At 26.0% G+C, this 101142-nt stretch overlaps 13 protein-coding genes across 14 annotated transcripts; 5 read left to right on the top strand and 8 right to left on the bottom strand.

The window, feature by feature from the left end:
* Positions 1–23757: 23757 nt before the first annotated feature.
* Positions 23758–26472, bottom strand: LOC114122101 (F-box only protein 17-like). The gene is made up of 4 exons (XM_027984667.2): positions 25871–26472; positions 25537–25765; positions 25345–25477; positions 23758–25255 (listed from the first exon to the last, which is right to left on the bottom strand). The coding sequence occupies exons 1-4, from the start codon at positions 26196–26198 to the stop codon at positions 25097–25099; spliced, it is 849 nt and encodes a 282-aa protein (XP_027840468.1). The 5' UTR covers positions 26199–26472; the 3' UTR covers positions 23758–25096.
* Positions 26473–29251: 2779 nt separating this feature from the next.
* On the bottom strand, positions 29252–32932 carry LOC114122119 (cyclin-dependent kinase 9). The gene is made up of 7 exons (XM_027984686.2): positions 32603–32932; positions 31900–31984; positions 31568–31658; positions 31328–31494; positions 31124–31242; positions 30441–30711; positions 29252–30384 (listed from the first exon to the last, which is right to left on the bottom strand). The coding sequence occupies exons 1-7, from the start codon at positions 32770–32772 to the stop codon at positions 30076–30078; spliced, it is 1212 nt and encodes a 403-aa protein (XP_027840487.2). The 5' UTR covers positions 32773–32932; the 3' UTR covers positions 29252–30075.
* Positions 32933–35288: 2356 nt separating this feature from the next.
* Positions 35289–39814, top strand: LOC114122133 (solute carrier family 35 member F5). Its single transcript, XM_027984703.2, has 10 exons — positions 35289–35639; positions 35851–35991; positions 36058–36144; positions 37339–37455; positions 37778–37930; positions 38482–38664; positions 38903–39059; positions 39145–39304; positions 39360–39611; positions 39677–39814. Exons 1-10 carry the CDS (start codon positions 35550–35552, stop codon positions 39744–39746), a joined length of 1410 nt encoding a protein of 469 aa, XP_027840504.2. The 5' UTR covers positions 35289–35549; the 3' UTR covers positions 39747–39814.
* Positions 39815–42719: 2905 nt separating this feature from the next.
* On the bottom strand, positions 42720–43717 carry LOC114122132 (NADH dehydrogenase [ubiquinone] 1 beta subcomplex subunit 8, mitochondrial). The gene is made up of 2 exons (XM_027984702.2): positions 43296–43717; positions 42720–43218 (listed from the first exon to the last, which is right to left on the bottom strand). Exons 1-2 carry the CDS (start codon positions 43579–43581, stop codon positions 42980–42982), a joined length of 525 nt encoding a protein of 174 aa, XP_027840503.1. The 5' UTR covers positions 43582–43717; the 3' UTR covers positions 42720–42979.
* Positions 43718–44068: 351 nt separating this feature from the next.
* On the top strand, positions 44069–47181 carry LOC114122110 (COP9 signalosome complex subunit 2). Its single transcript, XM_027984678.2, has 9 exons — positions 44069–44300; positions 44550–44744; positions 44987–45112; positions 45201–45368; positions 45998–46172; positions 46233–46371; positions 46432–46622; positions 46696–46837; positions 46896–47181. Exons 1-9 carry the CDS (start codon positions 44247–44249, stop codon positions 47038–47040), a joined length of 1335 nt encoding a protein of 444 aa, XP_027840479.1. The 5' UTR covers positions 44069–44246; the 3' UTR covers positions 47041–47181.
* On the bottom strand, positions 47033–49713 carry LOC114122111 (co-chaperone protein HscB homolog). The gene is made up of 3 exons (XM_027984679.2): positions 47670–49713; positions 47360–47613; positions 47033–47290 (listed from the first exon to the last, which is right to left on the bottom strand). The coding sequence occupies exons 1-3, from the start codon at positions 48057–48059 to the stop codon at positions 47176–47178; spliced, it is 759 nt and encodes a 252-aa protein (XP_027840480.2). The 5' UTR covers positions 48060–49713; the 3' UTR covers positions 47033–47175.
* Positions 49714–50613: 900 nt separating this feature from the next.
* Positions 50614–56238, bottom strand: LOC114122147 (cytochrome P450 4C1-like). The gene is made up of 13 exons (XM_027984718.2): positions 56100–56238; positions 55090–55298; positions 54918–55027; positions 54191–54281; positions 53766–53954; positions 53639–53708; positions 53446–53572; positions 53291–53375; positions 53112–53218; positions 52973–53041; positions 51954–52122; positions 51407–51592; positions 50614–51315 (listed from the first exon to the last, which is right to left on the bottom strand). Exons 2-13 carry the CDS (start codon positions 55295–55297, stop codon positions 51137–51139), a joined length of 1590 nt encoding a protein of 529 aa, XP_027840519.2. The 5' UTR covers position 55298; positions 56100–56238; the 3' UTR covers positions 50614–51136.
* A 3190-nt stretch (positions 56239–59428) lies between these two features.
* On the top strand, positions 59429–70691 carry LOC114122098 (CD109 antigen). 2 transcript variants are annotated; one of them, XM_027984662.2, is made up of 28 exons: positions 59429–59655; positions 60408–60608; positions 60689–60869; positions 60947–61115; positions 61192–61304; positions 61369–61509; positions 61575–61757; positions 61843–61917; positions 62060–62284; positions 62378–62564; positions 62634–62809; positions 63453–63707; positions 64213–64362; positions 64424–64563; positions 64681–64844; positions 65321–65544; positions 65611–65787; positions 65849–66031; positions 66107–66343; positions 66410–66594; positions 66653–66755; positions 66834–67040; positions 67107–67293; positions 68188–68579; positions 68642–68835; positions 68890–69064; positions 69138–69243; positions 69331–70691. In XM_027984662.2, the coding sequence occupies exons 2-28, from the start codon at positions 60418–60420 to the stop codon at positions 69516–69518; spliced, it is 4908 nt and encodes a 1635-aa protein (XP_027840463.1). In that variant the 5' UTR covers positions 59429–59655; positions 60408–60417; the 3' UTR covers positions 69519–70691. The 2 variants fall into 2 exon arrangements, with proteins under 2 accessions (XP_027840463.1, XP_027840462.1); XM_027984661.2 differs by lacking the exon at positions 59429–59655 and adding an exon at positions 60207–60259.
* Positions 70692–70720: 29 nt separating this feature from the next.
* Positions 70721–73383, top strand: LOC114122100 (uncharacterized). Its single transcript, XM_027984665.2, has 4 exons — positions 70721–71003; positions 71063–71164; positions 71242–71367; positions 73178–73383. Exons 1-4 carry the CDS (start codon positions 70859–70861, stop codon positions 73294–73296), a joined length of 492 nt encoding a protein of 163 aa, XP_027840466.2. The 5' UTR covers positions 70721–70858; the 3' UTR covers positions 73297–73383.
* Positions 73384–73845: 462 nt separating this feature from the next.
* On the bottom strand, positions 73846–76239 carry LOC114122099 (heat shock protein 70 A1-like). The gene has a single exon (XM_027984663.2). It carries the CDS (start codon positions 75940–75942, stop codon positions 74011–74013), a length of 1932 nt encoding a protein of 643 aa, XP_027840464.2. The 5' UTR covers positions 75943–76239; the 3' UTR covers positions 73846–74010.
* Positions 76240–78647: 2408 nt separating this feature from the next.
* Positions 78648–83711, bottom strand: LOC114122118 (exostosin-3). Its single transcript, XM_050204014.1, has 13 exons — positions 83397–83711; positions 83218–83337; positions 82246–82397; positions 81518–82172; positions 81165–81454; positions 80522–80776; positions 80237–80447; positions 80033–80163; positions 79834–79959; positions 79638–79765; positions 79298–79571; positions 79130–79234; positions 78648–79007 (listed from the first exon to the last, which is right to left on the bottom strand). Exons 1-13 carry the CDS (start codon positions 83503–83505, stop codon positions 78903–78905), a joined length of 2661 nt encoding a protein of 886 aa, XP_050059971.1. The 5' UTR covers positions 83506–83711; the 3' UTR covers positions 78648–78902.
* Positions 83712–84203: 492 nt separating this feature from the next.
* LOC114122146 (peroxidase-like) lies at positions 84204–93115 on the bottom strand. The gene is made up of 12 exons (XM_027984717.2): positions 92912–93115; positions 90516–90714; positions 89813–89992; positions 89489–89658; positions 89211–89424; positions 87864–88061; positions 87650–87785; positions 86789–86945; positions 86478–86654; positions 86218–86416; positions 86048–86147; positions 84204–84942 (listed from the first exon to the last, which is right to left on the bottom strand). Exons 1-12 carry the CDS (start codon positions 93026–93028, stop codon positions 84870–84872), a joined length of 1920 nt encoding a protein of 639 aa, XP_027840518.2. The 5' UTR covers positions 93029–93115; the 3' UTR covers positions 84204–84869.
* A 1642-nt stretch (positions 93116–94757) lies between these two features.
* On the top strand, positions 94758–100784 carry LOC114122116 (DNA replication licensing factor Mcm6). Its single transcript, XM_027984681.2, has 14 exons — positions 94758–95063; positions 95133–95282; positions 95348–95615; positions 96325–96473; positions 96750–97005; positions 97089–97272; positions 97336–97694; positions 98257–98424; positions 98501–98638; positions 98720–98872; positions 98947–99076; positions 99165–99305; positions 100062–100210; positions 100347–100784. Exons 1-14 carry the CDS (start codon positions 94972–94974, stop codon positions 100467–100469), a joined length of 2460 nt encoding a protein of 819 aa, XP_027840482.2. The 5' UTR covers positions 94758–94971; the 3' UTR covers positions 100470–100784.
* Positions 100785–101142: the final 358 nt, after the last annotated feature.

The following is a 101142-nucleotide window of genomic DNA, read 5'->3' as shown; positions in this document are numbered from 1 at the left end:
AATCGAAACAAGCGGTGGCGGCGAACCACAGACGGCCGCGGCGCGCAATCGGTCGGCCGACGGGCGACAGCAGTGCCACACCGCCGACGAAGACGTTTGTAAGCGTGTTGCTGGCGTGGTTCGGTCCGGTTTAGCGTGACACGAATCGACCGAAAGCGGATTGTCTGCCGCCGGTGACGTATTGTATGCGTATTTTGTTCGTTTGCGTTTGAAAACGTAAAATTACGACCTACGTACATGATGGTGTGTGGTAAACAACAATGTATTATTTTGTCGTCATAACAAACGGTGGACAAAATTGTAATTTTTAATACTTAAATAATGAACGTGTGGAACTACCATCACTGATATAATAAAAAATAAAATATTATGGAGACTACCTACTACTATATCGTCTATTACTGGGTACTTGATAGCTGCTTGCAATACTAACCAATTCAAAATCTACTGAACGCTATAGACAGAGTCGTTAGTTGATCAATTATTACAATTGATTTATTTATTAAGTTATTGTCAATATTTTTTCACCGTCGACGATGACCACCTATTGCTATTATTCCATGCCATCGTCATAACACCGTAATATTATGAATATTATATTTTGAATTTTAATAAAATATCATTAAAGTAAGCGATATTATGACGTGTAGCATAATTATGTACAATAGTATATGAATTACCATTTACTAGCTATACGTAAATATATTTTAAATTCTAAATAACGTCTCGGATACAGTATATTGGTTATAAACTAACGATATTGGTTTTTTTTGTGCGCCGAAAATACTTTCATTATATTATCGTATATTGGTGCAATTCATACACGGCGCCGGCAGTCAAGCCGTTCGACTGCTGTTTTGAACGACATCCGTTCCTTCTTCCTCGTGAACATTGAACGTAATATTATATATTCGATTCTATTATATAACTGATCCATATACCTACCTACTACTATATTAAATTTTATGTTGTGACATAATATCATCAATTTTTATTTTTGTATAATATTTTATTTTTGTTAATTGAAAATAAATTTATTAGATAGATACATTTCTACCACTATGAATGACAAAATTAAATGTGTAAAATAAAAAAAACAAATATTTTTGATTAATTTTAAAAAAATAATATTTTATTAATATTTTGATTTAATTTGTTTACACAACAATTAATATAGATGAGGTAATAATTTACTAGATGAGTAGTTCAAATTTCAGAATGTTATTAAATAGAATATAAGTATTATATATAACTGACCTCAAGTAAATTCCACTAAAAAAATATGAGAAATAACAATAATGTGACGTATGCGGGTCTTTGGTTTTTTTACCTATACATAATACAATAACATCAATTTGGAGTATTAGATTTAAGATAATATATAAATATAATATAAAATATACTATATGGAGTTTGTAAAAATAAAATAAATTAACCATGTTTCAATTGTATTATTCAATATCGTTTATTATATCAGTACATCACTGTAGTAGTATCAACGACTAAAGAGGGTATATTATTTTATATTTGTATTATATACTCAAGTACAATACGACATGTACTGGGTTGAAAATTGTACGCGGGTTGACAAAAAGATTAACCACGCCCTATTTAATTTACTAAATAATATACTTACTATAATATACAAGATATAGCTATTCAGTAATTGATTATTGTTAGTTGCTACTCAATATATTTAATTTTGTATATTTATTATTTGTAAATGATCATATTATATTCATTATTATTTATTTTTCTTTTTCCTATAGTGTGTAGGACGCGAAAGTACTTCTAACATAATCTATTCGTTTACAGTGGTAAGCTAATAATGAAAATAAAAAAAATAATTCAAATTATTCTTTGCTTTATGTTTTATAAGAAGTTTTATTTTGAGAATTTAAATGAATGAGATTTCTATACAATGAAAATGACATCAATATTGTTAAAATATATTTTACCTAATATAAACATTATATTATACTTTATTATGTAGATAAATTAAAAGTAAAATATACGATTTATTGTACTACAATACATACATAAATAACCTAAGGAACGTAGACTAAATATAGTTATATTCTCAAAAGAAATATAAATTGTATAAAAATGTAAAACTATATCAATATTTAGGAATTTTAGAATTAATATTTGTAACGATTATTCACCTTGTAAGTCAGAACTTCGGAAGAGTTAAAAACAAGAATTGTAATGAAAAACGTGTCTAGAATTTGAGTATTTATCGATGTATATAATTGCTGCGAAAAGCGTGTATTATACTAAACTTCATATTATAAATTAGTAAAAATTTATAATTCTTAAACCTTGCAAGTATGAAGTAAAGATAATAATTTCAATTAATCTATAATACTTAATTTAAAACAATTAAAGTTTTAAAAAAATAATAGTAAATTATATAAGTATAATATGTAAAAACTATCAGTTTAAATCTTTAGTGTATATAGTATATAGCAAACATTTAAGTCAAGTTCTCCGTGGTTTCTAGATATATAACTTTTAAATAATTTAATTACGGTAACGTCTAAATAAAAATTAACATTTATTATTATTATGATGTATATGAAAAGGTATTTATTGTATACATTCGTCATACATTCACACCAAGATATATTGCCGCTGTGTGCTATTATAATAAGCCAAAATTCTAAAAATATTATTAAAATTACGTACAATCGCATAACGATAATGTGTTTTATGGGTTTGTAGCTCAAATAAGCAACTAAAGTACCTAAATATGTAGATATACATATTATTCTTCGTCATTACTCATTAACCCAGTAGTTTATTATAAATTAACCCTTTGATTGTGCAAATGTAATTTAAATTAAAGCAAATATTAAAACGAACGGTACATATATATAATATATATATATATATATATATGTGTGTGTGTGTGTGTGTGTAGGTATATCAACATAAAAATAATTAATGATATAACAAATAATTGAATTTATTTTAAAGTTATAAATATTTGCACTTTGTAAAATTAATTTGTAAAAAAGGTGAAAAATGTAGGTACTATTATAGTAATATTATTTAAATACGAATATATAAATATAATATACATACTGAAATAATATTTAATAAAATACTTTTATCCATAATAACATAATTTTATTATACTTAGGTATAAACTTATAATTGCTATACTGTTTTTGTACAATTTATTCTTATAACTATTTCAATATAAAGTAATTTAATGCAAACTTGTTATATACTATTATTATCTATTTTGTACTATAGATTTAAATATCGATGATATGTATTCAGTTATTCTCTACACATATTAGGCATTAGCTAAACGTATATTAATATTTCATTTGTTTATTTAACATTGCCCGTTTATACAACATTTTTATACTTCAAGTACTTATATCTTTCTTCAAAATTAAATATCATAAAAAAACAAATAAAATGATCTTATCTATAAATATTGTAATAGATCAATCAGCTCTAATATTTAAACTAACAACACAAAATTAGTTCTGCTGAACTCAAATTTGATAAAAATTTTTACGTTTTTAAGACAGAAACAATAGGTAGGTACTAGTATTAGAAGCATTCTCTTAAAAATAATTTATAGTATATCTAATCTAATATATTCCTTAGATTCTAAATAATTTAATACAAAATAAATTAGTAATAAATACAAATCCATATTCGATAAAAATAAATAATTTTAATTTTGTTACTTGAAAGGAAAAATCACGATACGTCATCTATTATTTATAACAGATTATTATAACATTGGACCGAATACATGCAATGCATTATAAATTACAAAATAATTTTTATTTAATGTGGAAGTTTAATATCTACATTATTTTCAAATCTATGAATTGCGATAATTTAATTACTTATGAGTTATGATTTATGAGGTTATTTATTACTCGTAGTTAATATATATTATATACTAGATATTAACAACTAGCAACTTTTGCTAAATTTATATTTAAAAAATATTATTATTATGTAGGTTAATATTACAGGTAATTGGTAAATGCACGGTAAACTGTAACTAGTTTTACAAATTAAATTTAAAAAAAACGTCAGCAGAAGCACTAGCAATAGTAATATTATATTATTATATACTATAATATTACTTATGAGTTATTAGTATACGAGAACCATTATAAAATGATATTATTATAATCTTATATTATTATTATATATTATACCCTAAGTAGAATATTTTTACACAAAATTATTATAATTTTTTGTTTGATAATAACACATTTTATTCATATTAATATTGCATCATATCATTCATATCGAAAAATAAATTAAGATTAATTAAGATAAAGATTATATATTATAAGTACCTAGTCGAACGAAATGAAAAATCGCATAAAATTATGGACGCCAATTTGTTTTGTATACCTAACACAATTAATTAAATTTATTTACCTAATGTGATTTTCTATTTTTTAAAATTATACTATTTAATATTTATAGCAATTAGGTTTTATAAGTTTAAACAAATAATATTTTAGATTGTGGAAAATTGACATACTATTATTCATCAATCGTCATCATTGGCCTAGTTTATATTTTTATATAAGTACTTTCATTCTATTATTTTACGTACGATTTTCTAGCTATTTTTTTTTAATATATTATTTTATTTTAGACTATATTATGGTTTTATTTATATATATGAAGAATACACAATGTTATTACATTTAATCTTCTTTCTTTCATCTTATTATAACTACAATTTATATAGAACAATATATTATATTATTGACATAATAGTTGGTAGAATATGCCGTTGTTAAAAATTAATATTAAGAAATATTTTTTTAGATATGATTTTAAAACACCCATACACATATGGAATATACTTGAACCTAATACAGAGTACCTACTACCTAGTATACTGTTGATTATAAAATACTAGTCAATGTTAGGTAATAACTAATAAGTAATAACTGTACTTATTAAATAATTTTAAATGAACAAGAAGAAATAAAAAGAACAAAAAATACTTAACATTTATCAAACTCTTTATAAATATGTCGCACTTAAAATTTATTTGATGTTTTCTTTGATTATTGTACAGCTATTCAGTTATCATATTGTCTTGATGACTCGATATTTTAAAATATATTCAAATACACAAATAGAAAAATAAATACTAAAAAACGTAGAAGTACAATGTTTAAATTGGGATTTTTACTGTTTATAAAAATATTCTTTTTATTTAATTATTGCGTGCATTGTAAATAATTGGTTCCAGGAAAGTATACAATTATTGTGAAATTATGACAGTGAATTAGTTAAGTCATATTTTAATATTTTGTTACATTTTAATTAAATATTATATACCTATACTATGAGGATAACTCTGAAATACAAACTTTACATAAATCTTAAGACTTAAAGTAATAGTAGCATATTCAAATTTCAAAGTTTAGGTTAGGTTAAGTTACAACTCATTTGTTGTGAAATAATATTTTTTAGAAAAAGCTTAAAAAATTAAAAAAATGTAGTTGCCTCATGATCATTTAATACACATTATATAGGTACACAGTGGTAATTTACGAATTTTATATGGTACTAGGCAGGGCTATATTTACGCACGGACAAAATAGACATTTGTCCTGGGCTCACCAGTGACTATCACTATAACTATGTATTTAATGTAATGTATCATTTTGTTGAAATAAAAATTTATTTTTTATTTTGTCCTGGGCCATATATTTGGTAAATCAAGCTCTGGACTACTAGCTGTCCTCATCCACTTTATTGTTGATTATAAAAATACATCAAAAATTATAAGTTTGGTTAGAATGCGCTAATATTTATCGTAACGTGATTGGATAAACAATATTTTTGATTTTTTAATTTTACCTCGCTGCGACCGCGGCATGCTTGATTACAATTGGGCTGCCTTTACGATTCTACCGTAAGCATTCAACTTCACGTACTTGTCTCACTCTTTAGGAATCTCATCAGTTTTTGAAGTAAAAGCTCGCACTTATTATGATTTGCAAGTATTCATCTTGTGCATTAGAAAAAGAGCAAAATACTGACTCACAAATGGTATTTCAGAAATTAAATTTTATTTTTTAAATTATGCCACATGTTTTCTACAAAGTTAGTAGCACAAATTCATTCTACACTAAATGGAATACTAATCATAAGCATTAAAAAAAATTCAAAATAAAATTTAGGGGATTTCTGGTTTCTTGTAGGAAAAGAATAAAACTTGTAATTTTTTAGTTTTTTACTCATTGGCATAAAACGATTTCACATGGCTTTATGAACAGTTCTCAAATAAAATATAGACACTTTTTAAAATATGTTTGCCAAAAATATGACATTTTAGCTGTAGTGCAAACCCTTGCTCCCTCGTTCGACTATAACAATACATTTGGTTTTTCTGGAAAACTAAATGTTTTATAACGATAGACTATAATATAGATGTAAAAATGTTTACAAGGACAGTTATCATCAGATGCGCTATATTTTTTTTTAAAATAAAGAAGGGTAATTGAGATATATTTCACCTCCAGCTTTGAAAATTGGATGACTAAGGAAGATATTAAACACAAATAATGGCATTAAAATCACAAACGAATGGCAAAGTTTGGTTTTAAAATTCCATGATATTCCAATGGGTTAAGCATATCCCCAGCGTCTACTTTGAAAATTGAATAACTTGCAGCAGAGAAAGGGTTGAATACAAATAAACGGTATTATTTATTTTTTTTAATTACCAAGTGGGGGGAACATGGTACTGTTATTATAGACCGAGATTACAGAAATTTATTTTAAAAACGAACTTTACCTACAGGCTACAACTTTTTAGTACACAAAATTGGAAAAAAAAGTATTTAAACCGTATTTATAGCAACTAGAGTATAACAATTAGATGAACACGGATATTATTATAATAATAAAAATAACTAATAAAAAAATATCATAAAACATTATTATGTTATCAGCATTTAAAATATATTAGTTTTATTTTTTATTTCATTTGTATACATACAAGGTGTTTGTTTAAACTCACTAATCTCAGGAATTACCAATCCAATTTCAATAAAAGTTATATCAATAAATTCATTGAGACTTTGGAGTATTTTATAAACTATATTGTAACAGTTACAATAAACGTAGTTAAACTAGATTAATATAGGAGGTTCAAGCACGAATTTCGTTTTAGTTGAATCGAATAATTTTTTATTTTTATACAAAAAGTTATCATTTCTCACCATTACAGAAATAAAGTTTAAAAATATAAATTGATAAGACTAGTTTCTCCACCATGTAATTTTTTTCCAAATAAAAGAAAATTATATTTAATTTACCACCTACTGTATTTATTCCAGGTAATCCCTCAAGGCGGCTTAAGCGCAGATGGTGTCGCAATCTTCTATCTTAAACTAAACTGATTTAGCCTAAATGAACTATAAAAAAATATAATACCCAAAATTCAAATTAGGTAGTATCACTAATGGATAGCTTTTTCCTTCAAAATACTCACATGCAACTACTTTTGCCACATTTGCTTATTGTTCTAGTCAAGAATAAATTGTAAAAATATCTTATAAAAAAAAAAATATGTATGTATGATAGGTATCAGCAATTGGCACATGGAAACTGACAACTATTTACTGCTGAAAAACACGGATAACTGCAGTGTCGTGTATCCGAGTTCTGATTATAAGAGTGGTGAGACATCTATCATCTATTCATTGACAATTTTTACCATACTTTGTAAATTATAGATGGCAATACAAAATATTACAATACTCAACGTATGTTATATGTAATTAATAGGTTTATCGTGTTTTACAGATTATTTAAGTGAAATTAACGAACGTTAATTTCAAATTTGATCAATTCAATTAAAATGCTCGAGTTTTGTTGATCACACATATTGTGCAAGATTTAATTAATACTAAATTCAAAAAGTAGAATTGGAAAAATACAAACTTAAGTAGAAGCACTAGAAGCTTTATTAAAGCTTATTTTATAAAGTTAATAATAATTAGTAGTAATTATTATTTAAGTATATTTTTTTATAATGTGCATTTTACACATTATTATGTACGCTATTATACTTTATCTTATTCGCGGTATAGAATTAAATAGCCATCTTATTCGGTAACTAATTTTGTTTTAAATAATATAAATATTATGTATCATTCTTTCATTTACCTTCCTTCATCTAAATAGTGAATACAATTTTGGAGATCGAATGGTTTCACTATACAAACTTATAGTTCTATTTATAATACATTGCTAATTCATATGATTAATTAATGTGTAATCAGTATTGTGTATACCTATGTTATTGACAAAATGTGTTTTATGTTCTACTTATATACATGTTTTAGTATTTAATTTGACTTTTTGTATATACTTTAATTATTAATTAATAATTTTACAGTAGATGTAGATTTAAGTATACACAATTTAATATATATTTATCTATTTAAAAAAAATTTGTGATTAATATAATATTTAATACTTTTTAATTTATTATATTTATTTTAAAGTGTTTTTAGGAACGCATCTAGGTTGCTGAGACAGGTAAAGTGAAACGCAAATAGATAATATGATGTTTTGAGTTACTTTTTACGTCAAAATGCAAATTGTTTTTAGCCCAAACTACTATAATATGCTCATCTATACTTGAAATCGAAATATGCTATTTTACTATATTCTTTTTAGAGTCTGTTCACTGTGGGAAAAATTTATAATTGCGCTCGTGTAATTTAAGGTTTAGACATTAAGGTATAAAAGCAGCTAAGAGGTTTAAGCCCTTAGCCCACTTTGGAAATTGTCGATGTTATTTATAATATAATATTATTATGTACTAAAATTATAGCTATGTTTTTCTGAAAAAAATGTAGCCCCCTACAATTTTAGATCCGAGCCTAGTTCTGACTTTACCATATGCCTATGAACACATCATGCCTAATTACCAGGATGATAAAACAGTTCAATCATTATATTAACTTCAATCTCTAAGATATTAGATGAGTCAATCATTAAAATTTACAGCAATAATTCCGAAAATAAATAACGTTTGAAGTTAGTTCAACCACGAATACACATTATAAAATTTCATGCAAGAATAGATAATATTTTATGAGTTTATTATTACATCGTTTATTTGATTTTAGTCCACAAACAAAGTAAAAAGAGATACTTACAAATATATGTTATAAACTTACGTTTATATATTATACATATTTTGATCAGTATTGAATATTGATTGTATTCTTATAATATTTTAAGACACATAATAAATATTAAACATAATAATATGTAAACGGTTTATAATGTACCTACTATTTACAATAGTATATGTTTTATTTCATATTGTGGTTTTATTCTTGCTGGTATCTGTCACTAAAATGACATTTATGTTGAAACAAATAAAATATATAAATGCAATAAAGTAAACGAAATAAACATTTATGTCGAGAGTTAATTTTTTTTTTTATAGTCAAACATAATTAATAAAAAAAGGAATTAAAAGTAGGTACATGCGAGCTATAAACGAGCTTAGTAAAAATTAATGACGAATGTTATTTGATGAAAACCCTCTTTAAATCTTAAAAAAAAACATGTACACTGACTCCGACAGAATATCTCCCTTATTATTTATTTTTTTTGCAACGAAACTCTTATAGGTAATATACCTATATGTTTTCTGTTAAATAGATCTTGTAAAATTTAATTTTCCAAGAATTTTAATAAAAAAAGTTGAGTTACCCCAATTTTTAAGGGCGGAACCATTTTCCTCCAAAAATGAGATACCGTTTTCCTCCACTGTCCATTTTCCTCCACATTATTTTTGACTAAAATTATGTCTATTTTCCTCCAATATTTTAGTCAGTTTAGTCACCAATCCCTTATTATTAACTAATTTTTTATTATTATTTTATTTATTGATTGATCCATTCTTATCGACGTGAGTACTATTTTATTATATTAATTTTCTTTTTAGCCACCTGCCAAGTTCAGCGCGTACAGCGTATTATAATATTATAATTATACTTTAAATATTTGATTTGTTCTTTTATTTTTAATTTAATATTCTGATAATGAATGACAATTTTATTATTTTATTTATTGGAGGAAAATGGTAAAAAATTATTATTATTATTTTTTTTTTTTTTTTTTTGAGGAAAATGGACAGTGAAGGAAAACGGTAACTCGTTTTTGGAGGAAAATGGTTACGGCCATTTTCAAATCCAATAACCCATCATCTATTACAAATTACACAAGCTCATCTATGGTCTACTACTAATAAGTTAACTTTTAATCCATACAAACTCTGCGACCAGAGATAAAAATTTCATCCCTTTAAAAATGTTTACTCAAACTCTTATTCCTAATGAATAGAAAAAAAATATCCAACGTAGAAGATCCTCTTACACACCTCTTGCAGTGGATAAGGTTTATAATGACATTTTAAAGAGATGTTCTTAAAAAATTTTTTAGGAGTGACCGAATTGGTTCCATTCAGTCGAACTGGTTCCTGTTTAAAAAAAGTATTTTATTAGGTTGAACCTAATTGTAGGTATTCTGGTCAAATAATTAACAATTTTTGTTTTATTTTTTATAATTGGTACAAAGTATAAATTAGATGATAGAATAAAATTTAAATCTCTGGTAACCAAATAAATATTTATCATTTTGTTACCATTTTAAAATTCTACGTATTTTCCAGGGATATCTAGAAATAATTGGGAGTAAATTCACGTTTTAATTGACACAGTAGGTGTTATAAGTCGACTCCGGTAGAGATTACCATGGAAAATCTTAAGACGGTAATCAATGGTGAACGAAACTAAAACAGAACTTTCATTAAGCCAGAATCAATATATAATTTAAACTTACGTAATTTAAGTGGTGAAGAATCGTTAAAATTAAAACGTCGTTGAAAAGCCGTTAAGGACGAAAAGCGTGACTTTTCAGCAATAAAAATATGTTTTTCCCCTCAGCCTAGTCAACTCTATACAACGATATCATTATTATTGAAAAATAATTATCAAGTGGAGTTAAAGGCCATTTATGAAATTTGTATTATTATTTTATTATTACGTTTATCAAGAACGGAAGATCTGCTATACACTCTCTGCCACTCAGATATACAAAAGAATATTACCGTTTGTAGTTGCATGCAAACTGACGAACGTTTGTCGAACGTAGTGAGACGTCGATGTGTCGATGAAATTAGGAATGCGCTGAATCGGAAGCCATTTGATAGAGACAGTAATGTTCTCTCGTGAGCCAGTGCGTATAAAAGTAAAAAAAAACATATTGCCTGGAAAATATACTGTCCCGAAGAATCATCGACCGCAGACTTCGCGGACAGCCGTTCGAGTAACCAAAGAAGGTTGATGATTAGCCGTGGGAATAGGACTGCAACACCATGGAACTACCGGACACAGCACGTTAAACCAAAAAATTTTGAGAAACCTGCGGAAACGTTAACGAAATCGTTGCACACCGACTACGTTATGTTTATCACGTTTGGTTCTGTAGTATAAAAATTAAAGTCTGGTTTCCGAAAGAAGCCGGCACGATGTTTGTTTTCGATACTCACGCGTGTACGGGTTAAGATTAGTTTTGAGGTTAAAAATGTACACAAGTATAATGTATATATTATACCGTACAGCTAGAAGTCGTATAAGTTATAAATAACGTTACTTAAAACACTAAACCGCATGAAAAATTATTATCACTATTCATATTCGCTTTTTAGCTCAAAAAGTATTGTCATAACAGGCTATCAGGTTTTCGACATTCACATCCTTTTTTTACAATTCGTTATCTATAACCTATGACATAATTTATTTAAGCGGTAAATAAGGGGTAGAATTAGATAATCATTTTTTTTCTCGATAATATGATAAAAGATTATTCATTTATTATCTGTATATCATTGCAGGTATTCACACACTATATATATATAGGTAAGTAAATAAGTCTAAAGGTGCCTACACACTTCAGCGGTGGCGGTGGCGGTAGCGTTAAAATGAGTCCGGACACAATTTTACCATCACCACCGCCGATACAATAGAATTTTACCACCACCGCTGCAGTATGAGGGGACCTTAATAGAAGGGTGCTTATGATATTTCGGAGAAATAAATAATACATTTCAATATTTGAATTTGAACCACGTGTTAAATTTAATGCACTCTGATATTGTTACTATACTAAGGGTTAATATTTTATATGCCGATTAATCTGTATTACATTATCAATAATCGGAATGCGTTCAGTCATAAACCGTGCAGTTCACAATAATGTTTAGTAATTTTTAGTGCATTTATTGTGGGGGTAAAATATTATACATTTGTTCATACTACGATAGAAACATAAGGTTCGGTACACGTGTGTGACTAGTGCTAAGTAAGTATGACGCGTGTATAATAACATAATCAGTGATGCGTGGTTGTAGTGGGTTGTACCATAGTATTACACGGTTTTGTAAGTTATAAACTGCATAATGCATCGGTCAGTATTATTATATCGTTTAATCAATAGACATTAATGATACAAATAAAAATTTAAAAATCCAAAGTGACAATAATGTTATTAAAAATATATACATAACATAAACTAGTTTACTCAATTTGGATAATAAAAACAGTTATTAAAATGTAATAATTACAATGATGTATTAATATGTAGCACAATTAAAAATTAAACAAGAGAGAAAAATTTATAAAGTATATGCTTCAAAAACCGTAATTTTTTCTACTTTAGTTGCTGTAAGGCGAGAGGATTTTCGAGATTTTCACGATGACGACCTCTCGCTCGCAACACAATTTATTAGCCGGTACTGCTGTATATAACTGCATGTTATATACAATTATATAAACAAACAGTAATAAAAAATAAAATGCTTTTCGCCTATACGCACATATTTTATAATATTTTATATTATTATTTATTTAACAGTGACGTTTCATAACCTTTATTTACGAGAGTGTGACACAAATTAAAACATACATAAAAAAACAATCCCCCGTAATTTAAATATACATGAATATTTTTATTACGCCGTTTATGCTTATGTATTTGTTGAACTCACGTTATTCTTTCGTTTTAATTTACTAAAATAGTAAAATTATAAATTTCTAACATTGAATTGGGATCTTTGTTAATCATCCAACTTTTAATAAAATAAACGATTAGTTTTCCCCATTATTAGATTCTCTATAATATATATAGAAACGGAAATTAAACATCATTTAATTATCGGAAATCGTCTCTGGAATAAATTACTTTTATGAATTAGAATATTTTCTTTAACAAAAAAAGGTTGAATAATAATTCAAAAATTCTCTATTATAATTACATTTAAATGTTTAACTATATAGTATGTAGATGTATTAATGATTTGATTTCATAATAATATTACGCCGAACATCTTTTTTGTTGAAATAGTTACTACTTGCATGAATATTTGACTGTAAAAAATACATAAAAAATTCATATTAAAATAATAAATAACAACAAAATAATATGCATGTAATGTGAATCAAATAATTTAAATATTTTGTATACGATTTAAATGATTTAATATACCTACCGTATATTTTCAGATTTTAAAATTTGATTATCTCGTTAAAATTATAATAGGTGATAAAAATTTATATCGTACCTACAAAATCTTAAAAAAAAAATGTTTATGTATTAACTTAACATGATAAATAATTGATAAAATACTTATTGCCTATAACTATAGAATTGTTTATTTAAATTATCCAACAAATCAGAATCCAAATAGATACCGCGGATCATTTAACATATTATTTAATACTTTTATAATATATTGTTCAATATTGAAGCACAAAGCAAACATAAGCCTACCATTTTTTAAAGACATCTATCGACTATCATAGCACATAGGTAATGAAAACTTTTATGATAAAATTTAATTTTTAAAAACACAAACATGTTCGAAAATTGATGACTGTATAAACTATAATTGATCAATTTGTATGGACTATAGAAAATAATCTAATTAGAGTTTTAATTAAAAAACGAAATTCATTTAAAACAGGTTCCATAATGAAAAATAAAAAAAAAACAAATTAAAAAAATATATATTTTAATACATATAATTTCATAAAATAATTTTAAAATCACCAACGCGTCATATATGTATAAGGTGTAGGGAGATATACATAATATCCTATAATCCAATAATCTATGTAGGTACTATATTGTATACTTTATTATTATTATACATCAGTGAACAATATTACAACAGTACAACACTCTTATGTTTTTTTTAGAAAATTAATATTATTATATTGACTAATTTTAACAAAATAAAAACATAATATAACTAACTAACAATGTAAGAAAATGTTATTCCAATAAATCACTACATATATTTGAATATTTCTGAATAATATTTGATTATAATCTCTAAAATTTAACATAATATATATTATATAATATAAGTCAATAGATATGCCATGATATTAGTAAATTATACAATAAACATAAGTAGGTTGTAAATTGTAACTTGTAACTTGTAAGTATAACACATAATATAATATATACCAATACATATAATTTAATGTTTACATGTCAATATCACTATTATGTTATTTTAGATTTTCGTTGAAGTGATGAAAGTGTTAGTTTTACAATAATAGGAAATTTTTTTATGTTTGAACACAATTTTTAAACCAGACAAAAAATGCTTCATCATAACATTGAGGATGAATTCTGAAAGTAATTAAATTACATTTCTATTTATGAGAAAAAGGATTAGGAGACAGAATATTCAGTAGGTACTTTTCAAAATATTTGGTAAAAAAAAAAATACAAAAATACCTATTTAAAGTTTTTATTAAATATTTTACATTTATCTTAGCTTTTTCTACACATCATGATATTATTTATACAATTATTTAACTTCTTTTTAGCTCTTTATTTGGCCCTAACTTATCGAAAAATCAACTTCCATAATAATACCAAGTACATAAACTTAATAATAATCAAACAATTTTAATTTTACAGCTACTGTTACACATAATTGAATATTCCAATCATTTTTAATTTTTAATTTTATATGAATTTTTGAAAAAGTGTCAAACTTTATATCAAGTTTCAATTGTTTGTCAACTTTTTTGTATACCTTGGTGTCCACTTGATTTAATAAAAAGATAACTAATAATAAAAATATTAATATTTTTAGATTCTGAGCTAAGCAAGAGCAATATATGTTTAGATTTTACAATGATATATAAAATGTTTTTTAATTTATTTTTTTAATGCTCTGTGATTTTAACTCAGAAGATTTCTGCTAACAAATTAGATCTTTTTTGTACATAGGTGGATAGAAAAAATTTCAATATTTTTTTTTTAAATAACTGGAAAAAAAATAAGCCTTCAAGTAGGTCATTGCTCTACTGCACAGTATAAGTGTCGAGTAGAGCCTAGTCATTGAGTAGGTCAATGCAATGGATGTGTTAAATTTAAATTTAATGATAAATCATTGTACACAACAAAAACGATTCCGAGCGAAGATTGTCTAACTTTTTGATAATCAAGGTTACAAAACAATTATTTTAATAATTACAATAAAATTTCTACTATTTCATGTTAGTAATTTTTTTACTCCAGTTATTTAAAAAAATTCTGAGAATTTTGAATATTGACTTCCAAAAATAACTAGAAACTTCTCTCAAAGTTTCAGATAATCAGACAATTCTTCAATCCTAAGAATCAATCACAAAAATTTGTTAAAATTGTATTATTATTAATAAAATTATTGTTTGATAGCTTGACGGTCGCTATAAAAAGCTAAGATAACCCTCACTCAGAAACTTTTTTTTATATACAATGAATACGATATATATCTATAGTTTAATTCACATTTAACACAACCATTACAGTAACCCACTCGGCTTTACTGTACAGCAAAGCGCCACCCACTTGCACACTTTTTTTAAAACTGAAAAGTGAAAAGTTTATAATATTTCTATATTAACTGTCCTATTAAATTTATCTCTAATACAAATAAAATAATATGTAACATTTTTATATTTAAAATTAAATAATAATGTTTTATTCTTTGTTTTTCTATGCAAAAAATAATATGTGGCATACTATACGTACATTAATTGTTCTGTCTGCATTCATTCTTATAATTGTATGAGATGGGTCATCATGTTGATTCTGTATAGTCCTATTGACAATATATAGTTCACACAATAACCCACTCCTTAATGACGGTACCTCGTTACTCAAAACCTGACTACTACACCGCAGAGCAATTTTTCGGTTTTTTATCTTTATATTTATACATAGAATTGTTGTTCTCTTTATACAGTAAAATATAATAATATGGCTAATATTTTTCTGTCCATTTTTATAAACCAATCGGGAATTTCTTCGAACTTATTTCGATCAATACATACGTTTAACAAAGTACACTTTAAAACACACGTCTGAACTGATGCAAACGATTTTTTTTATGAACTTGCAATACTATCGTAAAAAACCATTATAATTGTCTAGTTGTTATATTTTTGATTAATTATGTTAAAATAATCTTGAATTTTTAGGTACCTATTCTTCTTACATTTAGTCTCAATTATTGTCGATTTATATTATTGATAGGTTAATCATGAACAGTAAACTTAAAATCGGACCCGTTTTTAAGTTTACTGTTCATAATTAACCTATCAATGTTTTTGAACATAAAATAAAAATAATAAAAATAATAATTAATTTAATTTAATTTAAAAAATTAAATAAATAATCTTTATAAATTATTATTGATCAATACAATAAATCTTAAAGTTGGTTGACTTTTGTCGGTAAGTTTCTGCAGTACAATACTTGCCTTGCAAGTAATATTTCGTGAAGTTTCTTCTTTAAAATAGTATTATAGTATTTAATTGTATTTATTCAAATTTAAAAGTAAATATTATTTATATTATATTATTAATATTATTTCATTTTAAGATTGGTTTTAATAAGAAATACGCTATTTTTATATTGAACATCGGTGAAAAAATAACTAATTTTGCTTCTAGAAACAAAAATATCATTTTTCCGAAAAATGGAGTTATCCTGTTTTTGCTTAGCATGACAGATATGTTGTAAATATAGGTAATCACATCAGACTATTTAGATCTGCACCACCCGGCACAGAGTAAGATATAATTTATTTAATACGAAATTTACTCATCCCACGTACATATCATATAGGCTTATATAGTTATATATATCATTTATATCACATGATATCAAACAAAGTTATTATTATAATTATCCATACAGACACAGACCACACATATTATATAGGTATGCACTTGCCACCTCTTTGAACACATTACCGGAGTAAATATAGGTTTCCATGTAATATATTGTGTACTTGTGTCTGGTGCGTGTTGTGTCTAAATGTATAAAAACTGTATATACAATATGTATACATATAATAACTGCAGTTATTTAATAAACGTTGTTTATTTATTGGTTTAAATATTTATATGTTTAGAATATTTAGTGTATATTTAGTATATCTAAGTACATCATTTACATAATTTTTTTTTTCAGAATTTATTTAAAGAATTCATTACACTATATCTACCTATTTTTGAGATTTTTTAACAATTAAATTGTACTGAAATTTGTTTTTATACTGCTATTAATTTAATTCCAGTTTAACATATAATAACTAGCTTAGGTACTGGTGCAGTAATAAGATATTAAACAAATTAACAATATAGTACCTCCAACTAATTACATTTTGTTTGTCCTTTACAAGTATAGTTTTTGTAAACGTAATACAAGGATAATATTATTAATCAATCTTTTTTTCAGTAAACTAATACTTTTTTTATAAATATTTTAAATTAATCTTAAAATTTAACTAACCCAATCTAACCCAACACTTTTCATTTATTATCTTTATTGGATTGTTATTTTTTATTAAATTAGGCATATTTAAAATATTTTTAACATAAAATAAAATTTCGACTGTTATTATTACGTATTTTACGATTTTTATTGAATAAGTAGGTATTGAAAAATTTGTGATTACCATTTCAAAATCAAAAGTCAATAGGCCCAGCTCGTAAAATAGTAAAGAAAGGGCATTTTGAAAAAAAATCAAGTTAGCGATTTATAGTACTCATTATCATTATCATCCAATATTTAAAAATCATCACTAAGGAAAATGAAAAAACAAGGCCGTTTATAAACTTTTTAATACACTAGATTACGTATACCACTTAACTAAATAATATAGTAATCATTTATAATTTATATTGATAAAATATAAATATATCTATACACTATACACTATACACGATGTAAAAAATGTAAAATAAATTGATTGATCGATGAATCCTGAATGGAATATTATCGAATAGTAAATTAACTTAAAAGTTAAATTTGTATACACTGCACTATAAATATGCATAGAAGTTATTGCAACTCCAATCATATTATTTTCCTCTTAATCGTAATTATTTCGAATTTTTCGATGTATCATTAATTTATTAATTTATTATTTTCATGTTTACAGCTAATATAATACGGCAGTAAGTTTGTAGTAATAGGAATGTATAATATATTTAATTTTCAACCAAAATGGTATTTTAGACACTGTATAAGTATTGCGTATTGTATAACATATTGTTTTTAGTCACTGGTTTGTTCGGCGCAATATTAAATAGAACCATTATAGTATAATATTAATCAATTAATATATATTATACAACGTATTATTAGTATGTTATTATAGCTATTATGATTAATTGCGAGTATAACTGTGTATACGTTATGTATTATACCTATTATTATATTATGTCCATATCATTTATATTTATATATTTACCTACCAAAACACAATAAATAAAAAAATTCAAAATCAAAAACGCTTATATCTCGTGTACGTAATATACTTATATATAATATATTATATTGTATAATATTGTATGCAGTGCCGACGGAAGGCATGTGGAAATTTTTTTTAAAAATTTAAGGGCAGCATTGGTTATAAATACAAATATGTAAATTATATAAGGGCGGCATATATTAGAGGTAATTGGCAATTTGACACAGGGCAGCGAAAAACCTAGCACCGACACTGATTGTATGCAAAGTAAAAAATGTATAAATGTAAATCTACAATATGAATTTGACGGTAATCATGACCACTGCAAATAAACATTTTTGAAAATCGACCACTAGCATATAGGTATGTAGTGCAATCGATCGATATTATATTATAATATTCATTACCTATTATGTTGTTATACGAAAAAAATTTTCCAAACTCAGCGATTATATTTCATATAATTGATGTCAACGGTTTACTAGTCTACCTATATGCCCTATATATTATATAATTATAGTTATAAACAACTAATTGTCACGCATAAACACCGATAATTATTATAAACACACACACGCACATTAAAGTAATAATAATTACTTCTTTAAAAAATAAATATAATGCGCCGAAGGTCTTTTTTTCATACATAGGCATTACAATTCAAGCGTCCAAGTAATGAGTAGGTACTAGGTATACGTGCTACGAACATTAAATACAGACAGCAGACATCAAATATAGAAGATAAGTAGGTAACACCTACCAGGATCATAAATTATTCACAATTACTGCATACACTCACTTTAATTTATATATATATAAATATAATAACTTTAATTTTGAAAAAAATTACAATCAAAAAGTAACTTATTAAATATAAAAAAAAAAATATTTATTTAAATTATAATATTATGTATTAATATTAACAATAAAATCGTTTAGTGTATTCATGTATTATATAATTATAACTAACTAAACAATTTTTCTTATGTACCTAGTTATTGTAAAATGTATAGAGCGCAATTGGTGTATAAAATAGTAATTTTAAGCGCAATTGGTAAACTTTACTAAACGACTAAACCCTCATTAAAAGTATCTTATTTATAAATAAGAAAAGTATAACTAAAAGTTTATAACAAAATCAAAAATTCACGAGTAAAATAATCATTTATTATTACTACCAATTAATTTCAGATTTTTGTTGTAGTTATAAATTATTACGGTAGTCATAAAAACTCCATTTTATTTAGTTACTCCATTTGTTTAAATTGGCATTTGCTATCAAAAGGTCTATTAAGTTTAGAAATTTTAAAATTTTCTAATACTAAAAGTACCTATATTTCCACGTTCTGATTCTATAAATTGAGCTGACATTATAGCCATGTGCGTCTAGACTCAAGGACGTGCTGAACATAAACACGTCATAATTCGAAACTAAACTCGAGTGATTCAAAAAATTTATAATATTTCTATCTGTCATTTCCAATTACTAGATCCACAACACTGTAGTAAAATATGATAAGATATGACATGACTAACGATTGTCTTTTGATTCGATTGTTCCGTGTTCGAACATTTATTGTAACTTCCAAGTACTATAACACGCGCAGTACGGTAACGTCGTACAGTTATTACGGAACGCTGAGTTGAAAAATATTTATTTTTCCGGGTGGAATTTACAAATCCATTTTTGTACCTATTCATTTCGAACGGAATTTACAATCCGCCGTAATAATACTTTACCATCCATATCCAATTCTTTGCTCAATTCCAACTGTAACTATGTGAGATACCAGGTCGTATTTTATGATCTGAATGGCTTGTAATTCAAGTTGGAACTTTCAAAAAAAAAAATCATCTATGAAGTTTTCGTAGGAGGCCGACATGATTATTAATGAAGTTCACAAAAGCGATTAATCACAATAAAACTTACTTATTTTAATAATATTGATGATAAAAACCTATCATAGAATGCAAGATATAAAAATCACAAATCGCATTCAATCGGGTCGTATAGGTAAGTACCTAACTCTTAACTGCATTGCCGTTTTTTTTATGTTTAAATACCACACGCTTACAAGTTACAACCGATCTTGATCTCTATATTATTATAATATGCTTTGCTCTTAAGACTTAACATATTATAGTTGAAAATAATTGAGACCCCAAAATAAATAAAACGGTAAAGATTATTATAACAAATAACAATTTCCCAGTAGGTATAGTAATAGTACCTATTATAGTTACTTAGAAAATGCACCTAAACAATTGAACCCTATATATCTCAATATTTTGTCTCATTCTTTCATTTCAGAAATAATTTTAAAATGCATTTATTATCAATGAATATTTGTATATTATACAAAGAGATTGATTAAACATAAAGAGACTTAAATAATAAATATTTTAGAGTTTAGTATTTTAATGTACGAGTATCAAGTTTTGGTTTATTGTTAAGACATAACTCTCATATATGCAAAGTGCACAAGCATTGTTTAGCAAACGTACGTCTAATGTTTTATAAGTAGGTACATACAATTTTTAAAAATATCAATCAATCTCCTCGAGGCATACAATTATTTTTTGTCTAAAAAATATAAGATAATTTAAATATTATGGTAAGCAATTCAAGAATAAAGAAGCAATCAATCTATGGATATTACATGATGTAATTTACATCCCCAGGACACATGCAATTTTCAAATGTACAAAATAATACTGAAAATTATACTATTGAATTATTTGTCATGACTCATTACCTACACGTAATAAGTACTTTTCATATACATGTATACAAATAAGAAAAAAAAATATTTTAATTATCTATTAGATTTTAATTTTTAAATTTATAACACTTTTTGCAAAATGTGATATTAAAAAAATGGTGATCAAGTGGGTAACGCTCTGCTGTACAGTAAATATTGAGTGAATCTCGAACAAACAGTAAATCACTCATCACTCCATCACTATAATGTAGACGTGTTAAATTTAAATACAATGATAGCCGATAGGTATCATTGTATTTGTGTACGATAAACGATCCTGAATGGAGATGATTTGTCAGCTTATAGGTAGGTAGTAAGATATATTTCTCAGTGGGTGGTGAAAAAGGTGGTTTATGTTTTAATGACCTGAATACCCCAAAATTAAATCATGTACAGAAATTGCCAATTTAAATAACTAATATACGTATCTACCTATATTACAAGTTTCTATGACTATTTTTTTATATAAAAAATATTTAAATAGTTAAGAATACTTTAGAAAAATCAAAAATGTCTGCGAAAATTTAACCGTGTAGAGATAACACTAAATATAAACATTTCTAGTACTTACAGTGATTTGTGTTTGAGTTACAACTACATAAAAAAATTAATTTAGTCAAAAACTGGTTTTGCGTAAAAATTTCCGTTTTCCGTCACTTTTTTATGGGTTTTTTCCGAGTTTTTTGAAATCTACAGTAAATTTCTTACTTTTGGACTCTATAATTCGCCAAGAGTATTCAATTTTCTATCGAAAACCACCTCTGAAGTTTTAAATTGAAGCATTATTTTAACAAGTTATGGTGTACACTAATTGTACAGACACAAAAAAAATATATAAACTATTATAAAATCATTACATTCCTCACTCCGTTTAGAATCTAAAATTATTGACCATTTTTTATATCTTTTAAAAAATATAAAAGTAAATCATTATTTTTATTAATTTTGGATCTATACTATACATATTTTAATCAAGTGCCTTTGCAGGTAAGTTACCTGAGGTAACAATTCTGAAGTGATGCCATGCATTTTTCATAACATCTATTAGTTTTTAAAGTTTATACCAATAACCATACTGCTTCAATTGTTTATGTATTTGAACCTGTGTCTGGATTGACAAAATTTTCGGAATGATGTATAGTTTAATAATTATAACCCTGGGATTGGAGATTTACGTATGATTTTCACTCGTTTGACATTATAATGGTACCGGTTAAAATTTCGTTTTGATTTACCTATTGGAATAAGTGTAGCACAATCACGTCGTTCAATTGTAAAAATCTTTTCTTGAGAATATCTTTTTTTCCCCAACTAATATAAAAAAAACCAACAGACTTACGATACGTCTACCATAGTTTATTGTAGTTGTTACTTGTTGGTGTATTTTATTTATTTAAATCAGATTCAGATATCTGTTGAGCATGTCAATCCCCGTCCGAGGTTTGACAGCCTCGAACAGTAGACTTCACGAATGCTATTTTACGTATTTCTGGATTCGTCCATAACATGTAATCTATTTTCTCTAATATAAATTTTAATCTTACCTTAACACTTCATTGCCTCATCATCTGATCCCATAACATAAGATCATGCAATTGCAAGACTATTCTTTCATTATGAATAATTGAATAAAAGCCAATCAATATATTCAAATAAATTGCATAGCTAACTAAATAAACATATCGACACGCAGTGAACATAACTGAGCTGATCTTGTAAAATATATATATAGTATGTATATAATTTATTTATATTCTTATTCCTACACAATTTATAATTTTTGAAGGACCCTTATTTGTGAATCATGCAGCATTACACACGCAATAAAATACTTATTATCGAAAATCGAACACTATGCGCAATTAGTAGGATCATCGAAATCTCAACATAACAGAAAACCTAGACATTTACTAAGACCCAATCCAAAATCAACAAAATTTAATCTATAATATAGTTTCTAAATACTTTAGTTAAGTGTTAAGCTATAAGTTAAATACTTATAAGTAACAGTAATTTTAACTATTTTTTTTTTATATATAGTGGCCTTTTGAGTTTATTAAGATCAATACAAAAAAATTTATATTTTTGACATTTGAAATACCCGGCAGATAAGCCATAAAATAGGAATAAAGGTAAACATAATATTATAATCAAAATACTTTAAGATTAAATATTAAAGATCATACACTAAAATGGTGATAACTGTGGAAGTCACACACTAGGTATAACAAAAATGTTGTTGTAGATTACATATAATCCCTAACTTCTATTAAATACATTTTAACCTTGGTTATAATTTTATAGCAAATGGTACCTAATACATCACATCTATAATAACAGAATTAAAAAAAATCATTACATTAACATATTTTTAATCAATACAAAACAATACAATCTAAGCTCTGTTTAATTAAATGTATACTATTATTATCACATTAAATTTTACAAATTAAACAAAATGATTTATGTCCAATGATTATATTATAAAAAAAAAAGATTAAAAAAATAAATCAATAAACAATTGCTTAATTGCATGAGTTCTTTAGATAACTAATATTATTGATAATTATATAGGGTGGCCATTTATTACAGATTTTATGGAATAACTGGTTTAGGATTATATATTTCAATGTCCCGAAGAAGTTCTTTAGAACTCTGTGTTGTTATTGTGGTTTGACCATTTTCCATTAACATTATAATGTGAATATTTACAATATTTCCAGTCAATATTCCTCAAAACAATAGCCAATGGTATATTAGTAATCAAACCTTCTATAATGATCATCCCTGATCAAACTTTCAAACTCAACAAACGATTACATACAAATTAAATAATCATTAAAATCTTCTGATATAAAATTTATCTTCTTCAAATCTACTTAGTATTTGATACAACTTTAAAATGGATCAAAAAACGTCTAATCTAATTATTTGTACTCAATTGTATGAATAAAAAATACAATATTTGAATTCAGATTTTTATACTTTACTATAAACTATAAAATATTAATGTTATTATTACTTTATTTTTATTTATACTTTTTATTTATTTCTACTACTGATTAAATTTACACAATGTATAATGTATTACTTAATAATATATATTATAAATAAAAAATAAAATAAAAGATTCAGTATAGTAATGATTAGGTTAAATTGGAATTTGTTGTCCCAGATTTCATAAAATTAAAAATTCAATCTGACCACCCTATGTTAATAGAATAATAAAAAAAAATTCTGACTAGATTTAAAATTTTTTACATTATAACAAAATATTTTCTCTTATCTACCAATACATAAATATTTAAACATATCTAATTAACAATATTAACATATATATAAATAAAACAGTACAATTATATTTTATATTTTAATAAGTAATAATTAATTTTGGATAACTTTAAAATGTTAAATGAAATATTATAACATATATATATGTACCAACACATTTTATTAAAATATGTGTTTAAGACTCAGCACATTTAAATTTTATTGGTAGCAACACTTTTACTACAGAGCCAGATATTTTAGTGCCATAGTGGCCAGCCCAATATTGTGTGTCTACTCCAGAATGATATAGAATTAAGTGAGATGCATTACTCTGATTCTTAAATGAATGTGAAGCCTATAAAATAATGTTTAATAATAATTTTACTAGAATATTTTGAAATAAAAATATTAGGTTTAGATATATAATACATAAAAATTACAAACTTTTGTCCAAATATTAGCCTCCCACTGAGGTAAAACATCACTGTAATTATGTTGCTCTATTAGCTTATCATTTCTATCATGAACTGTTGCCCTCAATGCATACTTGCAGCCACAATCAAAACGACCAGTATACCTGCAAGTAATTTTATTTTATTATTTAGTGTAAAAAAATATTTTAAATGTACATATTACCATTCACTAACTGAAATTTCAGGTTGAAGAGCCTTCATCACAATATCATTTAAACCATAATTTTTGAATATGATTTTTTGCCTCTTTGAACACAATCGATATGTTGATACAAAACAACTTGTATGGCCATCAAAATCAGGATCATCAGGTAATAAAGGAGCACCTTCTGGTGTTTCTTCAATAGTCCACCAGTTATGATCGTTAGTTATACTCCAATGCATATATTGGTCTGTATTTAATAAAAAAATTGTTACTGGTATTTAAATTACTAAATTATTTTAAATTCTGATCAGAACTGGAAACCTACATTAAAGTTTTGAATTTATCAACTTACTTTGTCCACAGTGGTTTTTCACTAAATTTTTATTGAATGGATCATATTTACATATGACATAAAACACGTACCATGGCAATTCTAATTTTCTGATATTACTTGAATCAATTTTCGAAAAACTGTAGTATCCTTTACCATTATTCACATACTCATTTTCTCGTGAAGCTTTTTCTTGAAATACATAGGCATCTATAAGTTCTCGCCATCTTTTGCACACAAGTCTGCAATTTAAAAGAGTATCTGCATCTATAAAACTTAATGTGTATACTACCATTTCATCCGGTAGTAAATCAAAAGGCTCATGATGATTTTTTAATACTTCCATCATAAAAAATTTAATAATGAATTATATGTTGATAATGTTAGTTTGAATAAATAGAAAAAAATTTTTAATTAATTTCCAAAAGAAAAATTTTCAAATCTTAATTAACCAAACTCGTACAGGCTACATTAATGCATTATATGAATAACTACTGAATTTATAATATATTAGAAGTTGTAACTTATAGGACATATAAATCAATACTAATATAAATATTATACATTTTTATCTTATATAATAGCTGATAGGTAAACACTTAAATACTTTTAATAATAATGAATTTCAAGATTAAAAATATTATCTAGCTTTAAACTTATACAATTCTTATCTTTTTGTTTGAGCGGTACCCATGATAAAAGCGACTATTTTCCCAGATTGACGTACCAGAACAGCTGTAGTTAATACACTTAGCTCTTATTATCATATTAGTGACAACTTTTACGAGATAATTTACCGCCAAATCTGTAAATACCACGAGTTATATTAATTAGTAATTACTTGTTTTTATAATAATTGTATAGCTACTGAGTTGCGCTTTTGTAGATTTCCTATTTTTTCATTATAAGTATGTAGGTATCGAGTGTACCTTGGGCATGGAGTAGATTACAATTACAATAATGAGTGTGTTAAATTTAAATGCCTATTATAGGTACAAATACTATCATTACATACGAAAAACGATTCTGAACGGAGATGATTTGTCAGCCTAGGATATATTATTTTCCTCTGAGCGGTGAAAAACTGAAAAGGGTGGTTTATGTTTTAATGACCTGAATAACCTAAAATTAAATCATGTACATAAAATGTCAATTTAAACTACCTACTGCTTACTGGTGTGTGTTTCGAGTTTCTACTAGTAATTTTTAAATATAACAAAAATCTAAAATTATTTTATAGTTCCTAAATCATTATTTTACCCGTGAATTTTGAATTTCGTAAAAATTTAAATTTAGATAAAAATTTTTAGTTGACCAACGCCCAACTTTTTTTATAATTTTTGTAAGTCAAACTTATTTAAAACCTTTTATTAAATTTTCAATTCTTAGCTATACTTACACAAAATTGTATGTACATTTTTAACTATAAATTATTTAGAAATAGGTATTCATGATTTTGACTAATTTTGTCAATATTTGAACTTCAAAAGCTAATAAAAAAAAATGATGCCTATGTATTCTTATAATTTTTATATTACTACAAGACTAACTTATGAAAAACTTTGTATTAAATTTTCAAGAATTTTTAGGTAACCAAAAAATTTTTATCGATATTTATAAAAAAAAAATTTTAAATTTCTATAAATAGCCTTAAAATAAACGAAATATTTTGAAATTAAATTATTTAAATTATGTACCTAAAGAAAATACCAATCTAAATAACTGGTGAAAGTTTCAAGTACTATCTATGACTTATACTTTTTGAATAATAACAAATATTTAAAACCATTTGAGAACAATTTGTTAACGTTACGTGATTTCATAAAAATTTAAAATTCAGACGCTCATATTTTTTCTTAACATAACACTTGGAAGTTTTGGCTTTGGTTATTAAAAATAAAACTTATATAAAACTTTGTGTTGAAATTATAATCTTAGATGTAAATACTTACTAGAAATTTTAGAAATTTTAAACTACATAATTACTTGCACATATTCGCGATTTAGACATAGGTACATCGTAAAAAGTTGAACTTAAAACACCTGTAAAAAAAAAAAAACCGTGAGTAACAATTTTTGTTTTTTTTTTTTAACTACAATAAGAAAAAGTTATAAAAAACCTTGGATTAAATTTTCAAGTCTTTTTTGGGCATTTTATATTTTTATCATCATTAAAAAAAAAAAATAGAAAATCGTAGGACTCGTGCATTAATCAATTTGAAAATTAATTTTTAAAAAAGGTACGTAAAGAGTTAGGAGTAATTAGAGCAAAAATAGCATTGCAAGATTAAGGTAGAGGCGTATAGATTCCAGTTCTAAAAACATGGAAGTTTGGTACCTAGTTTACAAAACTCATGCAATAGAGTGGACAATAATGAAAATTGAAATACATATTGGTGTAAGAAATAAAAATGTTTAATTGAAATTGACCATTGTATTCGTAAATGCAGTAAAATATTAACAAATTATTAGTTTTAAAATATTATGTTACATTTTTATATCATTATTTTTTTTTTATATTGTTAATAACTTTTTTACCGTTTAGTCATTTTATAATTATAGTTTTTCAGACTTTCACACACAATGACAAAAATATTTAAAATTTAAGTTAACAGGATATCAGCAGTCACTAACATTGCAGAGCTCTATGCTCTAATTATTGATATTATATATTATTTAACATAATTTATTGCACTATATTTACCTAACCTGCATGACAACGACACATATCTTCAATTATCTGTCCTCTTAACTTATATAGGTACATCTGGAAGCATCTGTAGTCATTAAGAGGAAGCACGGCTGTAGATACTATCTACAGCCGTGAGAGGAAGTTAAGCCAGTTAATGATTCTGTGCGATCAGCAAGTCCATTGCGGACATCTTGTATTATCCGTTTCATTAAGTTTTCATTGTCAGTTAATCTATTCCACTCTTCAGTAGCGCAACCAGGATTTATTCAAGGGGGGAGGGGTCCAGGAATTTTTTTTATTATATATTGTTTTTCTGTTTTCTGGGTAATTTTAAAAATATAAAATAAAAATAAATATTATGGCATGAGCCAAGGGGAGGGGGGTCCGGACTCCGGACCCATAGTACACCCCCCTGGGTTTGACACTGCCAATCTTCCTAACATGATTTCTTTTGGTTATTCTCTGTTATCTCCTTACATTCCATTTGCAGTACTGCACTCACAAATTAAGATATATTTTAATCCGTGACTGCATTCCATAATTGGGGGATGTCCTACTCTGGAAAGTGAAACCATATATCATCAAAAAATGAACTTGAGCAAAGTCTGTTCACCATTCATCAATTAATGATTATTTTTATTATCCTCTTATACTGTTACATGAACAGTAATAATTATTTTATGCAGTTGGTATATAAGTATAAAATTAAAAAAGTTTAAAACAATTTTATTTAGAAATATCAAGAACATTCATGATACATACTAATTTGTAGATTATGTAAACATATATTAAACTTGTTTATTGAGCATTAACCATAAACAAGTAAATAATATTATATTGTTATCACTTGCTATTTAATTTTACAAGCTATACAGTTTTAGATTCAATACCATGACTTAATAGCCTGAAAATAATGAAAATATAAATTAAATAATCCTTAAGAAAATGTTAGCTTATAAAATAGAGTAAAATTAATAGTTATTACTTATCAATTATTATAATAAAAACAGCAATACAAAGTCTCTTATACTTACTTATTAAAAAAAAAAATGTAAACAATGATTAATTAACTGAATATTGCGAACAAATAAAATGTTAACTAATCTAAACAAAACTTTAAGAATGAACACCTGTCACATAGTTTTATCTTAACAAATAAAAAAATCATATTCAGATATTTCAGTGAAATTAAAATTTTCAAACTAAAAATTGGACAATTAAATACAAATTTTTATCAATATTAATATATTCATTAATTAATAAAAATAAAAATTTAACTATATTAACTAGTAATTTTCCAACTAAACAAATTTTAAATAATAACTAATATTATCTTTATACTATTTTAATATTAAGTCAGTTTATAACTATGGAACATATAATTAAACATAAACCAATAACAACAATGATCATATACAGAATTAGCTGTTTTATTTATACATAAATAAATCATCTTTAATCTAGTATAAGAAAAACTATAAAATGTAAAAAAATTATAGTTATGAGTGGCCGCTTAAGCTGCCATTCACTTGCGCTAGAAAACACGTTCGTGAAAACCTGAAGTAGTAGATGTAGACGTCCCTTGACTTGGAACGGTTGATGCTGGTCGCATGGCAGATGACTGATGATTATTGAGTCTGCGTGGAGCCAAATATTCAAAATTACTTTGTGTTTGTTGAGACAACATTTTAGATAGATCGCATGGCATAGGATCTGTCCAAAAGAAGTCGTGGTTCAAAGCTGAATCGGCATCAAATCTTTTGGCTGGATCTAATACCAAGAGTTTATCTAGTAGATCACAACCCATTGGATCACGTACATAGGGCTTTAGACGTTCCTTCACCTGTGAATTAAATAATTAGTTAGGGACTAAGAAAAAAAGGAATAATTTAATAATACCTTTCGTTTTTGTCCTTTGACCAATTCCAATTGATTGTACAAATCTAAAGATTCAACTTTGGGCCAGACTTCTGGCGTTATTGAACCACATAATTGAGATATTAATGTTAACTGTTGTTGTTCAGAATTACCCTGCATAATTGGACTACGAGTCCACATTTCAGCCATAATACATCCAGCTCCCCACAAGTCTACAGGTGGACCATAATTACGATCCCCAAGCAACAATTCGGGAGGGCGATACCATAACGTTACAACTCGATTAGTGTATCTAAAATATTGTTAATAATATACACTATATAGTTAAGTATTTAAATAAAATAAAATATTAATTATTGTTCTAGTTCATTTGTAAATACATTTTTATTATTATTATTATTTCATTAATATATTTTTTTTAATTAAAAATGTATTAACTGTCTAGCATATATTGTAACTTAAGAATCGATAAGAAAAAAATATTTTTTTCAATATAAATAAATAAATATAATATACTTTTTGGGTCACTATTTTTTTTTTTTTTTTTTTGTAATTATAACAATGCCAAGTTTCAAAATTATCTGAATAAGTTATACTTATATAATTTAATTGAATAATAAAATTATTTTACATAAATATCAAATCAGATTGAATTAATTACTTCAACAAAACAATTTTTTATTATTAATTATATATAATATTACCTATTAGGTTGACCATTTTTCTGTGCACTGAATGCTCTAGCTAGACCAAAATCAGCCAATTTTAATGTCCCAGTTTTTGTGATTAATACATTTGCTGCTTTCATGTCACGATGCAATATCTGATACATTTAACATAACATTGATTTAGATTGTCACAAATTTGTACAAATCCAGAAACACGATTATTATGAATATAAAATTTACCTTGTTGCTGTGTATGTAGTAGAGACCATTGAGCATTTGTTGAATTACTTGCTTAATCTCTCCAAGACTGAACTTCACCTTAGTATTTGATAGCAAACCAGCTAAATCATGTTCACAGAATTCAAACACCAAATAAAATGTTGAACGATAACGATTAAACTGAGTAGCTATAAAACATTTTCAGATGATATTAATTTAATTAGACAATAAAAATGTATGTATTGCTTAAATTATAATTACCTCTAGTTTGACAGATTTCCAATAGACTTACTACATTATCATGCTTTAATAGTTGTAATATTCGAATTTCTCTAAGAGCAGTAATTGGAAACTAAAATTGATTAAAAATTACATATTAAAATTAAAATACCTAATATAAATAATAATAATTAATATTTTTTAAACAATATCCATAATATCTTTTTATTTTTAGAATCATGGGTCATGAGTTTAAATATGTCATCTTATAGCATCAAATACTTGATTAGTATCTATTTACTGTTATAACTTTATCACTTAATTTATTATGCATTTTTGGTACAAAATATAAAAATGTAAAAGTAATGACTTACTCCTTCTTTTTCATTTTCCATAAGAATTTTTTTCATAGCAACTGTAAATTTATGATTTTTTTTGTCTCGTGCTTTGAACACTTCACTACAAATTAAAATAAATATGTATTAATTTTAATTTTAGATAAATCAAGGGTTGCCAACCAGTCAATCATTCTATAATTATGGGTCAATCGTAATAAAAATTATAGTATTATCAGTCAATCTTAAGCGCCGTTTGTAATCTTATCGTTAAAAGGACTGTTTTATTGTACTAGAAATTAGGAAGTATGTATATACTCAAAAATCCAAATTTACTAAACATTGTATAACATTATATAACTTCATCTTTTGGTTTAACTTAGTTGAATGAGTCAACATTTTCAAGTACTCAAAAATACTAGAAGAAGAATATCTATCAGTCAAGAAAAACAATATATATATACATATTTATAATTGATTCTTAGGGGGATTACTTTGAAGGTGATTAAGTGTACTTAGAATAATATTGTGTAAATAAAGTTTAAATAAAAGATCAGGATCTTTTTTTATCAGACCTCGTATAAGAAAACTGATATAAAATTACAATCAGATAGTTATTATTTTACATTCTACCTATATAAAACAATGTTTTTTTTTAACGATAACAATGAAAATAACAAAAGAAAGTTATGTATACTACTGAATGATTGAATAAAAATAACATAATATTATTACTAAATACCCAAATGTGCCTTGACCAATCTTTGCCAGTTTTTCAAATTTGGTGGCCGCTTCACAAAATGGGAAATTATACTCCTCCAAGTATTTCTCTCTCTCGCGGGCCATGTTCATCTGCAGTAAATTGGGTGATGGTGTTGACGGTGGTGTCAACACACCATTCAAATTCGTCATGGCAGCCGTCTTGAAGTCCTTACGTGAAACGTTTGGGCCAAAAGAAAACTGTCAATCCACAACCTACAACCCAGAGAAGTCTGTGCTAGTCGGTAGTCCAAAATATGGCCAAGATATTATATTGTATCATGCGTTAAGTTGCAATGATCACGGTATAGAAATTTCATATCATGGTAAGAAGACAATATAAGCAGTTTTATATCAATATATCATGGAAGACAAATATAATATCTATTGAACATGGATGAAACGATAAATCACATTATCACAGGCTGCTAAATTTAATTAGTAATTATTAATTATTATAATTTATTTAATAAATAAATTATATCAATATATAATAATACATTACTTATTGTTAGATTAATTTATATAATATTATCTTATAAGTACCTATATACTTCTTATTATGAAATCCAAAACAAATCACTGTCACACCTCAGTACCTCACACCAATATACCAAGACGCATAGTTGTTAATTTCAGCATATTAGTTGGATACAATTATTGAATTATACGAATTGTATAATTCGTAACTAATTTATTGGATCCCGTGCTTTGATTTTATGAATGAAACTGTACTAGCTTGGTGCCGTATTTAAAAACATTTTCATTCCCATTTTAACATAATTATTAATTAGGATTGTTTGTAAAATTTGTAACCTATCGTCTATAGTTATTACAAGTATGGTTAAAAATGTTTTTTCATAAATTTAATTAGCTATTAAATTATTTCGTCTAGTTGTTAATTACTGAATATTAAAATTTATAAGATACAGATTTAACAAATTTGTAATATTTAAAAAATCTTTCGTTCTTTCTTTTCCTATCCTATATACTACTTTTTCGCATATAGGTAGGTATTTAATATTTATAAACTTCAAAGAATTTAAAGCTTTAAGATAACGAAAGCACGGAATCTGTATTATATTCGACGTAGGTACTCCATATTACTATGATAAGATAAATAATTTTATTCGCCCGTACCCAGATCCTACAAAATTTAAAACTGTAATTATTATTTGCGTATACCTACATGAAATGCAGCATACATAAAACATGGAAAAACAGCAATTATTTAATCATGCATAAATAAAAATATAAAATAAGAAGTTTAGTTAAAGCCATAAAATTGTGTCCAATCAGATTTATTTTGTTTTAAGTAGGTATAGTAGTATTTGATATTCTGTATATATTTCAATTCTTACATAATACAATTAAAAATAGACAATTTAAGCAAGCTAACTGAGTGATTAACTGGTTTATAATGAATTAGGTAGGAGGCACCTACTATATTTTATTTATAAAATATTAAAATATTGTAAATTTTGGTATAATAAAATTCTGCCGTTCACCAACTAAATTTGCATATTTTTTATTATAATAAAAACAACTATTTTATATATGTATAAGTTTAATATTATAGTTTATATACCTTTACACAAATGTAATAGATTTATAATGTTTAATAATGTTACATACTTACATTTACCTACTACAAACACTACAGTATTACAGGTGTGACGAACCTGGAGACCCGAGCACCATTCTGATTAGAAACTAGTAACTTTAACTAATTTAATGAGGAGTGTGGACTTGCCCTTCAATTGGAAGGTTAGGTGACAGCGTTAACAACCGTCAATCCGTTCTGAACAATTGTTAGAAAGTCAATACATTTTATGCCTAGAGTATGGATTTTATATACAACTAGGAAATCTACCTGGATTACATGGATACAGGATTACCAGGATTGGTACATACCTATAGAACATCGAATCACTTTATAAGGATAGTGCACTTAAAATCACCGTCGTAAATAATGGTTATATCTAAAGCCGTGACTAAAATCTTTTAGTGACGTGGTAAAGAAACAAAGCAATGTTTATGTAGAAGCACTATTATACGAAATCAGGTGGTTAGTTGAAGGAAACATGAGAATGGAGTAGCTTAAACGTAAAACGATCAATATTATTATCTTCTATAAAGAAATTCATTCTATAGTAAATAATCAAATTTAGTTATAATGATAACCAATAATGGTTTTAATCATATTAATTATTTGTCACTACTTTTTAATGCTATCATAATAAAAGGGTTACTCAGTTCTGATGACATTAATATAGGGGATCCCGAATCCAGGCCTCAAAAATATTGAGAACCGCTGGTTTCAGCACTTAGGTATATTAAAATTATTATTATTATTTAAGGCGTTATACAATAGGCAGCCGAACATACTATATCATATATTTTTTTTAAATTTATCATACATCTCGAAGATCTATTGTGTAAAAACACTAAAAACTATTAACAATGATTAAGAAATGACAAATAATATTTTTATTATAAGAGCATAATTATTAACTATATTAATAATATTATTATTTTATATAAATTATTATTAAACATATTAAATAAATTATTAATATAATTATATAATTATTAAATCATGCATATACCTGAATGAATGATTATAACTGATAAATGATAACAAGAACACTCGGCATTAAATTGATAACTTAAAATTTATTTGGGCTAAAACGCCTAAAACTGCTAAAAGCTTACAAATTAAAAAACATGTAAATTGTTATTTACTTATTTGCAATTTTTATGTAAATATTAATTTAAAAACATTGTAGAAATGTGACCATTTGATGTGATTAAGTATTCTAGTTTAACTAGTTCTATGTATTTGTATAATGTTTCTTGTGTAATTCTGGGAAATTAGGTATTCTAATGGATTTATTCTTTCCGTAAAGGTTTAAAATTGCCAACAAAAAATGAACAATCTGTCCCAAAGACTTACACTTGGCTTGTTGTTATTACTGTTGGCAGATATAATATGGATTATGTCATCAAAACTCATTAACGTATGTTGAATAAATATGATATAAACCAGATAAATAATATTTTTCTTCTCATAAAATTTAATGTATTTAATTTTTGTTGTTATATCTTAAATTAAATTTAAGAATTAATTTTAAATGTTTATAAAATATAGATAAACTTTTTAATAAAGCTACAACTTTTTTTTTTTATTGTAATTGACAATTATGAAACTAAATGAATTTTGTTTTTCAGTATGTTCCTTACAAAATTGATGATTATAAAAAGCCATTCTTTTTTGCCTATACCAAAGCTTCAATATTTACTCTCTACTTTTTGGTGTATATATTATTTAAAGAATTACGGAAGCCTTGTGGAAACCAAACTAATTATATGGTAATTTTAGGTATATTAACTTAATTCTAGATATTTGAAGTAAATTATCATATTACAATGTTTTAGTTTGTTAATTTTGATACAATTGAAAATAATGACGATGATGATGATGAAGAAGATGATAATGTTTTTACTGACGAAACTGAAAGATTAGTAAGAATTTTGGTTTATATTATTTTTTGATGTAGAAATATTTTCTTGAGAGTTCATAAAATAAATCTATATTTGATTTATTTAAACTGATTAATCATATAATTTATTTTTACTTCTAAAATTACTTGATTTAAATTAATAAAATAACTAAAAAACTCAATGACAAATTGGGAATAATTTTGGTTAAGGTTTCAAGTTATATTTTAATTGTTCTTACATCCTTTAGATTAAAAATTTAATGTTCTGAAAGTATTTCTGCTTTTTTTATATTAATACATTCACAATTACTTAAATATTAGGTATAAGGTATGATATTCATAAATAGTTAATATTCTATCCTACAAAACTTCTTTTAGATATTCATTGCTTGACAGTTATTGGTGATGCTTTAAGGAGCTCAGCAGCGCACCCCAACATCCCCCAGAAATTTTAATATTCTTTTTGAATGGAGTTATTTATACATTTATACCATTTAAAAAGTAATCAGGGTTACGGCTCTTACTATTAGACAATTCTGGAGGATACTCTATCCCACACCCCTGAAAAGTCTAAATGACTACACTTGAATACTTTTGTACAATGATATTATAAGAAATAATATTAAATTCACAATTGGAATTATTGTGAAAGTGCTTGTATTAAAAATTGAAATTTGTTTAACTCAAATGGGTATCCAGGATTCTGATATCCTATCTTTTGGATCCTGAATGCCTGTTTGAATTAATTTTTATAACTTAATAATTCTGTTTTGACTTTGCTTTTCTAAGTAATCTGTGTCTTATCAATAAATTTACCAATATAATATATTATATATTAATATAGGTGTTATTATGTTTTTATAATTAAGTACTATTTAAATTGTATAAAAGTGGTCCACTCTTATGTTATTAGAAATGCTTAAATTTGTTACAAATATTTGATCTTATACTTTAGGGGTGGCCAAACTTTTTTTGGTCACGATCTACTAAAAATATACTTCACCTTTAAGGATAGACTTCCATAAAAAATTTTCTTTATTATTCAATAACTATAATTATTATTATAATAGGACGCATGGCCCTAAAAATAGATTCTAACATGATCAACTTTGAAATTGTCGCAATTGACTGTTTGGCCCCTGCTATCATGTATTATGAATTAAAATCAAGAATTGTTATGGTTAATATACAAACAATAAATATTATTTTTGTATAGAGCACAGCAAGCTTTGTTCCCATCAAAAATCCTAGTGTGACTTCTGGTACAGAGAGTGATGATTCAGGAACTGTTAAGCCCAACAATAAAGTTGTTCGATTTAACAAAGTTGCTGAGGTAATATAATTTTTTGTGAAATCAAAAATGAATGTGTTTTTTTTGGTAAATATTTTTTAATTTTTTTATAAATTTTACTGTGTTTATTGTATAATTTGTTTAACTTTTTTTTTTTGTGTGTGTTATGTTCAGTATAAAGAATGTTGGTCAATAAAAATGCTCTTTGTCAAATTATTAACTTATATTATTTTTGATAATTTATAATTTATTAAAATATTTGTAGTTAATAATAGATATATTTAAAGGAATTCATTTTATCAAATCTATTATTTATTTAACCATAAATATATCATTTAATCTATTTATTTATTAATTATTACAGGTTAGACATTTGTCTGAAACAGAAGCAACAGAAGCATTAATGGCTCGTTTATCATATGCTGCTACAATTAGAGCACGAGAAATATGCCGATTATCAAGGCAGTTACTAAATTTACATCAAACTGCAAAGCTTGCTTTTACAGTAGCACCACTTGTGAGAATTACCAAACATTTATATAGTTACAATTTTTTTTTACTTTAATACTAATAAATACTTTTTTTACTGTCAATGAATTTAACCTCTCCACAACTCTCAAGTGCTCAATTTTAAACATAATACAACTAGAATATTACCATACAGTATGAGCTATCCAATTATACTACATAAAATTCAAAATATTTTTTATGTTATATAATCTCACTTATGTATTCTAATAATATAATAAAATATAAATTACATTTAACTTCATAAAATAAGATATATTGAAATTAAATAACCAAAAATTAATAAATTATTTTATTAATTTATAAACTATTTAGTATTTACGCATATATGCTACATTTTTATTTAAACTATTAAATTTTTCATTTTAAAATGAAAATTTAATATCATTATATTAAATTTAATCACATAAGCTTTTTAAATTATTGCATGTAAATTAAATATTCTCGTTCTTAAAAAAAAAAATTGTAATACTATATGTTATACTATTTTATCATTATTTATTACAAATTATATTCATATATTTTTTATTTTTTTTTCAGTGGGGTGTTGCTAATTTATTACATCAAGTGTCTATGGTTTACATGGAACAAACCCTAGTGTCTGTTGTATTGTCCACAACTAGCTTTTTCACTCTTCTGCTATCTCTATTTTTTGTTACACCTCCTAAAGATCGTTTTACGGTTACTAAATTAATAACTGTATTATTCAGCATAACCGGAAATGTGTGTACTAATTTTTAAATAATAATAAAACTAATATCAATAGTTTGTTCAAAATACAAAATTGAAAATATAGTATATTATCTGTTGAATTATTTAAATTCTATTTTCATAAAAATGAGTACTTTTTGATTAATTTAGAATAAGATTAAAATTCTTATTAAACATAACATTTTAAACAAACTAAAAAAAAATTGTGTATTTTGACTATATAAAAATTGAAAATTTTTTATATTTACAGGTTATAATTACTTTACCTGATTCTCATTTTAGTTTTAGTGAAATTAATGTTGGATTTGCATTATCCTTATGTAGTGCTGTTTTTTATGCATTGAATATTGTTACATTAAGATCTTGGGTAGATCATGAAGACAAATTAGATATAATATTGTATTTTGGTAACTTTTTCATGAACTATATACTAATTAATTTAAATATTATATATTATATATTATATTATTGAATAAATTATTTTATTTCTAGGTCTTGTTGGTCTATTTAATGTTCTTATGTTCTGGCCATTGTTCATTTTTCTTCATTATTTTGAACTTGAAACATTTGAATGGCCTAATAAACAACAAGCAATTTCATTGTTAATAAATGGAGTTGTAAAAGCAACATTACCTGAAGTCATATGGTTATGGTAAAATTGTTATACTTACTTTATTTTATAGTTCTAATTTGATTATTTACGATAGGGGATGTTTGTTGACATCATCAATTATTGCAACAATGTCTATAGGACTAACTATTCCAATGTCTTATATGCTATATGGCATCTCCAGTCAAAACAAGTCTGATTATGAGCGATTTTTGTTACCATCATTTTATTTAGGTTTAGTTCCTACAACTTTCTCTTATTTTTGTCTAATTTGGTTAACATACCGATTTAACTATAATCAAAATGAATATAATTGTTTAAGTCGATGCCAGAGAAAAAATTTAATAAGGTGAATAAACAAAAAATATTTCTAAAAAAATAATATTATTTACATTAATGTTGTTTCATTTACAGGCTTAGAGATTGTGATGCTGAACAAGCGGAATCACTTATACAAATTCATGAAACAGACAAAGAAGTATGATATAATTTTATTAGATACCTATTTTAAATTACTCACCAGGATTAATAAATTATTATTTTTAGTATTTTTACCTCTTAATGTGCAATATATTATTAGACTTATTTACATTATTTATTAGGTGTTATATTCAATTTTAAATCCAGATTATTTTATCATATTATTATTAAGATTTATGCTTACATATTTATACCAGAAATGAAAAGGTACAATCTTGTCTAAACATTTTGTCTTGAACATTTATTTATTTTTTATTATGAAAACTACAACAATTGTTTGTATGTATCAAATTGACCTATGAAAGTATCTGATATTTTATATCTGGATTTTAAATTATAAATGTAACATCATAGTTTATTTTATCACATTATTATAATACTATATAAATTTAAATCTTTGTTATTATTTATATTTAATTTATTCTAAATATGTATTTTTACATTTTAATCAAATTTACTACTAAATTTTTAGACAATTGTATACCTACCTAATTTATTTATTTTTAATTATATATTCCTATAAAACTTTCAAAAGTAATCACAAAATGTGTAATTTCTATACTGTAGTTAGTAAAATCTTTTGTTACCACATTATCACATTATTTCATTACTGAAATATACCAAAACTAAAAATTAATGTCCTAGATCTGTATTTATTATTATAAAGCATATATAATGTTATATCATTATAAAGTTGTTTGCTTATTTTTTATTATTTAATTTGAATCTTAATTTTTTACAAAATAAAGTGGAAACAATAATAATATAAATGATTAAACCTTGTTATTTAGACTAATTTCAATAATAATAATAATAATAAACAAAACATTACATTACATTTGTCATGCTCTCATCTATTTCCCTCAATTTAAATATAACATTTTTCAGCTTTAAATTATTATTTTTAAATCTATACTAAATTATTGTCAAAGGCATCATAGTCAATAGGTATTGCTACTATCTATTAATCTATACAGTACAGTGTACTCTCTAATATCCACAGATTTCTGTGGAAATTTTTTGCATACATTATACAAATAATTTATAATTTTTCATTATACATGTTATATCTTTTATATTTTATTATAAAATTTAAAATATTCTCGTAATATTATATGAATGTTTAAATAAAAATAAAACATGCTCTAATTTAATTTTCCTTCAATACTATTTAAAATCACATGATTTTATTTTTTAATAATACATATATGTAACTATATATCACATTTTTGTTCGAATTTTAATTTTGCTGGTTATCCTCGAAATTCACTTATTATTGGATACTAAGCCACCCTATTCCGCAGATAATCAAGAGTACACTGTTTTAAAATGCATGAATTATTTATTTAATTTTAGCTAAATAAATCTTACTCATAGTATTTTGGGTGATATTTTGGAGATTGTCCTAATTAAACTCCCTGAAATTTAAATAATTTCTGGATATTCCAGATAAACTATAAACTCAACTAAAAATATACTTCAAAATGTGATGTTAAATCTAATAAAATTAATTTTACTCTTGGAGTTTGGATATAAATAATTTGATAGGAATGAGTAAAATACTTATACAATGTTTCAAAAAATGTCCAAACACGGAGGGCATACCGTCTCAAAATATACCATGGCTAATTCTATAAGAACCTATTAGAAATTACAGTTATTATACATTAGTAAAAGAAACTTTTATTGATAACTGAATAATGTACTAAATTTATTTTTAAGTTTTTACTGAAAAAATACTTTCATAAATATTCAAAGTATAAATTATATTTTTAAATAAATGACTTGTGAATAATTAAAGTTATCTAAGATCTTACTCATAAATATGTTTTATTCATAATATACTATCATTTTATTTACATTTAATCAAGTAAACAAAACAATTGAATATCATAAAAATTTAATATTCTCACTACAACATAATGTGAAATATACAATCACTCATCTGAAGCACTATTATTACCTTTTAGTATCTACATCTATAAATTTATTCCAGTTGTATTCCTATGAAAATATTAACAACAACAATATATTCAGTAACTATTTTTCAATTGGATATTAAAAATATGTTTTCTTAAGTATAAAATATATAATATAATACGTATACAAATAATAATAGTTTCCAAACTTACTTGAATTTTTATTTTTAAACAATAACTATTATTATACAGTGGTAAATGATATTTTAAAGTTAATGATGGCAGTGTGTTGATAACTAGAATTATATTTCAACAACAAAACATCATAATACTATCAATTACCAAATAAAATAGCTTTTTTTAACCAATTTTAATAACAACCAATAACTTGAAAGAAGAGGCTTGTTGAATTTATAATTTTCAATCTGTTAATAGAATTATTTTTTATTAATTAAAAATTAGGTAGGTACCAAATATTTTTCATATATTAAGTGTTTTCTAGGTTTGGATTTCGTATAATTATATTTAGTATTTTAAGTATATTTATCAAAAAGAGAAAATAATATTGAATTATTATAATATGTTACTAAGTGTAATTGTATAGATTATAATATGATATAAAATACATATAGAAATAAAAATGTCACTTTTAATAAATATAAATTATGAAAGTCATATAAACTTGATTATAATTATTACTTGGTTTTTCTTTGATAAATGGTTTAATTTGGGAAAAGAATTCACTTTTGAATTAATCAAAAATTTATATAAGTGATAAAGATAAATAAATTACCAATTATTTATTATTTGAATAATACTTGTCGAACTATGCCCATTTGTCGCACCATGTAGAAGGACATATTCTATCCATACTCTATACACATAAGTTAGCTACTGACTAGTACTGAATAAATTTCTTAAGTTGAATTGAGTATAATATACATCATACATGGTTAATTGATTTAAAAGGTATTAAACATTTTTTAATGGTTTGTTATCAAGTTATTAACAAGTTGTTTTAAATCCAATAGATAATATATTAACTTAAAATTATTAAATACAATACCAAATGTTCTTTAGTTTATTATAAGAAATTACAATCACAGTTTACTGTTCATAATAAATATAAAATATTTATAAATTCTCATTTACCTTTGAATATACAGTTATTAAATTCTACCAATTGAATGAGTAGTTGAATTAAATTGATTATTAAACTAAAAATTTGATTTCATACATATTTTATTCAACAAACAAGCTTAAAAATTAATTTTAAGTGTCAGCTACTACACAGAAATAACTTTATTATAATCAATATTCAAAAATATTTATCTGAATAAGTATAATATTTAACATTGTCTTGAGGCCATTGTTTAGGCATAAATGGACTATATCGTTTACACCAATAATCTCCTGTAATCATCAATCCACTTATTCCAAAAACTGCAACAAAAAATGACAATACTCTCTGCCAGTCAGGATATCTAGCTTTTTGTCTATAATTTGGGTCGCCCTTGTCTGAACCCCACATGTCAGCATGAACGTGCATTATCTCACCTAAGAAAATAAATAAAAAATAAAAGTTCCATAATACCAACTACAAAGGACACAAATTAACTATAATATAAGCTTACCAAAGTTTCTATTATGTTCGGGGCAGTCCCATGGATAATATTCACTTTTGGAATCCTGGCCAATATCTGGTAACTTTGGGTAGTCACCAAAACCTAAACCATCATCTGGATGTGGTGCATACTCTTCTGGTAGCAGGCCATACTTTTTTGCAGCAGCAAGTCGTTCTTCTTCGGTTTTTGGATATGGACCGGGCTTCCAGGGTTCGTGTGATACTACACTCCTACTAGATACTGAATAAATAGCTTTGGTGCGCAACATCCCGTTAATCATACGGGGCAAAGCCATTTTCAAACGCTACTGAAGAGCAAAATTAAAGAATTATTTAAATTTTAATCAACGATAAAAGAAAAGTAACTCAGCTTATCGATGAGATTTATCCATATTGGAGTTTGCAATTTGATTTAGAATTATCATAATTTTCAATAAATTTTCTCAAAATAATGTTGATAACAGCGAAGGACATTTAGTAACCACAGCAAACCTGTGGTAGTAACTTTAACCTTGGTTAAATTAAAGGTTAATTCATTTTTCTTGGTTCCATAAATAAATATTATATTGTCAAAAAATATATTATATAATATAATATATTAAATATGTATTGAAGTTGAAAATAGATGAGATTTCTATTTTTATCTCATTGATAAAATTTTAATAATTTTTGTTGCAGTTCATCAGTCCACTTAAATGACCGAAGCGCTACCAGTGGCAGTTAAATAAACCGTACGGTTTATGGACGTTTTTGTTAAAAGGAGTTCGGTTTCCTTATCTCTAGTCTTCATGTTTAGAACATCACCGGATAATGTGATAGAATTGGATGAATATTGAATACCTATCATCTAAATTACAGAATAATTTACTTAGTTTAGTGTTTACTATATAACTTATTCGGTTTCCAATTTTGTTAATAATTGTTATGTTTTATCAAATTTAAATTCGTTTTTAAATTTACAATGTCCGATACCGAGGATGTATACATGTGTGAAGATGACGAAGACTACGGTCTTGTAAGTATTATTCACATCAGTACTATGTAAAATACACTGTTTTGTTTTTAATTTTAATATTTAGGACCTGTATTCAATATTTACACAAGACTTATTGTTTTGGATACATAAAATAATTTTTGAACTTCATTAGAAATATACTAAATTAATTTCTTGCATACATTTTTGGTTATTAAATTTGAATTTCAAATGCGGAATTTATATATGTACATATTAAATAAATTCTACTTTTTTTTTTTTGATCTATAGGAATACTCAGAAGATAGCAATTCTGAGCCTGATGTGGATTTGGAAAACCAATATTATAACTCCAAATCGCTAAAAGAAAAGGATCCTAACGCTTCATTATTATCTTTTCAAAAAGTATTGGATCTTGAAGCTGGTGAAAAAGGAGAATGGGGTTTTAAAGCTTTGAAGCAAATGATCAAAATTAATTTCCGGCTTGTGAGTAACATTCGAACTTATTATCCAAAATTTTTATGTAGATAAATGTAAACATAATTATTTTTTGTACAAATAAAGTAGTACATATTATTTAATCATCTTAATCTATCTAAGTAAATAAAATATTGCAATAAATACTAAATCTACTACATTTTTAACTACATAAAATAATGATTTGCGCTTATTATATTTATTTAGTTTTAAATAGTATCGTGTATTATTATTATTTTATTTTTTCTCAGAGTAATTTTGATGAAATGATGAACCGTTATAAGCAGTTATTAACATATATAAAAACTGCCGTTACTCGGAATCATAGTGAGAAATCCATAAATTCAATTTTAGATTATATTTCAACTTCAAAAAATGTAAGTTTTTGCAACAAGTTAGATGATATTTTATTTATGTAATTTCTTAATTTAAAATGTATTTAACACCATATTTTTTTTAATGTAGATGGATTTATTGCAAAATTTTTATGAAACGACTTTAGATGCATTGAAAGATGCCAAGAATGATAGACTTTGGTTCAAAACTAATACAAAATTGGGTAAATTGTATTTTGATTTAGCTGATTACAACAAACTGACAAAAATTCTGAAGCAGTTGCATGCTTCCTGTCAAGTAAGATATACATACATAAGTTTAAATACTTAGTTACTAATACTAACCAATATTGTATAATTCGTAATTATTATTTTAATTTGTCATGTTATGTTACAAAACGATACTATTCCTGCTCAAATACTAAATCAAAATATTTAAAAACTTTAATTAAATTAATATTTATCTAAAATTGCCTATAAATATTTCATACTTATTTTTTTTTATATTAAAACAAATCTAATTTTATGTGGCTTATAGTATTTTTATATATTTTTTGATTTGTTAACCATATCATCTTCACTAAATGATTGCCTATTAACAAATTATACATGGTCTCTGGCATTTTATTGATTCTAGTCTATTATATACTGAGTCTTTTCAACACAATTTGGTATTCGTAGCAAATGAAATTAAGTGACATAATATGATAATTTTTTTGTTGAAGATTTTAACTTAAAAACTTTTAATTGTAGTGTTAAAAAATATTGGATTTGCAAAATAATGTTATAGTATCTTATTAATAATATTAATTTCATAATATTGTTTATTAATATTTCACGTATATTGGTGTAACTTTCTATATTTCATAATGTTTAATAAATCATAAAAATATGTTTTTTAATGAATTATTTATGCAACAATTTTAGACTGATAATGGTGAAGACGATCTTAAAAAAGGTACTCAACTGTTAGAAATATATGCCTTAGAAATACAAATGTATACAGCACAAAAGAACAATAAGAAATTAAAAGAACTTTACGAACAGTCACTCCATATTAAATCTGCTATTCCACATCCTTTGATTATGGGTGTTATTCGAGGTAAATTATATCATAAAAACAATTAGAAATTAGAACTAATCTCACAATATAATTTTACAGAATGTGGTGGTAAAATGCACTTAGAAGAAGGACATTTCTCTAAAGCACATACTGATTTTTTTGAAGCTTTTAAAAACTATGATGAATCTGGAAGTCCTCGTCGTACAACATGCTTAAAATACCTAGTTTTGGCAAACATGTAAGTTTTAAATGATCAATTATTAGTAGTAATTTATTATAATTGTTATCTAAATTTAAGGTTAATGAAATCTGGTATCAACCCATTTGATTCACAAGAAGCCAAACCTTATAAAAATGACCCAGAAATATTAGCAATGACTAACTTAGTTCAAGCTTATCAAAATGATGACATTAAAGAATTTGAAACCATTCTCAAGAATCATCGTAAAAATATAATGGATGATCCATTTATAAGAGAACATATTGAAGGTAACTTCACTAATATGCTGTTAATAAATTTTACTTTTTTTATTATAATATATATATATATTTTATTTTATAGCCTTGTTAAGTAATATTCGCACTCAAGTATTGATAAAATTAATTAAACCTTATACTCGTGTTCATATACCATACATTGCAACTGAACTCAATATTGAAGAAAGTGATGTAGAAAGTCTTTTAGTTACATGTATTCTAGATGAGTAAGTTAATCACCATATTATTAAACATATTTCTTACTAAATAAAATTTATATTTTAGAACTATTAAAGGCCGCATTGATCAGACAAATCAAGTGTTAACTTTAACAATTATTGATTCGGCAACTAACCGTTATGCAGCCATAGATAAATGGACCAATCAACTCGCTACTCTCAATTTATCTATTTCACAAAAAATATTTTAAAAACGTTTAATGTAATTTTTTTTCAACTAAATATTTAACAATATATGTATAATATTATTATATTAATGTGTGAAATTTTCTAATTTCAATATTTTTGAAACAAATTTTTAGCATAAATATACTGAATATTTTTTACTATAATACATCTTTATCTTTGATTTTTTCCAGCAACGTTGAAAAGAACTTGGCTTTTGATAACAATAATTTTGCTTGATTTTTGTCATTTTCACTGAAAGCTTTTGATAATTCCCTATTAACATACAAATATTAATTATGTTTCATCGTAATATATTATTTCTAATTTAATTATTTAACTAACGTGTATAAGTCGACCAACATATCATCAATATCTTTCTTCAAACTTGCAAGAGATTCTTTCGTATTAACTTCTTCGACTTTTTCATTCCAATCCATTATTTCATATAAAAAAGTGGTATCCATTGTTATAGAATCTTCATCAATACTCAAACCACCAAGGTGTAACATATAAAGGCCTCTTAGAAGTGGATTCAATAGAGTTGTATAAGATTTATTTAATAGAGAAGAAAATGATTCTGATAGTAATCGTTCTTCCTAAAACATAATTAATTTTAAAACATGATTAAATATATTGGAAAGGCAAAATTCACTTCAGTTTTATTGGAAAATCGGTCTGGATGCATAAGGTTTTGTAGTTTTCTAAAATTTGTTGTCAACTGTACAGTGTCAATATCATACTGAACATTGATGTTAAATAGCTCAAAATAATTCAAATTCTGGTCTTCGGGTGACTGAATTATTGAACAATTTTTACAAAACAGACATGGTCTGATGTCTAATATCGTTTGACAATTCCAACATTTGACTCCATCATAAGTTACATACGGATGGCCCTTGAATTTATTATACCTGATATTGTCTTTCTGTAGACACGAGGGTTCTGATAATTGGTTAACTCCAGAATGGTGAATATTCTGGCGTACTGTTCTTAATAAGCTATTTCCAAACATACTAGTACGCCAATACCGCATCACAAACATTATAAACTTATAAATGTAACAATATAACAATTGATAAAGAAAAAAGTGACTTGAAAGTTAAATTGTTATCAATACTTATGTATTGAACTTAATTACTTATTAACTTATAACTTATTTTATAACTAAATATTTACAATTTATTATAATTTAAACTTTGCTTGTTGGAAATATTTTATCACACACTTCTATTTAGATAAGGTACTTTATATGATAACCATTGCAAACTATGAAGCCACCATCGCTACAGCTGATTGAACGGCCGGGCCGCCATGTTTTCAGTTGGCAAAACCAAGTAAAACATTACTTTTCATTACACACACGTTATAATATAACTATATAGTTATACCTATTATGTCAAAAATAAAAAAATTGGTTAATCAAAGGGGATTCTCAGTTACTGTGACCATTTTGCAAATTACTCTGTACCGTCCCTTTTTACTGCTGCTACTCTCTATATCATACCATACCTGGTTACATTTTTTTTTACTCTGCATACAGTTCAAATGTTCAATTACTCTTCATTTAAAAAAAACGTTACAAGATAGAGAGACGGCCTCTCTTATTTCTTATTTTTTCATTTACGTTCCTCTTCTCCGAGTGCTTTCAATTTCACCTTGTTGTATAGTTCCACAACGTTCACATAAATCTGTCTCGATTGATTCACCAACATCATATTATATGGCAAAGTAGAAAATACTTTTTTTTTTTTAATTATTTTTTGGAATATTAGGTGTAAGACTAAAAATTCTCTAAAAAGAAGAAGGGAACAAATCAAGTTTAGCGCCCACGCAACGTAAAAAAGTATGTTGTTTGTTTCATTACATTTAATGGATCTATTAGGATGTATTAATAATTAATAACAAATTCATTAACGTATGAATTGTTCAAATTGTTGTCCGCCGTGAACAAAACATGATTCAGCGCGCCGCATAAAGTCTTTATTTATTGCAGCTGTAAGTTGGTCATCAGTCAGTTGGTTGCATGCTGCTGTTATTTTATCTTTTAAATTTTGAAGATTTATAGGAGTATCGGTACTCGGTATACACTATTGTTTTTAAGTGACTCCATAAAAAAAATCTAGTGGCCAAGGTTAGGTAGATAGGTGATCGTGGTGGCCATTCAACGGGTCCGTAAGTTCCTAGCCATCCATTTGGAAATAGTGAATTTAAGTAGTCGTGAATTACTATGTGAGCATTGTGTGCTGGAGCACCGACATGTTGAAAAATAATATTTTCCCTTATAGAGCTAAAGGAATTTTATCAAGCATCATCGGTAATTCGTTTAATAAAAAATTATAATATCGTCTACCATTGAGTGTTCCATTATAAAAAAATGAGCTATCTACTACCAATTAAACTACATCAAATGTTAATTCCCCCAACAGTTTGATTATTGGTTTTAAATGTCAAATGTGGATTTTGATCGTCCCAGTACATGTTATTTTGTTCATTAATAACACCATTATTCATAAACTTGGATTCATCTGTTCATATATCGAATTTAAAATTAATGGATTTTCGTTTAAACCGATTATCAACCGTCAACCACGCAACAAAAGGTAAGTCTCCTCTAGGGAAGTAATAAAATCGTTTAATATACGTATAAGTGAAGAATAAAATGTATTTATAGCATTAATATCAGTAAAATTGTATAAATATTACGTGTTAAAAATTAAAATGCTTTTGAAGCTTTAGTATAATTATTACAAACATAATTAATGCACTCAGAGAATAATAAAGAAGAAAATATTATACTTAAGTCATTATAAGTTTTAAAATTAACAGATGAAATGAGATTGATTTATATTTACAAGAATACATTCATACATTTAAAATAAAATAGATTTATTTAAAAAAAAAAAATAACTTAAATAATTATTAATTTTTAAAATTAAATTAATTAATTAAATAAATTAAAAGATAATTAATAAACAGTTGAGATAAAATAAATAATAAAAAAAAATTAATCAAATTCCAAATTTCTGGTAGCACAGTATTATATAGTAGATAGGTATCTACAATAATCACTGAGCTAAATTTAATTTACTAAATAATGTATATATAAAACAAATTTTTTTATTTAATTCAGTGGCTGACGGCTGTATAATATTGAATACGTTTCGTAGTTACTATATAGTTTCGTTGTTCCCTTGCAGTACCTGGACGCCGCGTGGCATCAACGCCATCAACAGTCAACACTGGTTCGAAACACTCGCCAATTGGCGGGCTCTTCATTAAAGGTAATTGTAATATTAATTTAAATGACTATATAGTTACGTTTATTATGACATTGAACAGTTCAATTTATAAAAAAATATAAGTTTTATTTAACTTATGTTGTAATAATTAAGTTTCTAAAAATAATAGTAAAAATACTATACTCGCATTATAATTTCAAAATCTGCATAGTATTCGTACATATTTAACACACTAAAATAATCGTGTTAATTAATATGAAAATTATAATATTTTTAATGTAGAGCGGAGAAATGTAAGTTTTTAAATCACGAAAAATATATTAAATTTAATACAATATGGAAGGAATTAAAATCGTGTTTATCGTATACTTATATTACATGTCATAAAGTTAAAATTTAAAAAAAAATAACTATTTGTACGTTGTGTGACCAAACACCAAAAGAAAAGCTTTTTCTATAAATATGTCAATAAGTATCATTTAAAAAACAGCATTATGCAGTGTACTCTCGATTATCCGCGGAATAGGATGGCTTGACATCCATGGATAAGCGAATTCCACAAAATTAAAATTAAAATTCAAACGAAAATTTTATAATTACATATATTATGTATTATTAAAAAAAAAAAATCATGTAGTTTTAAATATTATTTTAGGAAAATTAAATTAGAACATGTTTAATTTTTATTTTAACATTCAAATAATATTATGAAAATATTTTAAACTTTATACCTAACTATATTATAATTTGTGTATACATTATAAATATAATTCGATTTAGTAGATTATTTCCCAGAAGACCACGGATAATCAATATACTGCATTCTATTAATATAGTAATAAATTGATTTATAATTATTAGTCATTTAAACGTTTTAATTTCATTTTTTCATTGATTTCCTAGTTCGTGTTCGAATAGTTACAGGATAACCATTAGCACTTCTCAATAACAAGTCTAATTTTAATTTTATGTCGTCAAATGTATAATCCGTATGCACACTGAAGTTTCGCAAAAATGTAGATACTAAAACTTTCATTGACAGCATAGCATATTTAGATCCTATAGATAAATATATTATATAGTTAAATAAAATAAGTTCAATGAACAGGGATCAAAATATGTTCTTAGATGTTTTCTAATGATTTCTTACCTATACAACCTCTTGGACCACCGCTAAAACCTAAAAAACTATACTTATGTCGTTTTGCAATATTTTCAGGAGCAAAGTTTTCCGGATCAAAGCTATTAGGATTTGGATACGAAAGCGAATTACGATGAGTGGCTAATGGACATATGTAACATGTAGATCCTTTTGGCAGAACAATATTATCTGAAACTAAAAAATATAATATTTTTTACTTGATTAGTGACTTAAGTGTACAGTATTTTGGAGTATATATGAAGGTATCTAGTAGAATATTTTAGAAGAACTTATATTCAAAAATTTAGTGTGAACAATTTGATAATGTTAAAACAACTATTTTGAAATTTTGATTTTTTAATATAAATCAACTCGCATACATATATTTTTTGGCATTGACAACATTTGTAATTAATTTAAATTTCAAAATATCTTATACCTACATAAAAATTTCCACTTAATAATAAAATTTACTAATAATAATTTATATAAAACATACATGTGAATACGTGATCTAGATTTATTTTAAAATTTTGGTTTTTAGTTATTAACTCACCAATTTTAACATCATCTTGAAGTTCTCTAAGTAATATGGGTAATACTGGAAATAATCGAAGTGTTTCCATTAACACTTGATCTAAATATACAAGTTTATATGAATCTACAATAGTAATTGTTTGGTCTCCATCTCCTAATACGTCACAAATTTCATCATAAACTTTATCCTAAAATTCAAACAATGTATATAAAAAATTATCACATACCTATGTTAGTTTTTTTTAATGCAATAAACTTTCTATTAGAAAACGTTCATAGTTTTTGTTGAAGAAAATATTAATGACAAGTTTTATATATATTTCCCAGCAATGTTATAAAATATAATATAATTTATTTTTAAAAAAGAAGATAATTTTTATGTAAAAGCTAATTTCAAGATTTGATATATTCATCAAATATTCTTATTTATATAAGTATTTACTAATTATGAAATAAATAATAATGATAAAAAATGTCGATTCTTATGTAGTTATGTCTGTGCTATTTATATAAATATATTACTCGTAGAAATTCAAAACTTTTCGTTTATATCTATTAAAAAATAATCTATATAATAATACTTAATGTAGCCCTTAATTATTATTTGCAAATTTGCAATATATAATAAAAAGTTTTCGAAATATTTTGTTTAATTTTAAGCTTTTTACTGTTTATACCGTACAACGCCTGACATAGTAGGTATTAATAATAAAATAAGTTTTTATAATTATAGCAGTAAATAGGTACAATATGTAATAAAATAATAAATATACTAATGAAACTAATAGTAATATATACATATATTTATACTATAAAGGTTGATCCTGACAGATCTTCACCATACTCAAAATTGTTTTCAGTTTACAATGATTTATCATTAAATTCAAATTTCACACATCAATTACCATAACGTATCCTTGACACCCAAGTATGTATATTGTATATACAGTACAAAGATTACCTACTTTCCAACTTTTTTTTAAAGATCAACTTTATTAAATCAATTTGTTTGATAACTTAGTAAAGATAATCACTCACTTGAATATCCGGGTAAATGGCTAATAGTAAAAGACAAAAACAAAGTGTTATGGCACTGGTTTCACTACCCTATAATTCAACATGTAAGTATTTTATGAGTATTTGCTTATTTTATATACAAGTATTTGTGCTTACTTACACCTATCATCATGGTCACAACTTCATCTCGAAAATCATCGTCAGAGAAATTAGCACCAGCTTCGTTCAATTCAAATAATGTATCCAAAAATACTTTTGAATGTTTTTCTAAATAATACAAAAAAAAAAAACAAAAATTAATTAGTTACGTTTATTTATTTACAATTCTTAATGACTCACTTTCTTTGTTAGTATCGTCTATGATGACACTTGATTCATTTTCTATTTTTTTCTGTTCAAATGCTTCTTTTTTTTCCCGGATCATCTAACATTTTAAAATACTATTATATTTTGCTTTACATTTTTAATTCTTTAAACTACAGTTTAAAACGTACTTTTAACGGTAATTTGTATAGGTTATTAAATACATTGGAATCCCCTTTTAGTTTTAGATATAATGAAAACATAATATTTGGATATAACCACGGTTTTACTACCCTTAAAAAATCCAATTCTGATGCTCTAAATATGAAAAATATATGAATACATTTTAATTTAGGTATACATTTAAGAATATTTCTTGTATACCTTATCATTGCTTTCTCGAATTCAGAACCACATTGTGATTGATTATCAAGATTGTAACCCATCGCATTTTCTAAAATTCAGATAATTATTAAACAATGTTTTCAAATATTTGATTTGTTTTACTTACGACAAATTAAACTAAGAGTAGTAGGTGCAATGTAGTCCCATAGGTCAAATGATTGAGTTTTATTCAACTCGCTTTTTAAATTTTTTATAAGAATTTTATTCTTTTCGTGAAACACAGGAAAAAATTCACTTAGAAGGCTGGAATTAAACGAAGGTGTAATAAGACGACGATGTATACGCCATTTATCAACTGTAATTATTGTTAAACATTAAATAACATATATTATTCATTAATTTAATTAAAAAGATACAATAACAATTTGTATTCTAGGTGATTTGAGTTATGTAAATAAATTTTAGGTACTTCTAGATCTGTACCATTTCTTTCTTTAAATTTGTTACTAAAATACTTAAGTTACATTCTCCATCAATAAAAATAATGTTTTATACTAATGCAAATATTCAAAGTTTTAATGACGTACAAACCTGGAGCAGTTAATAATCCTTCACCAAAAATATTTTTGATAAATTTGTAAAATCGATCTTTCTGTAAAGCCTTTGAACTATTTAACACAATCTGAAATAAATTTGGTATTTGGTTCTACATCATTAAATAAATTGTAGGTGTACAAATAGTAATAAACTTTTATTATTATATCAACATTTTTTTAACGAACTATTTATAACTTTTAATAATTAGACAATTAATTAAGAAGTTAGATACATATCTTAAGTGATTATTATATAATTATATTATATATTTAATATATAGTAATTATTAATTACTAATTACAGTAAAGGGTAAAACTCGCTTAATACGCTTTTCCGTATAAGACGCTGTTTTCCATCATCGGTCCCTATAGAATATAGATCATCTGTTATGACTTATGACGCTCGGTTTTTATCAATCGGCTATCGCATAAGATAAAACGCACTTTTGTTCAACAGATTATCAATAGTATAATTGTTGAGAATAATTACAGTGATATTTTATTACTTTTACCACCAAGTACCTAATGAATAAGGTGACTAAATTTATTATTACAATTACCTATCTTACCCGAAAATATTAATAATATGAAAATATGAGTACCTATCCTTTTTTTTATACACTTACTGTTTTCAAAAAATATATTAATACCATACCTTATATTATAACCTTATTAAATGTGTTATACCTAGTATGCTTAGTATTGTAATAAAAAATAATTACTTGTACATCTTCTGGCTTAATAATAACTATCCCTAAATATGGACCCAACCAAATTTTAAAAGGTCCTGGACTATAATCCTTGATTATTTTAAGTATACTATCCATGAGCTCTGAAAATAATAGTTAAATAATATATTCATCATACTATGTTTAAATGTCTTATTTCTCTCACTTTGTGGTGTTCCAATAAACTGGAGTGCTGAGCCAATAATTGGATATGCTGGTGGTCCTTTCAAACTTGATGCTAGTTTATCAAAATGTCTGCGGTTCCATTTGTAGCGACACCACAAAATAACAAAAAAACTTAATATGATTGGATAAGCAATTACCTCAGGCATTGTCAATCGAAATCCATTCACTGATTGTATTATTGCTTCCATTCTTAAAATTATTATTTATTACTCATTATACAAATAGAGATAAATAAAGAGAGTATTAATAAATCTCTTCATCGATGTATACCTAATTAATATTGATTACCAACTTATTTATAGTATACTAATATTAAACTAATTATAGTAGGACATGGTATTATAAAAATCTGCGATATTACCTTATAATTCATTTTAAGGATTAAAATATTACATACACTATAAAGAGTATAGAAACTAGGGAAACTATAATTATAGCCTTATAAGCCTTATATAGGTTAAAGGTTTATTTTATTTGAAGAAATATTATGGTTTTTTTTTAGTATTTACTTCGTTAACTTTAAAATATAAGCTATACATACGCTGTTAAAAGTAATTTATAGTAATCTGCAGTATTAAATATACATGTACTATATATGGCCTATATCTAGTTTAGGTTGTTAAGTAGTTTAAAATATACAAAAAAAAACGATACCGCAAAAATATATTATTCTATAATATTTCAATTTACAATAGTATAAAGTACATGAGTACATCCATCATACACGGAAAAAAAGTATTACAAATTTAAGTATAATTTTAATATAAAAAATTGTCCAATTATCTACTCTCGCTCCATATTGTACATAATAATGATACTGTGGTAATACTAAATTGACGTGATAGACGTTTTCTTAAAATGAAACGAAATTTTAAATTATTGATTTGTGACTTATTAGATTTAATTAAAATAATAAAATATTTTATTTAAATCTAGTTATTTTGATAAATACACTATATTTATTTTAATAATATTTTCAAATAATATTACCTATAACGGCTATAACATTCAACTTGTATCCGCAAACATCACAATGATAGTGAATGACTGTTAGAAAAATGTAGTATTAATTTAGTTAAAATCTCTCCCCACTCATGGTTATTAATTATTATTTTTTCAAATTTTAGTAATTACACATAATAACATTCATTTATTGTATTGAAACTTGTTTCTGGTTATTTAGATAATGATTTCATATTTAAACTTTACTTACAAATCGATTCAAATCCAATCCACCTTGAACAAATTTTGCAACATCGTTATTGCTAGTAATAAGTATTTAACAGGGGTAGGAGTAACACTATACATAGGCGGTAGATTTTCCGTTTTTCTATGTAAATATAGTATTTTTGTATAGATAACTTGTAAAATAAATTAATGCTGTGAAGATTATTATTGTAGGTATAGCCACAAGGCATTCATTTTATTATAAAATGTATTTAAATAGGTAATTTAAGTATTGCACGTAAGCATATGACATTCATTTTTGGAGCTTATACCTACCTATAAGCAGTAAAAAGTGTGCAAAAAGTGTCAAATAAATTTAACTCTCTTATATTATATAGGTAGGTATAGTAATCCCCATTATATTAACAAAATGTATCATATAGATCAGTGTTTCTCAACCTGATGATCACCTTAACTAGGGGTCACGTAGGCCAAAACTATAAAACGATAGTTAAAAAAATAAACATTTTTATTGGATAAAAAAATACTTAGGTATACCTGCAACAAGTTTAAATTAGGTACTACACGTTGTGTTTATAAATGGTAGGTATATTTTCTTTGGTACATTAATTAAAAACCTTTATTGAAAAATTAATAATTTTTATGAAGATTTCAAATTTTAAAAATCTTCAATTGTAAAACAGATTAACATTAGGTACGTTCAAATCAGTTAATACGTAATGCTTTTTATTTCGTTGATTAATATAATAAATGATAATATTAAATACCAACACCAATATTCTATGCTAAAATTGAAGTGTTTTCGTGACACCCTACAACACTTATGTCTGTTAATACTGTCCGTTTTTTAGATTCTGAACAGAGTGATGAATGTATTGATGTGTGTACAGCATAAATAGTCGAAATAATGCTTCAATTTAAAACTTCGGAGTTGGTTTCCGATGGCAAAGTGAATACCCTTGGAGCATTATAGAGGTTAAAAGTAAACATTTTCCAACAGTTTTAAAAAAAATCGAGAAAAACAAAAAAAAAGTGACGGAAAAACGGGAATCTTTACGCAAAACCAGTTTTCGACCAAATCGATTTTTTTAAATGGTTGTAACTTAAAAACTCGAAGTCGAGTCAAAATACTTGAAAATTTAATATAAAGTTCCTCATAAGTTATTCTTATAATGATTAAAATTTTTAAGGATACATAGGTAAGCACAATTTTTTTTATTAGCATTTTAAATTCAAAAATTGACAACAATTCGTCAAAATCCTGAATATTTGTAAATTATTTTGTAGGTATAATTCAAAAAAAATTATTGCACTAGTAGCTAAGAGTTGAAAATTTAATACAAGATTTTACATAAGTTTAGTTTACAATAATTATAAAAGAACTTAAATGTTGGTGTATTCAGGCCATTAAAACATAAACCACCCTTTTCACCAACTACTGGAAATTATATCCTAGGCTGACAAATCATCTTAGTTTAGAATCGTTTTTCGTATACAATGATACATATCATTTGATTCATATTTAACATTCCTATAATATATAGTATGTAGGTAATGATCCATACGGCACCTAGTGTATAGCAGAACGGTATCCACTTATCCGCTTTTTTACAAATACAATTATATATTTTGAAGTTTTTTTGTTTGTATAAGTTACATTATAATATCATAAAAAACATACTGTATTTAAACTACGATTGTACAAATAAATATTAAATTTGATCAAGATTTTTAAACTGATTTATATTTTATGAAAAAAAACACCATTAGTAAATAAATTCATAAAAAATTATCTTGTATGTTCAATGAAAGCTCGCTCGCCGCTCACTAAGGAGTAAGATAAATGATAATGCATACCAAAAATCTTTAACCAATAGCCATTCTTATCCTATTTAATCATTCTTTATCTATTATCTGTGATTTACCTAAGATTTGAATTTAATGGTTAAAACAATATTAAAATTTTAAAAACCGTCCTCCTCGCACATAATGTCTATACCTGCCTTACTCTCAACTCATAAAACACCAATTAACTAATAAATCTAAACTTGTTAATACAATTTTATTTTACGATTGTGAATTGTGATTCGCAATAAAATCTTATAAAAGTGTTTCTTGGTTGGTTCCGAAAAAGTTAAGAATCATTAATGTATAATAAGTAACAAATAACGATTATAACAATTATTAAACAACTCCCAAGTGAAACGGATGGATTAGCCGAACAAGACTTAAAAGATTTAATGTGTAGTGATGACGCAGGTTTGTAATGTGCAAATACATGTAAAATATACTTAATAAACAAGAGAAAACGGTAAAACCAAAATAATGGCGAATACGATGTTGTAAAATAATTAACAAATGAAGCAATAGTGCAATAGAATAATTGATTAGGTATAAATTATATTAATAACAATAATAGGTAATAGTTTTCTTGCTTAACGAATAATGTAGGATGTAGGTACCTAACATAAACAATAATCTTGTATTATTATAAATCATAAAATGGCTATTTGTGCAACTCCTCTTAAGAAAAACTGTTCGTTGTGAAATTGTAAGTAATAGCACGAAATAGATTAAATCTATTATTAATTCTTTATATATTTAATCTATATTCTGTGGTAATAGCCAAGGGCATCCGCAGTGGTGAGGGGGGGGGGGGTGGAAGCACGGCCTCCCCCGGCCAGTGAGTAAATAATAATAATAATAATAATAATTTGTTTAAACTTCCGATGTCTTATATTTTATTTATGGTAAGTTTATTGTTTTTTAGATCCCCCCCTATATTTAACCACAGAGAAAACTTTCTGCGGTCGGCCTTAGTAATAGCATTGATTAAACACATATTATAATATATAAATATGTAATAATAATAATAATAATATGTATAATCATAAATATAAAATACCAACAATAGAAATAATAATATAATATAGTACTATAAAATTAGCTATTAAGTAGCGAGATCTGTTGGTCTCATTTGTGAACCCCAATATGAAAGAATATTAGAAATAATTCGCTAGAGGTCGCTGCGCGAATATTTTGTTTTGTTATCATAATATTCAAATGAACACCTGGGCGGGGCTAATACACCAATGTTCATCGAATAACTACACCGGACGCTAGCCCATAGTATGTGACAGGTTACGTTAAATATTTTTGTTAGTAAATAAGTTTATTGTAAATTCCGTCTCGTGCGCGTTTTGCGCTTAATTAGTAATTTTTTTTTAAGTTTTAGTATACGGTTTTGTGTGATATTGTTTTTAGTTTCTAGATATTTACAAGTCCATTTCTAAGTGTTGCTTTTTATTGCTTTTAATATGCAGTGTATGATAACTCGTTAATGGAATTTAAATCTAAGGTATTTATCATGTTTGGGCGTATACCTTTTGTAGTTCGATTGTTGTAATTATAAACGAACGATGTGTTTAATTTTAACTGTAAGGCATATATGGTTTTAATTTTCATTGTCGATGCTCTGAATTTATGATTTGCATTTTAATGGATCATACAAATTAATTTAACACGTTATTGTAGTAGGTATAGGTATAGTACAATACACCTGTATTTCTGTCCAATACACATATTTATAAATGTTATGTTTTCATTTCATTATAATTTGTAAGATTAATGTAAATTATTAAAGATTTAATTTCAACTGGAAAATATATTATTTTTTAATGTTTCTTGTGATAGCATTTTTTCAACATATCAACTACCTGTTGATTTATTTTCATAAGATAACTGAGTTTACATAAATTTAAACATGTCTACTTATATGATTATGATTCAAGTTACCATTTTACTAATATACTTAATAAATTAGTGTTTAAAGCTTGCCATAATATTTTTATAGAAACGTACAGTTTTAACATTTATTTATATCGATATTTAGTTGGAGTCGGTTGCTTGTTAGTTGAAAGTAGCATGTTATTAGTAAACAAAGTGACAAATGTGCCTAATCGGTACGGTTCATAAATACATCGATCTGGTGGTTTTTATTTAATTATTTATTGTGTTTTTCTTATCTATATTTTAATATGAGATATTAATAAAGTTATAATTAGGCATAATATGTTTAAATTAATAGTTCTATTTATTGTATACTTTCAGATTTTCCAAAATGAAGTCTATTTATCTGATACTTATTTTAATTTTAAAACTTTCTGTGGGACAAGACTATATTTCACCATCATACAAAGTTCCTCAAGAAAATGATTTTGTTCGTACTACAAAATCACAAAATGATAAATCATACAATAATTTGTATGATTGGAAAAATAATTACGATAATAACATAATCATTCCTGATGCGTAAGCAATTTTTATTATTTAGTGTTTATAATGTAGAAATGGAAAATTATTATATTCGTTTTAATTTTTGATCTTTTTAGGAATTATTTTGTGGTTGCAAGTCGAATGGTTAGACCAGGTCAAGTGTATAAGGTTGCAGTTACTGTTTATAAAGCTAAACAACCAATTTCTGTTAGAGCTTCAATTCAAAGAAATGGAGTTGAATTAGCTTCTGACACAAGTTTAATTAAAGAAGGGATCCAAGAAACATTATTGTTATTGGTTAGAATCAATATTAAATTTTTTTTTCAAATCTCTGAAGAAAATGTGATCTGTTATATTTCTATTGCTACATTTAGGTTCCAGCTACAAGTGTTACTGGCGATTATAAACTAAGAGTAGAGGGATTATATGATGGAATAATTGGTGGATATGCATTTAATAACGAAACTCGACTAAATTTTTCTCAACGATCTATGACCATATTTATACAAACTGATAAACCAATATACAAACAATCTGATATTGGTATGTACATTTTGAATGGATATTAAACATTTTAAATTTAGATGATGTAAATAAATGTAAATGATATTAATTTTAGTATATTTCCGAGCAATTCCAATTAATACAGAATTAAAAGCTTTTGATAATCCTGTTGATGTATACATCCTCGATCCAAATCGCTATATTATGAGACGTTGGCTTTCAAGACAAGTATATAACTATATAAATTCTAGTACTTATTTACATTTTTTTACTAATTTTTTTTTACTTATAGTCCAACTTTGGATGTGTAAGTTTAAATTATGAAATGTCTGATCAGCCTGTATTTGGAGAATGGACCATTCAGGTGGTAGCTCAAGGGCAGATTGAAGAAGTTACATTTTTAGTAGAAGAATATTATCAAACTCGTTTTGAGGTATATTTCATTTATTTTATAATTAATACTTTAATAATAAATTATTAATTTATTAAATTTATCAGGTTAATGTTACAATGGCTGCTTATTTTCTCGATTCGGATAAATACTTAAGTGGCTATGTAATGGCGAATTACACTAGTGGAGGACCTGTAAAAGGAAATCTAACTTTAAAAGCAACGATTCGACCACTCAAAAATGGGTTTAAAAATTATGATGGTCCTGTAATTGAAAAATATTTGAGTTTTGTAAGCTAAACTAATAATTGTTTATATAATTCTAAAAAGTAATTGAATACTATTATATTTAAAATTGCCTACACTTTTCTTGCAGGATGAAGAGCGCCCTTCTTGGTATCCTAAGCAATCTGAATATTCAAGAATAAATCAAATACCACATCTACAATGGGTTAGTGTTTTAATTGACATATTGAAATATTGATATAGTTCATTTTAAATTTTAATACATTTAAAGACATTTAATATTCATCATTTAAATTAGTATTTAATTTTTTAACTCATAATGATTATTTTAATATTTTTATTTTCAGTTTTATGGTGTTTATAAGTTCAGATATCCTTTAAGTGAGTTGCAACAATTAGTTTCTACTTTAGAAGAGACTGAAGTAACTATAACAGCCACAGTTGGAGAAAGATATTTAAATGAAATTGTTGAAGGATATTCAACTGCAAGGTTTTTTAACTCTTCAGTTAGAGTTTCATTTTTGGGTGGTTCTCCTCAAGTTTTCAAACCAGCTATGCCATTTTCTGTTTATGTAAGTATAATAATTATTATTTATTTTAATAATTGTTTCTGTTATAGTACTTTCATTTATTTTTATTAACAAAATATAAACATCATTTATTAGATTACTGTTTCTCATCATGATGGATCACCATTGGATAGATACAGATTGTTGCTTGGTCGTTTAGATATGTCTGCTGAAGTAATGATGAAATCTGGTGGTCGTAGGACTATAGATACTAGAATGTTAAAAATGTCTACAGATCATGAAGGAGTATTCGAAATGAAATTATATTTACGTACAGAATTAGGTAAATCTTATATAAATAAAATTTATAAGCATTTAAAATAAATATATATACTATTTAATCATTGTTTAGGTCTTGAAACTGATAAACGTGCTTCAGAAGTATTAAAAGATATTGAATCAATGAAAATATATGCATCATTTAAAGATATGTATGGTGAACGATCAACTTCAGAATTACTTTTATTTACTCATTATTCACCTAGCCAACATCATCTTAAAGTTTGGACTTCAACTAAAGATGCTAAGGTATTATTATAATTTAATATTTATTATCCATACACTATTTTATAAATTAATTTCAAGCTATGCGTATAAGAACTAATTGCTTACCAATAATATTTTTTTAAATTTTTGATTATGACTTATGCGCTATCGTATTGAAAAACTTAAATAAAAGTGAAAAATACTTTAAAGAATTTTTTGGTATAACCTTATATTAAAATAAACAAGTAATCAATAGAAAAAAAATGTAGTAAAAAAATGAGTGTGCATAAGTATTGGGGCCCTTGAAATTATAATTGAATTAGGGAGAGAATGAAAAAAATCAATCGACGCTTTAATCCACTCGGCTACTCTAAAATACTAAAATAGTTTTTTATTTTTTTTTATTTAATTAATTTTGAACTAAATTATTCTTAATAGTAATATATATTATTCAATTAATTTTTTTTTTTTTTCATTCACATGTACAATATAAATATTGTTCAAATGCTCATACCAAAAAAAAATATATCAATTACTATTGAATGCTATCTTGATCATTAAATTTAAACACAATACCACTTGTCACAAAGTGAAAAAAAAAAAAAGATATGTCTATTAGTTTCATTATCTTGTCCGATTTGTTTTTGACATTCTATTTTTACTGACTTTTATTTGTAATTTAAAGGTTGGACAGTTTATAGTGTTCCATGTACAAAGCAATTACTATTTGGAATCATTTGATTATATCCTGCTCTCAAAAGGTTTGATATTAGTAACTGGACACGAAGTTACACACGCTTCAACAATCCGAACATTTGCTGTTACTTTATCCGCTGAAATGGCACCAGCTGCTACTATTTTGGTGTATCATGTTGGTAAATTTGGGGATGTAGTTGCAGATAGCTTAACTTTTCCAGTGAACGGAATTTCAAGAAATAATGTGAGTTTAAAAAATATCATTAAAAATAGTTGTAAGCCTGGCAGTATACATGGACATTTTCTTTATGTATAATCATTAAAACAATTTATGTGAAACGAGTTATATATTCTATAAAAAAATTTATATTTCTAATAATTTTAATAGTATATAATTTGTAACTTAACTAATGGAAATCATTTATGTGGACAAAAAAATTTATGTGTAAGTTTAACAACTTACGTTTATTACGGTAACTCATCTACATTTTTTAGTACAAAATTAATACAATATCTTATACTTTTTGGGGAAAGATATGTTTAAATGTTTGTATTATTAAAATTTCTTATGTGTATAAAATGTAATGTGTATTATTATCTTATAAATGTATATATATTAAATATATTTAAATTATATTATAATATATTATTATTTCAATTTATAATTTATACATATATAAATACTAATCAAATTTATAGTTTTTTTCTACTACTAAAAGTTCTTATTATAATATATTATATCATTACAGTTTACTGTTTTTATCAATAATCGTAAAAGCAGAAGTGGGGAAAAGGTTGAAGTAGCAGTATATGGCGAACCTGGAGCTTATGTTGGATTATCTAGTTTAGATTATCCATTCTATGGTCTACAAGCAGGAAATGAATTAACATACGCTAAAGTAAAATTTGTAATATAGTTTAAAAATTATATTTTGTAATAATTTATATATTGAAACTTAGATTTTGACTAAAATGGAAAGGTTTGATGAGGATACAAATGGTACAATTATGCATACATGGCTTTCTCATGAAGGTTCTCCTGATGAAATAGTTTATTTTCCATCATCTACTTTTGGGATAGATGCTAACCGTACATTTGAGTAAGTATACTAATAAAATACTAATTATAGATAATTATATTTATTAATTTGATATACTTATTAAAATTATTATTGAAAATCTATACTATTTAATATTTATAATGCTTTTCTTTTTAGATTTGCTGGTGTAGTTGTATTTACTGATGTTATTCTACCAAGGCGAATTACTTTATGTAACCAAACTCTAGGATATGCTGAATGTCTTAGCGGTCGCTGTTATTTGGCTAATAGAAAATGTGATGGTCATTTTGATTGTGATGATGGCACTGATGAAGCACTATGTAAGCTTATAATATTGAAATATTATAATGGTCCAAATCTGATTATTTCATTATATTCAACATAAAAACATACAAATTTAATTATAATTTAAAAAAAAAAATTGAAATTTTTAGTTAGACTATCACAGTTTGAAAAAGTAATTTTTTTTTTTTTTACTTCTGATTGAAAAATAATCATTGTTAGTTATATGCGATTATTATGATCCTTATCATACTCAGGTAATCGAATCATTTTGCTAATTTCAACTTCTGGTTTTTTTATTTTTTTACCATTATTTTTATTCATTGTAAGTATATATTTCTAAGGCTATTTTAAATTATTTTAGGATCTATGTTCACATTCTAAAACTATAAAATTTAATTAAAAATATTATAATCAATTGCAGTATTTTTGTATTTTTAAAATACTCTTATGTTAATTGTGTTAAAAAATGTTTTAATTAATACTATAACTTTTTATTTCTCATATGTTATAGGCCCATTGTATAATCGTACAGAATTTAATAACTTTCGAAAGTTCCGTTACAATCATCTACAAAGACATTATGATAATGTATGGATGTGGCGAGATATTAATATCGGACCTCATGGGCGATTCATATTTGATTTAGATGTACCTCATCGACCTGCTAATTGGATGATTACTGCATTTAGTTTAAGTCCTTCTAAAGGTTTTGGCATGATTAAAAAGCCTATTGAAGTAAGTAGTTAATCACTTATAATATAGTATTAATATTATTAATAAAAAAAATTATTTGGTTTACAGTATATTGGGGTGTTACCATTTTTCATGAATGTTGAAATGCCTACACATTGTAAAGAAGGTGAACAGATTGGAATTCGTGTTACTGTTTTTAACTATATGTGCAGTAGTGTTGAAGCTGTTGTTGTTTTATTTGATTCTGATGCGTATAAATTTGTTCATGTTGAAGAAGATGGAATAGTATGAAATATATATAATATAATGTTTGCTTATTTGGTAACTTTTTTTTCTATGTTCTAAGGTAAACTCATATAATCCTAGAACATCTCATGGTGATCATCAATTTTTCGTTTATATTAAAGCCCAAGATGCAGAAACTGTTTATCTACCTGTGGTACCTACAAAACTTGGTGATATTACTATAAATATTGAGGCTACTACACTTATAGCTAGTGATCGAGTGACAAGAAATTTACATGTTGATGTATGATCATTTTTTAATTGTTAATATTAATCATTTATTTTTTTATTAAAAAATATAATTCTATCTTTTTTATAGTCTGATGGAGTGCCTCAATACCGACATCAATCAATGATCTTAGATCTTAGTAACAGAGCTTATGTTTTCCAATATTTGCATGTAAATGTAACTGAAACTCCAATTATACCATACAGTATAGATCGTTACTATGTTTATGGGTCAAACAAAGCTCATGTTTCATTAGTTGGAGATGTTGTTGGACCAATTTTCCCCACCATGCCTGTTAATGCAACATCTTTGCTTAATTTACCCATGGTAATATTTAATATATTATTAGTATTTAGCACTGATTAAATTGATTATTCAATTTTTAATTATCAGGATGCTGCTGAACAAACAATGTTTAGTTTTGCTGCTAATTTATATACAACAATTTATATGAGATATGCAAATCAACGAGATCGAACACTGGAGAAACAATCATTCTATCATTTGAATATTGGATATCAGCGTATGTTGTCATTTATGAACAAAGATGGATCATTTAGTCTTTTCAGAAGTGATTGGTAGGTGATTCTTCTTTTGTGATTTTTTATTCTTCTAATATTAAATTTATAATTTTAGGAATATGTCTTATCCAAGTGTATGGTTGACTTCATATTGTGCTAGAGTATTCCAAGAAGCAAATTTTTATGAGTGGGAAAATTTCATATTTATTGATCCACAAGTAATTAATAAATATTTTTTAAAAGAATATTATTAAAAACATTAATTATATACCAATATTAAATTATTTAATCATCAGGTAATTTCAAAAGCTTTAATGTGGGTACTAAAACATCAAACTGAAGAAGGTTCATTTTATGATGTGACATGGTTTCCTGATCGTAAAGTTAATAGTTCCATGCACAGATCTATTTTATTTGGAGGAAATAGACAACAAAGATTTTCTAATATATCATTAACTGCTCAAGTTCTCATAACATTAACAAATGCAAAAGATCTATCAGGGGTTGGTTAATATTTATTTAATATTTATTTTAATTGAATTCTTATTTATTCTTTTATTTTATGATAGGGTCTAGGTTCCCAATTGGCTCAAGGTGAAAGTAGAGCTGTAAAATATTTAGAAAAAAATATGAATTTATTAAATATGACTGGTGAACCATATGAAATTGCACTTGTTACTTATGCATTAATGTTAACCAAGTCATCATTTGCTGAGGTTGCATTTACCTTATTAGCTAGGCATGCTAGAAGAGAAGGTATGTTTTGTTTTTTTACTCATTTAATAATTTATAATATTTTATAGTGTTTTATTTATTTATCTAAGTTGTAAGTGGGCCTAATTACACAGATTAGTAAATACTAAATAATAACAGTTTTTAGTGAATATAATAAAATACAATATATAAATAAGATAAAATAATTATAGCTATGAATTTATTAGTTGTCATGTGTGCTTTACTGATGAATTTATGAACTTAGTATGTTTTTTACCACTTAGTTTACAACTTATTCTAAAACTTAAGTAATGATAAAGTATATTTTTTGTAAGTTTTAATCTATTATCAATATTAAGAAATATAAAAATTACATATTTAAATAATTAGGTATTGAGAAATTAAATAAAATACTTTTTTAAAATGGAAGTAGATGAAAAACCAATTTTGCTTCTTTTTTTATCCCACTCATTACGTTTGTACAAATTATTTACACTTTCACACTTATTTTAGTTGACATTATCATTGTTTGTCAAAACATATTATTAATTAAAAAATTCATTACTTATTATAAAATAAAAATGTTTTGTCAGTATGTGTGAATGTGTCACAGTAAGTTATGTACTAAGTACATACTTTTACAAAGCATTTGTTCTATCGAAGATCATAAAAAAAAAACCAATTAAAAGAGATTAAACCATATTTATTTAAAGTAATCATAAAGCAGATGAAAACAGCTGGTATAACTTGTTTGTCGGTAACCCTTTTTTATATGACCACCAAATTTGCATTTTATTTTAAAATAATTAAAATTTGGTGATATGAACAAATTGATTTTTAGTTTGTCTATGAATTTTCATAATTCTATGGTTAGGATGTTGCTTGCATAATTAGTTACTTCTATGATCAAATAACATTTATTATTGAATTTTATAGGTGGATTGATGTATTGGGGTAAAGAATTTGTACCTTTACCTCCAACAAAAATGGAGAATCAAAAACCATTTTTATTACCACGCCTGCCATATAAATATGACTCTATCAATATAGAAACAACAGCATATGCTTTACTCGTTTATGTTGCTAGAAAAGAACCTTATATTGATGATGTTGTTAAGTGGTTGAATTCGCAAAGACTAACAGATGGTGGTTGGGCCTCTACACAAGATACAGCTATTGCCATGAAAGCTTTAATTGAATATACAAACAGAAACAGACTTAGAGATGTATTTACATTGACTGTTACAGTTGAAGCTACAGCTCTTTCAGGAAAAACAAAAGTATTGAAAGTTAATAGTGCAAATATTGCTCAGTTACAAAAAATAGAGGTAAAAATAAAGTTTAAAGTATTACTCTAGTCCTAAACTTAAATTCTCCATGTATATTTTAGATTCCACAAGCTTGGGGTACTGTCAAAGTGCAAGCTAAAGGTTCAGGTTATGCTATTTTACAAATGTCTGTTCAATATAATGTTGATGTGGCAAAATTCCAAACAGCACCACCTGAACAAGCCTTTGGAATAGTAACACGTGCAGATTTTCATGGTCGCAATCAATCTCATATTACTTATCGCAGTTGTCAAAAGTATAAATAATTAAGACATAATTTATTTGAGTTACTAAATATTTTATAATTTAGATGGACTTACATGGACGAGTCTCCTAGATCAGGACTAGCTGTTTTGGATGTTGCTATTCCAACTGGATATATAGTGCAACAACAAAATTTAGACGCTTATGTATTGCAAAGAACCGTTCCAAATTTACAAAGAGCTCGATTTTTCCCTGGAAAGCTGTTGTTTTACTTTGATTATGTAACATCATTATACTTTTATATTTTTATATGCATGCCGTATAAAAATTAATATTTTTTTTATGTATTAATAGTTGGATGAATCAGAAACATGTGTTAAATTTACTGTTGAAAGATGGTATCCTGTAGCAAATATGTCACGTTATCTTCCTGTTCGTGTATATGATTATTATGCTCCTGGTATGTTTTTATTTTTATAAATCATTAAAGTTTTTTTTTCAATACATTTTACTAATTAAAATTGAAATATATGTATTTATTTTTTAGAACGATTCAACGAAACAATATTTGATGCTTTACCAACATATTTGTTGAATATTTGTGAAGTATGTGGTAGTAGCCAATGTCCTTATTGCCCAATTTTCAATAACGCCGTACAATTGTCTGTTCCAACAAAATTTATCTCTATTGTTACTATTCTCGTAGTTAACATTTACTACAATTTAATTACATAATACAATTTTATTATTAGGTGCTTTAGTTTTAATTTAAGTATTAATTAAGCACAATTTCAAAATCTAAATTTAGTAAACTAAGAAATATTTATAAAAATTGAATTAGATATTCCAAGACTGGCTAAAATATTTTTACGTCTGCTTACACTTTTTTTTTTTTTTCTGTTTGAACCGACGACCGGGAGGGAACCGCTTTCGCATTACTTCCTCCCGACGTCTGCTTACACTAAACTAATTAAAAAAAAATTATTAATGATTTTTAATAGCATGAGAGCACGTTTAATACGCATTTCTATCAAGTATCTATCAGAAATAAATTCATTGCAACATAATGGTTGTCCAAAGCCACATATTATTAATACTAAATGCTGTATTCTTAACAATGCACCATGATTTGTAATTCAACTAATTAGAAAGCCATAACTCACTGATATTTAAAAGTTAAGTTTTTTTTATTATTATATTATGATATGATACTAATATATAATCTGCAGAAGTATATAACATTGCAAAATTTGAACAAATGCTATAACTTGTAGGTTAGGTAAAATACCTTCTTTGAACAAAGTCGTAAATGCAATAAGCAATAATATAATCATTATAATCTATTATACTATTTAATATTATAATTATAATTTTAAATAAAATAATTAAAATTTCTAGTATGACCAAAAAAATTTTTTTTTCCAACTCAACACTTAATTGAATCTCATAATTTGATCAGTATTTTTTTTTTAAGTATATTTATTTTGTAGTTAAATATAATACAATTGTTAGTGTTCCATATATTTAAAAACTTAAATTAAATTATAATTTTAATGAGACACTAAAGGTATAAAATAAAAAGGTGGAACACATTTTAAAAAACATTGAAATATATTATTATAATGATATTCTTTTTTTACCTTTAATTAAATGAATGCACCTAGATAACCTGTTATTAATTTTAAAAATTTGTAATAAACTACAAAAATGTTATGACTTATTAAATTTAAATTAATTTTATACTGATTTTATACTTCAAATTAATATTAAGTTGCAACTAATGCCGTCCATTGTTACATTTTTTTTTTATATATATATATATTTGAATATTGATTTTTTTTTAAATGTATTTTAATATTTAATTGATGTATTTTGATGTAAATAAAGAAATATATGATAAAGAAATTATTTTTATTTTTTGTTTGAGTAGTTATAGTATGATTGTTTTTCAAATATCACTGCGTGACAAATCGATAATAAAAAGTGAAAATCACTTTAATGTACCATGACAGTACACTTATTTTGTTGTATTCCAATCCATGGAATTACTCATTTACAAATAGTTGTCGAATACCATGTATTTGTTGCTAAGTTTTCTATTTTCTAATGTATTAAGCTTTCCTAATGGTAATACAAACTCATCAAATCATTTACTTATTGAACATAGTGTCACTCAAGAGAGTGCTGAAAATGCAATACAACATATTGTGCCAGATTTAAGTAAAATTGATAATAAATTACACTATTTATAATTTTAATTTAAATAATTATCTTATTAGTGATAGGATTTGGTTGCAAAAAATGTACTACAAGAGAAATCGAATATTGTTTATCCAATGATGTCATTGAAGATCATTGTTGCTGCCAAAGGAAATACCATGGTGTGTTATTACTATGCTATATAATATATTAATATTTTTAATGTATATTAAATAATTCTTAAATATTTATTTTATAGAAGTATTTCCTTACATCGAACATACTTGTTATGTAAGATCTAGAAATTGTGAACCAACTGTTCGGGACTGTGGAGTATTTGATCGATTATTGACTTGTTGTTGCCATCATTATCTTGGAACAAAATGTAAGTAGTATACTATATATTTTAGCATTTTTATAAATATTAAATTATTAATAAACTATATAATATATGTGTAGGTCATAGACAAAAGTCTTGATATTATTTATTTATGTTAAACTTACATATATTTGTTGTTTTAAATATATTTCATCTATGTTAATAAAGGAAGATAATTGATCTGAATGTGACATACTTATATTCAGCATCATGAATATGATATGTACATTTTATGTAAGTGTAATAAATTCAATACAAATAAATACTAAAATATTAAATATTAATTTTATTGTCTATCATATCTTTTAAAATGTAGGCATATAATAAAACTAAATAAGACAAACTGTACCACTGCTAAGAATTAATAAATAGGTTAGATACTGGTATTATAGCTCTCAAGCTATCAGATAATATAACAAATAAGTACTAATACGACATTATAATGATGCAGATGTAATTTTACTTAAAAATGTTTTCTTTTGTTTTCTAGTTACAATACCGCAGTGATAATCGGTAAAATAACAAAAATTGGAAAATATATTTACTTTTTTTTAAGGGGAAAAGTAGGTAACCCCAATGCTGTATAGTAGGTGTCGAGTTATTTTGCAATTGAAGAGTTATTTACAGTGACATATAAATTAAATTTGGTTCAATTATTAATAATTACATATACAAAATGATTCTAATCAAAAAACAGTCTATTCTTAAGTATATTCATTATTAAAGTAATTAATTTTATTAAAAATAATACAGTAGGTAAGTTAATTTTTGCCAAAAACATTGCATTTTAAAATATTATCATTGTGTGTATAAAATATTATAGCCTTTTTCAGCAATTAAATTCAATGGTAGTCCAGATACCTGATTCAAAAAAAGAATTTCGAGGACCAGAAAACCTTTTAGATACCTATTTGTTAATAATTAATGTATTTATTTTTATGTTCACAGTTTAAGTTGTTTAAAATGAATTATTTAACAAAATATAGTATAATTTCTTCTGATAATAATACAATTATATACTTGAATGTTTAATGAGAAAATTCACATCTATTTGTCTTAAGCCAGTTTTTTAAAATTTGGTAGGTACTCTTGAATAAAAACTAATGCATAGAGTGTCTTTAAGGTAGAAGTCAGTTAATATTAAATTATGTTTATTCTTTAAAATATCTAAATACATCATAAAATATTGATTATGTGTATAAAATCAGCTTTAACAAAAAAGTATTTTTGGGGGTCAAGTTGCTGGAGCTCCTTGGGTCAAATGAATAATTAAAATTGTTATTTTTTATTTAAATATCTAATTTCTTCCAAATTTGAACGAGTTAAAAAACATGGTTAGTAATTATTTTTTATAATTAATTACTAACAATATAATAAATTACTGTTTTAAATATGAAAATTTAAAAATTTATTTTTAATTTATCCAAAAATGTAATACTATATAGTATGTATATTACATGTCTATAATGGATTTATTGTGGTTAGTTTATTCCTATTATTTTAAATTTTAAAATTAAAAATGTAATTTAATTTCCAATATTTTATATGTAATGTTTTTTTTTTAATGTAAAAGTAATAAAAAATGTCTTATTAATAAGTGAATTTAACTAATGAAGTAACTTGATTGCTTTTATCTCTGGGTAATGAGTAAATAGTTTAAACTGTATTAGGTTAGGTAGGTCTAGTTTTTAAAAGTAATTTATCTACACTGATTATAATATGGGTTAAAGTATATTATATACTATGTACAAATAATTATTTAAATTTTTTGAGAAGATGGATAATAAAGATTTAATATGAATAATTTTTGTTTTAGGGAAAATAAAAATGTCATCTTCCATTAATGGTCAAAGTCAAAAAAACAAAAGCTTGTTTCTTTTTGGATTAACAACTTTCCTTATTAAGTACAATAATTATATTTTTAATTTGTTTTAAGCTGTTAAGTAATTATATATTTTTAGATAATGTAATTGTTGAACCACAAAATAATAATTCGCTTTTATCTTTTTAAATAATAGTATTTAATAAATATTGTATAACATTAAAATGATAATGACTAGTTTATTTGTCCCAATATTTTGTTATACAATAGTTGTCTATTATAAGTTAATAATGGTTACTTAGTATGGTTCATTGTTCAAGATGGAAATTTTAAATGCATGTAACACATGCTGTGTAAAACATAGACAGTACTTAAAGTATTTGTAAAATATTTAAATATGTATGAGTTGTATGACCGTTGTCTAATACTGCCAATAAGTATTTATTAAATTGGTATAGGTACCTACCAAGGAAAATTCGGTAAAAAGAAATGTATCTACCAAATGTTTTTACTCGCTACAACTAAATAATTCTCAATAAATTAGTAGGTACCTTGTACCAATCTTATTACTAAAACAATATGGTATGTATAATAGTATCGACCGTTATGGTATGCAGTGCAATTGTTCTTTTCCCAAGAAAAAAAAAAAAAAACAAAATATGTACAGTTATCAAGTATAAAATATTTATTTTGCAAAATAATTAAATATTACAATAGAAAAATCAGTCTAGTGGATACTTAACATGACAAATAAAATTAGTATGCTGTTCACAACGTATTTCCATATTTACAAAATATATACAATAAAATGAAATTATGAAAGCAATTTAATCGACTTCTTCGATCGTAGGTCCTCCGGCTCCGGAACGAGAACCGGGGAAACCACGAGCGCCGGCCGGAGGCGCGTCACCGCCTTGTCCCGCACCACCGTGTAACTTCATCATCAGAGCCGAACAGCTCTTTTGGATCTCCTTAAGTTTGTGCTCGTACTCCTCTTTGTCCGCCAACTGATTGTTATCCAACCACTGGATGACGGCGTCGCATTCCTGTTTACCCGCGTTCCGCTCGGTTTCGGTCAACTTGTCGCCGGACTCGTCCAAGGCTTGTTTGACGCCGAACACGTAGCTCTCCAGCTGGTTCTTGGCCGCTATCTTGGCCTTTTGACGTTCGTCCTCATCTTTGTACCGTTCGGCCTCGCTGAGCATGCGATCGATTTCGGCCTGAGACAGGCGACCCTTGTCGTTTTTGATGACGATGTTCTTGGAGCGTCCGGAGCTGTTGTCCTTGGCCGATACGTTCAAAATCCCGTTGGCGTCCAAATCGAAAGTCACTTCGATTTTGGGCACGCCTCTGGGCGCCGGAGGTATGCCGGTCAGGTCGAACGTTCCCAACAGATTGTTGTCCTTGGTCATGGCCCTCTCCCCTTCGAACACCTGGATGGTGACGGCCGGTTGGTTGTCCGCGTACGTGGTGAACGTCTGGGTCTGTTTGCACGGGACGGTGGAATTGCGGTCGACGATTTTGGTCATCACGCCGCCCGCGGTCTCGATGCCCAGCGACAGGGGGGTGACGTCCACGAGCAACACGTCTTGGATCGCGGAGCTCGTGTCGCCGCTGAGGATGGCCGCCTGTACCGCCGCGCCGTACGCCACCGCCTCGTCGGGGTTGATGGACAGGTTGAGCGGTTTGCCGCAGAAATAGTTTTGCAGGAGACTCTGGATCTTCGGGATCCTCGTCGAACCTCCCACCAGCACCACGTCGTGTATGTCTCCCTTGTCCATCTTGGCGTCGGCCAACGCCTTCTCCACCGGGATCAGGGTCGACCTGAACAGATCGGCGCACAGTTCCTCGAACCTCGCCCGGGACACCCGGGTGTAGAAATCGATGCCGTCCATCAGGGCGTCGATCTCGATGACCGCCTCGGAGCTGGACGACAGCGTTCTCTTGGCCCGTTCGGCGGCCGTCCTAAGCCTTCTCAACGATCTCGGGTTGGCGTGCACGTTCTTCTTGAATTTCCGCTTGAACTCCTCGGCCAAATGAGACACCAGCCGGTTGTCGAAGTCTTCGCCGCCCAGGTGCGTGTCGCCCGCCGTCGACTTCACTTCGAATATCGAACCCTCGTCGATCTGCAGAACGGACACGTCGAACGTGCCGCCGCCCAGGTCGAATATCAACACGTTCTTCTCTCCCTTCAGGTTCTTGTCCAGACCGTACGCCAGAGCCGCGGCCGTCGGTTCGTTGATGATCCGCATCACGTTCAGGCCGGCTATGACTCCCGCGTCCTTGGTCGCTTGTCTCTGCGAGTCGTTGAAGTACGCCGGCACCGTGATGACGGCGTCCGTCACTTTTCGGCCCAAGTACGCTTCGGCGGTCTCTTTCATTTTCGTCAGCACCATCGAACTGATCTCTTCGGGCGCGAACACCTTTCGCTCGCCTTTGAATTCCACCTGGATTTTAGGCTTGCCGCAGTCGTTAACGACTTTGAACGGCCAGTGTTTGATGTCCGCTTGCGTCTTCTCGTCGTCGAAACGACGTCCGATCAAACGTTTGGCGTCGAACACCGTGTTGACCGGGTTCATCGCCACCTGGTTCTTGGCCCCGTCGCCGATCAACCGTTCGGTGTCGGTGAACGCCACATAACTCGGGGTGGTCCTGTTACCTTGATCGTTGGCGATCACCTCGACTTTACCGTGTTGCCATATGCCCACACACGAATATGTGGTACCCAAATCGATGCCGATTGCTGTTCTTCCAGTCATTTCGTCAATAGTTGTTGTTGATCACACACTACTTCAATACGAAACGAAATATTATTAAAATCAAAAACGTGTAGAAAACCGTATACTGCAGTAATCGTATACCGAATTTCTAATCAATTATTAGAAGGTTTAAAATCACTTGAGAGTTTAAACGCGCACTGGAAAAATAATTAATAAACACGTATAGACTTGTAAAGCAGTGAAAAGCACTGAGAGTCGCACAAGACAGTATGTTCGTTCAACAAATCGCACTAGTATCGCTTCAAATCAAAACTGATGCCAAAAAGCGCGCCGTTAACGTTTATATACACGACCGAACGTTCGAGAATGTTCTATACGTTTCGCGAGCGCTGCTGTGACTGTTGCGCCGTCCCCTTACTATGCCGCTACCAATGATGCACATGGCTCATAAAGTTATAATAGTTTTCACTATATATATATTTATGAACATAATACAAAATTAATGTTATAGAATGTTCGCGAATTTTCTCAATCTTTCTCGTTTTTCACTGTATTTGTTTATTACAGGTTTAGGACGTTTAGGTTTTTGTTAACAAAATATTGAAAATTAAATATAATTTATGAATATATTTTAAATTAGGTAGGTATTACGAAAAAATATTACAATTGGTCGATGGACTATAAGAACAATTTATAGATAAAATAAATTTAATAATTTCATATTTCAATCAAAATTTGAACATCAAGTGTCTATAAACAAAACGATATGTATATTTTTCAGTTGCTGTAAGAATTACGTATTATATAATCATTGTATTAAAATATCCTACTTTAACTTTAAAAATTGAACATTTTATAAATTGTCATGGTTCCATCACAATTTTAACTTTAAAAATTTATACATAAAAAAAAAAATAAAAATAGTGTGAAATCAATACATAGGTATCTTCACTCCATTTATGGAAATTATTTGTAAAATTTCAATTCCACTGTATTTATTTTTACTGAGTAAATTGACAGAGTGATCCGTACAGTTCACATATTAATCACTGTACCTACAATACCTACCTATAATTCGTGATACAGTTTTAAAATCGTTTACTATTTTTATTTTTTAGTTATTTAAAGGTGTATACAGATTGTTACGGACCACGTACTGTCTGTATACTGATATTACATGTATAGTTTGATGACACTTTTTTTACATATAATAATTAATACAGGCATGCGAGGACAAGAGAGTGTGGAATATTTTATTAGTAAAATAATTAAACAATTTAAGTAGAAACACACGTCTCTTTCCTCGATGTCTCTTAGATAAGTCGTGTTTAAGAATACACAAACAATCTTTTCGGGACCCCTCGTATGACGAAGTCGCCACCTACTCTTTTATGACAAATCATATTACTTAAGGGAAACCGAGACAAGAGCTCGGTAGACGGTTACAATATAACAGACGGTTAGGGATATGGATGACATTCAGAGGCCAGTCGTAACACCACTCACAATCTAATTTATATTAAGCTTATAATATTTGTATTTGTGCAAGACTCATTTTAATAAACGTAAACTATACTTGAAATACCACGACGTACCGATTCATTTCGTACGTTGATGCATATTATATCGACCAAGTTGGGACGCAACATGATGTAGGTTTGTATACCTATTTCTTGACGAACAACAAGAATATATCATGATAAATATATATTAAATATAGCCTATGTATATATATATTCTCCAGTCTCTTCTGTTATATACAGCAATAATAAAACCCACCAACAACATGGCATCATACTCATACCAAATATGGCTTGTCTATTCACTGACAAAAATTAAAAAATTACAAATTACCCAAAAAAAAACTTCTTGAAAATAACATTCAAAGCCTCTTGGGTTCATGAGAAACAACCAACTTGACACTGTAACCCAACCTATCGACATGGTTAGCCAATATAAAAATAATTTTTATTACAGTGTTATTGTGAATATAATTTTAAATTTAAATTATTGTAGTACCCTATGTATTGGTAAATGGTAGTTATAGAACAATATACTTTCATTAGTTGCAAAGCACACCTATATAAATAAATTATTTTTAGTAATTGGTGGTAGACAAAGGTTTTAATAGTAAGAAGTAAACCATAGAACTAGGTATTCCTATCACTATTATTTTTTTTTTGTATAGGTTATATACTTATATGTAACTACATAAAGTAGGTAGATACAGTGCTATAACTCAATATAAATCTTTTACTTTTTTGATTTGATCTTTGACTAAACTTTACAATAACCATTTATTAAATTAATACTATGAATAAGACATTGTGTGTATATTGTAATCACATAGTGTTTTTAGTTTTTTTTATTAATGCCTGCACTTTAAATCTAACAAACATTTTTTGTTATGATAAGTGATAACTCTAATGGACATATTGAATAGGTAGGTACTAAATTAGTAGTTGATTTTTGTATTAAAAACTGTCTGTATATCACAGTATTTAATAATTTCATTAAAGACAACTATAAATTACATATTAACAAACATAAAATGTCACAAAATAAAATTGGATGTGCAAATTTTTTGAAAAAATACAATATTTATAATTATGAAAATATTCCTACTACATTGTACATATATATTTTATTGAAAGCAGACATTTCTAAAGAATCTAATGAACAATATTTTCACATTATTCTTAGGTTTTTTAATAAACTTTAGAAAATAATTTAAAACATAAAAATTGTTAGTTTTTATAAAGCCTTTATCACATAAACACGGTGTAATCATTTGTGTTATAGAAGTATACATTTTTTCTATGTGTATATCAATAATTTATCAATTACATTAGTAAAGAAAAGTCAAAAAGGTAAATATTTTTAATTAAATTTAAAATTATCAGTCTTGTTAAATTATAAAAATATATGACCCAAACTCTACGGAATGTGAACTGAAAAAAATCATATACTTCAATTTGATCTGATTCTTTTATCATATTTCATATAAATTTAAAACATTTTTGTTTGTCATGTGGTATTCGAGTTTTAAAAAGAATAGAATCAACTCGAAACTGTGTATTTAGAAGAGGCGTGTATCCAAATATCTATAACATAAAAATATTTAATATTACAAAATGTAATTAAAAAGAAATGTGTTAAAAATTTAATAATATCATATAACATTTTAAATTTGATGATATAAAAAAAAATTATAAAAACATCTTACCTCAGTAAAAAAGTTGATACATTTATGGCGTTCTAAAAAATGTGTTTCATCTTCAGAAAGTGAAACAGGGCATCCTGGACAACGAAAAGTCCATCTAGATGTTACCTGAAATTGAAATAATATGCATATTATTGTTATGTTAAAATATTTAATTAACCACATAATTACCTTCACTGGAGGTTTGTTGGTAACATGAGATACCAAAAAATTCATTGCAATATCTTCACAGTTCATATATTGGTCCACTTTGTCTCGAATAGCTTGAGGTAGCCAATATGAATATAAATATAAATAATATTTATGTACGAACGCTGCGCCTGTTAAAACCATGGACAATTCGCAGCTATAATTTGAGTTATAAAGCCAACCACCATGATTAAGGTCTAATGCATGAAAGCGTCCAGGAAAACCAACAACTCTATCACGCTGTTCTCTCCAAACCCTTAATAATATATAAGTATTGACATTAAATAATAATTAAAAATAAAATAATGAAAATACAATTTACCTAAAACCAAACATAATTTCATCATGTCTTAAATGAGCATCATCGTCAACTGATAAAACAGCTTCAGTTTCGATTGCTTCATAAGGCAAAAATCTATTATTAAGACTATTTTTAGCTGCCTGAATAACCTGAATGAATAAATTATAAAGTAAATAAATATCAAGTATACAAATAAAATTATTTATGTTATACTAACATGTATAGGTACACCAATTTCAGGCCATCGTAAATCTTCAAGAGGTGGTTTAGGAGAATTCCACACAACAAGTACTTTATTTAAATAAGGCAAGCCATGTAAACGACTAAGAGAATTCATAAGTACCTTAATAAAAAAAAAAATAAAAAAATAAATAAATATGCCATAAAATAAAAAAATATAAATAACAAAATAATACTTGATCACGTTCATAAGTAAGTATAACTATGGTAAACTGTTCTCGTGGTGAGTTTCCGCCAAGACTTTGACAGAATTCTTTTCCTGCTCCCCCTGCACCATTGTTAATTGGTCGAAAACCTTTACCAGAACCTAAGCATAAGACAAAACACTTAATAACGTATACAATTTTCATGAAAACTACTGAAAAACATGTTTAACTGACCAATAAATTTTGCATCTGATGGAAGCAAAGGGTCAAAAGGCGTATGTGGGTAGAGTTTAAATGGATCTCCCCAACTGTTCCATAATTCATAACCTTGAATATTCATAATTGTATAATTTCTTTTAAAAACGGGAGAGCTAAAAGGTTGCTCTAATGGACCTAAACTTTCTTCAGGTTCAGCATCCGGTATAATTGGATCCATTTTAATTGGCTATATTAAAAATTATTTAAGTACATATATTTTATAATTTATATAATTATTTAATTTAATCAAAGAAAACTAACTTTAAAATGTTCATTAAATATACTCGGCGAAGGTGTATCAATTACTGGCATGGGAGGTATACCAATTCTATTACGTATAACAGCAAGGGTTGTATCCAAAATAGCTTGAATAGTACCAAAATATTTTTCGTATAGCATTCTACCCTGTCGTCTCATTAATAGTATATCATTATCAGGTATAGTTCTCAACAACCAATGAAGTTCTGGAATTCTTTCTCCTGCTATGCATATAGCAGCTCTACACCAATCTATAACCTGAAGTATAGTTTTTTAAGATATTGTAATTTACTGCATCATACTAGGCATAGGCGTGTACAGACTTTAGAGTTTTAGATAAAAAACAAAATAAACCAGCCTATATTTTAACTAAACTTAACATTGAATTAATTTAAAAAATATGATCATATCATATATTAAACAAAACATTTACATGGAAAAAAATAATTATTAAGACTTAACCTAACTTGTAAAAAATTCTTCAACAGTTTAATTTTAACTTTTAAGGAAGTAAAATTTACAGCAGTAAAAAAATATCAGAAATTGGCAGCCATAATTTAAAAATATAATATACTACAGATTAATTTTTTGCTCCTTTCGCTGCTTTTAAGCACACGCCTATGATAAATATTGAAAATCATTTTACTTCATCAAAAGGTAATCCAATTCTGTCATATTCTAAAAATACAGGAATAGCACCAAATTTAAGTGATTCAAATATACGAGTTTGCATCATTGCTGTTGATATCATATCATTGTCTAAAGGAGCTGGAATCAATGTAAAAGTTGACTGAGTAATAAAAACTTTACGTTTAGTTTCATCACTACACAAACACCAATCAATTATGTCACTCTCAACTCTTTGATTCTCACAATCAGTTATTATATAAAACTGATCAACAGTTGTTTGTGTAATAAACTTTTGTAACATATCAACTAAAAAAAATAAAAATAAATAAATTATTAACATTTAATGTAAGTCTAATATTTCTAAATTACCAAAGTTTTGTTGGCGTTTAGTAATGTTAATATTTTTATATCCTTCAAAAGATAACAAATATTTCCTTCTAGCTGGTAACATGTATGGAGAATCCATCCATACTTCTCCACCTGGTGGTCCAAAACTAACAGGTAAAATTATATCATGACCGGGACGAAAATTCTTTTCATTCCAAAAAGACTGAGCAAGTATGGCACGTCCAAAATTAATATTTTGATCAAAATTTGGTTTGTCATAGATATTTTTACTTAAATAAAATAATATATGATTTCTACCATCACCACCCCAAAAGGGAAGACGTTCTAATTGAGTTGTGTTAATAAAATTACGAGTTTCGCCAAGTAAAGCTACATACACACAAGCATTATTCGAGCTGTTAGTAAAATGTGGATTATAGCGTAAAACTTGAAAAACAATTTTATTCAATGATGTAGAAACTAATTCAGGTAATTCTTCTGGAAGATAAAAGTAAAATGGGAATCCTGATGTTAATGAGCAGCGAGAATAATCAAAACAATTTTTCATATTTCGACATGTATAATGTGTGTTTGCAGATAACGGTAAAAATGAAGGAGGATTTTGTGGTAATATAATTCTTGGTGGGGCAAGGTTAGGGGAATTCTGTATAATAGCTTCATTTTCGGCAACTTGAGCCTAAAATAAAATAAAATAAAATAATGAATTGTCATACCTATATTTTCAGAGAAATTAAATGTATTATATTAACCTGTTTCACAGACATTTTTAGTTTTTCTAATTCTGCTTCTTGTCGTACAAGTTCTGCTTTAGAATCTTCAATTTTTTTATGGTTAAGAGCAAGTTCACTTAGAAGTTTTTGCCGTTTTCCTTCAATATTTCTTAATTCATTATTTACAGAATCTAAAAAAGCATTAAGAACATTACAAATATTAAAATATATACTTGTAACCTTGCTGTTGATGCATATATTTGTTTTAATTAGAGTGTTGAATAAGTCAATGAAATAGGGTACCTATAATTTATACTTTAAAAAATATTTCATACATTAAACTTTCTTATACTAATAATATATTAGTCTATAGTCTTTACAATGCTGCTATTTTACTCTTCAATATTTTAATATATTAAATAAGATTTTATAATTAACAAACCTTTACATGTTACATTACAAGAGTATTAGAAAAACCTCTACTCAAGTTCACAGTTTATGGCATATTCAAAAGTGAATTAGCAGTAGTAACTGTTTCGAATATAACAATAAAATAAGCATCTACTACAACTGTTTAATCACTTGGAATTAATCAGATTTTTTTAAAGTATACTTACAATAAAAAATGTGAAAAAAAATATTTATTGGTAGAAAAGCAAGGTATTGTGCAATTCTAAATGCCATAATAGTATGCGAGTATGCCACAAATAAATAATGTATAATTACAATTCCTCTAGTTAAAAATATAACCATTTTTTATATGATTTTATTTTACATTTAAATTTATTCGATACTTTAACGATAATCAAATTAAAACTGTATATAATATATACTTAAATACTTTAACAAACATTAGCAGGTAATCAATGAATTTTCTAGTTATTTCATAAAATAACATTATATTTAACGCTCAAACTATAACATGATATATGAAAATAATAATAATAAATTTATATTTCAATATCACATTAGGTATAAAAATATATAATATATAAATGCAATTTTCATTACTTTTTATTCTAACTAATTCAGCTATTCTATGTTTCAAGTCGGTAGCTCTAAGAACACCATAGTCCCCATGAACTTCCAGTTTTGAATGTGTGTTATAAGAATTTTCAAATCCATCTTTTTCTTCCTGAAATATACATAAACATAGAAATTTCAATAACTTAATTTAGTTGAACATTTACTTGCCTTTGAAAGATAATAATGACCAATTAACGGTGCGATAATCAACAAGACCAAGATGGTAAAGAGTAAACGCGATTTAAATTTAAACGTAGATAGACAGAGAAACATTAAGCAGTTTGATTAGACAATGTATTATAATATATGGCAATAATAACGATAATATCAATAACTACAATTAATGAGAAGATGAGTATAAGTCTAATAATAAATAGAAATCAGGCATTTCTATAGCTAAACACTGTAGATATTAGGCAAGCATTTTTAATAAATAAAAATTAATTTTAATTTAAAACTTAAAGAATTAAGTATAATATGATAAAAAAATTTGAATTCACCATAATTCTGTTATCAAATCTTACCCAATGTGATTACTGATTACGATAGTGTAAAGTAAACAATGGGTATTGGGTTATGGGTAGTGTTTACCTATGTATAATATTATTAATATTGTATACTGTAAATTATTATTTAAATTAGGTACCTAAAAAAATATTATAATTAGTAATAGGTACCATTATTTACCATATATATATATATATATAAATAGGCAAGCAATATTTTTATTCAAGGTGTAGGTACACACGAATTAAGATAGGTACCTATATACGTAGGTATTAATTTTAATTCGTCGGTAATTGCACATAATATGTAAATATGTTATATGTAATAACAAATAAGTTGTCTTCAAGTCAAGTAAAATTACGAAAAATATAAAAGGCGGAAAAGTGGTACCTACCGTAACGGTTATTGGTTACCTAAGGTAAATTTAAATTCAATGATAAATAAGTCACTTACTAAATAATTTACAGTAAAAAACATTTATTCTCCATCGCGGTTCTCGTTTGAAAAAAAATATTTAGAATTTTGTTGCAACCACATAACATTTTTCAAATTACATAAAATATCTAAGTATTTAAAAATATGGTCCTTAAGTGTACTTAATTTTTTTCAAAAATCAAAAAGGAATCAAAGGAAGTGATGGCGGTGAGAATATTTGGTTAATCTCATTGTATACCTATACTAATCTTGATACCAATTAAGTCTCATTAGTAAGTATTAACTGTTTATAATACACTGTGTAACTATATTAAACTAAATAAGTCAGACAATTTCTTTAAATCTTTTGTAAATTAAAAAATAAAACATAATTTAGATTTGTTATACTTATAAGTTATTATAATATGTTTATTTTTATTCTTACAATCTTATTACAATTCAAAAAATTTGCCATCTAGACTATAGGTAGGTATTAACTTATACATATTTACAGTAATTATAGACTAGGACACTAGGTATATTATACCTATAGTTATTTACAATGTGTGAAGTATGTGGATTTATTTAAAAAATATTATTACAACATATCTATTGGACGTTTTGTTGAATCCCAATGGCGGTTTCCTTGTATATTGTTGCATTGTTGGTCTTAATTTTTTATCTTCATAAAATTCAATTTATTATAATATTTACTATCACTTGAATTCTCTCCATGCTTCTAGATCTATTTTGAAATGTTCATCACAATTCCATTTAATCGAAGAAAAACTATGATAAACATAATAAAATATATATTAAAAATTTAAATATTATTAGGTATTTTATAGTATCAACAGGCAGGAGCATATTTAGAAATGTCTTATAGGGGGCACGGGACTCATGTCACCTCCCTTAAATACGCCCCTGTCTATTGGTAAGTATTAAATTCATTAAATGTATTCATATCAAGAAAAACCCTTTATAAAATAATGAAATTTTATTTTATATACATTAATATTTTAAAGATTTCGGTATTACGATTATCTACTTAAGTTATATACTACAAATTACAAATCTTTTAATAATAATAAAATAATCTTTTTAGTATCAAATTAATAAAGAAAAGCAAGTGGATATGGCTCTGCTGTGCACACGTACAGTATAGGTAGGTATAGAGTGGGTCACAATATTATGGGTGTATTGAATTTGATTTCAATGAATTATCATTGTATACATAAAACAATTCTAAAAGGAGACTGTCTATCAGCCCATATATCACTAAGGACACAAAATTATGCATTTATGCATGATATGTTTTTTTAACATTCGTAGGTATTTAGTAAGTCATTTATCTCAGTTTTAATATTAAGGCAGGTTGGTATATTTTTTTCGAAAATATTGTATTTATCTTATTATCCTTATTATTAGTATTTAATTATTATAATAAAATATATTTATACTATATTATTTAAAAATTGTATAAAATAAAATATCATAATATCAAATCTATGAAAATTTCAAGTTACACAAAAAGACAAGATTTTTTCAAAAATTAAGTTCGCATAAATATTTTTTTCCCCCGACTATAAGAAAATTATGAGAAATTTTTACTTTTGATCCTCCGAAGTATGTACCAATTAAATTTAATTTATTACTAAAAAATCTCACATATTTTATGAATCAAATCATTTTATCGACTACTTTATTTCATTATAGTACCTACATAAAAAAAAAAATACGCTTTATTGTAAAATCAATACATTATATACATTCATTGCTTCACTCAGAATCTTAGTAGATAATATATTAAAATAAACTTTGTGATTTATTTAAAAAAGTCTTATAATTATTTAATTATTTAATACTATTAATATTTAAAATAAATTATACATACTCGTGTAAACTTTTAAAAATATCTAAAGGTAGAGTAAACAAATTAGTTGTTGCACATATGACATGACCTAAATTAATTTGTTTTATCGTTTTTAGTTGTTCTGAAAAATCAAAAAAATATTAAGTAGGTAGCTAAAATGAAAATCATTACAAGTAATAAAAATAAAATACCTTGTGTGAAACTACCAGGTTGTCCTTGTACATCGTAAAAAAAGCGATCACCATACTTATATCTAAAAAAGCTGTCAGATAATATGCATCTAGTGGTAGGTCCAACCATGGATCCTTCTTCTGGTACCTCAAGTAATGCCCCTACATGTAAATCTATGTCGCGTACTGTTGCATAAAGTGTTTTTAATATTTGTACAGCCTAATAAAATAAATGATTTTAATATATTTTTATTTTTATACTTATGAATTTTAAAATTAACTTTAAAAGGTATTAAATCCAACAAATCATCAAACGAATTGGCCCGTGGTATTCCACAAATAGTTCTGACTTCATTATAAACTGGTAAACCGACATCTCGGCCTCGCTGTATATCAGTTGATAATAAATCTTGGCCAGTAATGTCCGGCAAATTAAAACGAAAGAGGAAATTCGAAATCTAAAGATAGTTAAATATTTTTTTTTAATGCAATTTTTATAAGACTAGAAATTAAAATTATTAAACAAAAAAACATTTTAATATTTTATTTAATAAGAGCAATAAATTGTAGTAGGTATAAACAAAAATCTAACCAATTGATTATATGATGGTTGATATTCACGACCTGGAGTTTCAACAAGTCCTCTTGTTAACCAGTCAACATTTTTTCCCATAGGTAACAAATCCGGTCTATCCATCCAATCTGTTAAATTAACTTGAAATGCGAGTTTGTACATTTTATCTATAAAGCTAAGATAATATTTAAAATATATGAATTCAATTCATATAACCATAAGCATTTTCACACTATAAATTATTTAAACTCGTCTAATAATAATACATTGTTTAGCATTGTACATCATTGACGACGTGTATAGGTTCGGAAATTCGTGATATAATCTTAAAATTATTCTTAATAAAAAATAATAATTGTTATAAATAAAAAAAAATTCCTACATGTACCTATTTGAAAAGATTTAAATTTTTTATAAGTTAAACTTAAGAAATCTTATAAATACATTTTAAATATCTATAAATACCATACATTTAGTCTTAATTGTTTTAACATGTCACATTATGTAGATATAGGTATATAAAATAATAATTTAACTGATAATGGAATTGTTTAAGCTTATACAATTATTTTTTTTAAAATACAATTTTTGCGTTTATGAAACATGAAATATACAGTTAGGTACTTATTATTTTGATAAATAATAATGCAAATAATGTAAAGTTTGATTTAGGTACTAATAATATTAGTTATTAATGATTAAAATTGTTTTATTTCCTAAAGAGTTTATGTGCAATTTACGTCTTGCATTATACCCAATGCCCATATTAGCATGAACATAATATATATTTTTATCATTTATACTTATCTTCATAGTTAGTATATAAAGAATACTTTATTTAAATAATTATTAATTAATAGTAAATAGTAAACACCATACTTCAGTTGAGCTGGAATTTGGTTATGAAGTATTCGAAATGAACTAGCTGCAAATTCTAAAGATGTAGATGGATTTATTCTCTCATTATACATCGTTTGAGGAGTAAATAAACCGTAGTATTCTGCGTACGTTTCTCCTAAAAATATTAAACGTATATCTATAATAAAATATCTAGTTAAATTAAAAATAATAGATATTGTTATACCACTTATACCTAATATAATGGGTAAATAATGATCGTAAGTAATGTGTTGAATAACTGCTCCAATAATCTTTCTAGTTTCTTGATAGAGCATTTCATCGGACCAAAATTGGTTCAAGTACAACAGCTTGGATGCTAAATGATTATGGAATCTTAAGAATAAATTATGAAGAAGAGCGTTCCCCAAATTTTGATTTATGCGAATATCTCCTGTATAAAAATAATACAAATATGAAATATCTAATCCTTATAAAATATAAATCATTATTTTTTTTCTTATCAAAGTGTTATATATTATGTAATAGATGTATAACTATATGGTGCCTATGATTAATAGTTATATATATTTTGTATTCTAATGATAATTGATAGTATAATTTTAAAAACATATAGTTTAATAGTTTTAGACGTTTGACGTAAATGATATGTCATTTAGAGTCGTCTAATGATTGGATGGTATATGGATTATCAATGATAATTTATCATATAGGTATAGTGATCTATTACTTAATTTCGTGTTTATGAACGAACTTTTGAATTTCACTTGCATATTACAATTGTATTACAGTCGTGATATTAATTGACAAGTTAGATTAGGTATAAATAGTATAATGGATCCGAATGAAGATGTTTTGACAGAATTGTATATAATGTAATACGTCTAATACATCATACCATTTACACCATTTATACCAATGTTATAACTTATACTGTAGGTATATTATATTTATTGACGAAACCACACAATTTTGAATTTGGTTTAATTTAAGGGTAGAAGTTAATAGAATTTAGCTGAGGTATACCTTCAATTTCCACCAGATACTAATGCTTGTATAGTCTGGGCTAATTTTTTATTTAGCTGACTAAATTAAATTTAGCCAGGTCACCACTTATGAATATTGAAAATGTATTTTTCTTGCGGGCGTGGCGAGTTTTTGATTTAAACAAGAATCAAAAAGGTGTATTATATAAATTATACTTATACATTTATATTGATCAGAAATTAGAAAAAAATAGTACCATATTTTTTTTCAAAATTTCTTCCTTCAATTTCATAATTTTTAGCTTTAACGTATAGAACGTATATAAGATATGTAACAAATTTAATTAAATATTTACTACATAAATTATAATTATTTGTTTGATACTTACCAGTTACCAGTTACCACTGAGAAATTTCCCATCAGAGCACATTGGTTTTATAAGTTTAACTCAATCTTAAATTCTATTTTTCATAAATTTTACCAATTTTGTATAAATTAATTAATGACATTTATAATGTACTAATTTAATAATAAATAAATTTAATTTTCCAAAAGAAGTCAATCATTTTATAATTAAAAATTAAAATCAACTAACCAGCTTGAAAACAAACTCTAGAATTTGTCGATGAGTCACATTGTAATGTTGTTCGATTCACTTGAGGACAAAATTCTTCTACTTGAGTATTTTGGTTGTTCTTAAGAATATCAGATCGGAGTCTTCCGCTTATGAACGATCTTAGCCCCGCTGCTATTGTATCACTAGATCCATAGATTTGAGATCCATCAATATATTGAGAGACTTCGACCATCTAAAAATTAAAATAATATAAATTAATAGAATTTTAGACATAAAAGTATTTTTATTGTACTAACAAATGTAGCTGGCATCAATGGACAACTGAAATTAGCCGATGTTACTGCGCGGTTAAAAGACATGCATGATCTGTTATAATTTAAATAAATAGGATCATTTTTGGGTATATTAATTACATTTTGACATTGAGTTGGTGTTTTAGATATATTTTGAACTCCGCAACAATCAGCTATAAAATTAAAAAAAAAAAAACAATAGTTTTACAGGATTTTAATAAATATCAACTAATTACTAAACCATTAAATATTATTACATTAACTGTTAAATACATTACACCATCAAATTTATGATTAATATTATGATATTATTAATAATCACATTACCGACAGATAAATCTGGTCTTAAAAGGGATATGTCATGAGCTATAAATTGTCCCCATTGCATTAACAATACATTTAGTTCATCAAAATCGTACCATTGATTGTTCAAAAATAATTGTGTATTAATTTCTCTAGCTCCTGGTAACTGTGACCCGTTTGATTGTTGTCGAAATTTATAAATGCCTAAAAACAGTAAAAACCAATTCAGTTATTATACAAGCCAAATTAAATGTAGGAGTAAAATGTTTCTTATACAAAAGTAATAAATTCATAAATTACATGAGTGTTTTTATTCGCTCTATCAATGGATGAATAGGAAAAGGATTTTAAAAAATAACTTAGAATTTAAAGTAATTTTTTTTACTTCAAAATTACGTTATTGTTCACATTTTTCAAAACAATTTTCAGAAAAAATAATTCTTAAAAATTGAAAGTTTTATTGCAGAAAACTCTTCAAAACTGTTCCTATTCGCCCCATTTCATGGTAATTCTTAAAAAGTTACAACTTATATAAGTTTAAAACATTTTAAAATGTATGTTAACTGTTATTATTCGAAATTTGATTACCACATTTTTTTTTTTTATCAAAAATGAAATTGTATGACTAAATAATGTATATATATCAAAAAAAAAAAAAAATAAATATAAAATATAAATTATATTTATATAATCAATGGTAAATATGAGTACAATACCAATTACCTACCATCACTATACTCAGCATTAAGGAGTCTCAAAAATGGAGTATTAGATGCGCCCCAAGTAGGTACTCTTAAGTTATTACATGATCCATTAAAACTTCTATACTTAGAGTTTGGATTACACATTACAACCGGTGCACATCTTCTCATATAATCTTCATTTGTTAATGGAAATACATCTGTGTGTAAAAATGGTGACTGTGCCTATTTTAAATCAAAATCGTTATTTTATAATATGTACTAAATGTCTAAATATAATAATAGTGTTTCATATTTTTATGGGTATGTATCATATTATATGAGGTGATTTAAATGCTAGCAATTCTCTTAGGTCTCCAATTTCCATCAGCTCTTTCCACTCTTAGTCATAGTTAATATACATGTAGATATATTTATTAATTTATTGAAATTGTAAATTAATTAACGTACATATAGATACATTTAACATATTTGAATAATTGAATATTTAAATCAATCATTAATTTATCCATTATTGAACACGTTTTTTACAAGCTGTCGTAATGATTAGTTATTTTAATACTAGGTATAGGTACCTATTAAGTTTACCTAATTGGGTTAGTACCAAAGTATAAACGTATACTGTACGTTCTATATATTTTAAAGTGCATATAAAACCAAATATATTTTTATTGATTAATAAATGACATCAATACATTATATTATTATAATATATAAGGTACAGTAAGTAAAAAATAATAATTATATATGCATTTTACAACATTATAAAATGTATACCTACATTATAATATGTTGGGAAAATTAAATTATACAATTACTTACTATTTTATTATTTATTTAGGTAATAATAAATTATTAAATCAATGTTAATGCATGTAGCCATGAATGTTATTAGTATATATATATAATAGGATGCTAAGTATAGATGAGCTAAGTAACAAGCTTCCTTAATCGATACACAAATTACGATACATTTATACAATATTCAACTTACATTATACATAAATATTATTGATTACTAATAACTAATAAGTAATAATCTACAAATTAATACGTTTCTTCTAATTTTCATATGAAATGATATACTCGTACTATAATGATTAGTGACTATACTTATAAATAGGGCTTGGGTTTTAAAGCATAATACCTATGTTTCTTTTTTTATAATATGAGATGGAAATCTAATTTTTATACCTAAATTCTTTTCGCGTCATTCTGATTCCATATAAACCAATTTATTTTTGCCTTTTTTTTATGTAAATGTTTTTTTTCTTTTTTTCAATTATTCCAGCCGTGAATTTTTTATATGTTTAATATGCTATTGTAATAAAAAAAAAAAATTAATGTAAAAACCCAAAATGCCGATATTAGATTATCATTATTTTCGTTATCGGGTTGTTTATTAAATATATTATAGGTATGTAAGATTGTCGATCCACATAGCCTGGCAGTACCTATACGGCCAGTATGCCTGTAACATCGATATCCACCATTTAAAAATTTAAGATTTAGTGTTGTAATTTGAAACCTTTTGTATGAAGTATGCACCGATCATTTTAGTAGATGTAGAGAGTTCGTTTTCTATGTATAACCTATATTCTATCGGACAATAGAGTTAGTTTCACTATTGCAAAACTAGGGAAGTACCTACATGGTAGTTAATTCTTTTTTCAAAGTAAATTAATTTTTCAAATTTTTTTATTCGTTTTTTAGCTAGTTCGTGTTAATTTTTGGTCATGTTTTTTTTTGCTATTTTAAAACAATCGTTGACTTTTTTAGTTGCTTATTACGTTTTAAAGTCCGAACCCAACTTACAAATAATATCAGGGGACTGAAGCCCGCTCCCAGAATATTTTTCATACTTGTGCTTCAAGTTTATTAGTATTCTAAACCGTTTTATTTTATATAAATTACTTATATTTTAAAGAAAAGAGAAACTAGGGATCCTTTACATTTGACCCTCAATAGACTAACTACATTCAATCTCCCATTTGAAGTCGAAAATTAAATACATTATAAATAAATTAGATAGTTGATCAGAAGTTCCTAACATTTTTTATCTCACGGCAACCTTAAACATTTTCTAAAAATCCAGAGGCATCCTATAGATTATTTTGGTTTTATTTAGCAGTGCATAAGTTTAAACAAAAGTAGTAAACCGTAGGTATATTGCCATATTGGTGTATAGTATAATACTATAATGTATATAGTATTTGCAGTATATACACAATATAATATATTTTATAACACAAATTATTACATTGAACGTTTGAAAATTAACTACCTACCAGCTATATCTTTTTATTTTTAAATCTCTGTTTAATTGATAAATGTATAGATGAATTTGAGAAAAATTTAGTATTTATTTAAATATAAGTTTAGGTGTTAGTTACTATTTTAATAGTTGTTCAGTTTTACTTACATGTGTTTGTAGAAGAATTGTTATTGATAAAATAATTATTGTCTGTACATGCGTACCATAATATGCAGCAATAGTGTAAAAATAATTTGTTTGATGAACTTTTATCTTCTGTGTCATTTTATGTTATGAATAAACTGATATAGTGCGTCAAATAGTAAAGAATAACTAGTACCTAGTACCTTATACCAAAATATATACCTCTGCTTTTATAGTAAATAGTAAATACCTAATATTATATACCATCATTATTACGCGTAGACATATCTATTTATCATACATTATACATTAGATCCGCTCAATTATTATGATTTCAGTATAAAAAATAATTTCTTATTCCTTTCATTTAATTACAAGATTTAATGGAATTCAGGATTTCATAGTACCTATATAAATAAACCCATTTACATTATACATACATTTATTATATATATATATGTTTGTTAAAATTGAGAAAAACGAAATTACTAATCACTTTCTATAAAATATAATTTACGTAATAACAAATATAATATATAATGTTCCTACATTACATATTAATCATATTATTATTATATATTGTTTAACACGGGTTTGTGTTAAAACGAGTAAAATGTTATGTACACCTTACGTTTTAATATTTTGTATAAAATTAATATAAATATCGTGAAAATTAAGAAATAGCTGTAGGCTGGAGTTTAAAAACCCTTTAATACATGACATTTTATCCTACCAAAAAAAAAAAAAAAATTACATTTATTGTAAAAAAAACTCCAGGATCATAGAAATAAATATGTATAAATAGTATTCAAATTAAATTTTCCATTAAAATTTACCAAAGTTTAAAATATGCCGTTTACGAACATCACTCATCGAATAGGTAGGTAGATAATGCAATTTTTATTTCTAGAATAATAGATGCACTTAAAATATGTTTTATCAGTTTAATATACTTAAACAAGATCACAGTAACATTAATGTACTTATAAATTTATTAAATAATAATTAAAAATGTACAATAAATGTATGTTAGGTATGTACCTATGTGTATGTTTTAATAAACCAAACGATTCATTTAAGTGTAGACATTTTTCCCTATGCTGTGCATAGTGCATACAATAAGTTTATTTTATATTTCAATATGTATTATATTTAGAAAGAAATCTGTAATCTCTATATTAAGTCTTAAGATTATTTTGAAAAAAATTCTTACAAGATGGTTTATTTTTTTTTAATCGGTGGGAAATAATAATTTCAATAAATTTATTAATTTATTTATTATCAATATATTAATAACAATTTTTTGTTATAGTAACATGAAATATGTAAATAAATGACATAAATCATCCCTCTCAAAAATAATTTCTGAAGCTGTTTATTTTTCATCAATAGTTCAATTTTAAGAATTATCAATCAATACTTTTAAATGGCTATCTATTTAAGAAATTTGAGAAGTTTTCGGTGCCAATTAAAATTTATTGTACTTGTAGGTACCTACTTATTTACTCAAGCCTTAAGGAAAGGTAAAATCAACAAATAAAACAAGTATTAACAACCCCAATTTTTTGGATCCCCCTTCCCTCACCAACAAATAATTCCCCTTTCATGACAAAAAATGTATAGTAAAATACTAAACAAAATGCAAAAACACAAATAAATAAATTAATAATCTTTATTTTTTAGTTGTTATCTATTATATTATTATCTTTGGTTATGACTTATGGCACCACAACCATGAAATGATAATTGGTATCAAAGAGCTGTACACCGAAAAATAAATGTGGTTACACAGGTTATAAAGTTTCCCGCCAATTTCTGGTAGACAACAACGAACAGTTAACACTTAACTTACGGAATACGGGCTACTAGCCAGTAGTTACTAGAAATAATAACATACAGCAACAGGCTACAGGCTACAGATCTATATATTTTCCGGCTTTTGAAAATAGTTGTATCTGTTTAAACTATTTAAAGTTTATTTGTCTATGTTTCATCAATTTGTATAGATATAATCGTGTATTTTACAATAATCATTTCTTGTTAAAATTATTAATTAATCTAGTTGTTGGTATCCATTATTCAGTATGGATGTCGCAGAAACTCAGACAGGAGTTAATAGGGTACGCGATCAATTGAAAGTCAGATCGCAAAAACTATTTCAAGATTTCTTAGAGGAGTAAGTTTAAGTCATATTTTAATTGTACACAACTATGTAGTAGCTCTATAATTATTGTTTTTATTTTAGATTTGTTGAAGAAGGTTGTAATGAACCAAAATACTTGGAATCAGCTATTGAGATGACAAATTCTGAACGCTTCACATTGGAAGTTAGTTTTCTTGATGTTGAAAAATTTAATCAGAATCTTGCCATCACCATTCTTGAAGAATATTACAGGTACAATTTTTTTGCATTTATTTTTTATGTATATACACCACGCCTAAACTATGTTATTTATTTAGAGTTTATCCTGCTCTATGCTTAGCTGTTGGAAATTTTGTAATCGATCGAACTGAAGCTACAGGAAACCACCAAGATTATTTTGTGAGCTTTGTAGATGTTACCACTAGGTTTAATGTAAGAGAATTAACAACTTCTAAAATTGGTGAGTTGGTACGTATTTCTGGACAAGTTATCAGAACACATCCTATTCATCCAGAACTAGTAGCTGGACATTTTACTTGTCAAGACTGCCAGACAGATGTTCCCAATGTTGAACAACAATTCAAAGTAAGCTATAATTTTATAAATAATCTAAATGTATATGGTAACACATGATAAAATTATACTCAGTTCCATGATCATCCATAGAAATTTTTTGTGGGTTTGCTATTAGAAATATTTTATTACAATGTGTTAATTCCATGCAGTAGACAAAGTACAGTGAAACCTCCCTTAACAGACACCTCTAAATAGTGGATACCTTTGTATAGTGGACGTTTTTATACGAATGGGGACATTTCTACTACTTTCATGTAGGAAAACCCCTTAATAACAGAAACTTTTGTGGCAATTTAATATTGAGTTTTACAATTTTTATCCTATCTATCTAATTTAATCTTTTTACTATTATTATACTGCTTATTGTAACCATTATTAACTGGTATTATTTTACCCGATATTGGTATGGAAAATAAAATAAAAACGGATTGGTCATGTTACACAACACACAATGGACTAAACGGTTGCTCACAATCGAAAAATTTTTTGTTTGTTGTTTGTTTATAAATATATTTTTCTCTTTCAATTATGCCTTAATCAAATAAACAAACTTCAGTGCTTGAATAAAATAATATTAATCTATCATTTATTTTGTTTCAACAATCATTAAACAGATAAATTGGTATAAAACTACCAATATTTTATGTGTACAATTATTAACAAAAACACAATTTGTAGGTAAATATTTTGTATTTAAGTCTTTTGATATTATTTTTAGTATACCCAGCCAACAATATGCCGTAATCCAGTTTGTGCTAATAGAAGGAGATTCAGTTTAAATGTTAATAAATCTCGATTTGTTGATTTTCAAAAGATTAGAGTACAAGAATGTCAATCAGAGCTTCCTCGAGGAAGTATTCCACGAAGGTATGTATTTCCTACTCAAATAATTATAATACAAAATTTAAGTACCTACCAGTTATAAATTAAGGAATAATATAGTTTATTCATCAGTATAGAAATTATCTATTAATATAATAACTGCATATTATTTATCTATTTCTAATAGAAATCATTCTATTATAAATTTATAATAAAAAATTATAAATGATTATTTAAGTCATATTTCTAATTATTTAGAAATCAAATAAATATTTTAACTTTTTTTTATTTATGTATATTTTGGATAATTTTGTTATTTAGTCTTGAAATTATCCTGAGAAATGAAAATGTTGAAACAGTACAAGCGGGTGATAGATATGATTTTACTGGTACATTGATTGTTGTCCCTGATGTAAGTGTTATGTCCACACCTTCTGCCAGAGCTGAATCTGCTTCTGGACAAAAACGAGGAGATGCAAATAATGAAGGTGTTAAAGGACTAAAATGTTTAGGAATCAGAGATTTGAATTATAAATTGGCATTTTTGGCGTGCAGCTTATCTGTAACAGGTTCAAGGGTAAGATATTTTAGAAATATAAATATTTGTTTTTTTCTTTAATTAAAATATAAAACAAATATTTAAATTATTATATTTTGTAGTTTGGTGGAAGTGGAGAAATACACAATGATGAAATGACTGTTGACTCAATTGAACGCATGAAGAGGCAAATGACTGGACCACAATGGGAAAAAATTTATGAAATGAATCGTGATCGTAATTTATACCAGAATTTAATAAATAGTCTATTCCCTTCAATCCATGGAAATGATCAAATTAAAAAAGGTTGTTAGGTTTATATATACATATTTATTTGATTAAAATTTCATTTTTTGATTTTATTTATAGGTGTTTTATTAATGCTTTTTGGCGGAGTTCCAAAAACAACATTAGAAGGCACTACTCTTCGTGGAGATATTAATTGTTGTATAGTTGGTGATCCTAGTACTGCAAAGTCTCAGTTACTGAAACAAGTGGCTGATATGTGTCCTCGTGCTGTTTATACTTCTGGAAAAGCGTCTAGTGCTGCTGGTCTTACAGCTGCTGTTGTAAGGGATGAAGAATCTTTTGATTTTGTCATTGAAGCAGGAGCACTTATGTTAGCTGATAATGGTGTGTGTTGTATTGATGAATTTGATAAAATGGATCCTCGTGATCAAGTTGCTATTCATGAAGCTATGGAACAACAGACTATATCAATAGCAAAAGTATAGTATTTAAGATATTTTGTTTTAGTATCTATAATCAGACAAATTTAAGTATCTTCAAATTAATAGAATAGTTAAGTTTTAAATTCTTTGTAGGTCCGACTTAGAATTAGTATAATATAATCATCTTGTTTCATGTTAATTCATTTTTATAGATTGTAAAAATATACTTTTCAATGACTTTTTATTAAAGCTACATATTATGTATACATTATTAATTATTGTGATATTTTTGATTTACATAAACTAAATTGAACAATTAATTTCTGAAATAATAAATGAAAGGAATGTTAGGATTTTAATTTGAGTTTCAATAACGCATTAAAATAGGTGTAATGACTTTGGATAGTTGATAATAGTCTATTGAGTACATTTTTATTTATAAAGAACATAATTAAATTTCTGTACATTATAAAGATTTATTTACTAAGTTTCTCTCTTTAAGATTTTTAGGGATGGGAAAATTGTGTATATTTAAATATTTGTGATGTACTGCAGTGTAATGTAATAATTATTATCTGAATTTATTAAAAACTATAATTGATAATTGATATGGTTTTAGGCTGGAGTTAGAGCAACATTAAATGCTAGAACATCAATATTAGCAGCAGCAAATCCTATTAATGGTCGGTATGATCGAAGTAAATCTTTACAACAAAATGTTTCTCTTTCGGCTCCAATCATGTCTCGTTTTGATTTATTCTATGTTCTTATTGATGAATGTAGTGAGGTAAGTGAAAATAATTTTTATCTAAAACAACACTGTTAAATGTTTATAATTAATAGTATTAATGACATAACTATAGGTTGTTGATTATGCGATAGCAAAGACAATTGTTGAAATTCACAGTAATATGGAAGATACAACTGAAACATTATATAGTCAAGAAGATATTTTAACATATATTGGTTTTGCTCGTCAATTTAAACCGCAACTCACAGTTGTAAGTAATGGAAAATATGTGTATATTATTTTGGTATACAAGTTGTTGTAGTATAATTATTAATTGGTATTTAATTCTTAGGAAGCTTCAGAGAAATTAGTAAATGCATATACTCAATTAAGACAGCGTGATAGTCAATCTAGTACAAAATCAACATGGCGTATAACTGTAAGACAACTAGAGTCATTAATTCGTTTATCTGAAGCAATGGCTAAAATGGAATGTTCAGATCATGTAAATATCTTATTGATACCTTATTTATTTATAGAGAAAACAAATATTTAAATCTTAAATTTAAAATTTTTTAGGTAACTCCTAAACATGTGTCAGAAGCTTTTAATTTACTTAATAAGTCCATAATCAGGGTAGAACAACCTGATGTCAATCTTGATGACGATGAAGATGATCTATTGAATGAAATACCTGAAACGGCTAATGGTAAATTTATTAAATTGATTTTACTATTAGTTTTATGTTCTATTATTAAATATTATTTTGTCTATTTCAAAAATATTATGTTATTTAGGAATGGATGTTGATTCTGCAGAAGAACCAGACAAAAGAGGATTAACTAAGAAAAAATTAACGCTTGCTTTTGACGAGTACAAACGCATTACAAACATGCTTGTTGTTTACATGAGAAGTGAAGAAGAAAAACGAATTGCTGGTTTGTATTTAGCTGGTTTATTTTTAGATTCTAAGTGGCACCATGAAAAATGTATTAGTTGTTAATATGTTATTTTTGTGTATTATTTTTAAATAAGAAAAAATGCTTTAATCTTCAACTTAAAGTGTAATTTATGATAATAAATTGGAACTAGTTAGTACTTTTAGAATATGTAAGTGAAAGTTATCAGTAATTTTTAAAATAATTGGATTTTCCAAAAAAATCAAAATATTGTTTAATTGTTCCAATTGAATAAAATTAAAAGAATAATTGTAGATACTTATCATAAAATATTCATAGCATTTTATAGTTAATATGATATAATCTCTAAAAAATATATTGGCTCCTTAGTGTTTATTTTTGATACCTCTATCTGTGATAACAAATTTTAAGTAAAGTTTAAATTTGTTTAACTTAAAATATTATTAATTTATCCTAAACAATTTTATTACTCACAAAATATTAGCTGTAGTCTGTAGAAACTTGATATGTTTCAATATACAAAATGAATTTTTTAAATTATTTAAACTATTTCTAGGCTAAAATTGACAAATAATGCAAAATATGAATTTTAAATTTACCATTGTATAGTTCAGATTTTTAATTTAGTCTTCTATAAATTGAGATAATTTAGAATAATATGTTACTTACAACTTCTGAGTCCTGGCGATGGTTTTACTATACAGACTACTAGACAGAGCTTCCTGTTAGTTTATTTTGACAAGAAATAAATTCCATTACATTTTAATGTTTTAGAACAAGGGGAGAGCGAAGATGGTGGCTTATTACGTAGTGGCATAATCAATTGGTATCTAGAACAAATTGAAGATCAGATCAATGATGAATCTGAGTTGTTGGAAAAGAAAAGTTTCATTGAGAAAATATTGGATCGTTTAATTTATAATGTAAGTTAATTAACAAATAACAATTATATGTACTATATTTTTCTAGGTACTATACTATACATAAAATATATTTATTATTTAATATTAATTAATTTAATTAATTAATATTTAATATTATATTATTATTATTTAATAGGATAATGTATTAATTGCCTTATCTCAACAATCAAAATCACAGCCCAGTGGTGAAGAACAAGAACAAGATGTAGATGAAGATCCTATACTAGTAGTACATCCTAATTTTGTAGCAGACCTTTAATATATTTTTTTGTAATTGTAATTTTTTTATTGCTAATCATCTAAGTATTACTTTAAGATTATTTTTATAATTATTTATACCTCAATAATACATGTAATGAGTTGTAAACATGTTATATTTACTAATAATTTTTTTTATTGAATACAGTGAAATGAAGTGTGTAAGTGTTTAATATTATATTATGTATTTTTATTTTTTTTTTTATGTTAATGTTAAAATAGTATTTAAATGAATTACAATTATTCTTATTATATTCTACAGTTTTTTGACTATGCCATATTTTGATAAATTAAACTTATCGGAATTGCTTACAAATTGTTTAATTATTATGTCCCAACCAAACTGATTAACTCTTGAAATTTAGTATAACGTAGCCAAGTTGTAGAAGAAATAATTATTCAGTTGAAGTATATTCAAATATCCTATAATGTTTTTAAAAAAGTAAGTATCATTATGGAAATGGAATACTTTCTGCTTTATTTTTTTTTCTATAGCAATTTTGATTTAATATACAATTAATGTTATTAAAATACATATTATATGTATTATTTATGCATCAGAATAGGTATTAGGTTGTATAATATTTACCAGCTTTTTAAGAAATATGCATCTTGAATATCCTATATCCTACTATAGTATAAATAATGAATATACATTATTCATTAAATTATGA

The sequence above is a fragment of the Aphis gossypii genome, chromosome 3 (genome assembly GCF_020184175.1).
Source record: "Aphis gossypii isolate Hap1 chromosome 3, ASM2018417v2, whole genome shotgun sequence".
Taxonomy (NCBI): Eukaryota; Metazoa; Arthropoda; class Insecta; order Hemiptera; family Aphididae; genus Aphis; species Aphis gossypii.
The sequence above is the reverse complement of the archived record's forward strand: the minus strand, read 5'-3'. Positions and strand labels throughout refer to the sequence as shown.

Bases quoted from the DNA above. Each gene is read 5' to 3' on its own strand.
- LOC114122101 (XM_027984667.2), bottom strand. From the start codon at position 26,198: ATGATGGAAGTATTAAAAAATCATCATGAGCCTTTTGATTTACTACCG. The intron at 25,766-25,870 runs GTAAGTTGATAA...TATTAAATACAG, and splicing joins GAAAAACCACTGTGGACAAA to ACCAATATATGCATTGGAGT. The intron at 25,256-25,344 runs GTTTGTAATTTT...ATTATTTTATAG, and splicing joins AGGCTAATATTTGGACAAAA to GCTTCACATTCATTTAAGAA.
- LOC114122119 (XM_027984686.2), bottom strand. From the start codon at position 32,772: ATGACGAATTTGAATGGTGTGTTGACACCACCGTCAACACCATCACCC. The intron at 31,659-31,899 runs GTAAGTCATTAC...AATCAATTTTAG, and splicing joins TGGAAAATGAAAAAGAAGGA to TTTCCAATTACTGCTCTTAG. The intron at 30,385-30,440 runs GTATTATTAAAT...TTTAATTCACAG, and splicing joins TCAAAGGACAAAAACGAAAG to GTGAAGGAACGTCTAAAGCC.
- LOC114122133 (XM_027984703.2), top strand. From the start codon at position 35,550: ATGAACAATCTGTCCCAAAGACTTACACTTGGCTTGTTGTTATTACTG. The intron at 35,640-35,850 runs GTATGTTGAATA...TTTGTTTTTCAG, and splicing joins TGTCATCAAAACTCATTAAC to TATGTTCCTTACAAAATTGA. The intron at 39,060-39,144 runs GTAACTTTTTCA...TTTTATTTCTAG, and splicing joins AGATATAATATTGTATTTTG to GTCTTGTTGGTCTATTTAAT.
- LOC114122132 (XM_027984702.2), bottom strand. From the start codon at position 43,581: ATGGCTTTGCCCCGTATGATTAACGGGATGTTGCGCACCAAAGCTATT. The intron at 43,219-43,295 runs GTAAGCTTATAT...TTATTTTCTTAG, and splicing joins CGAACATAATAGAAACTTTG to GTGAGATAATGCACGTTCAT.
- LOC114122110 (XM_027984678.2), top strand. From the start codon at position 44,247: ATGTCCGATACCGAGGATGTATACATGTGTGAAGATGACGAAGACTAC. The intron at 46,372-46,431 runs GTAAGTTTTAAA...TCTAAATTTAAG, and splicing joins TACCTAGTTTTGGCAAACAT to GTTAATGAAATCTGGTATCA. The intron at 46,623-46,695 runs GTAACTTCACTA...TTTATTTTATAG, and splicing joins TATAAGAGAACATATTGAAG to CCTTGTTAAGTAATATTCGC.
- LOC114122111 (XM_027984679.2), bottom strand. From the start codon at position 48,059: ATGTTTGTGATGCGGTATTGGCGTACTAGTATGTTTGGAAATAGCTTA. The intron at 47,614-47,669 runs GTGAATTTTGCC...ATTATGTTTTAG, and splicing joins GATTTTCCAATAAAACTGAA to GAAGAACGATTACTATCAGA. The intron at 47,291-47,359 runs GTTAGTTAAATA...GTATGTTAATAG, and splicing joins ATGTTGGTCGACTTATACAC to GGAATTATCAAAAGCTTTCA.
- LOC114122147 (XM_027984718.2), bottom strand. From the start codon at position 55,297: ATGGAAGCAATAATACAATCAGTGAATGGATTTCGATTGACAATGCCT. The intron at 53,573-53,638 runs GTATACAAGAAA...TTTCATATTTAG, and splicing joins TTCGAGAAAGCAATGATAAG to AGCATCAGAATTGGATTTTT. The intron at 51,316-51,406 runs GTAAGAAATCAT...ATTTATCTATAG, and splicing joins TGGTCCAAGAGGTTGTATAG to GATCTAAATATGCTATGCTG.
- LOC114122098 (XM_027984661.2), top strand. From the start codon at position 60,222: ATGTTATTAGTAAACAAAGTGACAAATGTGCCTAATCG. The intron at 61,116-61,191 runs GTATGTACATTT...TATTAATTTTAG, and splicing joins ATACAAACAATCTGATATTG to TATATTTCCGAGCAATTCCA. The intron at 62,285-62,377 runs GTAAGTATAATA...ATCATTTATTAG, and splicing joins CTATGCCATTTTCTGTTTAT to ATTACTGTTTCTCATCATGA.
- LOC114122100 (XM_027984665.2), top strand. From the start codon at position 70,859: ATGTATTTGTTGCTAAGTTTTCTATTTTCTAATGTATTAAGCTTTCCT. The intron at 71,004-71,062 runs GTAAAATTGATA...TTATCTTATTAG, and splicing joins ACATATTGTGCCAGATTTAA to TGATAGGATTTGGTTGCAAA. The intron at 71,165-71,241 runs GTGTGTTATTAC...TTTATTTTATAG, and splicing joins CTGCCAAAGGAAATACCATG to AAGTATTTCCTTACATCGAA.
- LOC114122099 (XM_027984663.2), bottom strand. From the start codon at position 75,942: ATGACTGGAAGAACAGCAATCGGCATCGATTTGGGTACCACATATTCG.
- LOC114122118 (XM_050204014.1), bottom strand. From the start codon at position 83,505: ATGTTTCTCTGTCTATCTACGTTTAAATTTAAATCGCGTTTACTCTTT. The intron at 80,448-80,521 runs GTTAGTTTTCTT...TTTTTAATATAG, and splicing joins TATTTAATGAACATTTTAAA to CCAATTAAAATGGATCCAAT. The intron at 79,766-79,833 runs GTTAGTATAACA...TTATTCATTCAG, and splicing joins AAATTGGTGTACCTATACAT to GTTATTCAGGCAGCTAAAAA.
- LOC114122146 (XM_027984717.2), bottom strand. From the start codon at position 93,028: ATGACACAGAAGATAAAAGTTCATCAAACAAATTATTTTTACACTATT. The intron at 86,148-86,217 runs GTATTTTATTTT...TTGATTTTTCAG, and splicing joins ACCTGGTAGTTTCACACAAG to AACAACTAAAAACGATAAAA. The intron at 84,943-86,047 runs GTATGTATAATT...TGTTTATCATAG, and splicing joins ATTTTTAAAAGTTTACACGA to TTTTTCTTCGATTAAATGGA.
- LOC114122116 (XM_027984681.2), top strand. From the start codon at position 94,972: ATGGATGTCGCAGAAACTCAGACAGGAGTTAATAGGGTACGCGATCAA. The intron at 95,616-96,324 runs GTAAGCTATAAT...TATTATTTTTAG, and splicing joins ATGTTGAACAACAATTCAAA to TATACCCAGCCAACAATATG. The intron at 97,006-97,088 runs GTAAGATATTTT...TATATTTTGTAG, and splicing joins TATCTGTAACAGGTTCAAGG to TTTGGTGGAAGTGGAGAAAT.